The 131805-nt window shown below is 43.9% G+C and overlaps 6 protein-coding genes across 7 annotated transcripts in view; 1 reads left to right on the top strand and 5 right to left on the bottom strand.

The window, feature by feature from the left end:
* Nucleotides 1-8587: 8587 nt before the first annotated feature.
* On the top strand, nucleotides 8588-17468 carry LOC129344717 (arylacetamide deacetylase-like 3). The gene is made up of 4 exons (XM_055001566.1): nucleotides 8588-8724; nucleotides 14182-14398; nucleotides 15144-15207; nucleotides 16531-17468. The coding sequence occupies exons 1-4, from the start codon at nucleotides 8704-8706 to the stop codon at nucleotides 17303-17305; spliced, it is 1077 nt and encodes a 358-aa protein (XP_054857541.1). The 5' UTR covers nucleotides 8588-8703; the 3' UTR covers nucleotides 17306-17468.
* A 7989-nt stretch (nucleotides 17469-25457) lies between these two features.
* On the bottom strand, nucleotides 25458-36872 carry LOC129344716 (arylacetamide deacetylase-like 4). Its single transcript, XM_055001565.1, has 4 exons — nucleotides 36671-36872; nucleotides 31029-31248; nucleotides 28442-28505; nucleotides 25458-26238 (listed from the first exon to the last, which is right to left on the bottom strand). The coding sequence occupies exons 1-4, from the start codon at nucleotides 36845-36847 to the stop codon at nucleotides 25458-25460; spliced, it is 1242 nt and encodes a 413-aa protein (XP_054857540.1). The 5' UTR covers nucleotides 36848-36872.
* Nucleotides 36873-51721: 14849 nt separating this feature from the next.
* On the bottom strand, nucleotides 51722-64206 carry LOC129344838 (arylacetamide deacetylase-like 4). The gene is made up of 4 exons (XM_055001744.1): nucleotides 64033-64206; nucleotides 57845-58061; nucleotides 56026-56089; nucleotides 51722-52785 (listed from the first exon to the last, which is right to left on the bottom strand). Exons 1-4 carry the CDS (start codon nucleotides 64204-64206, stop codon nucleotides 52011-52013), a joined length of 1230 nt encoding a protein of 409 aa, XP_054857719.1. The 3' UTR covers nucleotides 51722-52010.
* A 7776-nt stretch (nucleotides 64207-71982) lies between these two features.
* On the bottom strand, nucleotides 71983-93992 carry LOC129344818 (arylacetamide deacetylase-like 4). Its single transcript, XM_055001719.1, has 4 exons — nucleotides 93787-93992; nucleotides 90406-90622; nucleotides 80603-80666; nucleotides 71983-72842 (listed from the first exon to the last, which is right to left on the bottom strand). The coding sequence occupies exons 1-4, from the start codon at nucleotides 93967-93969 to the stop codon at nucleotides 72068-72070; spliced, it is 1239 nt and encodes a 412-aa protein (XP_054857694.1). The 5' UTR covers nucleotides 93970-93992; the 3' UTR covers nucleotides 71983-72067.
* A 12667-nt stretch (nucleotides 93993-106659) lies between these two features.
* On the bottom strand, nucleotides 106660-116333 carry LOC129344693 (arylacetamide deacetylase-like 4). 2 transcript variants are annotated; one of them, XM_055001528.1, is made up of 4 exons: nucleotides 116094-116333; nucleotides 113559-113778; nucleotides 109986-110049; nucleotides 106660-107787 (listed from the first exon to the last, which is right to left on the bottom strand). In XM_055001528.1, the coding sequence occupies exons 1-4, from the start codon at nucleotides 116277-116279 to the stop codon at nucleotides 107013-107015; spliced, it is 1245 nt and encodes a 414-aa protein (XP_054857503.1). In that variant the 5' UTR covers nucleotides 116280-116333; the 3' UTR covers nucleotides 106660-107012. The 2 variants fall into 2 exon arrangements, with proteins under 2 accessions (XP_054857503.1, XP_054857504.1); XM_055001529.1 differs by having other exon boundaries at nucleotides 113655-113778.
* Nucleotides 116334-127047: 10714 nt separating this feature from the next.
* LOC129344798 (arylacetamide deacetylase-like 4) overlaps nucleotides 127048-131805 on the bottom strand; it is an 11867-nt gene continuing 7109 nt past the window's right edge. Inside the window, exons 3-4 of the mRNA XM_055001687.1 lie at nucleotides 130682-130745; nucleotides 127048-128393 (exon numbers count right to left, since the gene is read on the bottom strand). Of these exons, the coding sequence (XP_054857662.1) occupies nucleotides 127613-128393; nucleotides 130682-130745 (845 nt within the window). The 3' untranslated portion in view covers nucleotides 127048-127612. The remainder of the gene's footprint in view (nucleotides 128394-130681; nucleotides 130746-131805) is intronic.

Genomic DNA, 131805 nt, shown 5'->3' with positions numbered 1-131805 from the left:
GTTAGGAGCACCTGAGGAGAGAAGCCTATTTTTGTAATATACCTGTACACCGCCTTAAGCCATCTGGATTTAAATTCGTCATGAAGATTCAGAGGGAGCAAACCTTGAGGATAGAAAAAAGCTTTCAGCCACATATGAATGGATTGGATACCCACCCTAGCTTCAAACCTCAGGTCTCCAGACTCCAGCCGAATCCAGGCGTTTGATACACCCTTGGGAACTTGTAGCACAGCTCTCAAAAATTTGGACTGTGCTCTTTCTTGCAGATTGAAACAAGAGGAGGGAGGACCTAAAAATGTCCCATATAGCATCTGCGCTAAAGATTTGGCTTTATACAGCTTTAACTCTTCTGGAACAAAATAGCCGCCCTGGGTACGAAAGAATTTTAATATGGCATTTGCTGATCTTTCCCCTTGTTCAGCAACATATTGGCTGTGCTTAACCCTTGAGCCATTTGCTTATACAATCACTCCCAAGTATTTAAAGCTATCTACTTGTTCAATCTGAGGGACATTGATAGCCCAATATCTTTGTTTCGATCTACTCCCGAATGTTATGATTTTGGTCTTCTGATAATTGATATACAGGAGCTCAGTTTCGCAAAACATAGCCATTTTCCCAAGGGCTCTCCTTAAGCCAACTGGGGTTCTAGATAAGAGAACTGCATCATCAGCATACAGTAACACAGATATGTGCCAGTTTGTGAGTTTAGCGGGGTGAAGATCTGGAGTATTGAGCCAGCCAACCATATTATTGATGTAGAAACTAAAGACTGGGGCTAGCAGTGTCATTTAGCCGCTGATCAGTCAAATTCAACATATGCCTGACAATGTTGTAAATTTTTACCCTGAAATCTGGGGAGAAGTGACCTCCCACCAAACATCATCAGTTTTTTTCCCTTAAGAAAGAGGAGGAAAAGATCCAAACTGGGATCCTTCGTGGTGGTTGTGAACGAGGTCTCTTGCACTGATGTTGAAGTACATCTTCAGCTTAGGACCTAAGTTCCTGAGAAAATTGAAGTGCTCTTTTTCCTTCTTGAACTACAGGGAAATAGTGTGATACAGTGACTGCAGTTTTAGGTTTGGACTTAGCAATGCAGAAGTTTCCATGACAGGCTGAATTTGGGTCAGGAGCAGACTGGACTGTAGTACAAGCCAGAACTGCCACTCAGCTCAGGGGGCATTCGCTCACCCACTGCTTCACACACACACACACCGCTGCAAACTGGAAGCAGCACAGAGAGAGGCAATTTGTGGGCTGACCTCAACTGCCGTTGAAGGTGAGGAGTCTCAGCCACGTGTTGCCAGAGGGTTGGGCTAGGCTCTGCTTGCTCCTGGCCATCTGTGGCTCAATAGGTCAGTGACCAATCAGGAAATTTCTCTTAAAATTCAATGGCCAATCCATCCCTCTTTTGGACTTTGTCTTTTTCCATCTCAATAGTTGTGGCACATGTAAAAGAAATCAGGTTTTAAAAAAGGAGACCAAACCCCACTTTTCACAATCTAATGGCAACATTGACATCTATAATAAAATGAAACTTCTGGTTCTCTCTTTCAATATTTGCCAGCACTAGGAAATCTTGGAAATGGAACTCCCATAAAATCTGATACACTTACCAATGAAAAAATTGTATCCATACAGAAAACAGCCAATGTGTATTTGCAGGATTCAAAGAGTCCCACGGGGATACCCATTCTTCGGAAAGAAAGATAAAACCAGCAGAGGACGCTGAGAGCCAGAGAGATCACGAGGACAAGAGACAAATTCATTTTCTTCCCAGGGAGGTGACATGAAGTGACTTTTTAAGCATATATGTAATTAAAGGTCTTGCTGTTTAAATATGCTATAATTTCACATCACTCAAGTTGTGTAGGAGGGCGTGGTTTGATGACGCCATCCTAGAAAATCTATGTAACCAATGTGTTTTGACACATCAGATATGGGACTTGGCCATTTGATTACCAAGGGCTTTGGAAAGTAGTTTTTAAAGGATTGCACAGTTAACACTTCTATTTCTTCTATCCCTCTCTAAAACCAAGCAAATTATTTTCCCTCATCCTCTTCTGCTTGATTTTTGTGTTCACCAATTGTTCATTTCCCAGGTTCTTCCCCAGATTAGCTGCCGAATATCCCTTAGCTGGAAAAGATAGACTGACTCTAGAAACTTCTGCATGCAAAGTATGTATTTTACCACGGAATCAAGTCCTCATAACCTCAAAGGTTAGTGTCTGATACCATCTTATGGTGTTATTTAGGAAAGAAAGTATAATGTGGTGGTTAGAGGTCTGCAATAGGATCTTGAAGGACCAGGTTTAAATCTCTGCTGTACTTTGAAGACAGCTGGTTACAGGTACCTTACAAGGCTGTTGCAAGGATAAAACAGAGGAGGGGAGAACAATGTACCCCACTCTGAACTCCTTGGATGATTCCTCATCATTAAGCTGTCAATTTTCTCTCTGTATACCAGATCTATTGTAGCCATTGATCTGGTATACAGCCATTGATCTGGTATACATCAGCTCACATAGTTGAAATCCCTGGTAATTTGTCTTACAATGTTGTTTGCATCATGCGAGAAAGCAAATGACTCAAAATTCAACAATAGCAATGCTTACTTAAGCTTTGCACAAGCATTCTTTCACTAGCAACAAAGCCCATCATGGGGAAAAAATACAATGGGTTCTAGAAAACTGATTTGTCAGGACTTGAGAGGGCACCACCGCCATGCCCAGCCTCTGTGTTGCCTCCATGGCCCACATTGGATGGCTCCAGAGACTGGGAGCACTACCAGGGGCAGCAAGGGTTCTGGAGCACTGCTGCACCCCACAGCCACTCAATTCGGCCTGCATCGAGCAGCTCCGGAGCCTGGGAGTGCCTGGGGTGTGTGTGTGTAAAGGTCCCTGAAGCACACCTGAGTCATGCAGCTGCCCAATTTAGCCTCAATTTGTGCCAAATCGGAACACTGCAGAGGCTGGGAGCACTGCGGCGGTGGGGTGGCAAGGGTCCTGGAGTTTTCCTGCATCATGTAGCTGTCTGGTTTGGCTTCAAGTCAGGTTGATTCGGGTGGCTGCAGAAGAGGGGAGTGCTGCCGAGGGGCGGCAAATGCCCAGGCACGCTCCTGCACCCCACAATCCCCCAATTAAGCCCTGATTTGGGAGGCTGAGGAACTAAGAGCACTGCAGGAGGAGCAACAAACACCCTGATGCACTCATCTGCACAGCAGCCACCGGATTGGGACACACTGCTGCCGAATTGAGCAGCTGCAGAGGTGGGGAGCCAGAGCTGCCAGTCCCCTGCCTCGGGTGAGGGATCATTGGTCCCACTCTCCACCCTCTACCCCCACTTACCTGGCCAGCAGTGTGTGTGGGGGGGAAAGCATGGCTTCCAGGATTTGGGCCTCTGGCTGGATTCAGGCTGGATTCAGGCCAAATCGGGCCTGGATTTGGCTGCGGTGGAACGCGGCAGCGCTTCCACACTCCACAGCTGCTGCACTCCTTCTCCCTGTGGTGGGCCAAATTGCACCAGATTTGGACTGAATTTCACAGGAATCAGGCCAGATTGGGCCCAATTCAGCTCCCTGTGGAGCGCGAGAGCACTACCAGGGGCAGCTTCCGCCCTTCCCAGAAGTCGTGTCATTGCTCAGGGCACATGCAAGAGGGGGCACAGGAAGGTGAGTACCAGGTCCCCATGTCCTGCTGGGAGGCTAGCGGGTCTTGGCAACCCAATGGGGCCAAATTGGGTGGCTGCCGTGGCAGGGAGCACTGCCAGAGGGTGGCAAGCATCAAACCCATCAGGTAATCTTTGGCCAGTCTCAGGCAAACTCATTTCTCAAGATGCTTTTGAGGATAAAATGGAGGAGGGGAGTTGATGTAAGCTGCTTTGGGTCCCTCCTTGGGAGATAAGTGAAGTATCAACACTGAAAAGCGTAAGGAGGTTGTGGCAGGTGAGAAAGAGGAAGAGCTGAAGGGAAGTGCTTGTTGGAAGAGAACTTGGACACTGGACTAGGCAGAGACTGACAACTGAACTATATTGTTAAGAAACTGCATGTTCATGCTGCAGCCATCTTTGTAAAATGTTTGGTTCAGGCAGAGGTCTCTTTAGACGTCTTCCTGAACAACTTTGCTGAGCTTGTAGAAGCTCTGGGTATGCAGTGACCTTGTATGATAAGATAAGGTGACTACCTTGTTAGCGAGATGCAGCTTCCCTGGTACAGAGGGTTTTTTTTTTTACCAATTAACATTCTTGCCGGATCATACCATCTCAGCCTTGGGAGAGGAGGTGGCGCCAAGGCTGCCAACTGGTCTCCCTCCCTCTTCCATACATTGCACTTTGACTTGGCAACATTAATTCTTGAATTCTTGATTGGTCGTCAATTCTTGAATTCTTGATTGGTCAGGGGCCCAGACCATTCAAGAATCCAGGACCCATAAATTAGCTGCCTTCCATAAGACAAGGGGGCTTTGGCTAGGTTACAGCCAGCTTACGCCGTGTCCTGGCAATGGCTTCAGTTCTGGCTCTGAATTTGACTCTTTAGGATGGAAGCTCAGCTGCAACCATTCTTTCGTTCTGTTTTGTTTTGCTGAACCATTGAAGTTCCGTGCGCCTCTGGAAAGAGATTCTGTTTCTGCCTAACTGTTGTGGATTGCTGGGTATGTATTAGCTAGTGCTACTTGCTCTAGGTTTTGTTATTTTAAAATCCCCACAATATGTCTTTCTTGTGTTATTTTTTCTGTCTTTTGCACTCGAATAAATTAAATCTAAAATTCTACCCTGTGTGAGTCTTGACTCTGATACCTCAAAGAAGGAGCCACACCCCATGCTCTGCTTCCGAACCACCTACCAAGGTAATCATTTTAGTTTGGGAAACTGCTTGCAATCTCAAACTTGCAAGGTAGACTTTTCTGTTTTGAGTTCCTCTATAGGAACTCAAAATTTCTGGTTACGAAAGATCACTGTACTGCAACATGTTTATAATCCCCGGATTATAAACTTGGAATTTCTTCCTTGCTTCAAGACCGGGGGATAGACAAGAGGGAGTGGTGGTGGCTTACCAGGCTAGTGTGGGGAATTAGTCCCTCATTGGCATGATTGTTAATTTCTGTTAAACAGGTACCAGATGTGGGTGTTTGTACATCTTTACTCCTGAGCTGGGTAAGAGCAGTGGAACCCTGACCGGGAATCCTTGATATATACGAGACAAATTACAGGTGACGAGCTTCTCTGGGAGGGGTAGTCTTACAAAGACCTGCTGCTCGACTCTCCCTGGGGGAGAATCGTAACTGGAGAGATTCTCTCTCTCACTCTCTCTCTCTCTCTCTCTCTCTCTCTCAAAAATCCTCCGGGAGAGGGTGGAACGTGACAGGAGGCAGGAAAAAAAGCCGAGTTTTTTTACACGTGAGAGAGAATCCCAGTCCCATTCTTCTTCTCCTGGAGGGGAATTGCATTGTGGATTTTCTCTCTTAGCTTTTTTCCTGCTCCCTGTTAAGTCACACACACACACACCCCGAGCTCTTGGGGGGGTTTGAGAGAAAGAGTCCCTCCAACTGTGATTCTCCCCAGCTGAAAATCACATCAAGCAGATGGGTTTTTTAAAGAGATCCCGTGTTGGCTGATGTGTGGGTGTTTTCCAAGGGTCATGGTGGTAGAAGACAGCTTGGAATCTCCATAGACTCTTTGACATCTTTAGGCATGGGATTATAAGCATGTTGCAGTACATTGATCTTTCATAACCTATTACCTAATTTATCAGGAGTTGTTCACAATATCACTTTCAGACTTGGGAAACCAGCTGGTGGAATGTTTATGCTAGAACTCTTTAAAGGGCATTCATGTCCAAAGATTTTTTAAAACTCTTAGTGAAAAGCCTGGGTAAAGTGAAATACTTTGACTTAGCACCTAAAAGAAAGGAAAGGGGGTGCCAGACAAGAATCAAGGAGAGGGTATTCCATCACTGAAATTGTCCTATCACGAAACTGCCCTATCAAGCAGTATCACTGAAACTGCCTTATCAAGCAGTATTACTTGCTTCACATCTGCATGCCGGAGTATGAAGGTCAGGGCTGAACACCATGGGAGCAAGCAGGGCTTTGAGCATCTCAGTCCTAGGTGGGCCACCCATTCACCAACCCAGAGTGGGGAATTTCCAGCCGCTAGTCTCAATTTACTGTCCCAAGGAATGGAGGACTCTGAACAAAATTATACAATCTTCTAAATACTCGCTTTTATAATTTTATAAAGTGCCAATGGTGCAAAAGTCTGCCGATACATATCATATCAACAATTATTACGAAGTGTTTAAGAACATTACAACATATACTAATGTAGCCAAATGGTGGGAGAAATATACAACAATCCTAAATAAGTCAGTTCATTTATAGTAGTCCATTCACGTCGGTGCAAAAGCACTCTAACCAATGAATCAGAAATAATGCTGCAGCTGCAGAAAACCTTATGGGATATGTGAAGCAGCGGAGCCGTAGAGCTGTAGATTACCATACCAAAGCTGTGGGGCTGTGAGTAGCCACACCTACGAGTTTTGCCAGCATACTTGTCCAGTCCCATTTTGCATTAACACTTCTTCACAGGCATGTTTTTCTGTTGAATACCATAATATATAACCAGTCCACAATATCCCTTGCAGGCAATTCATAAAGACGCTCCCAAACAATTACTTACAGCAAATGCTTCAAAAAGTCTCACGCCACCATATCGGTATACTCAGGTTGGTCTGATGCCGTGGGCGGTTCCTCCACTCTGATGCAATTTAAACTCCCTGTTCCTTTCTTCTTTGTTTGGGACTTTGAGTCCCGGGGAGAGCCCTCTATTTGTTTTTTGGCGAAGGAATGGAGGAGCAGAAAAAAAAATGGCCTCTGCATCATGATACTCTAAGGAAATTCCCCTAGTCTCTAGAGTAAATGCCATAGAGACTAGGGGAGGCACCATGGAGGGTCACCCAGAAGTGACATCACATCCTCCCCAAACTCTGTCATCCTCAACCACTGCCCCCCAAATCTCCCGGTATTTGTGGAGGAATCATTGGGAGCCATAGTCCCAAACTATCTAGGACCTTCAGTACTCTGAATTGGCACAGCACTGGAACTCTGTTAACAGTTAAGAAATTTTTCCAGTGGTAGAACCGTCCGCAAGGTCAGTGTGGATGAAAGGAGACAGAGGAGGAGGGAAGGAGAGGATTACTCCCTAGTTTGGATTCCACATCCCAGCTAGAGACAAACTCAAGGCTGTAATGTTCACCTTTGTTCTGGCCAGCATTATGAGACACCAAAAACTTGGGAATTTCAGTGCCATCCCTAATGTGTTCTTACCTATAGTCCCAAATCACCTTAGTTGGGAAGGGAATCAGCAGTAAATCCTCTGTCACCCACAGAAGTATTTATTAGGAAGAGGTTTAGCTAGGGGCATCTATACATATAAAAGGCAAACCTGTTGCTGATGACTCACCTCTTATTCCAGCGCAGGCATGTTTGCATGCCCCCAGAGGGGGTAAGAGGAGAGTTCTCGGCAAGAGGGCTTGTCGAGGAGGCAGCTATGTCTCCCCTCTCCCCTCACGCTTACCTGGCAGCGCTCCTTGACTCTGCAGTCACCCAATTGGGTGGTTGCTGACCCCCCCCCCCCAACAGCTCTTCTCCTAGGATTGCCTGGTCCTGCTATCCTCCCAGCAGGAGGAGGAGTAACTGGTTCTCACATTCCTGTGTTCCCTCTAGCATGCACCCTGTGCGATGACATCACTTCTGGGAAAGGCAGGAGCTGCCCCAGGGAGGCGGACTGGCAACCTTGCCCCTTACCTCTGCAGCCACATGATTTGGCCTCAGCTTGGCCCAAATGGGTGGCTTCCAGGAGCAGGAGCATTCCAGGTTGCTTGCCACCCCTCCTGCAGCTCTCTTGCTGCCGCATCCACCCAAATTGGGGCTGAATGGTGTACTGCAGGGCTCAGGGGTGCGACAAGGTATTTGCCGCCCACCTGCAGCTCTCCCTGCCTCTGCAGCCATTCAATTTAAACCTGGTCCTCCAAGATCCTATTGCAGAATGCTGACCACCACATTATACCCTTTCCCCTAAATAACACTATGATATCACATGCTAACCTTTGAGGTTATGAGGACATGACTCCAAGGTAAAATACATCCTTTGCATGAGAAAGTTTCTAGAGTCAGTTCATTGTTTCTAGTTATGGGATATCAGGCAGCTGATCTGGGAAAGAACCTCTGGAAATGATCAACTGATGAGCACAAAAAACTAGCAGAGGAAGATGAGAGAAAATAATCTTCTCAGTTTAGGAGAGGGACAGAGTTAAGAGAACTGTGCAATCCTTTAAAAACTACTTTCCAAAGCCCTTGGTAAACAAATGGCACAGTCCCAGATCAAGATGCTTTCTGCTATGTCAAAGCATATCATTTATGTAGATGATAATTCTCTATGATGGCATCATTAAACCACATCCTCCTACACAACTTGAGTGCTGTGAAATCATAGTGTATTTAAACAGCAAGACCTTTAACTACATACAATCTTTAAAAACTATCCGTCACTCCATGGCACCTCTCTGGGAAGGAAATGAATTTGTCTTTTGTCCTCGTGATCTCTCTGGCTCTCAGCTTCCTCTGCTGGTTTTATCTTTCTTTCCGAAGAGCGGGTATCCCTGTGGGACTCTTGGAATACTGCAAATATGCTTTCGCTGTCTTCTATATGGATGCAGTTTTTTTATTGGTAAGTGTATCAGATTTTATGGGAGTTCCATTTCCAAGATTTCCTAGTGCTGGCAAATATTGAAAGAGAGAACAGGAAGTTTCATTTTATTATAGATGTCATAATCTATAGATATCAATGTTGGGATTAGACTGGAAAAAGTAGGGATAGACCTCCTCTTTTAAAACCTGCTTTTTTTTTTTTACAAGCACCACAGCTATTGATACGGAGAAAGCAAAGTCCAAAAGAGGGATGGATTTGCCATTTAATTTTCAGGGAAATTTCCCGAAGGGTCACTGACTTACGGCACCACTGGTGGCCAGGAGTAAGCAGAGCCTAACCCAATGCTCTGGCAACACAGGGCTAAGACTCCTTGGTAGACTCCTTGGTAGTCTACCAATGGTAGTTGGAGTCAGCCTAAAAGCTGCCTCCCTCTGTGCTGCTTCCAGTTTGCAGCAGGGTGTGTGTGTGTGTGTGTGTGGGTGTGGGTGTGGGTGTGGGTGTGGGTGTGGGTGTGGGTGTGTGGGTGTGGGTGGGTGTGGGTGGGTGTGGGTGGGTGGGTGGGTGGGTGGGTGTGAAGCAGTGGGTGAGCGAATGCCCCCTGAGCTGAGTGGCAGTTCTGGCTTGCACTACAGTCCAGTCTGCTCCTGACCCAAATTCAGCATGTCGTGGAAACTTCTGCATTGCTAAGTCCAAACCTAAAACTGCAGTCACCATATCACACTACTTCCCTGTAGTTTAAGAAGGGAAAAATGCCGTTCAATTTTCTCAGATCAAAATATTGATCTGTCAGATAAACATGTATAATCTTTTTCATCTGGATGCAGTAGTCACCAAACCCTTTTGCACCTCTCATGTTTGGTCATTCTTTTTAGTCTGCACTGTGTCAAAATACGTCATGTTTGATGAGTGCTGGCACTTTGGTCACCATCTATGTGGTGCATAGATCCAACGCTGGATTTAAACAAAAATTAAAAACTAGTGTAAAGGAAAATGGAGAGGAAAGAGGAGAGGGGGAGCAATGGGAAGGAGGCTGAGGGAGTGGCTGGATAGACAACAGTGGCCAATCACAATCAAGTGGGCTGGAATAGGGTGGGAGGGGGGCAAAAGAGGGTGGAATGCTAAAGATGGGATAGAGCGTGCACGGGGGAACAGCAGACTGAAAAAGGATTTTAAAAAAACAACAATTGTAGTATAAGTGCTTCCAGGAAAGCTGCATAGTAGCCCGAGTGATTACTCATGGCAGCAAATCAGGTGCAAATGATCACATATACACACCTCGCTATAGTATGGGAAGTGAACTGGTGAAATTATCCCATGCAGAAGGGCAACACCCTTCTGGGTTTGTATCTGTGTCCATGTCTGTATCCATATCAATACCAAGACAGACAGACCAACAGACTTGTATGTAGGTATGTAGGGAGGGAGGGAGAGAGAGAGTTCAATTTTTTCTGCAAACCTAGAGCTTTTCTCAGGTTTGTAGAAAGATCTTTCTTGTTTTCCCATGCCCTCAGTCTCTCGATTTAAGTATCCATAGATGGGGTCATGCTGAGGATCAAATATATTGTGACATCTCAGGATTTTTTTTAGTTGGCACACAATGTCTGCACTGAAAATTAAAGGAAAAAGCAGCAGAACTCTTTTTTAGGGAAGAGGATAAATTTAAAAATGCATATTCTAACCAGCAGTATAATTCATCCTAAGTGTGACCCAACCAGTCTCTTTGACATCCTTAGTTCATTGGGCAGTGCAAGTGCATAAGCAGCGACAACACCTAAGTGCTCATTTACCACATAACCCAGTTAAGATCTTGTTGCACAAGCAGTTCTTGCACAAGTGACAAACTGCGAGGGATAGCAGAGTGCTGTTAACATGACTGACCTCACGGTGGCCCAGAGAGGCTCTCATTCTAAAAGTACGATGATAGCGGAGCCGAATCTTGCTGTTCTACTACAGACCATGTCCACATGTAAAAGTGCAAAATGCAAAGTGCGATGTGTTCAAGTATACAATACAGAAATACACAGTATAATCATATACAGCACATATGTTATTCAAACAAGTCTTTACAGTCCGTATAGTTCCTTGCTTTCATTTAAAGTGCAACATGCAAAAATTTTTATATGGAAGCCCATGGAGAGAATCGTGGAAGATGTTATAACATTCCCAGTCCCAAAATTCAAGATTTGTCCAACAACGCCGACGGGGATGTGCAGGCAATTGTCATTAACCCGTTTCGTGAGAGAACTCACTTCATCTTGGGCATACAAAAATTCAGACTGGATACACTGTAAGTGTAAAATAAAATGAATTACACAGCCAAAATAAATCACAATTAGCAATATATACACAATACAATAACTTTTTACTTACAGAAAATTGCAAGAACCAAACTCATTCTCTGGGGGCTTAAGAAGAAGGTGGTGTTAACGGACTCATGATTGAATAAACAGCAACTGTGTATATAACTCAATTTGGGGCCGAATCAATCAATGTACTAACTAGAGCCAGCTGGAGGGTACTGAGTCATGAAACAACTTGCAGCCCAAGTTGCCAATTTTCATAGAAAGCAAGAGTACACGATCTCCATATTGAGTCCATACGGTGTCAAAGTATTAAGTTGAAAAATCCACTTGGATTCCAACCGCATAAGTAATTTACCTGTATCCCCTGTATGAGGGCAATCCAAATGTTCAATGACTGAAACCCTAAAATCATGGTATAGGTGATTACACTGTTGAAAATGTCCAACCGGGGTGCTTCTATCACTCCATTCCTAATCCTCGATAGATGCTCCTGAATTCTTATCCTAAGGGGGCGGGTGGTACTACCTATACAGAGCAAGGGACACTGGCTTTGGATAATGTAAACTACATTCGTTGATTTGCAATTTGTGAATTTGTTGCTGGGAACGGAACGGGTCGTTATTATCCGGTCCAGTCCCACCATATGCCCACACACATTGCAATTGCCACAAGCATGATGGCCTTTGGGCATAGTAGTGCACGGAGAGGTTGCAGAATATTCGGACCTGATCACGATGTCCCGAATGGACCTGGTCCGTCTGAAACCAACCGCCAGTCCCGAGGCACAACCACGAACGTCAGATAAAAGATGCCAATGCTGCCTTATAATGGAGGTGATTCTGGGGGCTAAAGGAGTATAGTCCAGTCCCCATTTGATCCTGTCATCCAAACTCCTCACTCTGGGGGTCAACAGACTATCCCTCTCCAATACATCTGAACGTGCACTCGCCCTCTCAATAACCTGTCTGGGGTAGCCCCTCGCTGCAAAGTTCTCCCCCAGCTCCCTGCGTCCAATCTTGTAAAAATATGGGTTAGTAGAGTTGCGCTTTATCCTCAGGAATTGGCCCAAGGGAATGTTATCCCGCAAATTTCGTGGATGAAAGGACCGGTAGTGAAGATAGGAACAGCGGTCCGTGTGTTTCTTAAAGGGACGCACCGCCAATCTGTTGTTTTTTTCTCTGTAGATGGTCACGTCTAGATAGTCTATACTATCAGTACTACCGGTCCACGTGAACTGAATTGCCGGATGCCAAGAATTGAACCAATTGCCCAATTCCTCAGCACACCCTTCTTGTCTTAGGACAATAATGACGTCATCTATGTACCGCCTGTAACAAAGGATCTGATCCTTGAAAGGGTTGTTGTGCTCATTAAATACCCTATTGGTTTCCAAGGCGGACATAAAAATGTTTGCAATGCTGGGGGCAGCCGCACACCCCATGGCTACCCCCTGCAACTGAAAGTAGAACACATCATTGAACTTAAAGAAGTTCTTTTCCAATATAATGTCCAACAAGTTAAGAAGAAAGTGAGTGGACGGCTTTTGCACATCTCGTGAGAGAAGGGCATCCTGTATCACGTTCCTCGCCTCCTCGTGAGGAATGGAAGTATATAGGGACTTTACGTCAAGGGACATAAGGTACACTGAGGGAGGGATATCTAGGGATTCGATCAAAGAAATTAAAGACATGGTGTCTTTAAGATAAGCTGGCGTGCTGGTAACCAGAGGCTGCAGAAAATAATCCAAATAACGTGACAATGGTTCCAGAACCGAATTGGATCCGGAAACAATTGGACATCCAGGGGGAGGATGCCCTGGCTTGTGAATTTTAGGCAATGTGTAGAAGACAGGTGTTCTAGGACTTGGGTTAATGAGTGCATCCCTAGTTTTCATGTCTATCTCATTGTCCACTAACCCCTCATCCAGGACGATCTTAATGAGGCGTTGAATATGCGGTGTCGGGTTGTGAGACACCCGCCTATATTCAGACCCCGTGTCCAATTGCCTAATTCATTCTTGGACGTAATCCTTTGTGTCCTGTATGACAATACCTCCCCCTTTGTCCGCAGTTTTAATTACTATATCTTTATCATTTCTAAGCGTCTGCAACGCCTCCCATTCAGACCTAGAAAGATTGTAACGCTTGTAAATTCTGCCAGATTCCAATTTGGATATATCCCTTAGCACCACCTTCTCAAAACTATCTATCATGATATCAGATGTACTGGGGCAATTACTTATGCGGTTGGAATCCAAGTGGATTTTTCAACTTAATACTTTGACACCGTATGGACTCAATATGGAGATCGTGTACTCTTGCTTTCTATGAAAATTGGCAACTTGGGCTGCAAGTTGTTTCATGACTCAGTACCCTCCAGCTGGCTCTAGTTAGTACATTGATTGATTCGGCCCCAAATTGAGTTATATACACAGTTGCTGTTTATTCAATCATGAGTCCGTTAACACCACCTTCTTCTTAAGCCCCCAGAGAATGAGTTTGGTTCTTGCAATTTTCTGTAAGTAAAAAGTTATTGTATTGTGTATATATTGCTAATTGTGATTTATTTTGGCTGTGTAATTCATTTTATTTTACACTTACAGTGTATCCAGTCTGAATTTTTGTATGCCCAAGATGAAGTGAGTTCTCTCACGAAACGGGTTAATGACAATTGCCTGCACATCCCCGTCGGCGTTGTTGGACAAATCTTGAATTTTGGGACTGGGAATGTTATAACATCTTCCACGATTCTCTCCATGGGCTTCCATATAAAAATTTTTGCATGTTGCACTTTAAATGAAAGCAAGGAACTATACGGACTGTAAAGACTTGTTTGAATAACATATGTGCTGTGTATGATTATACTGTGTATTTCTGTATTGTATACTTGAACACATCGCACTTTGCACTTTGCACTTTTACATGTGGACAGGAATATATTGACATTCGTTATAGTGGTGTCCTGGTATTGTGTGGTTTCTTCGCAACAATTGTTCCAGGGCCGCCCGTGGTTTTTCCAGTTCTACTACAGACCGACATGACTATCCCTCTGAAACTATGTTCTATTCTAAATAATTGTAAACAAAAAAAGTATATAAATGTCCTCTGTAAAATTAACTGTGATTATTGTTGTGCTAACTTCTGCTATTTCTCCCACTCTCTCTGTGAAACAGGGATCTATTTTGGAGACATTAGGGATATGCAGCCAAATCAAATTTGTAAGACTATCACTAATGTTAGGTGTGCTACAAACTGACCAGAATCTCCACATCAGGGACGAACACTTTGGTAATGTGCCTGTGAGGATATATGAGCCAAAACATCCCTACACCGAACCAAGAAGATGCGTGATCTACATCCATGGAGGTGTTGCCATGATCGGGACCATTAGTAAGACATTTAATATTTTTCATTACATATTTGTGGGGAAATGGGGTATTGTTAAAAAAATGTTCAAGGCTTTATTGGAGTCAATGACATCATTGTGCTCGATATTCTAATAGGATCACCAAACTTCTTGATCTGGGGATTTTGAGAACAGGTAATAGGCAACACAACAAAATGGATGCATGGAATCAAATCGTAAAAATGTTGGGAGGTTCCAAACTAAGCGTTTTCCTATGGTTGACGCAGCAATTTCCAAATGGGTGGTTCTTTGGAGGCATAAAGGTCATGCCTCCCGGAGGCAACCCAGGGGCAGGTGAAGAAACCTAAGATTGCCTCTTTGCTTTGGAAAAGAAGGAAGCAGGCACCATGAAACACATCAGCCATGAAACCCACAAGTACCATGTTGGAGATCACTGCTCTAACACATAAAGTAGCAGCTAGAGTGAACGGGGAAATGGCTAGAACACACCCTCGGGAGCACAGCAGGAGCAGACCTAAATCTTCATTCAAGCTCTCTCCATCTCCATTCAACCTCCCTCAGTCTCCATCCACATTTCCTCTCCCATCCGAGTTTAGGAACCGGCTCAGGCCGGTTCTGTGGAGAAATAATCCAAGTAAATAAATCAGTTTTCTTTACTTACAAGTTACGAAGATCTTTCTGTGTTTTATTCTCTCAAGAAAACAGTATAGAAATGAATGAGTGTTATAAAGAATTTCTGTACTGAAGGATTTTTTTTTAACTTTCCAGGAGCTTATGCAGCTGTATGCCGTAGATTAGCCCTAAGAAGTGGGACGATGGTTGTGAATGTCGGGTAAGTGGGATTGTTTTGTACTAGCAAGGTGGGTGTCGCTCCATACTTTTTGCAAGGCTGATATCAGAACCTGCCCAGGGAAATACCCCAGCTGAAGAATCTTTGCCTCAAGTTGCTGCTACCACCTATCTTTGGGTGGGGCAGTAAAGGCACTGCAGGACACCAGTAGAAGATCCACTTGGATTAGGGTTGCCAGCCTCCAGTTGGTGGCTGGAGATCTCCTGGAATTACAATTGATCTCCAGGTGACAGAGATCAGTTCCCTTGGAGAAAATGGCCACTTTGGAGGGTGGACTGTATGGCATTATACCTTTCTGAGGCCCCTCCCCTCCCCAAACCCCACCCTCTCCAGGCTCCACCCCCAAAATCTCCAGGAATTTCCAAACCTGGACCTGGCAACCCTAACTTGGATCGGTATTCAGCCACCAGTGCCAGCTTTGGTTGGCTGGGCTGGCCATCACTTTTATGCCTCCTTTCATGTTGCAAAGTAAGTAAAGTGCAGAGAGCAAAGGAGTTGGCATCTAAGTTGAGGTTGGCGAGTGCGTGCAGGGAAACCACATGGCATCAACCCTAATCAGTGGGACCTGTCCCCAGGAACATGGCCCACTGACCAAAAGAGGTGTCTGTATGCTGTACCAGCATCTACTGGCACAAAATAAGTCCGGCCCCAATTTCTTTTTAATTCAGATTTTTCTATAAACCTGGAACCGAAACAGCCCTGGAAGAGGCCCTGCCCCCTCTCCCTGCCTTTTACTAGCAAAATCCAAACCTGGAATACTAAACTGTTATGGTTACCTAGCAACAACCACTATGGTCATCTGATTCTTAATCCTACAGTTGTCCTTTTTAACAATGTATTTTTTTAGATTTTATGTTTTTTCTGTAAACTTGGGGTTTTTTTCAGGCATGCAGGAAAATCTGTCTTGTCTGTTTCTGGCACAAGTCTCTGAATTTTAGCATCCTCAGATCCGGGCTGCTTAGTTATTAATATAATGTAAGGAGTTGCTCCTTTCTTAGGTAGAAGGAGGAGATACCTTTGCTCTTCTAAGCATCTTCAAGAAATTCTAGGAAAATTCCATCTGAAGTAGCAGGAAAGTCTGTCACCTCTTGAATTAAAAAAAAAAAATTAAAGTAGCAATGGAAATTCAGGGAAGGCAGGGTGGTTATTTCAATGCATTAAGTGGGCATTAAGTTGTCCTGAAGGGCAGTATATAAATCAAATGTTATGTTATGTTATATGTTATGTTATGTTATGTTATGTTATGTTATGTTATGTTATCATTTATCATTTCATATGATGTCAGTTCTGTTGTTGATCTTTCAGGTTTCGTTTAGGTCCAGAGCATGCACATCCCGCACAACATGAAGATTGCTTGTCAGCTGTAGAATATCTTCTAAAAGAAGCAAGGAATTATGGAGTGGACCCCAACCGCATTATCCTTGCAGGGGATAGTGGTGGAGCAACATTTGCTTCTTCTGTTTGTCAAAATCTGTTATCTAGGAAAGATATCCCAAAAATCCAAGCACAGTTGCTGTTTTATCCATTCCTCCAAGCAGTAGATGTTACATTGCCTTCATATCAACAAAACTATTTTGCTCCCATCTTGTTTAAAGAACGAGCTATCAAACTTGCTCTAAGGTTCTTGACGGAAGAAATGGTAGATTTCAAGGGAGTGATGAAGAACGCCCACGTTCCTGATGATGTGTCAGTGAAATACAGAAAATGGATTAGTGCTGATCACATTCCAGAAGAATTTAAGAAGAGAGGCTATGTGCCAATAGTTCCTGCTCCATTTTCAGAAAAGCTTTACAAATTAACTGAAATATGTTTTCAGCCAACATTTTGTCCACTTTTAGCTGAAGACCACATTGTACAACAGCTCCCTGAGACTTTCCTTTTGACCTGTGAGTATGACGTACTTCGAGATGACGGACTATTGTACAAGAAACGGCTAGAGGATAACGGTGTGCCGGTGACTTGGCTTCACCTAAAGAAAGGATTCCATGGAATTCTGTTCAATAATGATTTGATGTTCTTTCAGTACAAAGAGGCAGAACATGCAATGAAACACATAGTGGACTTCATACAAAGGTTCTAAAATGAAACTGCCATCAGCTGGAAACATCTGTGCCCCGTTACTTTGTCTGAAATGGAATTTGAGTTGCTTTCTTTCAAAGGATTGTCTCAGATCAGGATAATCAAAATCTAGAGAGTGTCCAGTATACAGATTGAGATGGGTAGCCATGTTAGTCTGTCTGTAGCAGGAGAAAAGAGCAAGAGTCCAGTAGCACCTATATGACTAACAAAATTAATGGTAGGGTATGAGCTTTTGTGAGTCACATTTGTGTGCTCATGAAAGCTCATACCCTACCACTAATTTTGTTAGTTGTATAGGTGCTACTGGATTCTTGCTCTTTTCTACTGTCCAGTATACAGTTATGATTGAGGGCGTGGTTGGGGTGGCAGAGTAGAAATAGCATCTGGTTTCATATACTTTCAGACTCAAACTATTTGGTCATTATTCACTAAATATTACATTCACTTACTTACTTACTTCAAGTATACCTTGTGTTTCTCCCCAATGGGGACAGAAAGTGGCTTATTTCATTCTTCTCTTCTCCATTTTCTCATTTCTTCATTTGTGCCTCACCTTCTGGCCCCAAATACTCCTACTGGACAGTTTAAATTCCAGAAAAAGTATGTAACCACAGTTCAAAGCAACAAAGATAGTAAGAAGCAAAAATAAATCCAATTTCAGATCAATAACTGAATCACAGTAATCTCAGAGTTCATAAAAACAGTTTTCATTAGATGCCCACTCCCCCTTGTAAAAAAAAAAAAAACAGCAAAGAAGGTAAAAAGGAGAGCCAGTTTGGTGTAGTGGTTAAGAGCATGGGACTCTAATCTGGAGAGCCAGGTTTGATTCCCCACTCCTCCGCTTGAAGCCAGCTGGGTGACCTTGGGCTAGTCATAGTTCTCTGGAGCTCTCTCAGCCCCACCCACCTCACAGGATTTTGTTGTGGGGATAATAATAACATACTTTCTAAACCACTCTGAGTGGTCATTAAGTTGTCCTGAAGGGTGGTATATAAAGCAAATATTATGATGATTATAATTTTTTTAAATGACGTGTGAATGCAATTCAGTTTTTTTCTTTGCTCAGATGAACTACGTATCGATCTTTTCTGCCTTATGGATACCATTAATTAATTTATTTTATTTATTTATTTTAGACTTTTATTCCACCCTCCCTGTAAGCGGGCTAAGGGCGGATTACATCAAATAAAAACATTTTATACAATTTACATATCATAAAGCAATAAGATAGTTTAAAAATTTCAGACAAAAACATCCTAATAAATATAATGGCTAATATCCCAGACAGCAGCAGTCAATATTCTCTAATTAAAAGCCAGATGGTGGACGACTCTGAAATGGAGAGCTCAGATCTTCTTTTCTCCTCTTTTCAGGCCAGTAGAGGCCCAGCCCAACCTCAACCATATGCCTGGTGGAATATCTCTAACTTGCAGGCCTGGCAGAAAAATAGTAAATCCTGCTGGGCCCTGGTGTCAACAGACAGAGCATTCAACCAAGTTGGAGCCAGGACTGAAAAAGCTCTGGCTCTAGTCAAGGTCAGGTGGGCCTCCCTGGGGCCAGAGATCAACCACAGTTGTTTATCACCTGATAGAAGTGTCCTCTGGAGCACATATGCGGAGAGGCAGCCCCGCATAGATGCTCATCCCAGTCCGCACAGGGCTTTATAGGTTAGTACCAAAACCTTGAATCTGATTCGGTACTCCATTGGCAGCCAATGCAGCTAGCACACTATAGGTGTTATATGCATTCCACTCGATGCTCCCACAATAACATGCACCACTGTATTTTGAACCAGCTGCAATCTCCAGATCAGACTCAAAGGAAGCCCCTCAAAGAGTGAATTTCAGTAATCTAGCCTAGAGGTGACCGTTGCCTGGATCACCGCAGTTACATCACGGGTCGAGAGGTAGGGAACAAGCTGCCTGGTCTGTCTTAGGTGAAAGAAAAAGGACCTGGCAAATGCTGCGACCTGTGCCTCCATTTACAGGGAGGTATCCAGGATCACCTCCCGGCCCCTAACCTTTTGAACTGGTGCAAGCAGCACCCCATTGAGGTTCAGGAGCTAGAGTCCCGAACCTACACACCTGTGACTCAAGTGCAGGACCTCCATCTTTGTAGGATTCAGTTTCAGCCAACTCTGCTCAATCAACCAGTCATGGCTTCAAAAGCACACTCCAGGACATCCAGAGCCAAGTTGGGCCACCCATCCATCATCAGATACAACTGGGTGTCATCTGCATATTGGTCATAGATCCAGAGGATGCATCTGATGAAGACAGCTGTGGCTTTCAAAAGCTTATGCTACAATAAAGTTGGTTAGTCTTAAAGGTGCTGCTGGGCTCTTTACTGTCCGCATATTGGTGACATCCAAGTCCAAAACTTCACACCAACTGGGCAAGGGGGTGCATGTCGATATTAAACAGTAATGGGAAGAGTATTGCCCCATGTGGGACACTACACACCAATGGGTGGCAGGATGAAAACTTCTCCTCTAGCACCACCCTCTGTCCCTGACCATGGAGAAAAGAGACAAGCCACTGCAAGGCAGTCCCCTGTATTCCCACATCGGCAAATCATTATTTATTTAGAAATTATGATAGTACTCAGGAGATAAGTGCTGCATGCATAGTTGGACAAGGGCCCTTCAAAAGCATATCTCTTATTATTTGGGTTTTTACTATTCCAATTAATATTAGGAAATGAGATGTGTAGTGTACTGGGAGTAGAGGTGGGCACGATCCAAAAAAAATTACTTATCAAGCTGATCATGGATCCGCGCCGGCGACGACCCCAAATCACCGATCCACACTGATCATCTCCCATTTCCGATCTGTGGATCGGATCAGGGAGGCCAAAGTGGAGGGGCGCCCAGCTGTTCCCAGCTATGTGGGAAGGTGGGTGGTGGCAGCAACCGCCAGGCCTGGCAGGCACGGGGAGGGGACGTTCACACACACACACACACTTAGAGCAGATGCGGGGGAAAGTTTTTAACCCATCCCTGCCTCTCCAAATAGAGAGAGAGAGACACCCCGTCAACATGTTTCAGCCAGCTTTTTTAAAAAAGCAGGGACAGAATCCTCCATTCCTCCCCACCCAATTTTAAAAGCAAGCAGCCAGTCTTCCAAAAGCATATTTTAAACACACACACAGAGCTGTGAATGAGGTTTTCCCACAAAATACAGTGTTTTAAAAGCAGGTTAAAAATAGAGTGACAGACAGAAAAACTGCCATTCCTCCTACAAAGCCCCGTTGTTTTAAAAAGCAAAAAACGTTTGGAGTGCCCATGGCTACAGAACACCCCCTTTCCCCTCCCTCCCCTGAGTCTCTTCTCCCAACTGGTGGTGAGTGTGTTGCTGCTCCGTGGTTGGAAGGAAGCCCTGCTGATCAAGGAAAGCTGGGCTTCCATTCGCGTTTCCAGGGCTACAGAAGGAGGGCAAACACAGCTTAGGCATTCCCCTGGCTCCATTGCCCCGGGAATAGATTACTGGTGCCTGATTGTCTGCATCCCCGATCAGATCCTGATGGCCCGAATCAAGCCCCGATGAAGCCCCCCCCCCCGAACGCTGGATCGGTCGCTGTGGATGGCACCGGTCCACTGGGTCCCAATCGCGCGAACGCCATTATCGTGGGTATTTTTCTATCGTAATGCTGATCATGCCCATCTCTAACTGGGAGCTTCAAGCAAAAGGCTTTAGTAGCAAGGTTCCCTACAGCTGCATTCCGATTGGCCGTGTTGTTGAGCCAGCCAATCAGGATTCCCCTACAGACAAATGAATAGCTAATAGGGTTTCCGGATACTGGGTGTTTGCTATTGGTTGAGTTTTATTGTGGGCGTATTTTTTGGTGGGGAGTTGAGTGTTCTATAACTGCTGTTTTGATGTTTGTGCTTTGAGTGGTGATGTTCCTGTTAATAAAAAGTTATTGGAAATCACTTGGACCCACTACATAGGAAGATGGAAGCTATGTGAAGCTATGCAATACATGATCATCTTATATAGCCAAGGGGGTAAGGGTATTTTCCAGGGAGAGGTTAAGGTTGTTTGTTGTGGAAGCTGGGGGGTGGTAAGTGTGGAGGTGAAACAGGGAGGGATCTTTGGTAATGAGGGAAGAAACAAGGAGGGATTGGAAGGAAGGGATGGGGAATAGGGAAGGATCTTTTGAAAGCAAAAGCAGTTGGAATGGAATTCCCCTTCCTTGCAACTGTCCTGCCCCCCCAGGACCACGAGTCTTGCAACACCCTCCCGTAATATCACCCTGACTCACACAATCCACAGTTTTTTGTTGTGGGTCCCCTCTTATATACTAATAGCCAAATTGCCTTGACCTGAGAATACTTAAATCTGGAAATTGGAGCCATGAACAAACAAGACAGATCTTCCTATATACCTGAAAAAGGATCCAGCTATAGACTCTTTGACATCCTTGGTCATGAGATTATAAGGGTATTGCAATAACAGTGACCTTTCATAAGCTATTACCTAATTCTTCAAGGGCTGTTTACTCTGCGACTTTCAGACTAGGGAAATCAGCTGGTGGAATATTTATGCTAGAACTCTTCAAAGGGCATTCACAACAAAGAGTTATAAAGGGAGAGTTCAGGGCACTTCAAAATGGTCTTTTTAGCTGTTATCAAGAGAAGAGATCCCCATTTAGGCCTTGATGAACAGTCAAGTTTTCGAATAAATGTCTGGGGATTTTTTCCAGCAAAGTCAAACCAAGGCTTTTTTTTTTTTGAAGTGCAGCATACTTTCTTCGGTGCAAGGACTGGCCCTGGTGCTGCCTTTCACCCTCCCCTTTATTCTCCTGCATCCTGATTGGTTGAACAGCAACCCATCCATTTTTTTCCTTAGTATTTTTTAAAAAATTAATAGCAACATTGCAACTGCTGGGGACAGGGAGCGGTAATACTGCGAACCCAAAAAGTCTGCAGGATAGCCTGAATCCCACTTGGTATTTTAAAGTTTTCACCTGTACTTCTTGTACTTTTTAGCCTATGCTTTCTGGCATTTTTTAAAAAAATTAAGCAGCAACGTTGCAACGTTGCAACAGTGGTACCATTAAAAAAGACAAAAAAACCTTGTAATTTTCAAGCAAACTGAATATTCTTCAGCAGATCAGTAAACGAAACAGTCATGATCTCAGTAGATCAGTTAACAAAAGTGACGTGTCCTCAAAGCCCACAGAAGAAATCGGGCATTTTTCTAGTGCAGAAATAAAAAACAGACATGACTTGGGTTCAACTCCCTCAAAGTGGTCCTTTGGTCCATTATATCTACAAGACTGCCTCTCTCCCTATATGCCACCAGAGCAATTTTGCTCATCTGAACAGGGCCTTCTGCAGGTACCACCTTTCACATGGGCAAAATGAACAGCTGCCTGTACATGGGCATTCTCTGAGGTGGCTCACACTTTATGGAATGGTCTACCTGAAGAGGCTAGGAAAGCTCACACTCTCCTGGCTTTTTGTTAATGATGCAAAACTGAACCGTTCAAGAGGGCTTTTTACTCAGATGGAAGAGCTGTGCTGTAAGAAAATGGTTTCAAGAGATCCATCAGCAAAGGGATAAGGAAGGACCACAGACTTCACTCCTCTTGCTGTAACCAGTGATGCACCATAGACTTCACTACTGTTGCTATAAGTACGATCTTACTAGGTAGTTCCTATGTCGTTTAATATATCAGTCATGAAATTTGTCTGTGCTGTTTCAACATTGTCAAATCTTTAAAACTTTCTTTTCATTCTTTCTTTCCTTCTCTTTAAATCTTGCAAATTGCATGTATGTGCTCATTACACAAATCTCTTGATATTGGATGTACTGAATCACACTATGTAATCTGCCTTGAGTCTCAGTGATAAATACAAACTATAAATGACATAAATAAAATAAATAAATAATAATAAAATTAAGTACCTATACAGCACCACTGGATTGAGGGTTCCTGGGCCCATATATGACCTTTTCGCACAATGGTGGTGAAAAGAACCATTAAATCATAGCTGACATTTGGCTACCCCTGGTGGGGTTCTCATGGCAAGAGACAGCCAAGCTACAAGTGACGCCTGACACAGGTTGGACACTTGTCAGCTTCCCTCAAGTTTTGATGGGAAATGTAGGCATCCTGGTCTTGCAGCTGTAATGGAGAGCCAAGTTGTAAAACCAGGATGCCTACATTTCCCATCAAAACTTGAGGTAAGTGACTTTTTTCATGTGGAGAACACGATCATTTTTGTAAGTTTTCCTGAGAACTGAAGTCCGAGTGTCCTTCCCCTCTCTGTTAGAATCACTGCCTGAAGAGCCAGAGAAAGCTGGTGGCAGCAGCAGCTTTTGCAAATCGTTCCTCCAGTCACAAGCCTGCTCTCAACGATCTTTGGGGGTGGGCAGCTGCAGCTTTCTCCCTGAGTGTCCTGCTTGGCTTCACCGACATGTCAGCTTTCTCCAGAGCAGCTCCCTGGGAGCAGTGTCAAAACTTATTAAACAATGGAGATGTACAGTTTGCCCTGATGGAACCCTTTGACATTCTGGATTACTCTTTTGATATGGTTGCATGCTTCAGAATAGCAACCATTCAAAACTGAGAACCAAATTTGTGTAATACCTTTTGGACATCCAAAAGGAGTAATACCTTGAATCACTAGATGGCATCAAAACCCCACTCAATCCTTGACTACATCAGTAACCAATGGGGAAAAGCAATAATATTGTGTCCTTCTCTTTCTCTTCTTCCATTCCAGCTTCTTGCATTCTTACTTCCCCTCTCCCTTTGCAAGGGGGAAAGGGGTTACAAGTAACTTTATGATAGTAGATGGAAGAAGGGGGGAAAGTCTGGAGAGTAGATAAGAGATGTTCAGCACATGGAAAAGTGAGAGGAGGAAACACAGAGGTTGTTTGAGCATAGGCTGTTACTTTAAGCTGCTCCTTCAGCAGCCCAACATCTTGCCCATCCCCCTGAAGTGGCTCATTGCCCTCTACCTGCTGTGAGAGATGTACTGCACTGAGCCATCTGCCATCCTCCTCTTTGCTGCCATCTGTCATCTTGCAGCATCTCCTCAACTCTGTGCCCCCCATGCCCCAGTACCTTCTCAATCTCTTGGGCCAGCCCTGGATGGGTTACAATTAGACATGGGCATGAACAGAAAAAAAATGAACATGGTGTTCGTTGTTTGTTGCCATCCACAAACAATGAACAATGAACACTGAGGAACATGACCTGTTCATGAACATGTTCATTGTTCGTTGTTCGTTGTTCGTTGTTCGTTGTTCGTTGTTCGTTGTTCGTTGTTCGTTGTTCATTGTTCGTTGTTCGTTGTTCGTTGTTCGTTGTTTGTTCGTTGTTCGTTGTTCATGGGGGGCAGCAGGCTCTCCTCCAGCCACCAAGATCCCTACTGCACTACTCCCAGAAACCTTACCTGAGCAGGCAGCAGGAAAGGTACCAGTGATAAATAATAGCTTGGCCTAGAGCCTAGCAGCAGCCCTGGAACTTGAAGAGGTAGATCCCTATCCCACCACACACAAAGAAAATTCAAGCTCCAATGCACTCTCCCTGTCTCTCTCTCAAAATGCCAACAGCAACTGTCTCTCCCTCACTGTCTGCAAAACCAGAGCTGGGAGCCCCCCTCCCCCCTGCTCTTTGCTTCCTTGTAGCAAATTTGGAGCTCCACACTTGAAAGGAAGACCTGCCAATCAAGCTAAATTGGGTTTAGATTGGGGTTTCCAGGGCAACAGCAGGAGTGCAGACAGAGTTCAGACAGTCCCTGCCTCCGGTTGCCAAGGGAATTGATTACAGGTGCCAGACTGGCTTGATGAACAGCAACGAACAGCAACGAACATGGCTTGCAACGACCACCTGTTTGTTTAGAATGGGGCCTCACGAACAGCTTGTTCGCAACCAGCTGATTGGGCTGTTCGTGGCTTTTTTTAGTTCATATTGCTGTTCCTGCCCATCTCTACTGACAACCACTAGATTTCATCCTGCCTTCCCAAATATTTGGAATTTCAGTTTTGCTTTATCCAGAATGGTTCAGAGAAGATTTTCAAATAAATAACATCAGAAATAGACTATACAATTAAAAGGACATGCAGGACTTCTTTTCCCAGATTTCTGAAGTTATTCCTGTAAAAGAATACAAGAATATCTCTGCAGCGGAAAGTGGTTTATTTTGATAATCCATGTAGAAAATGTATCACATTCTCCATAGCGATTTGTGTGCCTTGGAATTGTAATGGCCCATAGTCAATTACAAAGGCTATTCCATGGAAACCATCTTTAAGGTGATGCCAAGTTACTCGCACGCCGTTGTCTTCTAACCGTTTCTTGTACAACAGTCCATCATCCCTGACAACATCATATTCACACGTTAAAATGTAAGCCTCAGGAACTTGGCGTATAATCTCATCTTCAGCTATAAGTGGGGAATATTTTGACTGAAAACCTGGTTGGCACAGTTGATAAAGCTCCTCTGAAAATGGAGCCGGCTCTGCTGGCACATAGCCTCTGACTTTAAACTCATCTGGAACGTGATCAGCACTAATCCATTTCTTGTATTTCACTCTTAGCTTCTCAGGAACGTGAGCGTTCTTCATAATTCCTGCAACACCATCAGTCTTCGGGTAGAAATATGAGAGACCTAGACTAATGGCCCGTTTCTTGAACAAAATGGGAATGGAATGGTTTTGCTGATAGGATGGCAAACTAAAGTCCAGTGCCTGGAGGAATGGATAAAGCAAGATCTGGGCTCGGGGCCTTGGGAGATCTGTTCTGGACACCAGATCTTGACAAATTCCTGCGGCTAATGTAGCTCCACTGCTGTCTCCACCAATGACAATGGAGTTAGGATCCACTCCGTAATCCTTTGCATTCTTCAAAAAGTATATTATAGCCGTGAAACAGTCCTGAATCTGAATTGGAGGTCGATACTCAGGAGATAAGCGATATCTAAAAAAAAAATAGACCGTCTAAATTCACCATCCCCTTATACAATAAGATAGCATCTAGCTAAATACTGTCCTTTTACTCTTACGACGCTGTCTGGTGAATCCATTTCTTAACAGTATATTACTCTTGGATTTTACTCATGTTTTTGCAATGGTAAAATATTGTAGGAAAAGGGTGGCAACTCTGTGTAGGATCTCCCTAGGAGGGCTGCCTTCCTTCCCCATGGTGTCCCAAAGCAAAATACCCAACTGGGATGGGAATCCTCACTTGCCAGGGTAACACGCCTCCACCACCCTCTCTTACTAGCCCACAGCTTGAGGCTGAGAGGCAAATCTCAAGCCTTTTGGCACTAACCAACCAGAAATCAACCTTACAAGGTGGGCATCCTGCAGGCTGAGTCCAGAACACATATTACTCGGGTAGCTGATGGCAAATTGGCCAAGGTACCAGATGCAGATTGAAGCAGTAACCCTCAATAACTCCACACAAATATAGTTAATACAATTTATTAAAGAAAGTGCAGTGTGCCAATTATAAGATCATATAAAAGTTTGCGTGGAAGGAAGGCAGCATGGTACAGCCCGATCTTGTCAGATCTTGTCAGCTAAGCAGGGTTGGACGGGAGACCACCAAGGAAGACTCTGTAGAGGAAGGCAATGGCAAACCACCACTGCTTCTGACTCGTCTTGAAAGCCCCAGCAGGGGTCGCCATAAGTCAGTGTAACTTGATGACATTTTACACACATAGAAGTATGCAAACAGGAGTAGCAAAATAACAGTGGCTAGACAGCTAAGCTAACATACCCTCAAAATGTATGAACCTAAACTAGAGGTTACTTTTCAGGCAGGTCAGAAAATCCAACATGGCTTTAAGATGTTATGTCCAAGAGACAAATTTGAAATAATGGCTCCTCCGGGGTTGAATCAGGACATAGGATTATTCTTGCATTACAGATGCTAATTTTACACACTTTGCACCCTTGTTCTAGCCAAATAATTACAACATGTTTTATATCCAGCTTTCTGGCAATCTAATTTGCAATACCTTTCCCACCCTCCTACCTTTTTCCACGCCATGTATCTGACAAAGGGAGCCCTGACTGTCAAAAGCTCATACCCTGGAAATCTCGTTGGTCTCTAAGCCAGTGCTACTGGCTCCGAATCTTGTTCTTCTACTACAGACCAACATGGCTACCAATCTGAAACTATCTTCTCTCTATTGATTCCTATAAGGGCAAAATTCCTACTCTTACAATGACACTAACAATAAATATTTGTTACCTTTCCAATGAAACCTCTTTGCCATCCCTCCTCCTTGTGGTCTATTGTTTGTTTCCTTTCAAAAAGAGAGGAGTAGGGGTATGCGCTTCGGGTTTTTGATTCGGGTTTTTACCCAAATTGGGCCAATTTGGAAAGATTCAAGGTTCCCAAATTGGCCCCAGCATTGCTGAGCTGATTTGGGAATCCTGAAGCAAAGCTTCCCTAAACAATTTATATAGCTTCAGGAAGTTTTGGGCAAAGAGTAATTGTTTTCCCGCTTTGGGTAAATCCAAAGTGGGAAACCCGAACATTTTTTGGGTGCACTGCACACCCCTAGTGAGGAGGGCTTTCTCTGCAGAAAATCTGCCCAACCCATCCTCTTCTGTCCTACAGTTTTCCCATTATTTCTTGTGGTGCACTTGGCGGGGGAGGGAGGGCTCATTTGGCTGTTTTTCAACCAAATTACACCCAAATGGCCTGGGAGTAGGCTGCCTGTCCAGTAAGACCCCTCAGTTTCAAGTACATTGGACCAAGCTGTCTAGTTCTATGGTTCAAAGAGGGCTTTGAGAATTTCCCAGTCATCTTGGAGCTGTGTTACTTTTCCAGAAAATTATGATAGCAACCTGGAATATTGATTTTATCGTATGTTTTCAGCTTGGGGATTTCATAATGCACACCCCTAATGCACACTATTTCTTCCTTTGGGGTGAGTGGTTAAGGACAGCTCTATCTCCTGCTCCCATTTGGGGTGGGAAACTGACATTAGCCCTGTGAACATTGACAAAATTATTCTAAATACCAGGAATATTGTCAGAGAGATAATCAGGTCAATAGCTGAGCATTTCTCTATGATCTCTCTTTTTTCAGAAACCTTTCAGGGATAATGGCTCTCAGACTCTACTTCTAAGGTTGTTTTGTGATGGCACCTGTTGAAGTTACTTACCCGATGTTCACGACCACTGAATTGCTTTCTCGAGCCAAGTAGCGGCACACCCTTTCATATGATCCTGGAAAACAAAAGGTTTTTTTCCCCTGAAGATTACTTAGGTCCTATGAGGGGCTGCGGGTCAGCAATACAGAATCTGTTTTGCATGGAGAAGGTACCAGGTCCGAGCACTGACATCTTCAGTCAAAAAGATCAGGCAGAAGGTGATGTAACCTGTCTCAACCTGAGTTCCTGGAGTGTCTGCTCTTACTAGACAATATTACTCTTAGTATACACAGTACTGCCCATAACTATGTAAAAATGGTCTGATTCAACGTAAGGCAGATCTATGGGCTCACATTAGGGACAGAAGGAAAACAGTTCCAAGTAGACTTCTCCTGTGAAGATACTGCCTGCCATCAAGTCAGCTGGCCCTCTTGGAAGAAATGTGTGTCAAGAGCTACCCTACTATCCTTAACTCTCTGCTCCCCAATTATCCAGGAGACAGGTGCTTCTGGCAATAATTTCTTGTCTGGCCCATCACCACCACCACCACCACCACCACCAAAGAGACAACAATACACCTTGATGGAAGGTACATCAAAGGATATTGGTCTTCTGGTATGACCATCTCCTGTGGACATTGAGTATGCTCCAATGAAGTCAGCTAGATTGCCCTGGAGTAGAAGATCTACACATAGAAGCCCATAAATGCTTGGATTGTGTCCCAGGGTATGGGAAGCATGTGATACAGCAACTTCGTTGAAGCTAAAAGGATATTAGTCTCCTTGCTTGCTACATGAACACATGTAGCAAACTTACACTGATTCAGACCGTTGGGCTATCGAGGTCAAAACGAAGGGAGCTTTTACTCTCAATTCGAAAGCTCATACCTTGGAAATCTAGTTGCTTTGGGACCCAAATTTTGCTCTTCTGTGACAGATTAACACAGCTACACACCCGAAACTAAGATCAGTACTGTCTACTCTGACTGATAGCAGCTCTCTAGGGTATCAGAAACACATTTTTCATATTGCTGAGTTGGAGATGTTTTCCCACCAAGCTGCAGACCCTTTCGGGCCTGTTCCTCCTGGATAAGAGACCTCTTCAAAATCCTATATAAGTTACATTGAACTCCATCATGAAACAAATGTGAGATATAAAAGCAATAAAAAGAACTTTGCTGAAAGGGATTTTATGAAAACCTGGTTTCTGACCTGGGTTCTCCTTGCTTGGGATGAAACAGCAGCTATACTCATGAAACGATAGAAGCGTTCCCCTGAAAACTGACACCTGTTTTTGTATCAGTTGCAAATTAATAACATCATTATTTGTAAAGTGGATAAACGATGTAAAAGAAGACGGTTGTTGTGGATTGTTGTGGATGTAAAAGAAGAAAATGGGTTGGGGAAGCTTAGCAATAAAAATGGGAGGCTAAATGAAAAAAAGATCACAACAATATAATTCAACAACAATAACAATATTAACAACAACATTCGATTTATATATCGCCCTTCAGGACAACTTAACATCCACTCAGAGCAGTTTACAAAGTGTGTTATTATTATCCCCAAAACAATCACCCCTGTGAGGTGAGTGGGGCTGAGAGAGCTCCTGGAAGCTGTAACTGACCCAAGGTCATCCAGCTAGTTTCAAGTGGAGGAGTGAGGAATCAAACCTGGTACTCCAGATTAGAGTCCTGATACTCTTAACCACTACACCAAACAGGAAAGGACAAAGAACATGAAGTGCCCTGAGGGATTATATCAAGCCTCTATCTACAGGAAACAAAATGCTTGATAGGCCAACGGTCTGATTCAGTGTATGAGAGGAGAAAAAAAGAAGTTGAGAGGAGAAAAAAAGTTGTTGTAATATTTGTAAGCTGACTTGATACCTAAATGGTGGGCAAGGAGGCATATAAATTTTTGAAATGCATAATAAATAAGTCATGAGCTCCATGGAAGAAAATCATGGAAGAAAATGACTGAAGAACAAAGTAGATGCAGCTGGATTCATTTTCATCCCCTCCCCCATCCCCCTTCATTGCTGAAAGTCCCTTCAAAACTTCTTGGAAGTGTGAGACATGATGAATTTTGGCACTGTATCTAGACATTTCAATAGAATTGTTATACCATTACTGTGGGCACCATTGTATCCTTTTTTAAAAAGTCAACAGGAGCTTGAACTGTGAACTGAGAGAACCAGTTTGGTGTAGTGGTTAAGAGCAGCAGGACTCTAAACTGGAGAACTGATTTTGATTCCCCACTCCTCTTATTGGAGCCAGCTGGGTAACTTTGGGTCAGTCACAGCTCTCTCAGAGCTCTCTCAGTCCTACCTACCTCGCAGGGTGTCTTTTTGTAGGGATAATAATGACATATTTTGTAAACCGCTTTGAGTATGGAATTAAGTTGTAGTATATAAGCACAAGGTTGTTGTTGTTATTAACTAAAGCTAAACTATATACAGGTAATGGAGGACAAAGATTATTACTTTTCACCTCTGATAGAGTATTAGAAAACACTCAGAACCCTTGAAGTCAAAGTTTCCTGCTAAATTTTCTAAAGAAACAGAATGAAAAATTGTAAACTCCCTGAAAGGGTCTTACGAAGGCTTCCAATCTGGCCAACTCCGCCGTGGAGATAGATTAATCCTCTCCTGTTTCCAGCAGGTGATGGTGTCTTGGGCCAATAAACTCTTACGGGCACATGTTCAAAAAACATGTTCTTGATGAGTAGCTTTGAATCTTTCATTGGTGGGATCCCATCGAATGAAATTCTCAAAAATTTAATCTTACTGCATACGCCAAGTTTCTCCAGAAATAAGCCCTTTTTGGAGAAAATAATAGGGAAGAAAAATCAGTATTTTGCTGATACCAAGACATTTCAACATTTGAAACAAAAGGACAAAAATTCATCTTCCTCTTGCAAAGAGACTGAAGATGGAAACAGTCCATCACAACTAAAGATGGGCATGAACTGGTAAAATTCTGAACCATTTGGTTCATGGTTCATCATGTTTCACGAACCATGAATCATGAACTTTCACGAACTTGCCCCTGTTCATGAACCGGTTCATTCGGTTCATGAAAACGTCACTTCTGGGTCAGCAGAAGGTCTGCAGAGAGCGAATCCCCCCCACTGTTGCCTAGGAAACTGATTGATCAGCGCCAGGCTGTTTGCAGTGACAACCAAAATACGAACCAAACAAACTGGGCTAAAATTCATCATGGTTCATGAGAAATGGGCTCCCATGAACCACCAGTTCGCAAACCATGAACCGGCCCAGTTCGTGATGATCTTTGGTTCGCATTTCAGTCCGTACCCTCCTCTAATCCCAACACTTAGAATAGATGGCATGAAGGCATGACATCACCTAGCTTCATGGTGAGCTTAGTTTGTACACTTCTGTTTAATATTTGTTCTAAATCCATCTATCCTAGGCTCTGACTCATCAGAAGAGTCTCTGCTTTGTATGCAGAAAGTCCCAGGTTCAATCCCCAGCACCTCCAGTTAAAAGGACCAGGCAATAGGTGATGGGAAAAATATCTGCCTATGATCCTAGACAGCTGCTGCCAGTCAGAATAGAAAATACTGAGCTTGATAGACCAAGGGAACAATGCAGAGTAGTGTAAGGAAGCTTTGTCTGTATGTATTCAAAATGTGTATGTTGTCAGGGTCTGTCATGCTAGGAGAAAGCAACCTAAGTAACGCCATATTAATTCCTGTAGTTGTTTAGTCTTTCTCTTCCTCCAGGTTCCTTCAAGTGCTGGGAGTCTTCGCCACTCTGCTGCAGAACTCCGCATTTTCCATGGGAAAGGATGCTGCATTTTATCTGTTTTCTTCTCTGTCGACCTTGATGAGCCAGCATTCCCACAGAGAAGCATCCTGCTATGTGAACTCTGGGGGGAGGCTGGGATCTGAGGATTTGATGTGTAGCAACTTTCATTTTGTAACTCATTCCTAACAAAGCTTGTGTTCAGCTAGGACTATCTTGGTTCTAGAGTGTGGACCTCTGGGCCTGAATGCTGTCTTTCTAATAAACCTTTTGAAATCAAGAGACTTTGGCTTCTTGCAGAAGGGAAGAGAGCAGACTCTGGCTAACTGGGATGCCACAGCCTGACATATGTTGCCTCTTCAGACCTGCTCAATGGGGTTCACAAACAATAAAGCAAAACCAAGCAAATACACAATAAAAAACAACATACAGGAGTTTGTCATTTAATTCCTTGCTTTTAAATGCATTTTTAACCCATTTTCTGTCCTGGCATCCAAAACGATGTACAGTTTTAAAGGTTTTTTAATAAATAAAATAATGTAAAACAGGGATGAGAGAATTCCCTTTGAGTCTATGCTAGGGATCACAGTCTCCACATCAACAAAAACCATGTGGAGTGAGTGCTCTGAAAAGGAGACCAAATGGTGAAATTGTGCGTAAATGCTGGCTGGATCCAACACAATGACTCATCACACAAGATTGAATGGCTTATTTTGAATAGCTTGTTTTTATTATTGTGGTAATCTTAACAGTAAGGTCCCTTGAGCAGGACCCTGAAGAAGCAGCATAGAAATATCCTTAAAAAAATAAATGTACATTGCAACGTTACACTCTTCTAGGTCCACTGGACTCAACGAGCTTAGAAGGGCTTAACTCTGCTTCAGATTGTACTGTTAGTTTACAAGCTTACGCATGCTGTTTCTGAAGCAAAACTAACTGAATGCAATGCTATCCACTCCCAAGTAAATGTGCAGATGATTACATGCACAGCTAACCTACATTGTGGCGTGGATAATTATATCATCAGCATGTGGTTAAACCACAGAGGATCTTTTACAATCTGTGATCCTGCATTGACTTCAAACGTATGCCTTTCTTCTTTACTCCTGGCAAAGGAAAAATACCAGGAGACAAATGCAGGGACAGTTCAAAAGGAGGAGAGCAAGAAGGCAAGAAAGCATAAATAAGTAACAGAGGAATTATTTAAGCAGTAGCTGATTTATCACTTAGAAGGAGGAGGAGGAGGAGGAGGAGGAGGAGGAGTTGTTTTTACTCTGCCCTTCACTACACAAAGGAGTCTTGCAGCAGCTTACAATCACCTTCCCTTCCTTTCCCCACAACAAACACTGTGTGAGGAAGATGGGGCTGAGTGAGAGAGCTGTGACTGGCCCAAGGTCACCCAGCTGGCTTCAAGCAGAGGAGTGGAGAATCAAGCCTGGCTCTCCAGATTAGAGTCCTGCCGCTCTTAACCACTACACCAGACTGGCTCATTCAAATGATGAACAAAAACATAAAGTTAAAAAAGAAAGGCAGAAGGGGGCAAAAAAAGGCCCCAATTAAAAACCCAAGGAGGAAGATGCATTCTAAAATTTCCTGTTTGATGTTCTGAATCATGAGTGTGAAACTTTTTGGCCCCAAGTGCAATATATATATTGCAGTATATATATATATATATATTGCAGTATCTACTGGGGAAGATCTTAATGTGATAGCAAACAAATATGGGTGGATAAGGATTGGCTGAATGTACTCAGAGCAAGCCAAAGCCCATTGATGCTGCCGACATAAATATAAATAAAACAAATTACGACTCAGCTGACAACTGGAGAGATCTCAGAGGTGATGGATAGACAGTAGGGTATAACATATGCTTGTTACCTGCACTGCTGGTCCTTGCAGTATTGCCAGTGCCTCAATCGCTTGGGCTCTGGTGCTGAGGAAAACGGTTTGGTGTGCCACTGTTATCACATGTGATGGGGGCTGCCTTCCCCCATTCTAAACACAGTGATAAACAAACATGCAAACATAGAGTGGAAATAAATGTTACCTAGGGAGGCTCAAGTGCGGGAGTTTATGTGTGGTCCTCAATTCACATGCAGGTTGTCTCTTACTCGGCATATGTGAATGCCACTTTCACGAGAGCTCCCTTTGAGTGATTGCATCTGCAAGTGAATACGAACTCTGTTTTCTCAGAGAGACGTCTCAGGGATGGAAACCATAGAGCAAGTTCTGAAGGCTCCTTTGACTTGCCAATTTGCATTTATTTAAGATGTGAGAAAGTGTCAAGATCTGCATTTCAATGAATGGAGGTGGGAGGTGGAGAAAACTGGGAATGTGGCAGTTGTAAACAGAGATGTTCCTTGTCAGAGATTAACTACAGGGGTAGCAAAGAAAGCAAAGCAGAGATATTGAATGTGTGAATGTACTCACATGGAGCAAATGGATATGTGACTGTGGGAGCAAGTGCATGGGAATTTGGAAGGGGGACACAAGAAATGAGGTGGACTTGAGCATCCCTAGGTATTGTGTATTTCCACCCATAGAGGGACCTATAATTGACACAGAGAACAAGCAAGTCTACTCAGAATCCTACTCAAGTCTATTCAGTGGGGTTCACTTCCAGGAAAGCATTCTTAGGATTGCACTGGGGTTTACTTAAATTGGATCTAAATTAAAGATTTCATGCAACAGCATTTTTTAAAAAATGTTTATCTCACAGGATAATTAAAAGAAAAGGAGGAGTTCCTTTCCTTCTCTCAAATTGTCAGCGTGCCTGTCGATGCAGATTTACTCCTATAAAAATCAGTTTAAAACTGGGGCTGCACAACACTCAAGGGCCTTTTGCTATACAATGAATGGAAAAGATAAGAACGCACATTTTCTTTCACTAGTTGTGAACATGGGAGTTATGAAAGCAAAACAGTGGTAGTGGAAGAAAGTTGCGGGCGGCAAATTGCATTGGAATCAGACCGAGCTGTTTCCCGACAATCTGGAATGCAGCTTCTATTTCCAAAATTTGAACCAGAATTCTGATGAGGTCAGAACAAGTCTGTCATCCTCCCTGGTGGGAACAAAATAAAAAGAGGTGCCCCCGGGTAAGGCTAGAACTAAGATTCTAAGTGGGTACCCCGCAGGTGTAAATCATATCAATTCATCGAAGATATCAATGTACTCAATATTTAGGTAAAGGTAAAGGTGTAAGCACCGAGTCATTACTGACCCTTGGGGGGATGTCGTATCACGACATTTTCTTGGTAGACTTTTTTACGGGATGGTTTGTCATTGCCTTCCTCAATCATCTACACTTTACCCCCAGGAAACTGGGTACTCATTTTACCAGCCTCGGAAGGATGGAAGGCTGAGTCAACCTTGAGCCGGCTACCTGAACCCAGCGTCCGCTGGGATCGAACTCAGGTCGTGAGCAGAGCTTGGACTGCAGTACTGCAGCTTACCACTCTGCGCCACGGGGCTCTTGCTCAATATTTACCTGTTTTAAATGAATCCAAGTGCTAAGTGCTTGCAGTAGATAACCTGTCCTGTATTCCACAACATACATACTCATATCATCTCAATAAATATTAATGAATACATCCGTCAGTTAATACTCAATAAATACTGTAACAAATATAATTTACGGCTGTTAATTGTTGCTGCCAAGCTTATCCAATATATATGACGTTAATCCATCTCTTCTTTCTTGCAGGTATGCAAGGATGGGAATCTCAGAACAGTTTATGACATAGATGGAGGTAAGGGAAGGTGAGTGTAATTATATCTTAACTTCAGGTCAATGCTAATAGTAGTTGATGGCAGGGGAGCCCCCTCCACCAGCAGAAACTTCCTACTGCCACACAACTGGCTGGGAGGGGGGCAAAAGGGCGAGAAACTCTGGAGGAGATGACACATGATACAACATGTTGATTTCACTCCCATGTTCTTGGGAGTGAAATCAGCGCATTGCTGGAGGATGTCAAGGACGTTCTAACTGTTGCGTAAAATTCTATGGTTTAACCATACTTAGAGCATCCCCAGCGTCCCCCAGCAACATGCTGACATTACTTTTGGGTGCACAGGGAGTGATGTTAGCTCGTTGCCAGTAACATTATTACATCAACAGCAAGCCTCCCCTTCAGTAAGTTCCCCCTGTGTTAGAATACCCAACTTTTAATCCCCTTCCCTGATAATTTACCTGGGAGTGGCCTTGGTGGGAGAGTCTGAATGAAGGTTTGTCTGAGAATCCTCCCTCCCCTTTCTAAGCACTACAATGGAAGTATCCCAGACACCAGGTATTCTGGAAAATGTTGTTTTCCCAAGGCATCTCGGCACTTCATATAGATGCAACATATCCTGAAGCTGGGACTTTCTGCTTGCAGTGCATACAGTCTCATGCTGAACCACAGCTCCAGCACATCACATGCTGTGTATACAAACCAATAAAAAGCCCACTCTATGTTGAAAACAGGCAATACTTACCAGTCCAAAGGAAAAATTCATAATCAAATTAAATGCTCGTAGTTTCCCACCCTCTTTCATTCCAGCAGGGATATGCGTCCTTGTGAAATCATAATAAACTGTCCATGCCAACAGCAAAGATATCAAGAAAATACAGGTATATGATACTAGCATCCATAGAATTTCAGCAAAAGCCATATCTCACTTTTTAAAAAAAAGGCAACCACAGATGTCCCTTGTCCAGTAACAACCGAAGTTCTGCCACATTTAAGATGTCTTCATTAGTGATGAGTGAGACTTAAGGAAGAAAAAACACCCTCTGCCACCCACATAGGTATTAACTGGGATCAGGATTAATTAAATACATCATTTCTATAGCGCTTATGTACCGCAACATTCTTGATTTCTGAAGTATATGTTTGACAAGGAGCATTGAATCTCAAAACCCACTCACGTTTCGTCACCTTCATGTTAGTATGCCTCTTCTCCAGAATCGTAAAGCAAGCTCTGCAATTTGATTGATCGACTGATTGATTTTGCATTTTAGGGAACATAGCAGAGCTTTTTTTCAGCCAGAACGCGGTGGAACGGAGTTCCGGCATCTCTTGCCCCGGGTGCAAAATTCTGAGGGGCTGTTTGGTGCTGCATGGAGATCCAGCATGAGTGGCTCCTTGAGGAGGGGAGGCTGGATCGTTGTGAGGAATGGGTCTCCCCAATAGATATGAGGGACTCGCCTCGGGTGCCCTGAGGAGGGTATAGAGGCAGGGCTGGAGAAATTTTGCGTCTCTCAGAATTTTGCTCCCCAGGCAAGAGTTCATGACTATTGTGATAAGTATGATCCCACAGGGTAGTTCTTTTGCCATTTAATACCACTACCACCCCACAAGGTAGGGGATTCTGTCTCACAGTTGATGTAAGTCCGTAACGCATGAAAATAATATTATTTCAAAGAATCCCATGTGTTTCTCCCTCATTTCCCTCGTTCCACCACCTCTTTCCCCAGAAAAAAAGCCCCGGAACAGAGTATGGAATTCTGTAGGTGGTGGTAACAATCAATGTTTATAAATAGAGTCTTGGGTTCAACATAATCTTCTGAGGGAGAAACTTCCAAGGAAATTAAGATAACTCATCGCTTAACATTTCCTTCTCCGCCCACTCTTTTCATTCATGGTCTTAAATTTCTCACCCCTGCTGTGACTTAATCCATGCTTTAATGCACAATTATGTGCCTGGTCATGGCTTCTGATTGGTTGGAGGGCATGTGGCTACCAGCCATGCTCCATCTCCTCTGCTGGTATCTTTAGAAAAGTGGGGCAGGCAAACCCAGTTTCTCTCTAGACGTGCAGGTTTTAAAAGAGTTGGGTCTGGGGCTCCCCACAGCCACACAGCAGCTGCGAGGAGTGGCCTTTTAAAAATAAAGGAGAGCCCAAATGGACTCAGAGTATGGGGGAGGAAGGGCTGCAGCATTTCCCCTCAAACCATTTTCCTGTGTCAAAGCACCACAGGGGGAGGATATTTCTCAGGACACAAGGAAGAAGCCCTTATGCACTTCTCTCGTATTTCTTGGGCGTTTCTCTACATAAGACACGATGGACTATGATTTCACTGGGCTTAGATTGGAGTAACTCTGCTTAGAATTTCACTGTAAGTCTTCACCTAGGGACTCCGTCTTGGACACATGTTGAGGAACAATGGGAAAGTTCCAAAACTGAGAATTAAGGTAATGGGGGATTTTTTAAATGCTGCAACTTCAAGGATTACCAGCCTATCTTAATTAGAGTTTAGGATTTACAGAGTAATGTGTTTTTACTTTTTCTTTATATCCTTACTCAACTCAATGCTTGCGGAAACCATATGTACTTTTTTATTTTTGTTTATTAAACTTATAATTTGAATGCTGAAAGCCTGATCCCTATAAAACACATCACACTTATTTGGTCTTGCTATCTGAAGAGAGGTAAAGGGGCAGTGGGTGAGCTCACCATCCTTTCAGCACAATAGCTTAAAATTGCAGAGATGCGGGTTATCATCCTCACACTAGCTAGTACGAGAGAAGTGGGACAGGTGGCAAATAGGTGGATCCTCTAAACAAAAATGCAGATAGAGAGTGCTAGATATACAAATACATCTAGTAGGTAAAAAGGTAAAGGTGCAAGCACCGAGTCATTACTGACCCATGGGGGGGGGGCGGGAACGTTGCATCATGCTGTTTTCTTGGCAGACTTTTTATGGGGTGGTTTGCCATTGCCTTCCCCAGTCATCTACACTTTACCCTCAGGAAACTGAGTACTCATTTTACTGACCTTGGAAGGATGCAAGGCTGAGTCAACCTTGAGCCGGCTACCTGAACCCAGCTTCCACCAGGATCGAACTCAGGTTGTGAGCAGAGCTTGGGCTGCAGTACTGCCACTTACCACTCTGCTCCATGGGGCTCTTGGCATCTAGTAGGATAAGCTCTCAGATTTCTTGGTGGCAGCATTTACTTCCCAGTGAAAAGTTTGGTAAACCCTGAGAGTAAGGGGGAGGGGTGTTATTGTCAGGCAGAGGACTGGGATAACTGGGGGAGGGTTGATCTCCCAGGACCCGAGGGAATGGGACTTGTGAGCTCATTCTTTCACATATCATTGAGGGAGGCATCCATTATGTTACTAGAGAGCATAAACACCAACAACATCTGCCCACAAGATGAACAGTATGGCATGGGGAATATTGCCTTTATATACCACTGCACTAGGGTTGCCAGGTCCCTATACCCTTCTAGTGGAAGGGGGGGGCTGACACTTAGCTTGCGCTGGCGGTGTGCTTTCTTTTTGTGCATGTGCAAAGCATGCATACAGTCTGGCAGCCACATATGAGGTCCCTCCCAGAAGTGATGTCATGCTGGCCACAGAAGCACCCGTGCGGGGCTGATTCTGCACATTTGTGCCAAAATTGGCCCCCCCAAAAAGCACGGGAGTGCTCCCACAGCTGGCCAATGTCATCACTTCTGGGAGTAACATCATTGCATCCCTTGCATGCATGGTGCATGTTCCTGGGGCGCCTGCCAGTGGCGGGGGACCTCCAGGGGCTTAATGGATTAGTGGATGGTGGACTAGTGGGCCCTGGGAGTTTGCCCACCAGTGGCAGGCACTTGGGAATTCTGCACTCCATTTAGACATGCCAGTGCCAGTCCAACTAGGGAACTGGAGCTCATCTGCCATTCTCCAAGCACAGGTCACATCTTAGCTGGCTCTTTGCTATTGAGGGAGTGTAGTGGTATATGCAGAAGAATACTGGGATTTCGAGTTTAGTGGTGTGCCACGGTTCTTTCATTTTATGCCCAGTTTGCTGTGCAGCCCAGGCCTGTTCTGTTCTTATTCGTGCCTTTCCTGTAATTTACGGGAGGGATTTTATGAATCAGCTTTCCTTCCACACTTGTGTGTTTATTGTCCCCAAATCCAAAAGAACCTTTTGCCCTTTGGCAAAACAGGGAGAAAGAAGTTAAGACCGAGACCTGCAAGAGTCTGCCACCATTGCTTCATCTACTGATGGCCACACTTGTTGCATGTATGTCCTGAGGGTGTCATCAGAAAGGAGTGTTGAAAGACTAGGCAGGGAACAAGGAAGAAGGAGGAGGTATCTGCAAAAGCCACCCACCCAATTAATCTGCAAATTATCTACCACCCGCTGGAGGGTTTATTGCTCACATTCAGATGCCACCAATTCATGAAAGGGATTTAGCAAAGGCTTCTAGATTACTGATGGAGACCTGAAATGTTTTAATCATTGGTTGTTGTGGGTTTTCCGGGCTGTATTGCCGTGGTCTTGGCATTGTAGTTCCTGACATTTCGCCAGCAGCTGTGGCTGGCATCTTCAGAGGTGTAGCACCAAAAGACAGAGATCTCTCAGTGTCACAGTGACACTGAGACCCACAACAACCATCGTTCTCCGGCCGTGAAAGCCTTCGACAATACATGTTTTAATCATTGTTTTTATGCCTTTGTATGTTTTTTTGCCCTGGTTTACCCATTTTGATGGTGTGTTTTTGTTGTAGCTGCTATTGTTTTGGTTGGTTGGTTTTAAAGTATGATTTTATTATGCATGCTTTAATTTGTTAGTTGCCTTGGTGGCCGTTATGATGGCAGAAAAGTGGGAAACAGATTTTCTTTTCCTTTTATTCCTTTAGAAGCACATTGATTTATAAATCTTGAGCAGCAGAAAATACGTATTCCTTATCATTTTTGGATGCAGGGGCTAAAAGTATGGAGATACAGGCTGATTCCGCACACATTGGATAATGCACTTTCAATGCACTTTATCAATCGTTTGAGGTGGATTTTTTGTTCCGCACACAAAAAAATCCATTCCAAATGATCTATGAAGAGGATTGGAAGTGCATTATCCAATGTGTGTGGAATCATCCATATTTAGCAATTGCTAGGGTAAATTTAGGATCCTTATCACTAAGCAAAAGAGCCAAGATTTCTGGAGTATAAGGAGAGAGGTTAATTAAGGGCTGAATATAATAATCCCTTATATTTTCAAAGAATGTACATTCCAGCAGGGTGTGGAGCAAATTCTGTTGGAATAGGGTCTATTCAAAAATCTCCCCTTAACACCATTGTGGGTATAATATTCAATCTTGCGTACAAGAAAGCGCCGCAGTATCATGGGATGGTAAGATAGTACACAGAGGGGGATACTGATTTGTGGAAAGAAAGACGAAAAGATAGGAGTGAACAAACTCTGCGGGCTCTCAAAATCAACCTGCTATGATTGATTTCTAGGACATGGTTTTTAATCAGAGAAAATACTTTGGATTTGCCCATCTCAAAAATATCACCGATCGACATTCCAACTCTCATCAGTTTCTCATCCAGGTCTTTCATCCAAGTTGATTGGTGGGTATCCCAATTTAGAGCACCTAAAAACCATCATCAGCATAGAGCAGCACACCCTCTTTCTCCTAGGTAATGCTTTCCAATTTAGCTTTTATTCAAGTTTTCTTCTGTTTGTTTCTTTTTATTGTAGAAAAGTTAAAAAATAGAGCAAAAGAAAGAAAGTAAAACATAACAAAAACACAATTACAAAGAGCCAACAATGGCCTACATATTGATCTACAGGAAAAAGCATAATAAACATATTATTAACTAGCAACAAAGCCCGTTGAGGGAAAAATGCAATGGGCTCTAGAAATAGGAGGGTGGGCGGGCGGGCATTCCCTCCTCCTCTGTCACTGATCCCTTCCAGATGAAGGCAGGGGGTGGGCATGGCCACCTCCTCTGCACCAGATCCCAAATGAGTGAAGGGGGAGGACTGCTTTGTTCCTCATCCCAGCTGGGGGAAGACAGGAGGGCGGGCATTGCCACCTACTTTGCTCCTCATCCCAGCTGGAGGAAGGAGGAGGGCAGGCATTGCCACCTGCTTTGCTCCTCATCCCAGCTGGAGGAAGGAGGAGGGCAGGCATTGCCACCTGTTCCACGCTTGATCCTGGCTGGGTGAAGGTGGGGGGGTGGGCATTCCCACCTGCTCCTCTCCTGATCCCAAATGGGTGAAGGGGGGCAGGCATTTCCACCTACTCCACTCCTGATCCCAGTTGGGTGAAGGCAGAGGGCGGGTATTACCCCTACTCTCTGCCTGATCCCAGCTGGATGAAGGTGAGGGGGTGGCCATTGCCACCTGCTCTACTCCTGGTCCCAACTGGGTGAAGGTGGGGGGGGGCATTGCCACCTGCTCTACTCTTGATCCCAGCTGGCTGAAGGTGGTGTGTGGGCATTGCCACCTGCTCCACTCATGATCCCAGCTTGGTCAAGGCAGGGGGCAGGCATTGCTGCCTGCTCCGCACATGATTTTGGCCTGGGCTTCCTACCATGGCATGCTTTCTGGAGGTCTTGCTGCCTCATATGGTCTTCCCTCCACAGCACCACCCTCTGGTGGTGCACCAGGGTAGGAAATGAGTTGTCTTGAATACACTTAGCCTTTTATATAGTAGGATCCATTGCAGTTTTTCACCTACAACACTTCCTCCTGTGTTATCAATTGGCTTGTGTTCTAATTAATATGTTTTCTGTGTCTCATCTTCTTGATATTCCAGATCCCTATTCTTAAAAATCAAAACCACAAATGATTAATTCATTTTTCTTGGTCTCTTGCAGATATTCCATAAAGTGTTTCCCATTTGCCATGAGTATAGAGATTGTTTTGTCTCTAATTACCGCTGTAAGTGTGTCCATCTCAGCTGAGTCCATCATCTTTCCAGTTCTATCTTCCAATGAAGGCAGATCTTTGCACTTCTGTTTTTGAGCATATAAGAGCCATGCTGCTGTTACCATATATAAAATTAAAATATCATACTCTTTTTTCCAATTTGCTATCTATAATTCCCAACAAATAGAACTCTTGTTTAAGCTGTAGTTTAACCTTTAAGATTCTCTGCATTAACACATGTTACAACCAAAATGTTTTCTTAATGCACTACCTAACAATTACTTTGTGGATTTAAGTACCCTGTGTGCTCTCTAACCACTACTGAGACACCCAGGAGCTCCATTTTCACTGGAGGAAGAAGGCTATTCCATCAAGACACATTCTGCAGCCGTCCTCTTCCAGATGCTGTCATCTAGATGTTGTAAGTCCCTTGAAGACCTAGATGGTGGAAAGACAGGAGATAAACCTAATAATCCGCAATGCGTTGTGAAACCTGGTTTGTACCCAATAATACCTAATCCAGTTAAGACTGCAACACACCCTGCACTCTGTTTTAAGACTCTTCCATCTACAGACAATCACGTCTCTTCTGAGCCCTGAAATATCTTTCGCCATCCATGCCTTTTGTTTTCATACTGAACATAAAGTTTGAAGAAGAGTCCTGGAGAATTGGAAAGCTCATTGATTGGGGTTATTTTGCTCCTTAGATAAGGCACCATTAAGAGTTGCTTCTGGAATTGTTCTTTGACCAATATGGCTTCCTACAATCAAAGGCCATGGAGATTAGCACAGGTGTTTTCTCCACCTCCACAGCAGTGCTGCCTTTTGGAGAGATGATTGTGGCAGAATCTTAGATGCATTTTGATGCAGTTGGAAGTTGACAGGACAGTCTACATTAGAGACGGGCACGAACTGGAAAAAAACAAACCACGTGGTTCGTGGTTCATCAAATTTCATGAACCATGAACCACAAACTTTCACAAGCCTACCCCCAGTTTGTGAACCAGTTTGTTTGGTTCGTAAAAAATGTCACATCCAGGTCAGAAAACCATCACTTCCGGGTCAGCAGAAGGTCATTTCCGGGACATCAGAAGGTCACTTCTGGGTCAGCAGAAGGTCTGCAGGAAGTCCATCCCCTGTTGCCTAGGAAACTGATTGATCAGCACCAGGCTGTCTGCAGTGACAAACCAAAAAATGAGCCAAACAAACCAGCCTAAAGTTCATGGTGGTTCGTCAGAAATGGGATCTGACAAACTGCTGATTCGCGAACCACAAACTGGCCTGGTTCATCATGAATTTTGATTCGTATTTTGGTTCATGCCCATCTCTAGTCTGCATATAGAGAGAAATGGTGTGCCTGGAGAGGGCTGAAAGAATGAGTGCAAGAAGAATGAGTAGATGCTGACATTCTTATAGGGTTTTTCTTCCTATGGCCATTGCAGTTTCCTTAAGGGTTGGTAAGTTTGGGTTGCTAAGTTTGTTAACAATTGTCTCTAGTTCTGATGCAACAACCAGGCCACTGTACATATGTCTCCCCTCTGTTAACTCAGAGACTCCAGTTGGTGGAAAAGGCATGCATGCACTGTTTGTTTCAAGAAAGGAAGTTGGGAAAATGAGGCTCTATTCGTCCTTTTCCCAAAAAAACCCCCACATCATCCAAAACCCCATCAATCCAACAAGTTTCTCCTCAAGCACATGAAAACTCACACGACAGTGGACCCCCCCAGAAGTGAGTATTAGAATTTATTGGCTATTATATACAATAGGTAAACATTTTCAAATAATTTTTAAATATAATAAAGTGCAAAGTACTGAATACAATAAATAACAGTATCAAAAAGTCATATATGAATAAATAAGTCAATCACTATGAACAATGACGGCCAAGACATACAATAGCAATAAGTACAATCCTATTTACAATGTATCTTCCTCAAAGATGCAATGTAACAAAATCCTTCAACTGCAGAGAATAGTATGTCAGGGAACTGAGGTAAGTGACTAATTCATGTAAGAAGTCGTATTAATCTTTATAATTTCTTGTTCTTATAATTTCTATTTAAAAAGCCTGGGTAAAGAGAAATACTTTGGTTTAGCACCTAAAATAAAAGGAGGTGCCAGGCAAAATTCAAGGAGGAGGGTATTTCATCACTGAAACTGCCCTATCATGTGTCATCACCTGCTTGACCTCTGCAAGCAGGGATATGAAGATCAGGGCTTGAGAGTTACATCAACTGGCAGGCCAAACAGAGTAGGAGAAAGTGGTCCTTCAGGTATCTCAGTCCTAGGTAGGCCACCCATTCACCAACCCAGGGTGGGGAATAACCAGCCTCTAGTCCCAATTTCCTGCTCCAAGGAATGGAGAAGCAGGAAAAAATGGCCTCTAATCATGATGCTCTAGAAATTTTCTCCAGTCTCTATAGTAAACACCATAGAGACTAGGGAAGGCAGCATGGAGTGTCACCAGAATTGACATCACATCCTCCCCAAACTCTGCCATCCTAAAGCACTGTCCCCCAAATCTCCTGGCATCTGTGAAGGAATCATTGGGAGCTGTAGTCCCAAGCTGTCTAGGACCTTCTTCACACTGATTTGTGCCTGGAAACACAGCACTGGATCTCTGTTAACAGTGAAGAAATTGTTTTTTCAGTGGTAGCACCATTCGCAAGGTCGGTGTGGTTGAGTGGGGACAGAGGAGGGAAGGAGAGGATTCTTCCCTAGTTCAGATTCCACATCCCAGCTAGAGACAAACTCAAGGCTGTAATGTTCACCTTTGTACTGGCCTGCATTATGAGATACTAAAATCCCAAGAGTTTTGGTGCGGTCTCTAATGTGCCTAACCCATAGCCCCACCTCAGTTAAATCACCTTAGTTGGGAAGGGAATCAGCAGTAAATCCTCTGCCTCCCACATAGATATTGACTAGGAAGAGGATTAATTAGGGACATGAAAGAATACTTTTGTAAAGCTTAAGAAATAAATGCCGTTGTTGATTTTGGGTCACCTGTTTTCTCGCATGAGGCCAGCAGCATTGCAACTCAAATTTCCAGGAAATTCATCTACATGAGCTGATATATCTTCCTAAGGTTTGACAAGCAGACGACAAGAGTTCTGCTTAAATATGAGCATGATCATATTCTACAACAAAATGACTAAGTGACCATTCTTATAGCTGAAGAGAGAAGTGGGTTCATATTACAGAATCTATCTGAAGGGTAAGAGGAGAGATCCACCAGTGGCTACTAGCCATGATGAGTAAAGAAATCCTGCATACTCAGAGCCAAGCTACAAATGATACAGGTTGGATGCTTGTCAGCGTCCCTCAAGTTTTGATGGGAAATGTAGGCATCCTGGTCTTGCAGCTGTAATGGAGAGCCAAGCTGTAAAACCAGAATGCCTACATTTCCCATCAGAACTTGAGATAAGCTGACAAGCGTCCAACCTGTGTCAGGCGTCACTTGTAGCTTGGCTCTCAGAGGCTATACATCTCCAAACACCAGTACTGGGAGGCAACATCAGGGGAGGTGAAATTGACAGTCTTCGGGGAGGTGAAGATGAAATTAACAAACCCTCTGAGGAGCAATCTCTGCTGGCTCTGTCCTTTAAAATTATGCTTCCCAGCTAACATTGCATTTCCCCCCTTTTGGAATAAAGAGGCAGAAACAAGGCTTGGGTACTAATGGGCCACTTTTATTAAAATACAACATAAACTGTCAATACAGCAAGAGTCTAACTAGCAGTACAGGTCAAGCCCTGGGGTCACCCAGAACGTCTGCCTTGACCTGACTGGGCGAGCCCCACTGCCCTGAGTGCGAGCCATCTGAGCGCATGGCTGGGAAAGGGTTCCCCCCTTAAAGCTCCAACCACCCGAAACCTGTGAGCCAGAGTGAAGGGCTTGTACATGGAATCCCAGCCAGCAGTCTGACCTCACGGCAGCATCCGTACAGCCTACCCGCCAATCCGGACAGACCGCAATTCCCCACCAATGAGGATATGCCAAGGGGCACACTGGCCCACTCTTTTTCTCAACCTATCTTGCCAGTGGCCGAACTATTTACAGCTCCACCAAAGCCAATTTCTCAGACCCATGCATTCAGTGCAAGGTAGGTGAAAAACACTTCTCCCTGTAGTCAGTTGGAGAAAGGAAAAAAAATTCTACCTGGCCCTGATAAACAGCGAGCAGTGAAGCCTGCATGGCTACAGGGTGAGTGGGTGGGCTGAAAATGAGGAGCAACACAGCCCCCGGCCCCATCCAGCAGCCTTGACCTGCTGGCCAGAAGAACCAAACTCCCTACACTTGAGCATCCTTGTGTAAGATGTCTTGTGTAGAGAGAGACTCTAAGTCAACCTTTGGTCTGACCCAGCAGGGCTCTTCTTGTGTTCTTATGTAAGAACACTTGTGCCTTCACCTGGATAATTCAGGCAAGCCTGATCTCATCAGATCTCAGCTGCTAAGCAGGTTGGCCTTGGCTAGTAATCGGATGGGAGACCTTGTTTTGCCAAGGAGCCAATTGTTTTCTTGGATGAGAAGACAATAAATGCACAAGTGTGGCAGGAAAGCAAATTTATTAAATCCCTCCAGCAATTTACAGGGAAGAAATGAATGAATGCAAAACCAGAAAACCGATACAGAATATATTATGCTTACGCCCCATACTACTCTTGGGAACCCCTGGAGACTACAGTGGGTGGACCCCAGGTTCTGGCTGGTTTGCAAGGCACCGCTCTGCAGTTTATCCCGTGCTGAGGTTCTGCAAGGGAGAAGGTTTCTAGACTTATGTAGATAATAAGTTACAGTTACATTGTTACACCTGGTACTTATTTACCCCAGCTGTCTTCAGACAGAGGGAGATGATTATGCAAGGCTAACTTGCCAGACGGATTCCTTATCAGTTAGCCTTGCATTCTTCGACTATGCAAGACTAATTGATAAGGAATCTGTCTGGCAAGCATCCAAGGCAAAGAGTGCTAGCATCCTACCTAAAACTCTCGTATCAGGTGCTAATCTAAATGCCTCACTCCAAAATGCAGGAACATGACTATGATTAGATAAATGGACATTAGAGTGAAAAACCTTGAAGAGAAAAACACCTTACATGGTCAAATAGGAACGTCCAGGTCTGGTTTGCAACTGGGCACAAGATGGAGGGACTGTGGCACATCACTCACTCCTCAAAATCATGATAACCAGGGCTAATTTTGAGGGGGAATGTGCAGGAATGCAGTTCTGGCAGTTCCCCAAAGAGGTTACATGACAGGTAACCCTGCTCCCCTGACTCTTAGCCATTTGGGGGGTGTTTTGGCCTGGATTGGGGCCAAAATGGCCCGGATCGGGCCTCTGACAGGTGGTGGATCACTCTCCTGCTCAGTAGTGGCCTGATCCTGACCATTTGGGGCCCTTTTCAGCCCTTTTCAGCCCCTTTTTGCCATTTTGGGCCCAATTTTGGCCCTGAATGGCCAAGATTGGATCCAAAACAGCCAGAATAGGTGATGTCAGGGGGTGTGGCATATGCAAATCAGTTATGCTAATGACACACTTCCGGTGATGGCAAGGGGCATGGCATATGCTAATGAGTTATGCTAATGACTTATGCTAATGAGTTCCTCCAGCTCTTTTTCTACGAAATGACCCCTGACGATAACCTTCTGCAAGGTGCCACTACAAACCTCCAAGGAAGACCAGGGTTGCAGAGGCCGCCACCTCTGTTAGTCTCTTTCCATGAAAACCCCACTAGGGGTCGCCATAAGTCAACTACAACTTGATGGTACTCTCCACCACTGAGAACACTTGTAGTTTAAATTGGCCATGACTGACTAGGAAAGATCAGAGTAGTATGGATCACCAAAAAGAGACATTTTCTTGTCCCCCCAATAACTGACATTCAGAGGTACAAATTGTGAAGCCATTGGTGCTCATGGCCATCATGTGGCAGGGAGTTCTATATGTCAATTGTGCATTGTGTAAAGAAGTAATTTCCTTTGGATGCCCTGCATCTGTTGCTCTTTAATATCATCAAATGTCCCTGAATTCTACTATTTTGGACGAGGAAGAAAAAAAATCCCCTCTATCCACTTTATCTAATTTTATAAGTGTTTATCTTGTACCCCTTTGGATCTCCACTCCGCCAAGTTGAAAAGCCACAACCTTTCCTTGTATGGAAGGTGTCCCAATTTTGTTCCCCCTTTCTCTACCATTTCCAGCTCTAAAATATCTTTTTAGGGATGGAGCGATCAGAACTGTAAATAATATTCCTAATATAACCACGCCACAGAGCTGCACAAGGTCATTGTATCATTCACTGGTTAATTTTTAAATTATTTCCTAATTAATCCCTAGCACAGAATTTGTGTGGGAAGACAGCATGGTATAGCCCAACTTTGGAAGCTAAGCATGGTCAGTTCTTGGATGGGAGACCACCAAGAAAGACTCTGCAAAGGAAGGCAATGGCAAACCACCTCTGTTCCCTTGAAAACCCTTTCAAGAGATTAAGTCAGTTGCAACTTGACACATCACACAGAATCCTCCTTTTGCTGCTGCATACTGGAGCAACACTTCCGTTGAGCTCTCCATCACAACCCCAAGTTCTTTCCTAGTCAGTTTCATAGCCAATTTAGACCTCATCTGTGTATATGTGAAGGAGGGATTATTTTAAATCTCAAAATAGCAGAGCCCAGTAGCACCTTTAAGACTAACCAACTTTATTGTAGCATAAGCTTTCGAGAGCCACAACTCTCTTCGTCAGATGCATCTCAGCGGCATCCCTTTACACTTACATTTGAAAAGTGTTTGTCAAGTTATTGCCCAACCACAACCCCTTGAAGCTCTTAGCTGTCTCATTTCATTTTCTCTTAAGAATTTGGTTTCGTCTGAAAACATGGTCTCTCCACTGTTCATCCCCAATTCCAGGGGAGACCATTTTGAAAAATAACTGAGAAAGCACTGGTCCCATGAGCACCTACTTCTTATTTTCCTCCATTGCAGCAACTGTCTAGTTACTCCTATGTATGTATATGTTATGAAGTTGCAACCAACTTAGGTATCCTTGACAGATTCCTGCCAGACTGGCGGGTTGTCACACAATTGTGAGTGCAACCCTTGATCCAAATTGCTTCTTTCTTTGGCTTCACTCAGGTATGATTAAGCAAAGCTTCTCACTGATCTCTTAGATATTATTTGATTGAGGATTTAATTGCAAGATATTCTTCAGCTGCTTTCACATGGGTAGGCTAATGAACTTTCAATGCACCTTAGCAGTCCTTTGCAGCTGGATTTTCCTGTTTGATACAGGAAAATTGAATTGTAAATGACTGCTAAAGCGCTTTGAACGTACATTTTCCAGCCCATGTGAATGCAGACATAATCGACGATGGAAGCAGACTAAAGTGGACATTGGAGTGGAGCTGTCCATGGCTCCTGGTGCTGATCTTTTACCCAGAGTGATGCAGTCCACCAAATACTAGAACAACGTTCCTCAAACTTCTGATTGCTGATACTCATTCCTCCTCTTCTCCTGAATTAAAATATTCTCCACTCTTAACGCCACAAAATTTAGAGTGTAGAAGAATAATAATGCTGTCCTAAGCAGAATCACAGCTTTCTTAGTTCACTGTCCTCAACAGATTTAGAAAATGTAACTCTGCTTAGCATGGTAATGTAAGATCTATCTGTCCTCTAAAGAGTTTATCCCATCTGATTTGGCATACACTTTTCCACTGAGACAAGCTGATCTGCATGATATTCTCTGTCTGGCCCTGTGTGACTGTAGGTGTCATCAGAGTTGCAGCAGGGTCTCTAGTTCCTCCTGGCATGTCTCTTGGGAACCACCTCTTCTGGCCCTGATGCTAGGGGGCTAGTCCTGAATGTCAGGGGCTGTAGGTTTGAGCCTTGTCAAGGACTTCTTGGTCCTGCCATCTTTCTGTTTTTACTTTTCCAGGAGACAAGTGTGTATATCTCAGAGCAGAGGGGGCTTTGCAAGTGTGTGGTGCCAGGTGCCTCTGTTGTGGTGCCACAAAGGGTTCTTTTCACCCTTTGTACCCACTGTTTGTGGAAGAGTGGAGTTGCATTGACAATGGCAACCATGATTGCTGCTGGTGATTGGCAGCTCTCCTGCAACTGGTGGATGCTGCTGGAGTTTCTATAGAAGCAAAGTATGCTCTGATGGCTGTACCTAACACAACCTATTGTGTTAGGCAGGAAGGGTTACATCAGTGCTTATTTCTTGTGGTTCCTTCTTACATGCCCAGGGTATGGCCAATCACCACCTTGAGGTCAGGTAGCAATTTTCCCCAGGCTAGTTTGGCTAGGGATCCTGATGGTGTTTTGCCATCTTCTGGGCATTGAGCAAGGGTTACTGGGGTTGGACTAGATAACTCTAGTGGTACCTTCCAACCCTATGATTCTATGATCCATCATATTGAAGAAATCATGTAACTTTGATATGATTATTTGAAGTAGTGACTGTTTGTTTATAGAACTGTATGAGAGTCTCTTTACTGTAAACAATATTGTCTTGTATTGCCAGAAAGGTATAAATGCAGATGCTGACAACTTGTTACGCACTCTGCAGTAATAGTGTGTGCATCAGGCTTATTTGAGAGCCTCTTATAATAAACCTTTTTTGCTTCTAAGATCATCAAGTCTGAAGCCTTGATTTATTATTCAGACAAGGAGAGAAGGGGGACCTCATAATTAGCAAACAGAAGTAATAAAAGTTTCCCCCAGCATCATCTTTTGCAGATGGAAGGAATCTACCGTAAGCTTATTCCTGTAAAAGGGTTCCCATAGGGTCCACACTTGGTTTCGCAGGCAATTCTATCTGTCACTATAATAAATATAACTTAGCATTTATTGTAATTTTTTTTTATTATGTTCTGAGTTGTTCCGAGAGACTTTGAGTTGAGGGGCAAATGAATTTTTTACAACTCAGTCTATGCCATTCAAAGATTTTGTACATATAGTCAGCCCACATTACTCATTCACTGCATGCTCTTATTTACGCTTAGGAGGTAGTCTGTACATATCAAGGCTACAGCTGTCAGAAAGACTATATACAGTGCAATCCCAAGAAGAGTGACTCCATTCTAAGCCCATTGAAGTCTAGTCCTCAATGGACTTAGGGTGGAGTCATTCTTCTTAGCATTTCACTGATAATCTATGTCTATATCCATATCTGGAATTATAAACCTTTGATAAAATTTACTATACTGTTTATTCCTCTTTGACAACCCGAGAATGAGAAAAGCCAGTGATTGACAAAGAATACAATTCCATGGAATCCATCTTCAAGTTGGAACCAGGTGACGCCAACGCCGTTGTCCTCTAATCGTTTCTTATACAAAAGTCCATCATCCATAAACACGTCAAATCGACAGGTTAAAATATAAGCTTCAGGCAGCTGCTGAATGACAGCATCTTGGGCTAAAAGTGGGGATAACCTTGTGTCCAAAATGTCTTTCATGACTTCAAATGGTAGGACGGAATCAGAAGTGGGCTGTGGACACCTGTACCCTTTCCATTTATATACTTCAGGGAGATTTTCTGGCCCCAGCCATTTACTATACTTTATTTTCACCTCTTGAGGAATATGAGAACCTTCTAAAATATTCTTAGATAGGGACCCGTCCTTCTGAAGATACTGAAGGCCAAATTGTACAACTTGGTTCTGGAAAAGAAGAGGCACATGACTATTCCTCTGATACGAAGGCAAATTGAAGTCCACTGCTTGGAGATAAGGGTAGATCAGAACCTGAGCCCGTATTTTGGGAAGGTCTGATCTGTGCACCAGGCTCTGGCAAACACTAGCAGCTATTGTGCCCCCACTGCTGTCCCCACTAACAAGGATTGAAGCAGGATCAACACTGTATTTTTTGACATTCTTCATGAAATATATTGTAGCAGTAAGACAGTCCTCACATTGGGCTGGGTAAGGATGCTCAGGAGCCAAACGATACCTGAAGTAAGGAAACAAAGAACAGAGTGGTTTCATACATATCTCAAAGGTAGGCTCCTATTGCCATGATATGAGCGGCTGTGATGAAAGTGAATGCTCACAAACATTCTAACTGATGAAAAAGTAAGGGAAAGGGCTTTGCTGCTTATTGCAAGAACTTGAACAGCGTCCTTGCGGCAAATGCAAACCACATGACCACATGGGATTTTCACCTCTTTGGCTAAGAGCTTATGTGGTCGTGGGCCATCGATTAGGCAATCACCTCTGTGTTTCTCAGTTATATGGAACAGTTGCATTCACTGCTGTTTTTTTCCTGTTTTCAGCAAGATAAGGCAGATGTATTTTCCAATGCAGATGTATTATACTGTCACAGCATTTAGATAAATGGCTCATTCAACATACTAATAAAAATACATCTTCATGGAACTGATCAACATTTGGGGGTTTTTTTGTTTGTTTGTTTTGCTGATACCTTACCCTGTCTACTTTGGATAAAATTTCTGGCCAATCAGACAGGTGCTGGATATGTGATAACCAAGGAGAGATTTTAATACATTTACAGAGGTTTTTAACCTTTGGACTTCAGTTCATAAGGAAATTATAAGTATAATAGGATATACCTTTGAACTGACTCCTTAACTTTCTTTACATAGATTTATTTTTATTCATTTATTTATTTTCTGTACAGTATTCATAATCAGCCTCTCTCTGAGAGTGGAACTACAAGCGACAAAAGGCACAGGTTGGACACTTGTCAGCTTCCCTCAAGTTTTGATGGGAAATGTAGGCGTCCTGGTCTTGCAGCTTGGCTCTCTGACTGCTGTCCAATGGACTTTTCAACTGTCATTTGTCCAACATTCCACCAAGCTGCCTACATTTCCCATCAAAACTTGAGGGAAGCTGACAAGTGTCCAACCTGTGCCCTTTGTCACTTGTAGTTCCGCTCTGAGACTCAAGGAGGAGAGCACAGTGTAAGTTAATACAATCAAGGCTGGGACAGTTAATAAACACGGCAATAGGATAGGGGTTAGAGAAAACTGAAAACAGCAGAAATTCAATACCGAGCTGAAACCTTGCTGAAACAAAACATAAGCAATTTAACATGACATATTGAACAACGCAGAGACTACCCAGTTGGAGCATAATTGCCACAACAGACAGTACACAGTAGTATAGCCTACAGTACCTGTCCCTTTACCAAAGGATCATTCGGAACCATTTCCTTACAGCAGTGCCCTATAACCTGTGTGAGAAAATCCTTCCAGAATAACTCAGTTTTGCACAGTTTATGGAAAGCCAGGAGAGTGGGAGCTTTCCTGACTTCCTCAGGTAGGCCATTCTACAAGGTGTGGGCCACAAGAGAGAATGTGCATATAATGGCAAGAATTGATTTTGCCCATTTGCAGGGTGGTATCTGCAGAAGACCCTGTCTGGGTGAGTGAAGACGCCATGGCAGAGTGTGGGGAGAGAGGCAGTCCTGCAGACATGAGGGGCCAAAGCCCTGAAGGTCCCCGTAGCCAAAAACATGAACTGAGCCCAATATTCATGTTCATACTCAGATTAGGACACTTCAGAGCTGCCGCTCCTGACATTTTCCACGGAGACAGCTTCGCTCATTGGAGCAAGGCAAATAAGTGAGATCCGTAGCTGCCCAAAGGACCCTGAGGGACATAATTCATAACAACAACAACAACAACATTTAATTTATATACCACCCTTCAGGACAACTTAATGCCCACTCAGAGCAGTTTACAAAGTATGTCATTATCCTCACAACAACAATCAACCTGTGAGGTGGTTGGGGCTGAGAGAGCTCCAGAGAGCGGTGACTAGACCAAGGTCACCCAGCTGGCTTCAAGCAGAGGAGAGGGGAGTCAAACCCAGCTCTCCAGATTAGAGTCCTGTGCTCTTAACCACTACACCAAACTGGAGAAAGGCTGATTATAAATACTGTAAATAAAATAAAATGAATAAAAATAAATCAAATTAAATAAAGAAAGTTGAGGAGTCAATTCAAAGGTGTATATATATATATATATATATATATATATATATATATATATATATATATATATATATATATATATCCTATTATACTTTTAATTTCCTTACGAACTGAAGTCCAGAGGTTAAAAACCAAAGGACAGTTCCTCTGTAAATGTATTAAAATTCTCTCTTTCTTTACCACATTTCCAGCACTTGGAAACAATTAATTATTGCAGCTAACTACAAAAAAATAATAAACATTGATTTATATACCGCCCTTCAGGACAGCTTGACGCCCACTCATAGCAGCTGTGCTGGCACAGATGTAAGAGGGGGAAAAAAACGATTACAACAACAACTGTGGTTGATTAGGGTTTGGCTTGTGGTAATGAGTAAGATTATGATGACATTTAAATATATGTGGTCTTGTAAATCTCTATCAAGTAAGCGATTTGTAGAAGTTTGGTCACCTTTTATCTTTCATCATTTACTGAAATTTCCAGCATCTCAGCTCAAAAGTGAGAGAGAAATTTCCATGTGTTTAAAAAAAGGTTAATTTATGAATCTATATCGGAACTGAAGATGCAATCTTTTCCTATATGGGATGTGAGAATAGTTTGTTAACATCTTTGGTTTTATTCCTGTTCTCTCATGGCACTTGGAAGATATTTATTATAGTTCTCTTGTCCCACTAAGAAAATTTGATAAGAATTCTGTCTCTGTGATTTTTTTTTTGTTATTTAGATGATTAGCAATTCAATAATTATGTTAAGAGGTTGCATTGATAAGAAAAAGAGACTTTATCTGTTTAATTTGTTTAGAGATGTTGAGGCTTATATCATTATGAATGCCTCGGTCTTTTCCCCTGTATTATCTTTGCTTCACTTTTTATTCCATGATGTTTAGATCTGTATCTTATAATTAAAAAGAAATGAAGCAACAGTGAGTGAGAGGTAGTCATGTCTACAGCAAGTACTGATTGTATACATGCAACAGATGAGGATATTTCTAAAATTTTCCATGGACTTGTTCCACTTTGTCTCCCCCCATCTCTGCACAGTTATCTCCTAATTGATGCCTACTCTGTGACCTTGGACCCCCAACTCTACCATCCTCACAGGCTCTTGCTGCTGTAGTGGCTATGGTGTTTGACTAAAACCTGCAAGACTCAGGTTCGAATTCCAGCTGCACCATGGAAGCTTTAGGGCAGTAATAGAGATAACACTGCTCAGATTATGACAAAATGTTCACTTACCCAACAGACACCACAAGGGAATTGCTCTCCTTGGCAATGTAACGGCACACTCTTTCATAGGCATCTAGGAGGAATCCATAGGACCATAATGGTATGAGTTATAACATCATCTTCCATTGGTGCATGTGTATGTGAGCACATGCATGCACAACTAACTAATATAGGTAGGGAAAATGGCATCTTGGAGGCAGTTTCAACATTTGCTCCTCCTGAGGATCCTGTTTTCCACAATAAATCACATAAATTAACAACCTCCAAAACATCCTATTATTAACAGCTTTGCTCGGATCTTGCATACTGGAGGACGTCGCTTCCTTTATTGAGTGGAGCCATCTCAGATTCCACTAATGAAGCATTTCAGTGAATATGTAGGGATCTACAAAACTTGAATAAAATTTTTGCATCTTGGTATTTTCTCTGCCTACTGGTGTGGCCATTTTTTCTCCAGTATTGTTGATATTTCATAAGGTCTCTATAAGTTGGAAGCAACTTGATGGCACATAACACACACACACATGTGGTTAAATGGTTGGGTCGCGAGCCAGCACTCTGCTGGTTTAAATGCCACAACTGCCATGAGCTCAGTAGCTGGCCCTGGGTAATCCACTCCTCTCAGCCTCAGCTCCTCAGCTTGATTGGGGGGATAATAACAACTCTGACTTTGTTAACTGCTTTGAGTGGGACACTAATCTGTCTAGAAGAGCAGTATATAAGTGCACTATTGTCAGGGGTCATTTTGTAGGAAAAAAACTGCAGGAACTCATTAGCATAACTCATTAGCATATGCCACACCCTGCCATCACTGGAAGTGTATCAGAAGGTAACACCCACCCCTCAGGGCTCTTTCCCCAAAAATCTCCAGGTATTTCCTGAAAATAAAGCAGAATGAACTCAATGCAGCTTACCCTCCTTTGGAGAGCGAGCCCCAGTAGCCCGGCTTACACTCACTCACTATGAATGAAAATAAAGCAGCAGAATGAATTTAAAGCAGCTCACCCTCCTTTGGAGAGCCAGCCCCAGTAGCCTGGCTTGCACTCACTCACTCTCTCTCTCACACACACTCATGAGTCACGAATGAAAATAAAGAAGCAGAATGAATTTAAAGCAGTTTACCCTCCTCTGCAGAGCCCTCACCACTTGCAGGCCTGGAGGACAGGCCGCACGGCTGTCCCCTGCTGCGTGGCTGCTCCCCCCATGCAGCCTCCCCCCCCCCCGGGTTCCTACCAGGGAATCCAGGAGGTGGTGATGGGGTAATGGTGGTGATGCTGCAGCGGGGAGGAAAAGGAATCACATGAGCGGGGCCAAAACCTATGTGACCTCTTTGTGCGTTCCTCCTCCAAATGAGCCCTGACTATTGTTATTGTTATTATTGTCTTAGTTACAACCTGCACTTAAAAGTAAGAGTGAACATTTCGTGGTGCAAATCGTCCTCTTAATAAAACCTGGTTAAACTCATGGGATGTAAGATATTATAGTATAGCCTGATCTCATCAGCTCTCGAAGTTAAGTAGAGTTAGTACTCGAATGGAGGGGCCACCAAGGAAGACTCTGCAGAGAAAGGCGATAGCAAACCCCCTCTGTTTCTCACTTGCCTTAAAAGTCCCATGCTTGGGTTGCCATAACCCAGTTGTGACTAGACAGTGCATACTCACACATTAGTGCCTTGTGTCTTTACCTGGGATGATGCTGGTACAATAAAGAACTAGAACAAGGAAATTTGCTCATTGCTTCTCAAAAAAGCACCTGCTCATGACTTCATGACCACAGGTGGCCCGTCGTTCTCACTCTAGTATCAAACTCTCTACTTTCAGTTTCTTACCGATACTGCCATACATGCCAACCCCACCATGAAAATAAAGGACTCCTCTCCATCCTCCGTCACACAAAGACTTCGGCTGGTACATCCTGACAGGTACACCATCAAAGTTGAGGTCTTTAATGGAGAGCTGGGGATCCTTCAGGGGTGGGATTCCATCCATCAAGAACCTCAAAAGGCCATCGCCAGAACAGACATGCAGTTTCCTCAAGACGTTGACCTGTTGGTAAAGCACAGAAGGATTTGAGAGAGCTCTGTAATAATCGAATCAAATTTATTTGTATTATGGATAATGGAATATCATGATGTTGAATATTGCTATGTGCCATGATCTCTATCATCAGATATCTTGAAAGATCAAAGCACTTTAGGCATCAGTCTTTCAAGACATCTCATGAGATCACCCAAAATATTGCCATATCATCTACGTTTTCCGAACACTTAAGGCATCTCACGAGAGAGCCCAAAATATTGCTATACCTTTTGGAACCGGTTCTGCCTGCTTTCTGGATGCCCTTGTGGTACAACTGGTCCCTTTTCACCGAATGCTTTCCACCCAATCTAGGCGAAGTTGGGTAGCCAAATCTAATCCAATTGCATAAGCAGACTGACTAGTTCGGGAATTTGCTATGGGTACTGGCTGGTTGTTCTTAGTCTACTATCCCATGACTGACAAAACGTGTGCTTAGAATATGGGCTTCAGCATCTTGCAATGCTTGCTTAATACAAAGGTAAGCATCACACCCTGGAATTGTCCTCCATCATGAATTATATATCTGTGACAAAGAAGAGCTCACTCCCTTCTTTGCCTCAACTCAATTTCTCTTTCTGCTTCTACAACTATTCAGCTACAAATAGCTGGAGGGAACCTGGTTGGGAGGAGGGAAGATCATCCATGTTTCCTTCACTCCTGTTTCTTTTACTCCTTTCTGTTTCATCAGACCTCAATTGGCCCTGGATAACAAAGCTCCCAAAATACTTGCTGTACATCTGTACCTAAAATAGACAAATGGGTGCCGCGGGAATGCTAACCAATCAACGAAAAGAAGCCACGGATACAATAGAACCTTTAAAGTGCACCGTGCCCAATTATTACAAACATTTTAATATCAATAATACCACACTATGGTCACAGTCTTGAAGTCTAAAGTGCACAGTGCAAACGACAGCAAGTTGACTTATGCAATCACAGAACATAATTACATCATGTTCACACCCAAGAATCCAAATGATAATACAATCACATCAGAGAATCTTTGACAGTAAGTGTCACAGTTCTTCTTTTTGTTCTCAACAGAGACTTGGAGTTAATATAAATTCTTATAACAGTGCCCTCTTATGGTGTCTTTTCCAGGTGGACTCCCATGAATAGAAGCAATCAAGGCGGATGCCGTCTCCCAGGTGGGAGAGCACTCTGAAACTCACAAGTCTCAACACGAAGGAGAATTCACAGCTGTCCAGAACCACTCAAAAGGAAGCCAGCACTTCTCCTGTTTCATACTTGCTTTTTCAAGCGTGTTCTACTAGCAGTTATCTCCAGCTCCAATTGCTCAAAATACTTGATGCTTCTCTTAACCCAATTGGGAACCCAGATACATCTGTACCTGTCAGTAAATATTACAAAGACGTCCTAACTCTCACCCAAAGGCAGTGCTCCCCCGGGAACTTCTCACTGCTCAAAGAACTGGGGGTGAGCTCACAGGATTTCCATGTTTATTGATTTGCTTGCTTTATACTCTCCCGTTCTCGCTGAGGTTTAAGACCGATTACATTTTTTAAAAAAAAAATGCAATAAAATAGTGTAAAGCATGACATAGAATCATAGAATCATAGGGTTGGAAGAGACATCTAGGGTCATCTAGTCCAGCCCCCTGCACAATGCAGGAAATTCACAAATACCTCCTCCCCCCCACACTCACACCCAGTGACCCCTGCTCCATGCCCAGAAGACGACAAAACACTGTCAGGAGCCTTAGCCAGACTTGCCAGGGGAAAATTGCTACCTGACCCCCATCATGGTGATTGGTCTTACATATCACGAAGAAGGCCAAAACTGAATTATACGTTGGGGTGTATATGTAGAAAGCTTCTGCTTCAGTTTCTGTTCCAAAGATTATGGAATAATTGCATCTCATTACTGGTTTGTTCTGGTATGGGCAGTGCCACCTCAGAAGTTATCTGTTTGGCAGTTTTTTGTTTCATGAATTTCGGGCCCCTGTGCATGTGTTGGCCATGCATGTACCAACACGTGCTCTTTTCAAAGGGACGAGGCTCTGGAGCAGCCATTTTTAAACATAATGGCACCAAAATCACACAGAAAACACAGTTCTCCTTATAAACCATTAACACACTGAATTTGAGAGCAGATAACAATGGGGTTCTATGTTTATGGACCCTGAAGAATGGGGAAGGCACTTGTCAAAATGAGTGTTGGGCAGCTACACACACACATGCGTGCACTGTTCTTTTTGCATCGTCCAAAAACCCATTGATCCAATCAGTTTCTCCTCAAGTATATAAAAATACACACAACAATGGATTCCCCAAAAGTTGAGCGTTGGCAGGTGCACACAAAGGCAGGAAACTTGCTGGAGTGTGCACCTGGAATTAGGAGACTGGGGGCCCTGATCTATATAAAGACTGAGAATTGGCACTTTCTAAAGGACACTGTCTGACATGTCCCGAGCCAAAACCAATTTCAAGCTTAGGAATGCTCCCACTCTCCCGGCTTTCCACAAACTATGCAAAACTGAATTATTCAAGAGGGTTGTAGTGTACAGAATGGTTTTGAAAGCTACATCAGGGCTTTTTTCTGGGAAAAGAGGTGGTGGAACTCTCAAGAGGGAAATGAGGGAGAAATGCACAGGCCCCCTTACAAGACGGCCATTTCCTCCATGGGAACAGATCTCTGTCTGGAGATAAGGGGGCTGGGCCACAGGAGAGGTGCCATAACTCCATTTCAGTGTGGTTTCACTGAAAAAAAGCCCTGAAGCTACTTGAAAAAGGTTTAGGGATGGTGATTTATGCCATTGGGTATAACTCGTACTGCCTGCTGCTATAAATAGTATCTTACTATGTCATTTTTGCATCATTTAATTCACCATGTTAATGATTAGGCTTTGCTCAGTTCTACTTTCAGAGTTCTGGTTGTTTTCAGATTTCTACACTCCAAATCCTATTGTATTGTTTATTCAATGTCCTATCCCATTGATTGTAGTGACTTACTCTGTGTAATCCACCTCAGGTTCTTGTGAGAAAGGCAGGCTATAACATAAATAAAATAAATAAAGGATTTCAGAAGTCAATCAAATGGTCGGGATACTTGCAGTACAGTCCTGACAATGGTTCCACCCTTTAATCACTTTGACTTTGACGGAATTAGAAGGGTGGAACTTACTGTAGGATTGCAATGTTTGGACTACCATAGACTTAAAGGCACTTATGAAACAGCCTGAAATAAGACTGGTGCATAACTGTACAAGAGATGCTACCAGGAATTAAAGTTAACAGTGCAATCCTAAACTGAATTACTTCAGTCTAAGGCCATTGTTATTATTATTTATAGTCTGCCTAGGATTGCCAGCCTCCAGGTAGTGGCTGGAGATCTCCCAGAATTACAACAGGTCTCCAGGCCACAGAGATCAGTTCACCTGGAGAAAATGGCTTCTTTGGGGGGTGGACTCTATGGAATTATGCCATGCCAAGGTCCTTTTCCTCCCCAAACCCCACTTTCTCCAGGTTTCACCCCCCAGATCTCCAGGAATTTCCCAACTTGGAGCTGGCAACCCTAAGTCCACCCTCCCCGTGGACAGGCTCAGGGTGGACATACAGATAAAAGCACATTGATAAAACAGTACATTAATTAATAAAAGCTAGATTTAACAGCATAAACAAACTCTGTAGTATATTCTGACTCTGCACTATGTCCCAAGTTCACTTCACCCTTCCCTGCCAATCACACAGGAAGAGAGGGGTGGGGATGTGAGTTGGTGCGAGATTGGCCACCGGTCCTACATGGGGCAGATGACTCAATACAGCCCCCCCCCCACTAATAGGAGACAGGCAGGGAGGTCTATCGGTGGATCTGAGTACTGGCCTCAACCAAATGCCTGGAGGAACATCTGTGTCTTACAGGCCTGCCAGAAGGACACAAGGTCTTGGCAGGCCTGAGTATCCTCAATGAGCTTACACTAGAGTAACTCTGTTTAGGATTGCACTGTAAGTTTCTTACTGGTACTCTCTCAGGGGGCCCAAAGTAGAAGATGGGAGGTACCTCTTCAGCTGCTTCCTTACCTGCTATCTATGCTGGCTAACATTCACTCCTAGTTGCTATTGAATTTCGTGGCCGTATTTGAATTCAGAACCTTCCTATTTCTGAGCTGCATTCCACCTGCTTCAGGACAAATCTGAACTCATCACCAATTTTTACCATCCTGATGAAATTCAGTCAAAATATTACCGTTAAAAATGATGATTGTTTTTGTGTCAGTTGTGCATAACTTGCATACCATGGCCTACAGCATAGTTTTGTTTCATCTTTCCTCTCTTCCACCGCTTCACAGAGAAAGAAGATACAGCGCCATTTTTGCTTTATGTGAAAGAGACTAAACTTTGGGACTTTGATGTTCATCCCGGATTTGTTCCTTTCTATTATGTTTATGAATGTACCGCCCCTATGTTTGGGCATTTGAAATATTCTTGAAACTGTGTATGAGTTGGGTATGGATAAGATAATTTGAAGCACATGAGCACTTTGAATAATATTTATTTGGTATATGTGTAAATTGTGAATTGATTTCTCCCATGAGTTTTTACTCTGTCTAATTAGCAGCCTATAGTGTGTCAATGGCATGTGCATGGGTGGCAAAATGATGCTAAAAAGGCACAAAAGAAACAAATGAATTGGGAGCAACCTCAGTGAAAATGAGTGCAACATTAAGCTTTACAATTAAAACAAAGAGAAACTTTAAAAAGGCATCTTAATACATCCCAAGTCCTCCATACTGCCCAGTAGTGTAAGGGTAAACTCATTAGCTAGATGGAAAGAATTCGGCAGACTGTTGGCATATATATTGTCCTAACTATGACACTTCAGTGATCCCAAGAGCATGCGATCTAAATTTACTGGGACACCACAGCTGAATCATGGTAAAGAAGAATCATGGTAAAGGGAAGCTGTTCAATTAATTAATTAGACTCTCAGCCAGGCGGTGCACAAAAACAAATGTAAAATGCAAGTGACTACTTTGATATTAAAAGATTGCCCGCCAAAGGAATGTAAGAACGTAAAAAGCAATGGCGGAAAGTGATTTTTTTAAAAGTGCATAAACAGAGACAATAAGTAAACAGAAACAAGTAACAATAAACAAATAATACACAAGCTGATAATGCATTCTATAATAATATGCAAGCAGCAGCGTACTAAAAATTTTAAAGCCACAGCCATTCAAGAGCTTATTAATTTGATTTATTTTTAGTCAGCCTTCCTCTAAATAGCTCAGGGCATAAGGTTGCCAAGTCCCCTTACCCTTCTGGCGGTGGGGGGGGGGTGGAAATCAGGGGGTCAGGGAGATGGGGAGGGACCCAGCGCTTACTTTTTCATTGCTCCCATCGTGGTCTTTGTGCATGCACACCCCTGTGCCCACATAATGATATCACTTCTAGGAAGTGATGTCATCATGCAGGCACAGGAGCACACACATGCTTCGCAGTGGGCCGATTTGGGCCCTGAGTTAGCCTAATGTTAAGTGTGAGAGCATTCTGAGGGTGGTGTAATGCATCACACTTAGGAAGTGAGGTCATCGCGCTGCCCTGGGAATGCACCAGGGAGGGCTGTTCCTGCACCTTTCCCTCCTGCCAGTCTGATAAATGGTGGCGAGGGGCAGAGGGTGGAAGCAGGGGATCCCTCGCCTCCACCACGGGAATGGGATTCCTATCAGGACATCATAGCTACACCATCCCCCTCCGTTGTCTAAGAGAGAAAGCAACCAGACAATGGTCTCGGTAAACCTCTTAGAAGAATGGGGATTTTAATCCAAGTCTCCTCACTGACAATTGAATGTCTTAATTACAGCACCACACTAAGAAGTCTGACTTAATCAAATCATTTAAAAGCCTGGATCAATAAATAGGTCTTGTTGTTGCTGAAAACTTGCCAACTCTGATTCTCTTAGCAATTAAGAAGAACTTACCAGACCAAAAGCGAAGATCAGCAAGAAGTGTAAGCATCTCAGCTGGAAGCGCTGAGACATTCCAGAAGGGATCTCTGTACAGGAGATGTGGTAGAGGACAGCCCATGCTATCATTAGCAAAAAAGCAATAAGTAAACTAGTCCCCAGCCATGACAGAGCCCAGGTAAAATTCATTTGTTCTCCTCCTCTGGGGCTTCAGTTCAGAAATGTAAGAATTGCTCTGCACAATTGCTTGAATAAATATGGAAGTGTCACTGTTCATTCATTTCATAGATCTTAAGAGTGGTTTCTTAAGCCTTTAAGATTAAATCTGTTGAAAGCATGAAGGCCTACATAAATTCATCAGGAACACTGGTCTGAATTCCCCATGGATTAAGGGAAAACATGGAATGTATTTCACAGGACTTCCTGTAGGTGTCTACATAAAAACAGATTAAGGACAATGTCGCTCCACTGGTGAACTTATGAAATCCAGCTGAGACATCAGGTGTTTCCATCTGATGAAGAGCAACAGGTTATCCACAGGCTTATTTAGGGCTCCAGCAGTCATCAGAAAATCTTGCACAGGCAGAAGAGTTGTTTTTGTCAGACAGTGTGCTTGATCTTGGCTCTGGGAGGTTGTCAAGGACAATGCAGGTTCCCGCTCTGTGGAAGGAAGGGGGTATACATCACCCTCGCTCCCTCTCAGTCCACTCACAGGCCTGCTCAACCTGATGGAGTCCCAGCTGCTTCCCCTTTCTTCTTGCCTTCCACAGCCTTCAGCCTCCTGGGCTCCTCCAGGCTTGATCTTCCTCTTCTCCTCCCTCTTCCACACTCTTCCTCCTTCCAGCTCCTCTCTCACTGACTGTACCAAACTCCATCATGCTCCTACACACTCCACACCATCCTCTTTCTCCCTCTTCCTGATCATAACTCACCGCCCCACCTTGGGAGAGAACTTTTCTTATATCCCTTCTCTCATTTCCAGCTCCATCTGCCAACCACGCCCCCCAGCTCTCTAGCCCTGGCCCTGGCTGTCCTAGGCAGCTGTGGTAGGTAGCTGTGGTAGCTGTGGTAGGCAGCTGTGGTAGTTTCGTTGGCTGCTCTGGGCAGCCACACCTGCATCTTCTTTGCTAGCTGCTGGGCTTCCTCTGCTGAATACCTCAGGCAGCCCCACCTGGGGCTGCTTTGCTCCCAGCCTCATCTGGCTCTTGTTAGCTCCTTCTAGCCTGCCTGCAGGTTGAGGTGTGGCCCTGCATTGCCTTTCCTCCACTACAGGTAAGGTTGCCAGCTGGCTTGCTGCTGGCTGGCCGTTCCTGCGTCTTGTGCCCTCTCCCACCAGTGGGGTCCCCTCCTGACAGTCCTCATTTCTCCTGTCTGGGCTCCTAGGCTCCCACTGGAGGGTGGAGCTAGCTAGCTTCCACCTGCTCCATCTGATCCTCCAAGGCTATGGCACTTCTCTCCCTCCCTCTGTTGCTGTTGGGTTTTGGACTGGGGTGTCAGTTAGGGCAGCTGGGTAGCTGCCTCCCGGCTGTTTCGCGTCCCCTCCTCCAGGCAAGTCCAGGGGCTCGGCCTCAGACCCTGGACAGCTTTATCATTGGAATGTTTAGGGCCCACCAGCTGGACTGTAGCACTTGCTTCATTCTGCAGCCTCAAGCGTCTGCTTGGCTAGCAGCCCTTCTCAGAGCTCTCATGAGAACCTCTGGAGAGGATAGAGGCCAATATCTGCTTTACAATAAGGACTCTCTAGCTGGGAAGGCTGTGTATATGAGACTGTTTTCCACTGACTATGCCTTAATTACCTTGGCCTGGATGGTACAGGCTGGCCTGACTTTTGCCAGATTTAGGCTAAGTGGGATTGGCCCTGGTTATGACTTGGATGGGAGACTACCAAGGAAGACAGATGGAAAATCTTTTGTTCTACTCTTCTGACGTTTCAGTTCCCGAAATGTAAAGACTGCTCTGTACAATTGCTTAGATAAATATGGAAGTGTCACTGTTCATTAGTTTGAATCCTAGATCTTAAGAGTGGTTTTCTAAGCCTTTAGGATTAAATCTGTTGAAAGCATGAAGGCCTACATAAATTCATCATGAACACTGGTCTGAATTCCCCATGGATTAATGGAAAACAAGGTGGAATGTATTTCACAGGACTTCCTGTAGGTGTCTACATAAAAACAGGTTACGGACAATGTCGCTCCTCTGTTGAACTTATGAAATCTGGCTGAGACATTGGGTGTTTCCATCTGATGAAGAGCAACAGGTTATCCACAGGTTTATTTAGGGCTCCAGGAGTCATTGGCAAATCTTGCACAGGCAGAAGAGTGAGTTGCTGTAACATTGGAATGCTTAGAGCTTGGCCTACCGACTGGACTGTAGCACTTGCTTCATTCTGCAGCCTCAAGCGTCTGCTTGGCTAGCAGAGGGCTTCTTTCCCTCTTACTTTCTCCTCTCATGAGAACCACTGGAGAGGATAGAGGCAAATATCTGCTTTACAATAAGGACTTTCTAGCTGGGAAGGCTGTGTATATGAGACTGTTTTCCATTGACTATGCCTTAATTACCTTGGCCTGGATGGTACAGGCTGGCCTGACTTTTGCCAGATTTACGCTGTTAAGTGGGGTTGGCCCTGGTTATGACTTGGATGGGAGTCCACCAAGGAATACAGATGGAAAATCTTTTTGTTCTCCTCTTCTGACGTTTCAATTCCCGAAATGTACGGACTGCTCCGTACAATTGCTTAGATAAATATGCAAGTGTCACTGTTCATTAGTTTGAATCATAGATCTTAAGAGTGGTTTTCTTATCCTTTCAAGTGGAGGAGTGGGGAATCAAACCCAGCTCTCCAGATTAGAGTCCCACACTCTTAACCACTACACCAAACTGGCAAGAGTTTTGAATTTTGTTTAGCTTTTTTGTATAGTGGGGGGCAGTCAGTATTCAATTATTATAGTGTCTAAAAGTTCAGTTTGTCATACCAACAAGGTAATGTGTTCTATCATATGATGTTTGCCAGCTGGATAACCTTGGGTCAGTCACAGCTCTCTCAGAGCTCTCTCAGCCCCACCCACCTCACAGGCTGATTGTTGTGAGGGTAATAATGACACACTTTGTAAACCTTTCTGAGTGTGGCATTAAGTTGTCCTGAAGGGCAGTATACATATTGATTGTTATTATAATGTTATTATTATTATTTCTGAGGGCTTTGGGCAGCCTAGGCTGTTTGGGCAGACTAGACTGCATTTTATTAGATTTTTTTTAATGTGTTTGTTTTTATTTTACTGGTGGATTGTTATGGTGATAATTGTCCTTGAAACCTGTTGACAAGGTAGGATATAAATATTTTAAATAAACAAATCAGTCAGATCACTGAACTACCCCCTGGCAGTAGGTTTCCAAGGCCTTTGTCAGAGCAGAACCACAAGTGACAAAAGGCACAGATTGGACACTTGTCAGCTTCCCTCAGGTTTTGATGGGAAATGTAGGCATCCTGGTCTTGCAGCTTGGCTCTCTGACTACTGTCCAATGGACTTTTCAACTGTCACTTGTCCAACATTCCGCCAAGCTGCCTACTTTTCCCATCAAAACTTGAGGGAAGCTGACAAGTGTCCAATCTGTGCCTTTTGTCACTTGTGGTTTTGCTCTAAGTCTTGCTTCTTGGTATCTCATGGTGTGTCAGGGATTGAATCTGAGACTTTCTACATACTAAGCAATGCTCGTTCAAAGCACATACAAAGCAGTGCACATGTGCTCCGTCCTCCTTTAAGCCTCTACCACAAAACTTGTTAGGCGGAAGAGAAAACCATGTTATCTGCTCCTGACTTCTGGGGAAAGATTGGCTTCCAATCAAATCCACCTAAGCAAACAGTGAAGATGTCGCGTCAACACAGTTGCATTGTCAAAATATAAACAGGCTGTAATGCTAAACAGAGTTACACCCTTCTATGCCCATTGGCTTGAATGGCTTTAGAAGGGTGTAACTCTGCTTAGGATTGCACGAGGGAGGCTGGACGGGCTGAGTAGCAACTCTGTACCACCTTGTTTGTTTTATATATCATTTCTCTTCCACTACCACTACTACAACTAAATTATTTGGAATAACTAAGGGCCAAGCTACACATGACAAATGACACTTGAACAGCAAGTGTATTTCTCCCTGTTCACTTGCCCTCCACTCAATCCACTTGCTGTTCAAGTGTCATTCGTCATGTGTAGTTTGGCCCTAAGTAATGGGATAGAAGAGCAAGATTCGGGTCCAGTGAAGACCAACTAGATTTCCAGGGTATGAGCTTTTGAGAGTCAAAGAGTCCCTTCATCAGATACGAGGAGTGGAAAAAGGAAGGGGTCCTTATCATCCAGGCAGAGAGTGGGAGGGGTATTGTAAATTAGAGTGTCAGGAAGTCTCAAAAGCTCATACCCCAGAAATCTAGTTGGTCTTTGACGTGCTACTAAACCCAAATCTTGCTTTTCTAGTATGGCCCAACACAGCTACACACCTGAAACTAAGCAATGGGATGACTGAGTTCAGGTGCGGGGGGGGGGGGATAACATCCCATGACATTTAATATAAATATCTGTGTAAGCTTTCTTCACCATGAAATGAGAACGTTATTTCACATTATACAGAAATGATGCTACTGTGCAATTTTTTTTTAAAGCATCTCATTTTTTCTGGATAGATGTGAGGGGAACTTCATTCGTGACCATGAAGGGGGAGGGTCCACGGCTCAGTTGCAGAGCATCTGCTTGGCATGTTTCAGTCTTCAGCATCTCCAGAGGAAAGGACCAGGTAGCAGGTGATGTGAACGACCTCTGCCCAAGTTCCTGGAGAGTGGCTGCCAGTCAGAGTAGACAATACTGACCTTGATAGACCAACGCGCTGATTCAGTATAGAATGCTTCATGAGTCTCAAGAAGAACAGCTGCCCGTCAGAGCAGACAGTACTGTCCTTGATGGACCAATGGACTGATTCAGTATAAGGCAGCTTTGTGTGAATGTTTTCATGCACTGTTAGGACCAACGATGCTGCTGCTGCTCTTAACCACTACACTTTGGGTTCAATGTAGTTTGGAAGGTAAATTTATCCCACTATTGTTTAATTTGTATATAAATGATATGGCACCTTTCTTGAGAAACCCTTAATTTTACCCACCAGTATTAGCTGATCCTCCAATATAGGTGTTGCTATATGCAGACAACACACTTTTGCTAGCTAGGTGGGCCTTTAGCATTTGTTGAGGGGCTTCTCAGAATATTGCACTGCGGGAGGATTGATAATAAATCAAGGGAAGTCTAAGATTATGGTATTTCATAAATCTAGTCATAGGCAGAAATATAACTAGCAAGAGCAAGTAACCTACATCTGACGAAGAGAACTGTGATTCTCGAAAGCTTATGCTACGATAAAGTTGGTTAGTCTTAAAGGTGCTACTGGACTCTTTTTAACTTGGTTTTGTTATTTAGGAATTTATTTTTAAGCTAATTCGGCTTGGAGGGCCCACTTTAAGAATGTTTATAACCAGGCCTTGGTTGAAACAGAGGCTTTAATACTGCTTTTCTATAATAAAAGTGGTCAGTTTATCTCTACTATTTCAGTATGCAAAAGTAGGTGATTGGCTTCTTAATGGGGCGCCAATATGGACTGAGGCCTACAGAGAGAGATTAGATTCACTTTTGCTATTATTTTTAGGGAACGTGCGTCTAGTTGTCTGGCTAATGTCTCTGTAAGGGCAGAACTGAGCCTGCGATCTTTTGATGTGCGGTGTTCGATAATGGCCTTTGGATTCTGATTGAAAATTTTATTTCCTGCAGAAGCTAATGGGGGGGGGGGTCTCTATTTATCAAAATCTGATTTATATGTCGCTCCATGGAGGAGACTAGACTTTAATTGTTGGGTCTCAAGAGCAGTGAGTTAGTGAGAAGGAGACTGTTAGCAGCACGCTCTTTGGTGAATGAATGCAAATGTCACGTATGCCTGCCTGCAGTACATGCCATGGGTGTGTTGTATGCTGCCTAGTAGTCCTCTGATACTATGAAGAGTTCCGAGTGCCTTTCAATGTCTGTTGTTTAGAAGCTCACTATGTTATCTTTGCTTTGAAGTAAAACACTTCCGCTTTGAAGTGAAACACTTCCGCTTGAGCCCTGCTGCACCTAACACAAACGAGGCTTCTCCTGGGAAGAGGGATGGTTTCATGCTTACTCTGTAGATGCAGTCAAGATTTTTTGTCTCTGGCACTCCCACCAGAATTTCAACGGGCTACTAACCTGGGGGTGGGACTTTACTCTATAACTAACCATGCTTTTCCTATACACGTCGCTTCTGCCAATTTCGCTGTCTGAGCACCTTGAACCTGATGGATCTCTAATAAAGTTTACTTCAACCAAATCACCCGTGTAATTGATGTGGAGAACTTGGGGATTTACTTGCCAAGGACTGACAGCAAATCTATTCAGGAAATATGTTAAGATAGGTGCATGTGTGTGAAAGTGGAAGAAGTGGATTGCAAAAGGAAACTCCACGTTATTTTCAGATAAAGTAACACAGGCAATCATTATCTCCTTTGGGTAGGTTTCCCACCCCCACTCCCCAGTTGTAGGTCAGCAGAGAATATTTCTCCTTTGGTTTTAAATGCAAAAGCAAAATTGAGACAATCCCTACGGCGCTTGTGAGACAAACCCAGCAAACTGCCTTCCTGATACGTATAGCCCCACAAACAATGCATCTAGTGAGGAATGGGGGGGGGGGTTGCTTCAGAAGGCTACAGTCAGCTAATATACATTGCACAGGGAGAAAGAGCGGCAGTGCTATGTAATGGTTTTAGTAACCCAATAAGCAAAATATTCATATGAAGATGACTTTGCAGACACCTGGGATTGACAGAATGTGATATCCCACCACTGTTGTATCAGGGAGTTGTGGCCCCCGCTAGCTACGAGTGGAACTACAAGTGACAAAAGGCACAGATTGGACACTTGTCAGCTTCCCTCAAGTTTTGATGGGAAATGTAGGCAGCTTGGTGGAATGTTGGACAAGTGACAGTTGAAAAGTCCATTGGACAGCAGTCAGAGAGCCAAGCTGCAAGATTAGGATGCCTACATTTCCCATCAAAACTTGAGGGAAGCTGACAAGTGTCCAACCTGTGCCTTTTGTCACTTGTAGTCCTGCTCTACATGAGCAGTAACTGATTAGAGCTGGACATGGGCATCCACACCCAATCTGAACAGCTGGCTCAAACAAGGAGCTTCTAACCATGTGTATGTGCTTCTAAGCCACGTCACGAGTCCCACACGAGGTAAACCTCTTAGATTTGGGGCATAAGGGAAGTTGCCTTCCACACCCATCATAAATGATATCGACTATTGCAAAATGGGCATCGTGAAATTTAAGTAACCAATTGAGCGATGCATGACTTTGTGATGCATGTCCTTGGAATGACTGGTGTTTGGGGCTGTGATGGTGCGCTCTGAAACGCAAGTGATTTCCGGCCACTGTAGAGATGTTAATATAAATAGTAATTGTTTATAGAGAAAGCTCTTGACAGTGTCGTGTGTCATAGAGCCCATGGCATAAATAATATAGTGCAATGAAACATATCAACACAGCACATCAATCTGCATTACCCTGAATCAGGCCGTTGGACAACAGCATCCTTGGCCCCAATTGTATATGAACACATACACATGAAGCTGCCTTATACTGAATCAAGCCATGGGCCCATCAAGGTCAGTATTGTCTACTCAGACTGGCAGCCACTCTCTGGGATCTCAGGAAGAGATCTTTCACATCACGTATCGCCCGATCCTTTCAGCTGGAGATGCCAGGGAATTGAACCTAGGACCTTCTGCATGCCAAGCAGATGTTCCTCTGCTGAGGCATCCCCTCCCCATGCAGAGTTACTCTCCTTTAAGCCCATGGGGAAACAAATCGAAATGAATCAATATTTATGTTAAAAACTGAACAAACTTCACAATGCAAAAGAATATACTGTCGAGTGTTTTTTTTTTCCCCTTCTACTCAGTTGACAAGATAACCAGTGGCACTAGATTAGACCACTTATTATAACCTTTTTATAAAATCCACTATATTGTCCATTCCTCTTTTGGCACATGAAAAAGAAAACAGGGGAAGATCAATGGATATTAGTGCTCCATGGAATCCATCTGCAAGATGGTACCAAGTCACAGGAACCCCTTCATCCTCTAATCTTTTTTTGTACAGTAATCCTTCATCTCTAAAGACATCGTATTCACAAGTTAAAATGTACATCTCTGGGAGCTGCCGGATGACATCAGCATCGACAATAAGGGGTGAAAATGTGGTCTCGAACGCCTCCTGAGCTTGTCGGTGAATTTCAGGTGAGAAGACAGCCTGTGGGGGTGGTTTGTAGCCTCTGTGTTTGAATTCCTGTGGGATAATATCTGGATTTATCCAATTCTTCAGCTTCATTTTCACATCCTCAGGAATGTGGGATCCATTCTTGATCTCTTTTGCTAATGATTTTTCTTTCCCGAGATACTGCAGCCCTGCTTCCACTATTATTCTTTGGAAAAACGGGGGTACAAACCGGTTTTGCTGATGTGAAGGCAAATTGAAATCTATGGCTTGTAGAAAAGGATAGAGCAAGATTTGAGCGCGTACTTTGGGAAGGTCTGTTCTCTTGACAAGATCTTGACAAGTTGCAGCAGCGAATGTGCCCCCTAAACTGTCTCCACCAATTATGACACACTTTGGATCCACTCCATAGTCCTCTGCATTCTTCATAAAATGGATGGTAGCATCAAGACAGTCCTTGAACTGTAAAGGATATGGGTACTCGGGAGACAGACGGTACCTGTAACAAACACTCTGTAAATCCATCATATCTCATTTGGTAATAGAATCAGTGAACAGGAAAAGTCTTTTCTATAGTTTCAGGTGGATAGCCATGTTGGCTTGTAGTAGAAGAGCAAGATTTCATTATATGGTGACAGCAAAAAGAGTATTATCTGCAGGAAAATGGAAAACCGATGCTTGTCCTGGTCTCCCAGAGTGGAGAGATAAGGTTCAGGAATATGCTTCAATGGCCAAACTGACTACTTACAAAATAGTTTGATAACTGACTTCTGGAAAAAATGGAAGGATTCTTTGATTATTTAGGTTAAACTAATTGATATAGAGAGCCCCGAGGCGCAGAGTGGTAAGCTGCAGTACTGCAGTCCAAGCTCTGCTCATGACCTGAGTTCGATCCTGGCGGAAGCTGGGTTCAGGTAGCCAGCTCAAGGTTGACTCAGCCTTCCATCCTTCCGAGGTCGGTAAAATGAGTACCCAGTTTCCTGGGAGTAAAGTGTAGATGAATGGGGAAGGCAATGGTGAACCATCCCGTAAAAAGTCTACCAAGAAAACGTCATGATGTGACGTCCCCACATGGGTCAGTAATGACTCGGTGCTTGCACAGCGGACTACCTTTACCTTTACCTAATTGATATAGTAGCTTAGAGGGAGAGAGGGAAGAAGAGATGAGAAATGTCATGCAGCTAGGTTCAAGGAAGCTAAGTACTTAATAATTACTTTTTTAGTTTAAAGAAACTTAAATGTTCTTCTTGTTTTATTCCTAAAATTTTTATATCTGCACTGTTTATATACTTACTGGTGGTATAAGATTGTATAATTTTCAATTTACCGTCTAAATTCTGCATAACTTATATATTATGCACTTACTTTACTATGGTTTTGTCTTACTTTCATTTATTTAAATAAAATGTTTAAAAAATAGTAAATAAAAAGAGCAAGATTTGAGACCGGTAACACCTTTAAGACTACACTTGTTGCACATATAAGAGGACAAGAAGATATTGGATAAAAATACATGATGAGATGCAAAAGATATTGAAGTTCTGCTTTGTGATGGACCCTAAGAATATGTTAGTAAATATTTTACCGAGTAATATAGTAAAAGAGCACAGCAAGCTTTTTAAATATATGGTGACAGCAGCGGGGCTACTATATGAAATTAAATGGAAGGCAGAATCCTGTTCAAATATGACAGATTGCAGGAACAAAATGTATGAATATGCCTCAATGGCAAAATTAACCTCTTATATACATAATAGACCCACTCAAGAATTTCAGAAAAAATGGAAAGCTTTTTTTGATTATGTAGCAGTAAACTAAGGAAAACAGTAATTGATGGTAAAATAGACAAATTGCTAAATAGTTAAATTAGTAATATAATATGCTGAACATAATAATGTCGACTATAATGCTGAACATAAAATGTTGAATATAAAATGTTGAATATATAACATGGAATGTAAAATATTTTAAGTACGTATTGGGATGGAGAGGAGAAATATGACATAGTTTAAGTACTCTGATATATATTTTGTTTTTATTTCTTTTTGTATTATTTCTGTTTACTGTTTATTCTTCTTTCAAATAAAATATTTTTTTAAAAAAAGGATATTTTTAAAAAAGAAAGAAAAGAAGGCCACAAGATTCCCAGAGTATAAGGTTTCAAGAGTCAGGTGCTCTTCCCTCGATACCATCGTCATCAGATATATGATGAAGAGAGCCTGACTCTCGAAAGCTTATGCCCTGGAAATCTTAAGGTGCTAGTCGACCCAAATCTTGCTCTCTATACTTTCTATGATATCGTTGGAGATATCTTTGCTAGAATGACTAGAATTGCAAAAACCTGGCTGTATACAAGATGACTGATAACTAGGGTTCTTAAGTGGAATTCTCTTAACCCCTCTCTGCTGAATTTCTCCCTGAAATCCAGCAATAGGTTTTTCTATTCCTCTCTTTAGGAATCTGAATCATTTTCGAATAAGTTCCTCTTTTGTAAAGAGGAAGATTCCTTTTCGATCTCTACAAAGTAATATATTTATTTATTTTTATACGATGAGCATAGTTGAAAACCTAAGAACAAATTGGGTTTTAAAGATAATATTAAACACTCGCCAGGACTTGTTTGAATGTACCCTCACTGCATCAGACTCCTTTTTACCCCTTGTATCATATCACAGTGACACAACAACAGGCAGAAATTCACAGGTGAGGAAATCTACACTATCACATGGTTAAAAAAAACCAACAAGATAAGTTAATGAGAAATCAAAGAGAATTTCTCTTTTGAATGAGGAAAAGAGATTAAGAGGAACCAACTGCTGTATCTAAAAACCAAAAAATGTGAAAAATAAATTACGTCCCCCCCCCCTACTGATGACCCAAGTAAGAGCCCCGTGGCGCAGAGTGGTAAGCTGCAGTATTGCAGCCCAAGTTCTGCTCATGATCTGAGTTCAATCCCAGCAGAAGCCAGGTTCAGGTAGCTGGCTCAAGGTTGACTCAGCCTTACATCCTTCCGAGGTCAGTAAAATGAGTACCCAGTTTCCTGGGGGTAAAGTGTAGATGACTGGGGAAGGCAATGGCAAACCACCCCGTAAAAAGTCTGCCAAGAAAACATCATGATGTGACGTTCCCCCATGGGTCAGTAACGACTTGGTGCTTGCACAGGGGACTACCTTTACCTTTTTTACGTACTGATGACCCAAATGTTTCCAATGAAGAATTCAGAGTGTACTTATGGGGAGGGGTATGACTTTAGCAGCATCCCTGGTGCTCAGTAAGATCCCTTGGGATCTGTAGGATGGGATCATATGTGCTCTTGGGCTGACAAGCTTTACCATGTCCCCCCACATGTACATGCCTTCTATCCTCCAGCTGGATAGACTTTGTCCATCCAGCACCTAAGGGAAGGAAGCTTTTCTCAAGTCTGCCACCACCTGTAAAGAGAAATTGACACCCAGCCTTGGTCTCAGCACCAGCAGGATCACCTGCCTGCTGAATTCACCCACGTAGTGTTCCATCGCTTCTATCAGCCAGAAAGTTTCCAAAGCCAAGTGAGTCATGAATGAGACATGTGGAGAAGGCAGCACCCTGATCTGCCAGCTACTTCTCTCCTCTTGCATAGGTAGCATTAGGGTGCAGGGCCAGGTACAGTTGACAAGAGAGAGATTTCCCCACCCCCTATCAGTTCATTTTCTGGCATGTTGGCAGATGTTCTTGTTGATCATCTGCATGGAAGGGCTGGGGTTGCAGGAAAGTTCAGGAGGGAAGATGGTGTGGGAGAGCACCTTCACAAGCCATGAAAAGCAAAACAAAACCATCATGGAGCAAGGGTGAACTCTAGGCCATCTTACCTCCAGAACTTAATCCTGGGAGGGGTGTCAGATGGAAGCTGCCTGGGATGGGTCCGGCTTCCATCATCCCATGGAGCTGCACTATGGAGGAACTCAAGGGTGGATGCTCCAACAAGAGTAGTCTCCCTCACTCTTACTAAGCCAAGTTTGTGGGTGAGCTTCTTGTAGAGGGAGTTGAGCATTCTGTTACATACCACACAAACTGTGTTAGGCAGCTTAGCAGCTGATCTGACTAGGGATAGAAGGGTTTCTCTGGAAGAGCAAGGCTTCTCTGTTGTAAGACCTGACTATTGTTATTTCAACCCAAATCATGCTTCAGGTGGGTAGCTGTGTTGGTCTGTTGTACAAGAGCAAGATTCAGGTCAAGTAGCACCTTTAAGACCAACTAGATTTCCAAGGTATCTCAAAATCTCACACCCTGGAATTTTAGTTGGTTCTTAAGGTGCTACCGGACCGGAATCTAACTCAAGTTCTGTTGAGGTTCAAAATATGAGCCAAGTTTCTTCTCCAGCTTAAATTTTGCTGCTGTGGTTGACAACAAACAAAAGGCACGAGAAGTGAAGAATCTCTTTCCCTATCCTTTTCTTCTTCCTTGCCAGCATCTAGGATGCTGCTTCTGCAGGGTTCAAGACTCCAGGGTCTGGTTCGCACTTAGGGTTTAAACCACCATTTATGAGCATTGACCTGAATCGCTGTGGCTTCGGCATGGCACTCCTACCTTCCACACTGTCTGAGGCGGTTTAGATTTGGTGTCCTGTTTTTCATTTTAGACAGGCTTTGAAGTCTTGGTGCAGTTTTGGGCTTTCGAGGTTTTGCAATTCACGTCACAGAGTTCGGGGGGGACGTGCAATTCACGTCACAGAGTTCGGGGGGGGCATGTTCCACTCTCATTTATTTTTTAAAAAAGCCAAGCCAGCTTTATCATCAAAAAGATAACAGATAAGTTGCAACAACCTAACAAATCCCCCAAAGGATCACAATTCTATGAAAAGTGGTTACTATTCTTCGATTACATTACTGAAAAAGAGATACAAATGCTCAACCAAATATACCAATCTATTCTTAACTCATAATTGAATAAATATAAAATTAACACAATGTCAAACCTACTAAGAATAAGCAAATGACAGTAAAAAAGTTAAAGTTAAAGGTGAATATTGTATATTCAAAGTTTTTATATATAGTTAATATTGCATTGTAATGATTATTTTTAAAAAATTGTTTTGTCCTCGCTTTATGTATTAAAATTACACTCATTCAATAATAAAAATATGACTGTAAAAAGCCAAGCCAGGAAAGGGTTAAAATGCTGCTATGTATTTCTCTATCTGCAGCTTTGATTTGCAAAGGGCCATGCAAAATGTTTTTTAAAAAAAACAATGGCAGAAGACACTGGGAAGGAGGGGAAAGCAGCCATTTAACCCTTTCCTGGCTTTTAAAGCCAGGAGAAATGTGGAGTAATGTTGCAACACTTTCTTAGCTTTGAAGGAAAAAAAAAAGAGTGTACTCATTCCACTGAGGGAGGAAGGGGAAAGCAGCCATTTAACCATTTCCTGACTTTTAAAGCCAGCAGGGAATAAGCTGCAAGCTTAGGAATTGTTCCTGACTTTGGAAAAAAAATAAGAGTGTGTGTGCATATCTGGGAGGAAGGAAGCCAATGGAGAAGCAGCCTTATGACCCTTACCTTGCTTTACTAAAACAATGGTGGACAAAGAGTGCAGAAAGTGGAGGAGGGTGGGAGTGGTTAATTCTGCACATATCAATCAGCACCCAGGGAAAAGGAGAGGAGGGAGAATCAATGATCTCACTGACATTGATCATGCCAGCCACAATTTGGCAGCAATTTCAAAATAAACTCGCGGTATGTCCACGAGGGAGGGGGGGATCAGGGATGCCACGGAGAAACATCAGTTCTGCATCCCATGACTAGAGATGTGCATGAACCAAAATACGAACCAAAATTAAGCACGAAACAGGCCGATTCATGGTTCACGAACCACGTTTCATCAGATCCCATTTCTGATGAACCGCCACGAACTTTTAGGCTAGTTCGTTTGGTTCGTTTTTTCAGTTCGTCACTGCAGACAGCCTGGTGCCAATCAATCAGTTTCCTAGGCAACAGGGGATGGACTTTCTGCAGAGCTTCTACTGACCGGGAAGTGACCTTCTGCTGGCCCGGAAGTGACCTTCTGCTGACCCAGAAGTGATGATTTTCTGACCTGGATGTGACGTTTTCACAAACGAAATGAACTGGTTCACGAACCAGTGGCAGGTTCATGAAAGTTCATGGATTGTGGTTCGTGAACTTTGACGAACCACAAACCACATGGTTCGGGTTTTTTCCGGTTCATGCCCATCTCTACCCATGACTACCTTGCAAATGTGAAAGTCACGCAAATATGGGAAACAGAAAAGGTGCTGAAATGCTTTAAAGTTCCAGTGTGAAAAGGGCCCAGTTTGCCCTGAGAAAAGTAGCTCTAAGAACACTTTCAGTGCAATTCTAAGAAGAGTTACTTCAGTCTAAGCCCATTGATTTCTTTGCTTAGGATTTCACTGTTTGTGTCCCTAGTGTTATATGCCCTCACTGAGATCTTGTCAGTCGATCCTTAAATATCCCAGAGAAAGCCTGGTTCTTACCATGGTGCTGAAATGCATTGAGAAGTTTACAATACTGTTTACTTATTTAGACCCAACCTACACATTACAAATTGCATGAGACTGCAACAGGGACCCACGGTCCTATTGCTGCTGCAGTATGCTTTCTCCTTGTTCCGTTTTCCCAAGCTGAAACAGTGTCTACAAGGTATTATTTGCCCTTTGGGAGGGGGTTCCATGTGTGTAGGGCCAAATAATGCCACCAGCACTATTTTAGCTTGTCCCAATCTAAATTTTGAGGTTTCTGAACGAGAGGGTAAAAATGAGGGTGAATTCCTTGAGTCTGTTTATTTACATCATTCGATATACTAATACCTCTTCAAAAACTGTTTCATTATAATGCTCTTCATCTTGGGTGTAATTCTTTTTTTATAAAATGTGGAGGAGGAGGGCTGGGCAACAGCTCCAAAGTGTAATTAACCAAGCCAGAAGTCAATATAGTCAGAGTGGTGTGGCACTGCTGCAGACCAGATGGTCATCTCTCAATTACAGTAGAGATCACTAGTGGTTTAGAGCAGCAGGACTTTAATCTGGAGAACCAGTTTTGATTCCCCAGTCCTCCACTTGAAGCCAATTGAGTGACCTTGGGTCTGTCACAGCTCTCTTAGACCTCTCTCAGCCCCACACACTGCATGGGTTGGTTGTCGTGAGGATAATAACAACACACTTTGTAAACCACTCTGAGTGAACATTAAGCTGTCCTGAAGGACAGTACATAAATGAAATGTTGTTGTTGTTCCATCGCTGAAGAATAGGGCCTGAGCAGTGGGACTGACAGAGAAGGTGGCCATAGCTCTCCTAGGAGAATGCCACTCCTGTTGCATCTCATCTGTCACTCAGAAATGGTGACCTTGTTAACACTATATATATATATATGTACCATCAAGTCGCAACCAATTTATGGTGACCCCAATAAGGGGCTATCAAGCCGAGTGAGAAACAGAAGTCGTTTGTCATCTCATTCCTCTGTAGAATCTTCCTTAGTGGCCTCTCATCCAAGTGCCAACGGTGCTTAGATTCTGGGATCTTAGAGGATCGAGCTACACCATTACTTTAAGTATGCACTCCTATCTACTACCTGTTGCTTTAAGTATGACCCTGCTGGATAGTTGTGTTGTCTGATGTCAATCCTATAATTGCTTACACTCTGTTCCAGCATTTCTTCAACTCTATATTGGTTTTTTGCTAATGTTATATCTTTGCATTTTTTTTACCCTATAGCTTTGTTGATTGAAATGTCCTTGATATTGTCTGTACTAATTTCACACTCCTCCTTGAATCTCAGTGAGAAAGGCGGACTATAAATAACACAGATAAAGATAAAGATAAAGATAAAACTATCACACCATACCACAGCTCTATTAGAACCTATGATATTAAGAACTCTTCTAGAAATGTTTCACTTTATTTATTTGTTTGCTTGTTAATTAAAATATTTAAATCTTGCCTTTCCACGTGGTTCAAGGCTGCTCTAATGCTGTTTTCAGGAACACAACTATAGTATTAAAGGAGGCGTTAACAGTATTGCTCATATATTTTAAGTACAGATGTTTTTATGCTGAGGGAGGAAACTGGGTTGGAGATGGAATGAATAAATAAACTGAAGGTGTGCCATGGGTCCCCCCCCCCTCAATGTGAGGATGTTTAAGAACTAGTTTGGGGATGCTTTTTTTAAAAAAAAAATCTTGACCATTCTATGAACTCTCATACTAATCCAATCTGTAACAAGTATTATGAAAGACAGCATGTGACTTACCCAACGGAGACAACCACTGAGTCACTTTCCCTGGCAAAAAAGCGACACATTCTTTCGTGGGAATCTAGGTAAGAGCAAATGACAAGAGTTCTATACTTTGAATATTTCCCAGAGGTCCAAATCCAGATCAGTCAACAGAAAGATCATTTCCATACCGGGGCCAACCACTGCAAACCAGTCAATGCTGGACTGGCATTGTTAGTTAGTTAGTTAGTTAGCTAGCTAGCTGGAAACTTGTATATTCCACCAATCTAGAGAGCAGTTTATTGTCTGCACATGCAAATGCAATGGAGGATCCATGCATCAGTGAAAATTACACCTCTGAAATATTTAACCACCCAGTTCTTCCTGTCCGCACAAAGGATGGTTCTGGTATGATTATTATGCTGCCCTTCCCACCATTCATTAATGGATACTACTATTAATAATAATAATAACATTTGATTTAGATACCTCCCTCCAAGTCAACTTAATGTCCACTCAGAGCAATTTACAAAACGTGTTATTATTATCCTCGTGACAATCACCCTGTGAGGTGGGTGCGGCTGAGAGAGCTCCGAGAAGCTATGACTGACCCAAGGTCACTCATCTGGCTTCAAGCAGAGGAGTGGGGAGTCAAACCTGCCTCTCCAGATTAGAGTCCTGCCACTCTTAACCACTACTGGCTCTCAGCATGAGTATGCTTCCATGACCTAATCTAAGTGAAACCATTTGGCCTATTATTTCATGGGATTCATATTACTCCCTTTCCCCATACTGCTATTCAGCCTCAAATCTGCTAACCCCACATGAAGTTCACAGAGAGAAATTTGTACAACTACCCCCATAACAGAGATGATGGAAGATTGAGTGAAGGTATTATCATAGAACAGAGAAGGTTGGGATTCTAGAGTCCAAACACCAGAGGTGGAATCCTTTTTTAAAAAAAAAATCAGATTGTATTGCTCCAGGAAACATGGTCAACGAATGAAATTTGTTTCACAGGTGATGTAGCATTTTCAATTATGTATTGATGGGTGCTCTAAAGCAGGGCCTGGCCTGTTTAATTTCTAGCAGAATACAATATATTTCAATAGAGCACAAGGCATCTTCCTCATTGGCCCTAGCTGAGTATATAAGATTTAATCAGGAGTCCTTTATATTAATAGTTTATTTATCTCCTGTTAGAGATAAAAACACTCTTTTAAGTAATTGGAGGAAGCTAAGGGAGTTACCATGAAATCCTAAACAGAGTTGCACCAGTCTAAGCCTGTTGATTTCAATGGACTTAGACTGGAGTAACTCTGTTTAGGGTTTCACAGTTAGTTGAAAAATTAGCATCATCTTATCCTAGTGCTTGCTTAGTTGCTAATTGCTGGTGGTTTTCATGCTAGGATTGGACCTATTGATGAGCAAGTATTGGTGGCTGAAGGGAGGAATGGCTCTGAAATGGAAGAGATGGGATATTTTTAAGGTTATGATAGGGAGTCCCTAAATATGAAAAAAATAAAATAAAACTCTTCCTCCATAAGGTTCCACCTAACTCTTCCTAGAAGCTTCAAACTCTCTCACACAAATCCAAATTTTCTCTGGATAAATTGAGAAACAGTGCTAATTCTTATCGGTGTCACAATGAAAACAATCCCTCCCCACCAATAGGCGAATGCATCCCTGTAGCTTCACTGCTTGGAGGAAATAGAAAATAGGATGGAAAGTTTAATGAATTAGGAAGATCCGCTGGTACATGGAAAGCATTGTTTAATAGCACACCTGCAAGAGACATATCTCTGAGCAGGGCTTTTTTTTGTCAGGTTCAGAACGCTGTCTTGTATGCTTTTGCTTAACCGACTCCATATTTAATCCTTTCAGTGTTTAAGTGCTCTCTCCCCAGGTGCCAAGATTCCCAGGCAGCTATCTCACAGAAGAGGATTGTTTTGGCTACCGACGTTCCACCAAGAACGGCCTTGGGAACTTTCGCTATCCTGACTTCAAAGGGGTTGTTTTGAGAACTATGGGGGGAGGTTGGGCCGTCTGTGATCTGTTACTTTGTACCTCATGCTTTGCTAGTCATTGGTAACAATGCATATGTACCAACCTGAATATTGCATTCAGGCCAGTGGACTATAATGATCTTTTTCTTCATTAAATGCTTTTTGGAAACAATGGACTATTGTCTAATTGCAGAAGGCAGACTGGAGTAAGGATACTATCTAGCCACGGTTCTGACATTTTGTTACCAATCAACTTTTCCAATGCCTAAGCCGGATCAAACGGACTCCAAAGCTGTCCCAGTCAGGGATCCTTTGTTTGACCCGTATGCCTCTCCCGGCTCTCAAGGCTTGGAAGCCCAAGAACCTGTACCGCGAGGAGACGGCTCCTCGGTTACAACGATTTATACCCTCGCTCCCAGCAACGCTGATACTCGGCCTAGAGCCACAGCCACGCCACTCTTCAACTTGCCCACCCCGACGCAGTGGGGTGCAAGGCCAAGGGATACGAGGGAGCGGAGGGCCAGCGCGATGTTTACGCAGCTGCAGCTGGATAGTCGGCGCAGTTTGGAATCCATACCCAAACAAACCGGTGGCCGACCGTGGTTGTTCTGGAACAGGACGACCGAACAAACGGAATGGGAAACATCCCGCCGTGGTGCCCTGAGTTGGGATTATGCGGAAGTCACCCCGTGGCTGGGGCAGCCAGATGTAAGTGAGCACCAGTGGGTGCAGCTCCAGAGCCGGACGATTGCCATTGATTCAGGGATATCAGCAATCACTGGCCTGACAAAAGGAGTTTTAGCCGCGAGATCTCAAGAGGAACAAGGGATAGAAACACCTTTGCCGTGGCAGCAGACGTTAACCACAGGACTGCCGCCCGAAACAGTACCAACCTCACAGACGATGGGAGATGTGGGGTCCACGGAACAACGGGAGGAGGAAACTACGGATAGAGTACAGCTGTTGGAGAACAGACTCCTAAATATGGAAGAAAGTTTGGCAAATGCCGTCCATCTGCTCTCAGTGCTAGTGGAGGGGGACAGAGGTCGAGTTCCGCCAGCTGGTCTACCTGACATCAGCCAAAGTTTGGCTAACCTGCAAAATCAACTGTGGCCGCAACAGCCACCGGAGACGGGAGACGAGGACTCTGTCACCGGGGAAGGACCCTGCCCAGAAGATCCTTGTCCAGATGACCCCCGTCCCGAGCAACCGATTACACCGGGAGACGTCGGTGCCGGCGGAGGAGGTGGAGAGCCGATTCCGGAAGACCCTCGTCCCGATCACCCTATAACTCCGGTGGTTAGTGGGACTGGAGGAGGAGGGGGAGAACCAGGACGACCACTAGAGCCAGCTTCCCCGGTCGTCCCACCACCCACAACTCAAGCGAGCCAGCCCCCAAGCCTTCCGAGAGGGACCACACCACCAGTCATCCCAGGAGCGGACAGGCCTCTTCCGACACCGGGGCCGCGAGGGGATACGGTTCCTCTTCAACCCATCTCTCCTCACCCACCTCCGTTGCGGCCAACCCCCACTCCCCTTCAACCAGCACCTGGGGCCCCACCGAGGGAGCGTCCGACACCTTCTCGGCCAACACCAGTACATCTGGCTCCAAGAGGACCCCAGCCAATCCCCCAGCCGATTCTGGGGGCGCCGGGGATACCCCAGCCGATGCCGGGGATTCCCCAGCCGATTCCGGGAGGGCCTTTGCCGCACCAACCTCAACCCTACCCTCAGTATCCTCCGCCACAGCTACCGCCAACGCCGCGACAGCCTCCTTTACAACTCGCTCCGCTTGATGCCTACCCAATGCCGGCACCAGCTCCTAGACAAGATCTTCCCATGGGATGGGTCAAACTGGACGCTACGTTTGATGGAGACCCTTCCAAATTGGGATTTTTCCTGGTACAAGTGGTGCAATTTTTCAACTGATGGGGACATCTTTTCGGGAGTGAGGCCAGTCAGAGCACCTGGGATCACGTCTCCAAGGTAAAGCTGCCGACTGGTATGTGGGACTTTATAACGTGGGGGCCCCTGAATTAGATACGCTCCAAGGGCTAGTGGATGCGATCCGAGCCCAATATGAAGACCCCCTAGAAGAAACTAGGGCTAGAACGGAATTGCAGGCAATCAGGCAAGGCAGCATGTCGGCTAGAGACTATGCTACAAAATTCCGACAGCTCGCTGCCAAATGCCCAAGGTGCGAAGAGTCTACCAAGATTATTTTGTACAAACAAGGGTTGAACCCTAAATTATTGGACTGAGCTCTCATGCAAGATAACCCTCCTACGCTGTTAGGGTGGATACAATTGACCTGCGAAGTTGAAAACCGTCTACTCGAAGTTCGTTTAGTGGAACAACACCAACAACCTCTGGGCCAAAGACGTTCCTCCACTCCCCTTCGGGGAAGCCGGGGGGCTGGATATGCCACGCGTGGAGCAAGAGATGCTAGATGGCAACAAGGGCTATGTTTGCAATGTGGCCAAAGTGGTCACTTTGCGGCGCAATGCCCATATCGGCCTGTGCAAAGACCTCTGCTCCAACTAAGATGCCCAGCCCCCGCAGCCTATCCGGCGCCACCGCGCCCAACTCCAGCTCCAAGAACCGCTTCAAGAGGTAGGGGAGCGTCGAGGAGAAACCTCCCCGAAAGAGGACTGGAATTGGAGGAAGTTATGGAGGACGATACGGCCGCCCTAACGGGGGGAGAGAATCCAGAGAGCCCCGCATCGGGAAACGAGATGGATCTGTCGTGAAAGGGCCCAAACGGCAGATCAAACCTTCGGGGGTCCCGGTTCCGAACCGACCCCGTGGGTCCATACTCTTCATACCAGTAACGTTAGTGAATCCGGACAGGAAAATGCATATCCACGTACAAGCTCTAATTGATTCAGGCTGTTCCAGAGACATTATCGCGCCAGCTTTAGTTAATGGACTAGTGCTTCCGGTAAAAGATTTGGAAATACCGGTAATTTTCGAGCAAATGGATGGCACCAACATGAACCCAGTCACTACCGAAACCACTCCAATCATAACCGGCATGGGACAACATTGGGAAGTAAGATCATTCGTCATTAGTGCCACAGCGAAATACCCCTTGATCCTGGGAAGCCGGTGGTTATGCGATCACAACCCTTATATCAATTGGGCAGAGGGAAGTATCACATTTAACCATGAATCATGTAAAGATCACCGTTGGGATCAAAACTGGGGCAAGGACCCAACTATAAATGAATCTGTTCTCCTCACCCAGGAAGAAATCAACCAAATACCCAAGCAATACAGAGCATACACCCAAGCCTTCACCGAGGAAGAAGCTAATGCTTTACCTCCTCACAGGAGGACGGACTGTGCTGTAGAAATCATACCGGGAGCCTCGCTGCCCAAAGGCCGTCTTTATCCCATGAGTCCCAACGAAAGAGAAGAGCTCCACAAATTCATCGATCTCAATCTTCAAAGGGGATTTATTCGCCCTGCTAACAGTCCCCATGCCGCGCCAGTGCTTTTCGTCAAAAAGAAGGACGGGGGCTTAAGACTGTGCACCGACTTTCGGGGACTTAACGCCGTCTCCTCCAGCAACGCCTACCCCATCCCGCTCATCAGAGATCTACTCAACGTCGTGGCTCAAGGTAAGGTCTTTACGAAATTAGATTTAAAAGACGCTTACTTCCATGTCCGTATCCGAAAAGGGGATGAATGGAAAACCGCGTTTAACACCCCCCTCGGCCAATATGAATATTTAGTTATGCCTTTTGGCCTGGCCGGGGCACCATCGGTTTTCATGTCCATGATCAATGAAGTACTGCATGAATTTCTATATAAAGGCGTTGTGGTGTACCTAGATGATGTGTTAATCTATTCGGAGACCGAAGAGGAACATGTAGACCTTGTAAAAAAGGTCTTAACCACTCTCATGAATAACAAACTGCCCATTAAACTCTCTAAATGTGAGTTTCACAAAACAGAACTCACTTATTTAGGCTATTTTATTTCTCAAGAGGGCTTGAAAATGGATCCAGGCAAAATACAGGCCGTATTAAATTGGCAAACCCCCGCGATCCGCAAAGAACTGCAATCATTCTTGGGCTTTGCCAACTTCTATAGAGAATTCATTGCAAATTTCGCCCAGATCACACTCCCCCTAACTGAACTGTTAAAAACCAAAGACAAGGGGTCCAAGCCAAAAAGCCAAGTGCAAAACTGTCGTGGACACCAGAATGCCAAACAGCGTTCAGTCACCTTAAAACGCAGTTTGTCTCAGAGCCCGTTCTGCAACACCCCGATGAAAACCGCCCCTTCATAGTACAGGTCGACGCCAGCGACATGGCAATTGGGGGCGTGCTGCTACAGCGGGGGGCAGACGGAAAGCTCAAACCCTGCGCCTTCCTTTCCAGAAAGTTTTCAGAGGCGGAAAGGAATTGGAATGTATGGGAAAAGGAGGCTTTTGCTGTAAAAGCAGCTCTCACTAACTGGAGACATTGGTTAGAAGGAGCCCGTCATCCGTTCGAAGTCTGGACGGACCATAAAAATCTAGAGGCCCTTCGCAGCCCTCGCAGGCTAAACGCCAAACAACTGAGATGGGCGGAATTTTTCTCCAAATTCGACTTCACATTAAACTTTCTCCCGGGCAAAACTAACTTTTTGGCCGACGCTCTATCACGCATGCCCCAACACAAAAGCAAAAGGGAGGAGACAATTGACACAGTCTTTTCACCTACGCAATTAGGGGGCGTGGTGACCACTCGCAGCCGCACAAACCCCTCCCATCAACCCGACCAGGGATGGAGAGAAAAGCTGAAGGCTGAAGTGGAAAAGGAGGGGGGGAATGTGCCCAAAGACAAGCTGCAACTGTCCGCCCAAGGGGAATGGCTTTGGGGAGATCGCTTCTATGTACCCAAAAGTTTGCGGAAAGAAGTTTTACACCGTTGTCATGATGCCCCCACTGCGGGGCACTACGGGTACTTAAAAACGCTTCACTTAGTGCAACGCCAATTTTGGTGGCCGGGCATGCGCAGAGACATTTCCCAATATGTTGCGTCTTGCCCCATCTGTCTCAGCGCCAAATCCCAAAAGGGCAAACCCCCAGGACTCTTACAACCTTTAGAAACGCCCAATCGACCGTGGGAAATAATCTCTATGGACTTTATCACTGACTTACCCCCCTCAACGGGGCATAACTGTATTTTAGTCGTGGTTGATTTATTTTCCAAGCAAGCTCATTTCATACCGTGCACCACAATTCCTTCCGCTAGAAAACTGGCCGACATTTTTATAAAGAATATTGTAAAAATACATTCTTTTCCATCAAAGGTGATCTCGGATCGCGGCGGACAATTCATTGCCAACTTCTGGCGGGAGCTTTTACAACTGCTGGGCATTGAACAAGGTCTCAGTTCAAGCCATCACCCAGAAACAGACGGGCAATCGGAAAAAACTAATCAGATTTTAGAGCAATTTCTACGTTGTTACATTAACTTCCAACAAGATAATTGGTTTGACTTGCTCCCCTTGGCAGAATTCTCATATAATAACAGCATCCATGCTTCCACGGGAGAAACTCCCTTCAAAGTCGTCTATGGCTTCCACTTCAAACCGTTTCCGTTTGAAGCACTCCCCCCTCCTACTACAGCTTCCAAAGACGTCACCGAATGGTGGGGGGAAGCAGCTCAACAATGGACTCAAATCAAAAAACACCTCGACAAAGCCAAACAGGATTATAAAAAGTACGCCGACCGCCACCGTGCGGCAGAATGGGATTTACAACTAGGCGATCTTGTTTATCTTTCTACGAAGAATCTGAAAGTAACTCAAACCAGCCGCAAGCTAGCGTTAAAGTTCTTAGGACCTTTTCCTGTTCGCAAAGTAATCAACAAAGTGACTGTTGCCTTAGATTTACCAAAAAAACTACGCCACGTGCATGATACATTCCATGTTAGTCTATTGAAAAAAGCCCCCATTGATGAACAATGGCACACCCGGGCCCCTCCAATCCCCACTCTGATCGATGACCAGACCCACTATGAGGTGCAACAAATACTGGACTCTAAAATAAAAAGGAATCAGTTATTTTACCTCATTAGGTGGAAGGACTTTGACTCTGGGTTTGATGAATGGGTGAATTCTGTACATGTTCATGCTCCTAGACTTGTGAGAGCGTTTCACTCTCGTTACCCACATAAACCTGGGGGAGGAGCATCTTAGAGGGGGCAGAATGTCAGGTTCAGAACGCTGTCTTGTATGCTTTTGCTTAACCGACTCCATATTTAATCCTTTCAGTGTTTAAGTGCTCTCTCCCCAGGTGCCAAGATTCCCAGGCAGCTATCTCACAGAAGAGGATTGTTTTGGCTACCGACGTTCCACCAAGAACGGCCTTGGGAACTTTCGCTATCCTGACTTCAAAGGGGTTGTTTTGAGAACTATGGGGGGAGGTTGGGCCGTCTGTGATCTGTTACTTTGTACCTCATGCTTTGCTAGTCATTGGTAACAATGCATATGTACCAACCTGAATATTGCATTCAGGCCAGTGGACTATAATGATCTTTTTCTTCATTAAATGCTTTTTGGAAACAATGGACTATTGTCTAATTGCAGAAGGCAGACTGGAGTAAGGATACTATCTAGCCACGGTTCTGACATTTTTCAGTGGGAACAGTGGAATGGAGTTCCGGCACCTCTTAAAAATGGTCACATGGCCGGTGGCCCCGCCCCCTGATCTCCAGACAGAGGCGAGTTTAGATTGCCCTCTGTGCCACCGAGTGGTGTGGAGGGCAATCTAAACTCTCCTCTGTCTGGAGATCAGGGGGTGGGGCCACCAGCCATGTGACCATTTTCGCTGAGGACAATTTCAACTGTAAAAAACTCCCCCCTTGTTCCAGCTGACCCAATGTGATGTCATTGTGCAGTCTTGAGTTCCACCACTGAGTTCCACCACCTCTTTTCCCAGAAACAAAAGCCCTGTCTCTGAGCCACATCAAAGCATATGACATTCCCAAGGATGTGGTAGAATTATAGTACAAAGACCACCTATGCCTCGAAAACTGTGCTTCTATTATGTAATAATAAAGGGTAGGGCATTTTAATGTAACATTTTTAATTGAATGTAATCCACCCTGAGCCTGCCTGTGCAGGGAGGGCGGAATAAAAATCGAAAATAAATAAATAAATAAATAAATAAATAAATAAATAAATAAATAAATAAATAAATAAATAAATAAATAAGGGTATTGTAACAAATTGAACCTTGGAAAAAATCTGGTGTGTAATAAGGAAAGAACAGGATGGCTGCTTCCACACACGTTGGATAATCCACTTTCAGTACTCTTTAGTGAACATTTGAAACTGATTTTCCATGTGTGGAACAAAAAATCCACTTCAAAAGGATTGCAAAAGTGCATTGAAAGTGCATTATTCAACGTGTGTGGGAATGGCCGATATCTGAAGATGATTACCAATATCTTCTTGAACTGCTGTTGTTACTGTACATATGATTGACGGAAATTGCACCACAATTGACTGGTGGGGGAACAAAACAATATGCAGATGATAAAAGCAATGGATGTTGTGGCTAAACGACTGTTAAATGGAATTTTGAGGTCACCTGAATGCAGGAAAGAACTCTGAACTACTGGCAATTTTTCAGTAGTACTTGTGAGTCCACAAAGCAGATCATCCAACTTTTATATTCAGCTTCCTTAAAAAAAAAAACACCTCTTCTCTAATTTAGTTGTAAGTATCCCATCCTGACATATATCAGCTTCAGAATGACCAATCCATATCCGCCATTATAATAAACAATATTCTAATAATAAACAAATTATAAAGCATATTTTTAGTTTTTACCGATGCTGCCCCACATGCCAATTCCTCCATGAAAGAAGAGCATTCCTTTTCTCTGCTTTGAGTGAAGAGCTTTTGTTTGGTACAACCTCACAGGCACGCCTTGAAACTGGAGATTCTCAATATGAAGCTTCTTATCTTTACCAGGTGGGATCCCGTCTGTTAACTTCCTCATAACTGTATGTTCGCCACAGAGGCCAATCTTCCATGCTATGTAGCCCTGGGTGTATGGATAAACATTAAACATTGGTGATTAGAGCTCTCCAGAACTTCATGGAGATCCACTTGTCTATCTCACTTTGACAAAGAGCAGCTTCGGAAAGCATTTCCCTTTTCAGGAGTGGGCTGTTAATGGTGCTAGGATCATAATTCTCCACCCCTAGTCACTATCTGGAGGGAAGGCCGTATGGTATAGCCTGATCTCGTCAGATCTCAGAAGTTAAGCAGGGTCAGTAGTTGGGTGGGTGATCACCAAGGAGGACTCTGCAGAGGATGGCAATGGAAAACCACTTCTGCTTCTCACTTGCCTTGAAAACCCCTTGCTGGGGTCACCATAAGTCAATTGAGACTCTATGGCACATACACATACAATCACTAGTGGATGGGTTTCTAGGTGTTTAACCGTAGCAGGTTGTGCCACACCATCCATGAACCCATTTGCCCCAGTAGAGGCACCCATCTACTAAACAATAACAATTATAATGGCATTTATTTATCTCTATGGACAACCCAAAGTTCCCTATATCATTTCTTTCTTCATTTGTTAATGTTTTGCCAATGGTTTGTGTTTGTTGTCAGTTTTGCAGATGGCTTTGTCTTAGATATGCATGTTGTACTTAAAAAAATACACCATGTAGTTTTATCCATACAATACTGATTTAATAGATACATCAATAGCACTGTTGGAGGAAATTCAGTGTAAGGAAATAGGAAATGGCACAAAAATTAAGCCTCAATTATTTAGTTGGCCCAAGGGCTGGGAAGCAAAATAGAAATGGGGATTCAGGGGTTAAAAGAGCAGAAGTGGAAATTCAAAATCATTCCTATATACCTCTTTGGAATATTCAAGACATTTATATACCTTGCTATTAATCCTTGAAATCACGTAATATGATTATTACCAGAGGTTAGAAAAACTCAAATCGATCCTTCTGGCCCCAGTTAGCAGCTAATGCAATTCAGTAGAACCAGGAGAGGACATCTTAGAAGAAATGTGGTTAAAGCCCTGTCTGGGGATCCACCTGTCTTTTTAGGAGGCATTACTGTGACCATGGCAGTGAAGCCTGGTTAGTATCGCCAAACTTTGGACCACCAGTTTTCTGGCCAATGCAGACTATCAGATCCATGAGAGCTACTTCCAAATTCATTGGACGTTTCTAATTGACAGGTGAAATCCAGTCCAATAGACAGCTTTGGAGTGTGTGTTGACATCACAAAGTAAATTGTGGTATCCATAATATCAACATAGATATCACCCTAGAAAGTTTGCACTGGAGTACCTATCAGTATCTTCAATCTATTCAACCCTAGAAAGCCTAGTTATCAATATCTTCAAATTATTCCAGTCTACTGGTATTGGTGAAAACTACCAGGTTAGTCGGGTTCCTTCTTAGTGCTTGGTAGTTCTTAGCTGTGTCAAGCTAGGACCATTTTCACATGCCTATGCGCCCAGAAGATCGCACGAAACTCACAGCATAGAAGTGTCTTCCTAGCACGATTTCCTGGCACGATCTCATTTAATGGACCTTTTTCTGACATCATTGGGCCATTAAAGGGGATTGTGCTGGGAGATCATGCTAGGAAGACACTTCATGCTGTGAGTTTGCTCGATCTCCTGTGGTGCATGTGAAAATGGCCTACGATTAGGCATACAAGCACTGGCAAAATTGCATTATCTAATTCAGGTGAGGGGCCATGGCTTGGAAGCAGAACATCTGCATGGTGTGAAGAAGGTCCCAGGTCTAATTCCCCACATCTCCAGCCAAAGGGTCAGGTAGTAGGTGACGAGAAAGACCTCTACCTAAGACCCTGGTCAGAGAAATCAATATTGGCCTTGATGGTCCAATGGTCTGATTTGGTATAAGGCAGCTTCATGTGTGTTCATGCCTTGTCTTTATATGGAGGGGGAGGGCAGACACCAGATCAAACCCAGGAGGCCACGTTCTATTTGAAAGTGCTTGAAATCATATGGTACAATGTTTTACGGGCCACTGAATTTTCATCCCCTAGCAGCTGTCATGGATCAGAGGCACTTCCCATATCTCTGGCCTGCAAAAAGAAAACAGACTCACAAGTTTACCAACGATAAGTGGCTGCTAGAGAAAACACCTCCAGCTAAGTCATTAAAATAACCTTCCTTCTGTGAGAAAAGCCTCAAACACCATGAGAAGTCAACCAATTAATTCAACTGAAGGGGAAATCATTTACATTCTACAAAAATGTTCAACGCTTAGCATTAGGGAGGCACAAACACCCGCTGGTTCCATTCCCATCCTGTTTGGTTGTGGCATCGAGCAGGGAGTGGATTTTTTTTATGAACAGTTAGTCTGTTCATTGACCAGTTCATGGCTATTTGGCTGGTAGTTTCATCATATTCCTTCCTAATAGGCAACCGCTGGGCTATTTCACTGGTAGTTTCACCATATTCCGTCCTAATAGGCAACCGCTTGGCAAGCATTTGCTTAAATGCCTATATGTATGTGTTGTCAAGTCGCAACTGACTTATGGCAACCCCAGCAAGGGACTTTCAAGGCACACAAGAAGCAGAGGTGGTTTGCCGTTACCTTCTTCTGCTGGGTCTTCTTCAGTGGTGGTCACCCATCCAAGTACCAAACCTGCTTAGCTTCTAAGATCTGGTGAGACCAGGCTATATCATGTGGCCTTCCCTCCCAATTTTTTAAACAAATGGCTCCAAATCTTTTAAATCAGTCATAAGTGTGTACATTCATAGCGATTATCATTTGGTGTTTGCCTAAGAAGGCCTTAGCAACTTTAATTACTGCCAATCTGGATGGATAAATAGTGGTTTTTGTGCATGCACAGTTTTGAAAAAACCTGATGCAAACTGGTTTGACAGGCTTTGAGCTGTCTGGTACTGAACTGAACAGATCTGGGGATCGGCTCGTGTCTGCTCATCACCCTCAAACCACTAAGTCTGACCATTAAACATCTTCGACGCAAAAACTACGGCATCCCGACTCAATACGCAAATCTACAAAGAATTAATCTTCCAGCTGCATCTCTGCAGAAACAGACTTTGCAGGTGAACCATCGTGATAGCAAGCATGCAAGTGCAGCCTCTCTTCACCACGCAAGATATGTCACGTGTCCTGCATGCAGGACAAGCCAATTATTGAAAACCAAGATCAAAAGCAACACACTTACTAGTCCATAGGCCGTCAAGAATCCAATTTGAAAGAGCCTAATCTTCAAAGGATGGCCCAATCGAGGAGGAAAGTCAGACCTGAAAAAATAAAGGTAAGCCACCCAAGCGGCCAAGGACAAAGACCAAAGAGGAAAAGTCAAAACGGCTCCAGCCGTCAGCAATAGAACCCGTAGAAACCCCATCTGGAAATGCAGAAATCAGCTGAATGGAGAAACCATCTGTGTGTTGATTTCGAGGCTTGGACCTCTATATAGTACTTGCAAATACAGCTAGGTCAAGTACACACCTTTTTAATCATAGAGAGCACTGATAAATTAATCATAGCGTGTGCTAATTAGGGTTGATAAATGAATGGGTACAATTGTAAATAGTTTTTAGTTTTCCCCGGCAGAGCTGTATTGCCTCTCAGCATGGTCCAGGCAAAGTTTGGATCTTTTAAGGAAAATAAACACATATTTGCAGCTCTGCTATGGAAATCAAAGAAGCTGAATTTTATCTGATTTCTGCACTGTAAGAGCAGATATTTTACTTCTGGTCTCAGAATGGAAGTGGGACGATAATTTGATGCAAAAGAAGAGAGATGAGGCTAAAGGAAAGGACAGATCTTTGGCTACCATAAAAGGATATTCTTCAAATATCTCATGCGCATTTGTCAACATTCGCTATGGGCCAAAAAGTCACAGAATCATTTGTATTTGGCTCCATCGAAGCAACTCTAAATGAGAATTTGTTAAAATTCATGTACATCTTCAGAGGGGTTTATATGTATTTATATAGAGCATTCTTATCTTTCAAATTAGGTAATAAATAAAAATACTACTAACAACATCACAGAGAGTTAGGTTCACTGTTATCCTTGTTGTGGTGGTTAGTTCCAGATTAGACTACGGTAACGTGTTCTACATGGGGCATGCCCTGAAATGAAGACATCTGACAAAATTCAAAGGGTTAAACTAGGGTTTATCAATATGATTTTGTGCATTAAACTCATTCACCCCCATTGTGCAGGATCCTTAAGAGGTTGCCTGTTGGGTTTGCCAGCATTTGGGCAATCCACCCTGGATCCCAGACCTACATGGCCACAGGGCCTGCCTGCTTTTCCTCATGTGCCCATCAACCCCATTCCCTTAAACTCTACAGCAGTGATGCTCAGCACTGATTAACTCCTCTGGGACTGCATAACCATCAGAGGTTGACTTGGATGCCTCCCCCCGTCTTTGGGTTCATGCCAATCTAAGTAAGCAACAGCCACTTCACCCCCACAATCCTGCCAACCCCAAACAAAGGTGAAGCAGGTGAAGAATGCCCCCTCATCCTGGCTTTTCATATGATTGGATGAATTTGAGCTGTGTCTATAATTGGACTGGCTCCTAAAAGCAAAGGGCTATGCCAGCTTCCAGGGCAAGAAATTTCACAAGCTACTGGCCATCACAAAAAATGGCCTGCTCCAATGTTGCCTCCATAGTTAAGAGCACACAGAGAGGAGAGCAGGTTTTTACCTTGTGAGTAGGTTTGTATGTGTGTAGGGGGTCTTTCAAGTAGGGGTGTGCATGACGGGGAAAAAACAAGCCAAAAATACACACAGAACTCTCTAGTTCAGCTCATTAAAGCAGCTTCCAGAACGCTGAACTAAATCCAGGAAACTAAAGGGCAATGATTCCCTCCTGCCAAAATGTTTGAGTGTTTCATTCCATCTGTAGTTGACAGTAGCAAGCAAGGCTTGCTTTGCCGGGCAGCAGCTTGTTTTCCTGAACAGCGTTAATCGTATCTGAAGAAAGATACATGATTAGTTAACTCTATTGGTGGGAAAGGGAAATGAGACCCATGTGCAGATTAAGTGCATCTCCCCACCTCCCACTCCATAGCTACCCAAGAAATGTCATTCTCCGCCTCCCTGCTAATCCCGTGCAAAGGTAGACCCGTTACCTCCCCGCCTATCAGCTTTGGAAATATGGGAAAACATTACAATATAGAAAAGTTGCAATGAAAATGTGGAATGGAGTTTGAGAATCATGTTCTGGGGCTTAAATGGCAGCCCCAAGAGTAGAATGATAGTTCCTGGGACCAGAAAAACTGCTCTGGGGCTGGAATGGCAGCTGTCACAGTGGAATGACATTCTCAAGAGTCATCATTCCAGTGCCAGAGCAGTTTAGACTAGGAGAGGGACTAACAGTTGATACTGTTTTGGGTTAAGCACAAAAACAGCTGCCTCTGAACCTCATTTCCCAACTCCCCCCCCCCAAAAGAACAGCATGCTTTTGCGCATGTGCAACAGACCGAAATGGGGGGGGGGAATGGATCAGTTCTGAGCCAGCACTAGAACAAACTAGTAGTCAATCATTCTGGAACCCCCCGAAACCAAAACTAAAATGGAAAACTTTCTTGATGCACACCCCCACTTTCAAGTAGCCTGTCCCCTGCCCATTTAGACCAAAGGTCAGCACTAGCTCTTTGTATTGGACATAGAAACACATAGGTGACCAGTTCCATAGATATCTCAGTGGGATCATGAGATCATAGCAGTCAGAATTCTGGCTGCAGCATTATGAGCCAAATGAAATTTCTGAACCATCTTCAATGGTACCCCCATGTACAATATGCTACAGTAATCTAGTCCAGATTTTACCAAAGAATGTTGAACTGTGGCCAGATTAGCCTGTTTTAGAAATTGAAGCTATTGACAAACATGTCTAAACTTATCTAAACTCTTGGAGACATCTCATGAAACAGGGCAAGGCACCCCAAGTATAATTTGGTAAGAATTTGAGAGGAACAAAGGAGCTCACTGGTCCGGGTAGGTGGGGTGCTACAGAAACAGGAGGTAAACCAACCAAACAGAGAACCACTAAACACAGCACAGGTTGTTTGGCTGCCAACATTTCCCCCAACTAAGTCCTAACACAGAGGCTGTGGAAGACAAACCTCAGACCTTACTGGACTATAGCAGAGAGTCAGATGCCGAATCTCCCCCCCAAAAGTTACAAAGGTAGCTATAGCTAGACCAGCCAGGCCTGGGCACTGGGTTCAGATGAAGCCAGAAACCAATGAACACCACACAGTTATGAAAAATGTTTTGCTTTATTAAAATTGTGCATAAAAAGGGAAATGTGCAATAAGAATAACAATAAAGCTAGCTAATGCCTACTCTATGCTTAACCAGCAAAGACTTTGCCAATCTAATCTATGCTGCTAACTTGCAGATATCACACCATGTTATTAGTCAGCGTTCAGATTCAAAGTCCAAGACATCCAATCAAGTTATAATCCCAGGGTATAAAGACCCCACCTGGGGTATAGCCCCACCTTCAGTTCCTGGCTGGCCAGCCAAGCCATACCCACTCTTTAAATGGCCATTTCCCCACCACGCCAACTGGCAGGGAAATGGCCATTTAAACTGTGGGTGGGGCTTGGCTGGCCAGCCAGGAACTTCTGGCCGGCAAGCCAAGCCCCGCTGTTTAAATGTCGGGGATCTTCCCGACAAGCAGCTGATCCGCAGGTTTAAACACCCCTTTCCCTGCCGTTTTGCAGCAGCAGGGAAAGGGGCATTGCTCTTTAAAACAAAACAAACGAACCAGTAGACCAGTTCGTAGAATTTCGTGGAAATGAGCTTCCATGAACCACTGGTTCGCGAACCACAAACCGGGCTGGTTCATGGGTTTTTTTGGTTCATATTCCGGTTCGTGCCCATCTCTAGTCAGAATCACTTTACACCACCGCCCCAGCACATATCCTCTTCCCATAAGAACCACCGCTAGATAAATAAGCTCAATCAGCTAGGTTCCTTCAGTCTTGCCTCCGCCTAACCTCAGAGACTTCTTCTTCATGACAAGCACCCGTGCCTGAAAATTGCAGAGTCATTCTCTTGCTGGCAGGCCTACCCATCTAGACGCTTGCCTTAAATCTTGTGGCAGATGATACCAGTTTCTCTACACAATCCTGTCAAGAATAGGCTGGAAACCTAACTTGGATTGTCTTTCCTTTGAATCAGGTAGGTTCATTAACTTCCTCCCAAAGAACCTGTTCCAGTTTTACTGTTTTTTTGTCTTCACGTGGACCTCTTGACATATGACTCCTGCAATCTCTCCTGGCCTTCTTTCATTAATAGAAATATTTCCTGGAAGGGCACTTCTTCTACTAGAAGACCTCTTATTTTCTTTTTCCTGCACATGAATTACCATTTGATTATTGATGATGATTTCACGAATTTAATTGCTCACATTGCTTGCCCAACTCTGTTCTGTGTTCCTATCATTCCAACAGCCTAAAATGTATCCTGTCGGAAAGATGCTTTACGAGCCACTCTGGGAGAGTCATCGCCACTACCAATGGTTGCGCAATATTTGTTTCTTTTGTTGCTATCGTTGTCCCACACACTCCAGAATGAAAACGTAAGACTGCAAGATATGGCTTAATAGCAACCTTGTTCTTTTGCTGGCTGCCAACATTTGATCGACCATATCCTGATTTCAAACTCAGCCAGCACTACAGCCTGCCTTGTTTATCACCTGCACAGACAGCTATGCTGAGATATGCCGAGACTCATATGCCTCACACTACATGCTGCAATCGCATATATTCTACTCCAGCCTTCTTAAGAATTGGAATTGCAATCTGGAAAAGAATCACTACAGTTTGATGTCTCACCAAGTAGAGGAGGAGGAGGAGAAGGGTTGATCCCAATCCTATCAGGAGTCAGCCTGTTCTAGACAAGAACACGATCTCCAACAGGTGTGTAATTTAGCCATGGTGATCCATGATCTTGTCACATCCGGGTTTAGATTATAGTCATGCACTTTCCTGACCCGGATAGCCCAGGTGAGCCTGATCTTGTCACATCTCAGAAGCTAAGCAGGGTCAGCTTTGGTTTGTAATTGGATGGGAGACCTCCAACGAAGACCAGGGTTGCCAAGGCAGGCAATGGCAACCACCTCTGTTAGTCTCTTGCCCTGGAAACCCCACCAGGGGTCGCCATAAGTCAGCTGTGACTTGAAGGCACTCTCCACCAATGCATTTTACACAAGGGTTGGATTTCAAATGATTCTAAAATGCTAATGAGTACACAAGGCAGTAGTCGGGGCATCTCGTGATCTGGTCCACTTCCCATCCCCGGATCAACAGGAAAGGCATTAAGGTGGGGTCACCAGCTCACCTTCTGACAAGAAGCCATTTGTTGTTATGGCCTCCATGCAGGCTCAAAGCTATCCAGATTCTGGAATTCTAAAATGGCCACCACTGCAGCTGAAAAGAGCGGGAAAAGAAAAGGAGATGAATGCAGAAAGCTTTTACGCTATGGTTAGCCTCATTGTATGGGGGAGCATAAAAGGAGGGGGGAAAGGAGCCACTCATGGCTGAGGCAGAGAAAAGAAGAATAAGAGGTTTCCCTGAGGAAGGTCAGATAGGAAGGAGAGGGAGGTAATGGCCATGACTAAAAAGAGCGGGAAAATGCTTAGGAGAACTCCCTGCAGCTAGATGCACCACCAGAAGGCAGGTATTTAAGAGAAGAATTGAAAGGTAGAATGTAGGGGAAAGTATACAGTAGTATGGGGCAGAAGCCTAAGAAGCAGCTCTCTCTGTCGAGGCAGGAACAAAACTGAAGGAAAGGGTGACTCCCGCTAGAAAAACAGGAAGTTCAAATTAGTTTCTGCCTCCCTGAATACAGGGTTGGAATCACCCATCTTCAAGATGTCCTCTGTCTCAGAGGGAGAAATCATATTTTGCCAGTTATACAACTACAGTGGCAGTAGGGTTGCTAACTGCAACTTGAGAAATTTCTGGAGATTTAGGGGTGGAGCCTGGGGAGGGTAAGGTTTCAGGAAGGGAGGGATCACAGCAGGGATACCATAGATTCCAGACTCTGTGCTACCACAGATAAACACAAGTATAGCCTCTGCAATCAGCTTAATTATAACAAGGCATCCGGTCTAATTCCAACTCTCAAGTTGACCAAAAAATGAGGAGCTGGCCAAAAACAGTGGCTTCCCTCTAAACTAATCTGAAAGGCATTCCCTCCTGACACCAAGTTGCTTCTCAGTCCCGCAGGTGACTGGCTACTTCCACATTATTCCGATCACAGAGTGGGCAGTGTCCTATCTGGAGTTCTTCTGGAGTTACAACTGATCTCCAGAATCCAGGGTAGGGATCCTAGGTCCCCCGGTGGGAGTGGGGGATCCCCCACTTCCACACTTCACTTCCACACTATTCACCAGTCTGGTGGGGGGGGAGATGGGAAACACGCTTCCCAGGCATGTTCCCAGTGACATCATGCCTGGGAGTGACATCACTGTGCCAGCAGCAAGCCAATTAGGGCCCCAAATGGGCTTAAATTTGGGCCAATTTGGGGGCCAAATTGGCCCACTCCAGAACACAAGAGTGCTCCCAGCCCCTTCGCACTTCTGGGAAATGATGTCATCGCATGGCCCCAGGAGATCTCCTGCACTTTGTATGTGCACAAAAACAGTAAGAAAGGTAAGTGCCTGGTCCCCCCTCCCACTGGGAGGGTAAGGGGACCTGACAACCCTCCCCTTGGAGAAGATGGCTGCTTTGGAGGGCAGATTCTATGATATCACATCCAATTAAACTCCTTCTCCTTCACAAATTCTTCCCACCTCAGGTTCCCAAATCTCCAGGAATTTTCGAACTCAGATTTGGCAAGCCAAGCAAATAGGAAACCTTGCACTCTAGGAAGCAGAGCTGGCTTAAATATCTGTTCCATGCTTCTCCTCTATTGGCTGGGCTGTATACAGTCTTGGGCAAGACTTGCCCTGCCATGTACTCCATCCCTAAAAAGGGGCTGAGCCAAAATTGTTCCCGCTTCTATTAGGGCTGAAATGTGCTTACCATTAAGGCTCAAAACAGTTTGGGCTAAGGATTTAAAAACACATTTCAATGATTGAATGATAAGCATTTGATTACTGTTATCTGGATCATTTTCATTCTCATTTCTGATCATGTAATGGGTCAGCAATTGCCTTGGTCCACTCTACTTGGGGATGTTAGCTGACTACAGACAGGGCTGAATGCATTCCTTTTAGTTTTTTTCTGGATCTCCTAGCAGCATTCTGTAATCAGTACCATCAACCCATGTATTTTGCAACATCTGTTTGGGATGAGATTTAGCTAGATGTTGTTCTATCATAGCACCAATCATTCCTGAAGGACACGTCCCAGAAAGTGGTTCTGGTAGCCTCTTGGCCTTTGGTTTTTGAGGTTCTACAAGATTTCAGATTGTCTCCCTTCCTATTTAACATCTGGATGAAAGCACTAGACAAAGTGTTCTATAATTTTGGTGTTCAGTGTCAAGAATATGTTGATGACACATAACTCTGTCTCTCCTTTCCATCAGAGGTTGTGGAAACCCTCGATTAACATCTGGAGGAGCTGAAGCACTTGATGTTGGCAAACAAAATGAAACCTTATTTATTTATTTATTTAAAATATTTATTTGCCGCTTGATTAATGTATACTCAAAGGGGTTTCCAGGAGTACAGGTAATACCATAAATATTCAAACTAACACCTGCAATAATCACAACTGCAGACCAATTTCCAAAGTTCTTTTCCTGTCCTGGAGATCACCAGAGATGAAACTTCCCACACTTCTTTGGGAGTGGTGCTGCCAAGGAAAACATACAAGCTGAGACTTCCCTATCAGGTCTTCCTTCGTTTTAAGAGTGTGAGCCACCACTGTTGTGACAAACAGATCAGCAGCCAATTGGATATGCTTTCGGCTGTTGGTAAACCCAATAGGAGATTAAATTTGCAGTCCATTTAGGACAGTGTTGTGCCTCCTCCTGATGGGTTAGGTTCACAGTCAGGAAGTGTTCTTGGACTCTGCCCTGCTTCTTGAGAAGCAGGTTGCTGTGGTTTCCAGGAATGCATTTTATCAGTTTAAACCAGTTTCTTGATTGCTGCCATTCTATGAAAAAGCTGTTCTAGAGGTCACAGTCACACATGGCTTGACAACATTGGTGTTGGATGTTTTAGCGTGCTCTATCTGAGGCTATCTTTGAAGACCATTTGGAAACTTCAGTGGGCTCAAAAAATGGTAGCAAGAGTTCTAAATTAAACCCACCACAGCAATAGAATTTCTTCATGCTGCCAATTAAACCTGTTACTGATTTCTATCTGAGCCCAGTTTCAAAGCACTGAAGGTCACTTTTAAAGCATTAAATTACCAGGAAACTTCCTTTAACATTTTGGAAGCTGGATAACCCTGCCTGCCTGCCTGTCTGTCTGTCTGCCTGCCTGCCTGTTTTTCTGTCTGTTTGTACACTACCTTTATTCCCAGAGGGAACCCAAAGCAGCTTACAGCATTCTCGTTCGTTTTATCCTCACAAATTACCTGGAAACTTCCTTTAACATTTCGGAAGCTGTTTGTTTGTTTGTTTGTTTGTTTGTTTGTTTGTTTGTTTGTTTGTTTGTTTGTTTGTTTGTTTGTTTGTTTGTTTGTTTGTTTGTTTGTTTGTTTGTTTGTTTGTTTGTTTGTTTGTGAACCTAACCCATCAGGAGGAGGCACAACGCTATCCTAAATGGACTGAAAATTTAATCACCTATTGGGTTTACCAACTGCCAAAAGAATATCCAATTGGCTGCTCATCTGTTTGTCACAACACGCACGTACACTACCTTTATTCCCAGAGGGAACCTAAAGCAGCTTACAGCATTCTCCTCTATTTTGTCTTCACAACAACCCTATGAGGTAGGTTCAGCAGAGTGCGTGTGACTGGCCCAAGGTCACCCAGCTAACTTCCATAGCAGAGCGGAGAATTGAAACTGGGTTTCCCAGATCCTACTCTGACATTCTAACTACTACACCATGCTTTCTCTCTGTGACATCACCTTTTGACAATAGGAAAAATACTGTACTGTAATGGGATTGATAGTTTTTAAAGGGTTTTTAATGTTTTGATTTTGTTTTGGTCATTTAAATCTGTTCTGTGGTAGGACTAATGTTGACAACTTGCTGATTTTGAGGGTTTTTTTTTTACTGCTGCCATTTTAGATTTTGCACCGGCTACTGCTTTATGACTAGTTCTTATGATTATTTCTTGATGCTGCTGTTTGTTGATTTTTAGCATTTCAGTTTTTTTCATCAACCCCCCCCCCCATGCCCCAGTACCTTCTCAATCTCTTGGGCCAGCCCTGGATGGGTCACAATTAGACATGGGCATGAACAGAAAAAAAATGAACATGGTGTTCATTCTTTGTTGCCATCCACAAAGAACAAACAATGGACATTGACAAACATGAACTGTTCATGAACATGTTCGTTGTTCATGGGGTGCAGCAGGCTCTCCTCCAGCCATCAAGATCCCTACCACACCACTCCCTACCACACCACTCCCAGAAACCTTAGCTGAGCAGGCAGCAGGAAAGGTACCAGTAATAAATAGTAGCTTGGCCTAGAGCCTGGCAGCAGCCCTGGAACTTGAAGAGGTAGATCCCTATGCCACCACACACAAAGAAAATTCAAGCTCCAATGCACTCTCCATGTCTCTCTCTCAAAATGCCAACAGCAGCTGTCTCTCCCTCTCCACTGTCTGCAAAACCAGAGCTGAGAGCCCCCCTCCCCCCTGCTCTTTGCTTCCTTGTAACAAATTTGGAGCTCCACACTTGAAAGGAAGACCTGCCTATCAAGCTAAATTGGGCTTAGATTGGGGTTTCCAGGGCAACAGCAGGAGTTCAGACAGAGTTCAGGCAGGTCCTGCCTCCGGTTGCCAAGGGAATTGATTGCAGGTGCCAGATTGTCTGGCTTGACGAACAGCAACTACAAGTCTTGCAATGACCACCTATTCGCTTAGAATGGGGCCTCACAAACAGCTTGTTTGTGAACAGCTGATTGGGCTGTTCATGGCTTTTTAAAGTTCCTATTGCTGTTCGTGCCCATCTCTAGTCACAATACAAAGTAAATTTGGACTTGTAGATCACCATATCAAAAAGGCTGGGAACCACTGTTCTAAAAATAAAATTATATAGAATTGCTAAGGGCTCAAAAGTAGCTCCCGAAACAATAAGTGGTGTTATAGACAATAGAAGGAAAAGAAGTACTCATGTTGTTCTCCAAAATCTTGCATAAGAATCTGTGAAAGTGTTGGATGCAATGCTGTTCTTGTTCTTCAGCAAGAAGCTGCGCATGGGCTTGCAAAACTTTTCGCACCAATGGAAAACTGCCGTTGACTCTCATTTCCCCTTTTTTTCATGCAAAGCTGAAGGACAAAAACCCAGGCATTCCTAGAACCCTTGTGAAAGGGCATTTGGGTAGTTGATTATTCAAAAGAATGTTGGACCACATAGACCTTGGATCTAATCTGGCAGAGCTGTTTGCAATATTATTTTCTTAGCGCCAATCTTTCTAGGTTTCCGTAATAGTTAAGAAAGTGGACACAGATGATAACGGTTAAGATAAAATAAAGAGAATTTTTGGACTCTCCCATTGCAGTGTTATTGTTTATCCTATCATCAAACGGTCAAATTGTCATAGAACTCAGTTATGTAACGCTACAGTATTATGTGGAAAAAACATTTTTCAACCAGATATTATTCCATCCTTTGAACAGTTTGGAACCTCTATTGTGTAATTTTTAAAAGCTTTCAATTTATCAGTCTCTCCACTTTTCCAATTAGAAAAAAAGCTTGACATTCAAATATGATGGTGCCTGGAGATGAGGACTTGAGAAAGTTCTCAGAAGAAGATTGAAATGGATATGCAGCATCAAGTGAGGGAAAGGTGGACTTTCAGTTCCCTGACCTTAAACTGCTTGAGATTTTAGAGATCAAAAGTAGGGTATTGATTTGTCAAAACAGAATGGAATCCAGACAAGATCATTAATTGCTGGAAAAAATGCATTCATCATGGCAAGTTCATATTATCAGTCCCTCCATCAGCTGTTGTAGGGTCAACATTGCAGTAATCAGCAGGGATGTTACCAAACATGGATAAATAGGTCATAGGGCTGTAACACCAGGCAGGAATTGTAGCAGGCTATCATTATAGTCTTTTCGGTAGTGATTATATATGGTATTAAATCTTATTAAGATGCACTCATTACCTGCAACTGTACATTGGTCACTTCACTGGAAAGGTTTAGCATAATGCCAAAATCGTTTTCTGAAAGGGGACTATTTTACTGAGGCCGTTTCCACACACATTGGATAATGCACTTTCAATGCACTTTAGCAATCCTTTGGAAGTGGATTTTTTGTTTTACACATGAAAACCCAGTTCCAAATGATGGCTGCTTCCACCCACATTAGATAATGCACTTTCAATGCTCTTTAGTGATCATTTGGAACTGGATTTTCATGTGTGAAACCAAAGATCCACTTCCAAAGGATCGTTAAAGTGCATTGAAAATGCATTATCCAACGTGTGTGGAAATGGCCGATCACTAAAGAGCATTGAAAGTTCATTGTCCAATGTGTGTGGAAGCAGCCTGAGTGTATTATAGTCCCATTTTCCACGGGATATTAATGAGAAGTGATTGATTTCTTCCACGAGGATTATAACTCACAGAAAAAAAAATACTGATGGCAAAGATCAGAGATACAGATGGGACGGGAGAAGATGCCACTTGTGCTTTATGTGCCGGTATCATTTGAATGCACTCAGCAAGAGGTAAACACATGAATCTGACTTTTATTAATCAGACCATTGGTCTGTCAAGGCCATCCATTCTGATGGGTAGTGAACCCAAGACTAAGAATGAGATCTTTCACATAATATAATCCCTTTAACTGGAGATGCTGAAGATTGGCCTGGAAACCTTCTTCATTCAAAGCAAGATGTTCTACTGCTCAGAGGACCACTGACACATGAAGAATATGTGTTGGGAGACGCAATGTTAGCTGGGAAGTGTAGTTTTAAAAGACAGAGCTGGCTCAGGGAAAAGATTTTGCTATACACTAGAGCTGTGTGAAGGGACTGTGAAATACCAGAAGGGAGACTTCAGCCCATTATAACCTCCCAGGCCCAAGCCCAGCTCTGGAAGGCAGCTCCAGCCCATTTCCATTCCTTGCAGTCCTCTGGTTGCAATCCCACACAGCTTTAGACTGGAGGGGTGAAATTGACCTCGGGAAGGTGAAGGTGATATTAACAAACCCTCTGAGGAGCACTCTCAGCCAGCTCTGTCTTTTAAAACTACGCTTCCCACTGAGGTGCCAGAATACTTCTAAACAATTCCTGAACATTACAAATAATACTTTCCAGATTAGAAACATGTACTCTGTTTAAGAATAGGTATAAACAAGATCGGGTTTTGATCGGTAGATTTTGTAGGTCTGAAAAACTCGTCTGCATAGAACAGAATATATGTGCTGGAAGAAGGGATGCCAATTCCAAGTTGAGAAATTCCTGGAGATTTGAGGGTGGAGCCTGGGGATCCCGGCTTGGAGGCTATGCCATGGAGTCTACACTGTAAAGTTGCCATTTATTCCCAGGGAACCGATCTATGTAGTCTGGAGATGCATTGTAATTCTAGGAGAATTCCAGGCCTCACCTAGAGGTTGGCAACTTTAGTTGGAAGAGATATGTCCAGTGATATTGCAGAGTTTATGGGATTATCAGAATTTACACAAAATATAATTTTAGTCAAAGTTTAGACTGACTCAAGGGCTGTGATCTTATGCATATTTGTTTAGCAGTTAATTCCCTTGACCTCGCTGGTATTTGTTTTGAGTAAACTTGTGATTGAGGTCTGTTTTATACTTCATAAACCTAGTGGGTCATAGAAAGGCAGACAATAAATGTAGTAAACAAACAAACAAGAAAATAAGTAAGCAAGTCAGCCTTCCATCCTTCTGAGGTCAGTAAAATAAGTACCCAGTTTCCTGGGGGGAAAGTGTAGATGACTGGGGAAGATAATGGCAAAGCATCCCATAACAAAAAGTCTGCCAAGAAAACGTCATGATGCGACGTCCCTCCATGGGTTAGTAACAACTCAGTGCTTGCACAGGGGACTACCTTTACCTTAAATAAGTAAATAAATAAAGAGCAACACAGTCTTATTTTCTGTAAATAGTGCTTTCTTATAGATGCACAATTCTTCTGAAAGTTACAGCATTTCCTGGGTTGAATCCTACCAACTTTCTCTGTCTGGTGCCAAGCTGTCCCAAGAAAGTTTCCTTTAGAGGATTAGCTTCCTTCTCCACAGGAAAGCTCTCTCCACATTTATCTGAATGGAATGACAGGATATAATCCTATCCCTTGGCCTGCCTCCCATATTACAGGTTTATAAACCTCTAATGAAATTAACGACATGGTCCATTCCTATTTTGGTACAGGGGAAACTGAAAAACCAATTATCAATGAAAAAAAGTGCAGCATGAAATCCGTCCACCAGGTGGTGCCAGGTCACACGGACGCCGTTCTCCTCCAACCTTCTTTTGTACAAAATCCCATCGTCTCTCAGAATGTCATACTCGCAGGTTAAAATGAAAGTCTCTGGCAGCTGCCGAATGACGTCATCATCAGCAAAAAGAGGGGAAAATTTTGTGTCCAATAATATACGTATAATGTTGTGAATATCCGCAAAACGGGGTGCAGGAACAGGTACTTTACTTTCTCTTTTTCGGAATTCTTTGGGTATATTATCAGCACTTAGCCATTTTTTATACTTTGTTTTCATGTCTTCAGTCACATAGGAACCTTCTAGCAACACGTCAGCTATTAAGACATCTCTGTTGAAATACTGTGCTCCAAAAGTTACAAACTGCCTCCTGAGCAAGAGAGGGATAAAGCAGTTTTGCCTATAAGAAGGCAAGCTAAACTTCACAAATTGAACGGGAGTGTAGAGCAAAATCTGAGCGCGTGGTTTTGGTATGTCTTTTCTTTGTACCAGTGCCTGACAAGTGACTGTAGTGATTAAGCCTCCAAAGCTGTCCCCACAAAGGATTATGCGAGCAGGATCTGCCCCATAGTCTCCTGCATGCTCCAATAAATGTATGGTCACATCGAGACACTGTTGAAAATGCAATGGATAAGGATTCTCGGGGACCAGACCGTACCTGTTGGAACCAAAGAACATACGTATAATCTGCATCAGTTGTACAGCAAGATCTCTGTGCCCCAAATAACAGTGCACAGGGCTATTAATTCAGATCTCCTTGAAATACTGCATAATTTGGGATTGCTTTCCAAAAGGCACCCAATGATAGTTCCTTTCCCAGAGAAACCACACTCCTATAAAAGTGTGCGCTGCAAAGAATTTCTTATTTTAAAAAATGAACAAACCGGGGCAATCCATGCAAGAGGACTCCCCGACCACACACATGAATTTTACATGTGCACACCCAAAAATCACACTGCCAGATGGCTGTAGTTCCAGGGCGCAATCCTAACCAGCTCTGCTGAGAAATAATTCCCACGTTATTCAATAGCACTTACTCCCAGGAAAGTGTCTTTAGAATTGTAACTGGAGAGTCTCAATATGAAAAAAAGGTCTTAAGCTAAGTTTTCAAGCTGTCATGCTGTGTCAGCTTCCTGATCACACAAAACTCTTCTTCAGACAAGAAACATTCCATGTGTTTGTTCTTCAGTCATATAGTCTTATAATTTGTGATGTTATTATATTATGTTGTTAAAATGTTGTGTTATTACACTTTGATAGTTTGCATTTGTTTTAGCTTTTAATTTGATTTGTGACTTCAGTATTTGTCAGGTAATTGCTGAGGTGTGCTTATGTCTGTTTTAAACCTTAAGAAGTACAATGAAAAATGTAACATGAATAAGTTACGGATTCCACCCCCCCTACCCTTCTTTGCTTTTTACAGAAAGAAAATTGTCAATGCAGTCTTAAGCAGAATAAAATCTTTGTAAGCTTCTTTACTTCAATGGACTTAGAAGGGCATAACTCTACTTTGGGCTACACTGTGAGTGGAAATACACATTGTGGAGTACTTGGGGATGCTCAAGCACAGGATTTAATGTGTGGTCCTTAATTCACGTGTGTGCTGTTTCTTGCTCAGCACATGTGAATGCTGCTTTCACCGAAGCTCCCTTTGTGTGATTGCGTTTGCAAGTGAGTTGGGAGAGCAGAGCGTCAATTCAGATCTGTTTTTGCAGCAAAAACTCTCAAGGATGGACACCGTAGAGCAAGTACTTTAGGCTCCTCTGACTTGCCAAGTTATATTCTTTAAGGTGTGAGGAAGTGTCAAGATCGGCATTTCAATGAATGGAGGTGGGAGGTGGAGGAAACTGGGAATGTGGCAGTTGTAAACAGAGAATGTCCTTATCGAAGATTAACTACAGGGGTAGCAAAGAAAGGCATAGCCAGAAGTATTTCTTTATAGAAATGTAATGTAACAATTTGCATCAATTTCAAGCCACATTGTTATCAGAAAGGAAAAATGGAAAACACCGGTGCTTCACAATAAAAGCCTGGGATACTTTTAGCAGTTGAGGAGGAACTGATATTGAACGTGTGAATGTACTCATGGGGAGCAACATGAAGTATGACTGTGAGCGAATGCATGGGAAGTTGGAGGGGGGGGGACACATGAAATGAGGCTCATTTGAGCATCCCTAGGTACTTTGAAATGTGTATTTCCACTATGTGTTAAAGTAAGTGGCTGAAATTTGGGGACATTGTTTCCTAAGGTGCTGGTAGGCACCCTGTGCAAGCACCGAGTCATTACTGACCCATGGGGGAATGTTGCATCACAACTTTTTCTTGGCAGACTTTTTATGGGGTGGTTTGCCATTGCCTTCCCCAGTCATCTACACTTTACCCCCAGGAAACTGGGTACTCATTTTACCGACCTCGAAAGGATGGAAGGCTGTGGGCCAAGCTACAAGTGACAAATGACACTTGAACGGCAAGTGGATTGAGTGGAGCGCAAGTGAACAGGGAGAAATACACTTGCTGTTCAAGTGTTATTCGTCACTTGTAGCTTGGCCCTGAGTCAACCTTGAGCTGGCTACCTGAACCCAGCTTCCTCTGGGATCGAACTCAGGTCGTGAGCAGAGCTTGGGCTGCAGTACTACAGCTTACCACTCTGTGCCACGGGGCTCTATTTAAGGTGCTGGTAATAACTCTCTAAAAAGAAGAAATTGTAGAACCAGTGAAAATACAACTGGGAGGATAATCCCTCCCAGCAACATGTTAGGTAACTAATAGAATATATATTCAACCAAACCATCCACCCACTCCTTGTTTCAGAAGCAAAATATCTCCAATGGATAGAACAGGTCTGGATTCACTTACTCAATAGCAAAAACCACTGAATCCGTTTCCTTCGCAAGATGCCTGCACACCTTTTCATAGGCCGCTAGAAAAGATATTTCCCCCCCAAATAACCATGTTATTGAATAATCTTTAACAGTTATAGAGCACTTCCAAGTGTTTACAACATGTCACAATAGGTTGGATTCTGCTTAAAATTTCCACATGTGTAAAGGGAAGTGATATTTGCCCGTTCCCCCCTCTTATGGAAGACTTCTGGTTCCCCCAAGCTTTTCCTGGGTGTCCCCCACCCCACAGCTGCAATTTTGGGGCAATGTTTTTGGCCATTTCAGGAGGAAGGAAGCAGATGACAGAAATTCAGTCCAGTATCTCCACCATTGCAATAAGCCCATAAAATAGATCAGTATCATATAGCTATAGTGCAATCCTAACCAGAGCTATACCATTCAAAGTTCATTGACTTTGATGGATTTAGACAAGGTTAACTCTACTGTAGCATGGTACAGTAACTCTACTGTAGCATGGTAAGTCGGAATTAGGGTTGTCAGGTCCCCTTACCCTCCAGTGGGAGGGGGGACCTGGTGCTTACCTTTACGTCATTCCTATCATGTTCCTTGCATGCATGCAAAATGCATGCACACCCCCACACATGCTCAATGACATCACTTTCAGGAAATGACATTAACGAGCAGCACGGGGGCATGAGTGCACTTCACCACGGGCTGCTTTGGGCTACCAATGGGCCCAATTTGACCCACGTGGGGCTCAAATTAACCTGCTGCAAAGAGTAGGATTGCTCTCAGGGTGGCACAACAACACTTCCAGGAAGTGATGTCCCAGGAGGCCTGTTCCTGCATCTTTCCCCCTTCCACCAGCCAGGTAAGTGGTGGGGTGGGGGCAAAGGGTAGAAGCAGGGGAATTCCCCCACCCCCACCAGGGGAATGGGATCAGATCCCTAATCGGAGTGCTAACTAAGGTGGGAAGACCTTAACTCAAATCTTAGCTCCAACAGATGGTCTTCAAACTAAGCCCAATGAATAAGTTCATAACTTGCAACTACAGGTGTGCAGCCTGCATGTGTGAACAAGCCATGTTACATACTGAACTCCCGAGAGGACTCTCATACCATTTTGCATATGTAGTGCTTTTAATGGGGACAGTTCCATGTTGGAAATACAATGTGTACAGAGAAGGCAGAAGATATAGGATACCTGCAGGGGGCAGCAAATCTGACTGTTAAATAGATAGCAAAATAAGATCCTTCTTTCTGCCTCTCTTCTGTCCTTCTTGCATGTCTCCAGATTGGTATTCTTAATCTACTTCCTGCTTCATCCCAGAAGTCCCTCTCTCCCAGTTTAGTAAGGTAGTTAGTGTCTGTTCTGTTTCTCTGCTTTCAATCAAAGTCGTAGTTCATGAATAAACTCTCTTCATTCACTCCTTAATCAGACTCAAGATCATTCCTAAAATATACCAGAGCCTACAGTTCACACTAAGATTGTCCTTAATTTTCACAGTGTCTGTGTTTTTTGTGGTGGAATGTGATGCTTTGTAAAGTTATGACTAGAGATGGGCACGATCGGCATTACGATCGAAAAATACCCACAATAATGGCGATCGCGCAATCGGGACCCGGCGGATTGGTGCCGTCCATGGCGACCGATCCAGCGTTCGGGGGGGGGGTGCTTGATCGGGGCTTGATCGGGGTGATCGGGCTCTGATCGGTAAGCCAGACACATAGGCACCAGCAATCTATTCCCCTGGCAACGGAGCCATGGGAATGCCTGACATGTGTTTGCCCTCCTTCTGGCGCCCTGGAAACCTGAATGGAAGCCCAGCTTGCCTTGATCAGCAGAGCTTCCTTCCAACCACGGAGCAGCAAAGCACTCACCAGTTGGGAGAAGACACCCAGGGGAGGGAGGGGGAAGGGGGTGTTCTGTAGCCATGGGCACTGCAAACCCTGAGAGGCAGCTCTGACGGCCAAACACAGATGAGCGGCCAGACCCCCCGCCCCCTGAGGTGAGGCAGCTCGTCGCCATCTCCCCGGGCCCACCAGGCCCGGCGGCCGCTGTCTTCACCCTCCGTTCATTTCTCGCCAGCATGCTCCTTTTTGGCCTGGTGGGTGGGCACATGGGGGGTGCCGCCATCGAGCAGCCAGACCCCCTGCCCCCTGAGGGGAGGTGGCTCATCGCCACCTCCCCGTGCCTGCCAGGCCTGGTGGTCGCCGCCACCACCCACCTTCCCACATAGCTGGGAGCAGTGGGGCGCCCCTCCGCTTTGGCCTCCCCAATCATGGATCGGAAATGGGAGATAATCGGTATGGATCACTAGTTCGGGATCATCGCCGGCACCGATCCACGATCAGCTTGATTGGTAATTTTTGGATCGTGCCCACCTCTAGTTATGACTGTTGGCACACTAGGAAAGATGGTCATCACACTGTGCTATGGACTTGGAGTGGGTATTTATCGCAGGAAAAAATTGTGCTCCAAAATGAATCATTTTGTTTCAGAGCCATATTAGATGGGCCCCTAAACAATGAGAGGTCATTTGGAACTGATCCAAAGGCATCAAAACACTTTGGACGACTTCCAGTGGCTTGATGCTGCTCCTGCCAGTTTCCCATACAAGGAAAGTAGCTCCCATGTGGTTACAGAGAAGTCAATCAAGGGACCGTATGATTGACACCTCTGAGCTGTCAATGAGGTATGCAAATTAAGCCAAAATAAGGCTGCTGATTGGTACTTCATTTGCTTCCTCATCCAATCAAGTTCTTGGGCAGGAGCTATGAAACTGTGAAAACAAGTATAAGATTTGGGATCTTTCTCTGCCCTATATGAGCGCTGTCTTAGAATCTGTCTACACAAGACATCTTACACAGGAACACTCAAGTGAAAGATCTTACATTTGTTCTCCCATTGAGAACACACATGCACTGCTAAGGAGACAAGAGTACACTTGAATACAAGACCACACAGAAAGAAAGTCACTTCAGTGTCCCTGCGTAAGATGTCTTGTGTAGAGAAACTGTTAGACTGAATGTTTGCAGGAACATTTGGTATGTTTGTTAAATTAATACATTCTTTCCCATGCCATTGTTCCTAACACATATTTATCTGCCTGGGTCACTTTCATTTTGACTCAGCATTAAAACTCCGGGATACAGAAATATTACACAGTCATAATTTCACATTCAGACCTGATTTCCTTGGAAAGCCATTTCCCCGTCATTCTAAAATTTTGCAAAAAAAAAAAAAACCCTCCCTTCCTTTGGCCAACTCTGTATTTTGGAGGACTTTGATGTCATATTGCTAGAAGACAAAATAATAACATTTAATGATCAAACACACCCCTGTGTTTGCATAAGTTCAAACCTGAATCCAGTTTGGGTTGAACTCTTTATTGTTCCCCAAATTAAAATGGATAGCTAGAAGACAGATGAAATATCCAGGCTTCAGAAAAAGGAAAAAAAACAAGAAAAGGAAGGGGGCTGAAATATGTATCTCCCCTGTATTTCACCGAATTAAACCATGTTCAAAAGATTAATTCCAATAAATGAAAAGTTACACCTTTAAGAAATCATCTATGTTGCATTACCAATGCTTCCCACCACACCAGCACCTCCATGTATGTGGACGACTCCCCTTCGTACAATCTGTGGTGCTTTCTGCTGGTATATCCTTACTAGTATACCTTTGATGTACACATTCTCGATGGTGAGCTTTGGATCTCTAAACACAGGTTTTGCACTTGCATCCATCATCAATCTCAAAATTGTAAACTGTTTGCAGAGACCTACTTTCCGTAAGATGTGGTTCTGTATTAGGGAAAGGAAGGGGGAGATACTAAGATTAGACACAGTTTTTATTTTTAAATATATACATTTTAAAACATTCGCATTAGCTGTGACATATGTTATTTATTTATGAAAAATAACCTATATTTTATTTACTCATAATAGAAGGCTCCCTGCTCTGGATGGGCTGGGCAAGACGAGCCTCATCAGACCTCAGAGCGGAACTACAAGTGACAAAAGGCACAGGTTGGACACTTGTCAGCTTCCCTCAAGTTTTGATGGGAAATGTAGGCAGCTTGGCGGAATGTTGGACAAGTGACAGTCGAAAAGTCCATTGGACAGCAGTCGGAGAGCCAAGCTGCAAGACCAGGATGCCTACATTTCTCATCAAAACTTGACGGAAGCTGACAAGTGTCCAACCTGTGTCAGGCGTCACTTGTGGTTCTGCTAAGAAGGTTAGTACTTGGATGGGAGATAACCAAAAAAGGTAAATTTTGGAGGTATTAAAACTACAAGCATAATGTTTGTAAAGATATGATAGACGTAGAGAAAACTGAAAATGATTTCTTATACATGTATTATTTTTTCCTTTAATTTCTGTCCTCTCTCTTTCTCTTTTTCTTTTTCTCATTTATTTCTTTTTAATTTCTTTCTCTTTTCTCTTCCCTTTTTAATGGGATTTTAAACTTACCAATAAAATAAAAAGTATTGCAAAAAATGTTCTCCAGATTCAATAAAACAGAGGTATTCAGAAGGACATCTTTGTTTGTTTGTTTGTTTGTTTGTTTGTCATTCTCAATTGGATTTGAGGTGGATTACACGGAGTAAATCAAATACAATCAAAAGGATGGGCCATTCAATAAACAAAAAAATAGGATTTGGATTGCAGAAATGTGGAACCAACCAGAAATTTGAAACAGAGCTGAAACAAAGCATAACAATTATATTATATAAAAGAGGTAGAAAAAATGCAGTTGGTCAGAATAGCATTTTAAATACAGGGAATAGGGCTGTAAGAAAACCAAATTGTTCAGGAGGGCATTTTATCATTTGAGCATGAATCTAACTTTAGTATTTGAAAAAAATAGGCAAGTTTTGTTTGTTTTTTAATTCTTGCATAGGTTATTATATGTATGAATTATGCTGTTCATATTGCACTGTTTTCTAATGCTGCAATCTCTTGCATTGTTTGCTCTTTGTATTATACAGCTTTAATTTAATTAATTGGTTGTATGCATTATTCAGTTTTCGTTGTGTTTTCTTCTCATTCTGTAAAGCCCAGAGATCCCTAAACCACAAATGAACAACCTCACTCTAAGCCTATTTGGATTAGACTGGAGTTAACTCTACATTGAATCGCATTGTAAAATTTCCTTCAAAAACTTTTTTTAAAAGATCTGCTTTCCAAAGATTCCTAAAAACCAGAAGGGTGGAGTTGTTTGACAAAATGAGGCACCAGTGCTCCATGGTGATGGAGTAGCCATTGGGGGGGGGGGGGACTAAGATCGAAGATAGAGTAGAACCCATAATGATCAATCATTTCTTCTTTTTGATAGTTAATTCCTAAAACAATCTTTGTTCCTTTCACTGCAAGGCAGCCAGAAACACACTTCCATCAGGATTCATGGCAGAGAATCAGCTGGGAAAGCAATACATTTATTTTATTTCAAACCTTTATCAGCATCCTTTCTACCTTGCCCTTCAAGTACTTGAAGAGCTGTTATGTGGCAGATGGCGCAGAGTCATTTTCCATTGCCCCAGAAGGTTGTACCAAAACCAGTGGGTGGAAATTAAACCAAAAGAGTTTTCGGCTAAACATTACGAAGAACTTCTTGAGAGTTATAACGGTCCCTCAGTGGAACAGGCTTCCTCGGGAGGTGGTGGGCTCTCCTTCTTCGGAGGTTTTTAAGCAGAGGCTAAATGGCCATCTGACAGCAATGCTTATTCTGTGAACCTCGGCAGATTATAAGAGGGACAGCAAGAAGGGTTGCATCTGTGCTTAGTTCTCGTGGCCCCTTCTTACATGGCCAGGAGAATGCTGATTGCTACTTTGGGGTCAGGAAACAATTTTCTCCAGGCCAGTTTGGCTAGGGATCATGAAGGTCTTTTGCCATCTTCTGGGCATGGAGCAGGGGCCACTGTGTGTGGTGGGGGGAGGGACGGAGTTGTGAATTTTCTGCATTGTGCAGGGGGTTGGACTAGATAACATTGGAGATCCTTTCCAACTCTATGATTCTAAAACTGACTTATACATAAAATAATCAGAAAAACACACACACCTCCACACCCCATCTGGCTCCCTTTCTGCTCTGAATTTCAAACAAAGAGTGACTTACCATTCCAAAGCTCACCACCAAAAGGAAATGCAAGAAGCTCAACTTTCGAGGGTGACAAATCCCATGAGGGAGTTCTATATGGGACCAGTGGTAATGGGCTGCCCATAGCAGGAAGAGGACTACAGATATGCCCCACAAGTTAGCACCAGTCACCAAGAGAAGCCATAGAAAATCCATTCCCTCCATCGAAGGAGACTGCAAGAGCAAGCCTGCTCACTTTTCGCTGACAAGCTCAGAATTGCCAACTGGATTGTGTACTTTCTCAATCCCAAAGTGATTCTATTTCACAATGTTGCATCAACAAAGAGGGGGGAAAACGATGAGAAGCTAAGATTAGAAGAAGCAGCCACTCCTCTTATCTCTGAACATTAATTACAAAGATTTGTGAACGTGATTACTATTTCATGGCAGTCTTTACATGCTTGCTGTCCCACCTACATCAAAAGACTAGGTCTGGGCTGTCCTATAGGTAGCTGTGCAAACCCAGGAAAAGACTGTAAACTGATCTTCAGTATGCTTTTTAAAAAAAAAACTTTGGTTTCATAGGCTTTTTCTCTGTGAGGATTAGCTGTCAGCTCCTGGAGCTCTTCCTAGCCTGCATTCTTTGTTTCTTGGGCAGAAAAAAAACTTGGCAATGTGTTGGGAAGGGGGGGGGAGCTCCAGATATTTCCGTTACCCGAAAGTAGCTCCCATTCAAGAAAAAGGTTGGCAACCCCTGAAATGGGTGGACAGGTGAGAAACCCAACAGCAATGAGTAGCATTGGATTTCTTTGTGCCCCCTCCTTCTGAGCACTAGTGTGGACTGGGCCAAGATTGGATCTAGTAACTGCTGTCCTGACGATGAGAAGTGATCTGGCCACCTTCAGCATCCTCATCTCTGGGATCTGATCACAGGTTTCTTTCGTGCTGCTTCTGCTGGAGAAGTTGTCTGGGGGGTGGTGAATATAGATATGTGTCTGTGACCTTTAGGGCTTGGCATCTAGAAAGTTTCTATTTCCATGTTGGTTCAGTGGGTTACGGAACAAGTCTTTACCCGTTCGTTCTGGCTGCTGCAGTGCCAGCTTGGAACGGGTCCATTTTTTCCCTTTCATTTCATGAGTTTTGTGTTGGCAGTGTATGCACAAATACACACTCATCTTTTCAAGGGGCTAAGACTCTGGGGCAGCTGTTTTTGCACACAATGGCACCAAAATTGCACAGAAAACACAGTCCTCCCTCTAAACCATTGAACCACCAGTGCTGAGAGCGTGCAACAATGGGGTTCTGTGTTTATGGACCACGAACAACACTCGAGGAAGGTGTGCTCCAAGGCAAATGTTGGACACACACACACACACACTATTATTTTTGCATTGTCCCCAAACCTATTGATCCAATGAGTTTCTCCTCAAGCACAAAACTAATGGACCTCAAAGAAGACTAGAGTTGTCAGTGGCTGGGCGCACATTGCAGACAATAGGCCAAGCTACAAGTGACGAATGACACTTGAACAGCAAGTGTATTTCTCCCTGTTCACTTGCCCTCCACTCAATCCACTTGCCGTTCAAGTGTCATTTGTCACTTGTAGCTTGGCCCAGAGATGGGAAACAGGGTGACATGCAAGCAGAAGAGTGTTCCATTGCCAACTGGTCCAGCACAGAAGCCGAGAAAAGAAGCCAGACAGATAGTTATGCTGTTGTAACGCCATAACTTGCAATTTGCAGTAATTGCACCTTGGATTAACCTCATTGGCTACGATAACTGCCACAGTTCCAAGCTGTAATGCCATAACAATATGTCAATTGCTGATGTTTAAAGAAGCCATCAGGTGACTGAGGAAGGGAAAACAATGCTGCTGTTGGTAGGGTCAGGATTAAGATCCAGACTTTCCCAAGCACACAGGGTGCTGGACTCGGCCTCTTCCTCAAAGCATCAGAGCAGAGCAGGTTTGGAAAAGATTGCAGGAAAGATGGGGAAAACTCAAGAGTTGGACCCAACTGGCTTTTCTGTTGGTGAAAAAGGGGAGAAGCCCCACAGAAAGACTGCTGGGGATCATGGCCATGTGGGATAGGATCTGAAAGGAGGAGAACTGGGGGAGAATTAATGAAAAAACTGTCTGGATTCCCCTGCAGGGGTCCATAGAAACACTGTGGGCCAAGCTACACATGATGAAAGACACTTGCCTGGCAAGTGGATTGAGAGGAGGGCAAGTGAACAGGGAGAAATACACTTGCTGTTCAAGTGTCATTTGTCACTTGTAGCTTGGCCCTGTGATTAGGAGTGTGCATAACAGGGAAAACAGCCAAAATGACATACAGAATTCACTGATTCAGCTTGTTAAAGCAACTTCCAGAATGTTAAAGCAAATCCCAGAAATGGGGCTGTAATGAGCACTCTCCCACTGAAAGTTTTTGTGCGTGTGTTCCATTTCTGTACTTGCTGTGTACACATGTTCTTTTGCATTGTCATTTGTACGCTGGTATATGTCAAACATATTTAAAATCTGTTCTAGCTAGTACAATGGATTGCTCTGACTCGCTCAAAGTCTATAGACTGTTGAACGATTCCTTTCCTGATGTCACCGAGAAGGTGGCTAAGGGCCAAGCTACAAGTGACGAATGACACTTGAATGGCAAGTGGATTGAGTGGAGGGCAAGTGAACAGGGAGAAATACACTTGCCGTTCAAGTGTCATTCATCATTTTTTCATCACTTGTAGCTTGGCGCTTGGCCCTCAGTTTCTCCTTTCCGCTTTGAAGTTGCGTCAAAGGATATCACAGAAATAAACTATAATTGTATTTATGTGTTTGTAATGTAGTGTCCTTTTAACTTTTTTTGAGGGGGTAAGTGGATAACTTGAATTGTTGATATATGCCAATAAAGGCGAACTTGAACTTACTTGCTGTGCAGAGGCCGCACAGGCAAGCCAGGCAGTGAAGTTGGCTGTCTGGCAGCAATTTGTTTTCCTTAACAGCAAGAAGTCTGTCTGCATCGTCATGCATCCAGAGAGAGACTGGGCCCTTAACTCCATTGGTGGGAAGAGGATTATGTGCAGTGCACATGAGTGCATTTTTTCTTCAGCTCTTCCTGGGTATGACATTGGCATTGAGGCTCATAGGGATCAATCAGCAGAAGGTTTGCTTTGTGCTGGGAGGGGAGCAGCAGATGGTATGATAACGTCATGTGGTGTTGCCATTGGCAATCACCATCCTTCCTTTCTGTACATTGTTGTGCACAGTCCAGGGAAAGGCCAGTGGCAACGTCCATGTGGGTGTGCACATGTTATGTGGCTCATGTTATGCAGATTAGGGTGAAAACGGGAAAGAAAAAGCAATTATTAAAGGAGAGTCACACTGAAGAGGTCTCCGTGGAACCGGTTCAGTAGCCTGCCGCTGCTGCTGTCCTTCGTGTGGGAATTTAGCAAGTGTTTTCATTTCAGTCACGAAAGAGTTAAACTGTGTCACCTACTTAATTAGTAAACATACTTTGAATGTAACCATTAGAGCTTCGAATAAGATTCCCGCCATAGAAAGGGGAGTCACTAAGCATAATGAAATAGGATTAGGATTTTCTATTGGACAGTTTGTTTATTAGGGGCAATTAATTAATGCTATGTACTGAAGTTTTATTGCTCTTTGTTCACTTCTTCTTCTTCACTTCTCTAAGTGACTTCTCTAAGTCACTTTACTAGCAAGATGTAGTCAGCTTAGCAATTTATTATTTTCTCCAAATGTAACCCTAATTTTATCCTTTAGTAAAGTAATTTTACAGAGCTACACTGGAGTGTGTGTGAATCTATTCTCATTACTTCCAATGCGCAATCTTTGCACAATCTCTGCTATATTTTCCAACACTTCAGTTGGTTTCCATGGGGCCAGGATCACTCCACTGTGACTAAAGAAGTCCTCTAAAGGATAGTAGTTTGAAAAGCACCAGGAGAAATTTCATTATGCCCAGCTTCTAGCTTCTGGGTTTTTTCTAATTAAAACGGTTAACCCAGAGTCTCTCTACGGGCCAAGCTACACATGATGAATGACACTTGAACGGCAAGTGGATTGAGTGGAGGGCAAGTGAACAGGGAGAAATTGAGGGCCAAGCTACACATGACGAATGACACTTGAACGGCAAGTGGATTGAGTGGAGGGCAAGTGAACAGGGAGAAATACACTTGCTGTTCAAGTGTCATTCGTCATGTGTAGCTTGGCCCACACTTGCTGTTCAAGTGTCATTCGTCATGTGTAGCTTGGCCCTGAATGAAACTTCTGACACGTGTTTTTCAAGTGCCGGGAGACGCAGTGTTATCTGGGAAGTTTAAAAAGACATAGCCAGCAGAGAACGCTCCGGAGGGGATGGATTCTCTCACAGCCCTCCACCGCCTCTGACATGCCAAACTGTCTCCCCTTCTGGAGACTTTGCCCTGCCGAGGATTGGTTAATTCAAAGTTTTAAGCAGCAAGGGTGGCAGGGCAAAGGCTCTAGAAAGAGAGAGAGTCCTACACGCCAGAGGTGGCAGAGGGCTGTGAGAGAATCTGTCGCCTCTGGAGAAATCTCCGCCAGCTCTGTCTTTTAAAACTATGCTTCCAGGCTTATGTTGCGTCTCCTGACATTTAATGAACACACGCCAGGCGTCTCATGTAGAGAGATTCCCAGGGTTAAATGACACATTTGCACAAGCACACACCATGTCTTTCCAGATCAGTATTCCGCATGGAAACACTGAACTAGTCAGATTTTTTTTCTTTTTGCTTGTCTTCTGGTGATCTCTCTTCCTTTTCATTCAACTCTGAGGGCCAAGCTACACATGACAAATGACACTTGAACGGCAAGTGGATTGAGTGGAGGGCAAGTGAACAGGGAGAAATACACTTGCCATTCAAGTGTCATTCGTCATGTGTAGCTTGGCCTTCAGTTAACATTTCTAGTTGGAAAGGGACTGGCAGCCAGCAATCTGTCCTGTCTCCCACTTTTGCAAGCAAAAAGTAGGGGAAACAAAGGCCACCTTCCCTCTACTTCCCTTCCCATGAAGGAAACACCCTTGCCCTCCCATTTATGTGTGCTTTTATGCACAGTGCAAGGGCAGGCTGGCAATCAGGAGTCCTGGCCTGGTCTCCTGCTGCAAGGAGGAGAATTCACTCTAATGGACCTCATCATGGAAACTATGCGGCCCTTCCCCGGTCAGCAGCTAAAGCTGGTCAGCTGACCTTTCCCGGTCAGCAGCTAAAGCTGGTCAGCTGACCTTTCCCGGTCAGCAGCTAAAGCTGGTCAGCAGCTAAAGCTGCTGAGACGGGGCCGGGTTTGCTGCTCCGGAATGGAGAAAAGGCTGCCCGCTTTTTCCCGGCCATCTGGGCATCGGCCAGAGGCTTATAAGCTGGCTCTGCCCATCAGGCCCCTTCAGTCACTAGAGTTGGCTCGACCCACCCACCTCTCCCTTTATGCAGTGCAGGATGAGCAGGTCGCTGTTTAACAGGGCCAGGTAGGGTTTTTTTCTTCTTCCTTAATTGGCATGACTGGGGAGTTGTTTTTCGCCTACCTTGCACTGTGGGAGTTTGGTAATTGGTGTGGTGTGGAAGTTTTGTAAATAGTTTGGCCCGTGGCAGGTAGAATAAATTGAGCGGGCCGGTGACCCCCTTGGCACAGTCCCATTAGGCGGGAATTGGGGGTCTGTCAGGAGTGGCTGGTGAGGCTGTATGGCTGCCAGTTGCGAGGGCAGACTGCCTGGTGGGACCCCTGGACAAGGCCGCCCCCAGGCTTCACGGCTAGTGGTGCTTTAAAGGGGAACCACTTGCCTTGCCATCCTTTGGCTGGATCACCCCTGGGGCAGCGGGGGTTTGCCCAGACAGGTCAAGGCGGCAAGTCCAGTGGGGGGACCCCAGGGCTTGACCTGTACCGCAGTTAGATCCCTTGCCGCAATGACAGGTTATGTTATGTTTTAGTTAATAAAGTGGCCCTTGTTTATATCCCAGTATGGTTTCTGCCTTTTATTTTGACTGGGTGGGTGGGTGCAAAAATAGAAAACCCAGGGAACAACATGGTATAACAACAGGTCTCAAAGGTTTAAAAGGCTTTCTCATTAAAAGAGGATTTTTTAAAAAAAAAAATTATCCGTGTTCTGTGCTGTTTGGCAACGGAGCATTCTCCGGCTTGACTGCCTTGCTGGTGCTGCTTTGCCTGTTAGTTTCCCACCATTCTGACCACCCAACCTCCAGCGCCCATCTTCTTTGGGGCCCATTGTTGTGTGAGTTTTCATGTGCTTGAGGAAAAACTCAATGAGTGACAGGTTTTTGGACGATGTGGTTTTGGTTAAGAGTGAATAGAGCTTTGTTTCCCCTTCCCCCTTGAAAATAACAGCAGCTGATTTATACACCACTCTTCAGGATGACTTAACACCCACTCAGAGTGGTTTACAAAGTATGTCATTATTATCCCCACAAAAAACACCCTGTGAGGTGGGTGGGGCTGAGAGAGCTCCTAGAAGCTGTGACTGACCCAAGGTCACCTAGCTGGCTACAAACGGAGGAGTGGGGAATCAAACCCAGTTGTCCAGATTAGAGTCCCACATTCTTAACCACTACACCAAACTGGCAGATTGGAAAGTTTCTGAACAATTGGAAATTATTCTGTCTTTATTGTATTTTCCAATGGGGCATAGAGTCTGAGGACCAAGCTACAAGTGACGAATGACACTTGAACGGCAAGTGAACAGACTCGAGTGTATTCCTCCGTGTTCACTTGCCATTCACTTGATCAAGTGGAGCACAAGTGAATGGCAAGTGAACTGGGAGGAATACATGTGAGGGCCAAGCTACAAGTGACGAATGACACTTGAACGGCAAGTGGATTGAGTGGAGCGCAAGTGAACAGGGAGAAATACACTTGCCGTTCAAGTGTCATTCGTCATTTGTAGCTTCGCCCTCAGGGCCAAGCTACACATGATGAATGACACTTGAACAGCAAGTGTATTTCTCCCTGTTCACTTGCCCTCCACTCAATCCACTTGCCGTTCAAGTGTCATTCGTCATGTGTAGCTTGGCCCTAAGTCTGTTCACTTGCCAGGCAAGTGTCATTTGTCACTTGTAGCTTGGCCCTGTGTGTGTGTATGCGTGCTGCTGCTCAATATTCTCCTTGGTGCACACTTTGACCAAGCATTCCTTGGGGCCCATAAACATGAAACCATGTTGTTGCATGCTCTCAAACTGAGGGCCAAGCTACAAGTGACGAATGACACTTGAACGGCAAATGAACAGACTCACGTGCATTCCTCCCTGTTCACTTGTGCGCCACTTGTGCTCCACTTGATCAGGTGGAGCACAAGTGGAGCACAAGTGAACAGGGAGGAATGCATGTGAGTCTGTTCACTTGCCGTTCAAGTGTCATTCGTCACTTATAGCTTGGCCCTCAGTGGATCGACGGATTCGGGGGAGGTGTGTGTTCTGTTGTGAGTTTGGTGCTGTTACGTGCAAAAACAGCTGCCCTCAAGCTTCGTTTCCCCATTCCCCTTGAAAAGAGGAGCATGCATTTGCACAGGCATGCCCAATGCGCGTACATGGAAACCGAAACTCATGAATTTTTCTTTCTTTCAATGAATCCGTTCCAAGCTGGCACTGCCCCACCTGGAACAAACCAGTAATGGAACAGAACTGTTCCAGAACCCCCAGAACTGAAACAGAAATGGAAACTTTCTCGGTGGACACCCCTAACCATGATGGTGTGGGAAAGCAGGGGATGGGAACTCTCCCAATAGCATCCAAACCAGGGCAAGGAACCCAGGAGCAACTTTGTGCTATCTTGCAAAGGCACTTCAGGCATATGTTTCACAAGGTTGTTTACATGCAGAGCTTCTAGCTCTCTCAGCCCCACCCCCCTCACAGGGTGTTTCGTTGTGGGGATAATAACAACATATTTGGTGAACTGCTCTGAGTGGGTGTGTTAAGTCATCCTGAAGGGTGGTATATAAATCGAATGTTATTATCTTTAGTATGGTGCAATGTTGATGCTGCTTTGAACTCGTATGTGGAAAGACTTATACATGCAATCTCAGTTGTGTCTTAATAGTTGGCACTTTTACACCCAACAACTAATTGCCTTGTAGTGAAATAACTTAAAGTGAGAAAAAAACACTGCTAGGATGTTTTTTTGGCCCATGTCAAGGGTGGAAAAAGTATCCACATCTCCTAAAACCAGGTTTTAATTGGCTGTTTCCTCATCAGACTCAGATTGAAAAGGGATTCTCCTTCTTGCCTCACTTGTGTCTGAGCGCTTGAGGTGAAGAAAGAGTCATTTTGCATTGCTCTGTCCTATGTTCTAGATCCTTATAAGGTGCCAGAAGTCTCTGAGGGCCAAGCTACACATGACGAATGACACTTGAACGGCAAGTGTATTTCTCCCTGTTCACTTGCCCTCCACTCAATCCACTTGCCGTTCAAGTGTCATTCGTCATGTGTAGCTTGGCCCTGAGTGTCCTCTTAGGTAACAGTAGCAGGCGTACAGCAAGAGTCCAGTAGTACCTATAAGACTAACAAAATTTGTGATGGGGTATGAGCTTTCCTGAGTCACAGCTCACTTCTTCAACCCATCTTGATCTGGTAGCATGCTTGTAAGTAGTCCATGTTCACAGGGGTGGCGCCAGGGTTTCTGGTGCCCACAGCTGCCCCTACGTGTGCATGCACATAATGCGTGCGCACCCCCCACCCCGGACTGCATGATGACGTTACTGAGTGAGGACGTCATCACACAGCAAGCTGGCCCCATTGGCTGGCGGGTGGATGGGATGGCACATGGAGGCTGCCCGCACTCCCAGTCGGGCGCAGTGGGGGGCTGGGGAGGTTCCGCACACCGCCTTGGACGCCAGCCGTGGCTGGCCCACAGCTGCTGTGCCTGGCCGTGGGCATGTGCTGCTGGCGGCGGTGGCGTGGGGCTGGTCGGCTGCAACAGCTGCGGGCCAGACATGCCAGCTCCGTGGCACATGCCTCCACCCCCAGCATCCCCTCCGATGCCCCCTTTGGTGCCTCAGTGCCCGTAGCTCTCGCCTCACCGCCTCAATGGTGGCACCGGCCCTGCATGTTCACCTCTCTAGCAGTCAGGCAAAGCCTTTCCTCAGCAGCAGAACTAAAATAAATGTGGTTGACATTGCCAACAGTGACAGAAAGTGTCCGTGGAGAGTACTAGTGTGTGGTAGTGGCTGGACTGTCCGACAAGGACCTAAGAAACTCAGGTTCACTTTACAACTCTGTCACAAAGTTCACTGGGTAACTACTTCTCACAGCATAACTTACCTCACAGAGGCACAGTTGAGGGGACAAAACAGGAGGAGAGAATCGGGTATACTACACTGAGGTCATGGGAGGAAGAGTGGAATAAAAATGTTTAGATACAAGAGGAGGCATCAACAGTAGTGGGCTATGCCAGGGAGTCAAGGAACTGCCCAATAAGGCTGGTCATAGGGGTTGTGGGGCCATGCATACTTCCTCCCCTTACCTTTTGCTGTTTCTATCTGCCCAATTGAATGTAGAATATAGAGTTAGAAGAACATTCTGGAATGTGTACCTTCTCTCCCTATTGCCTCCACATATAAGAATGGGGAGTTATTTGGATTTCTACTCATTTACTCATCCCCCCCATGGTGTCTGCACTTCCCCCATACACACACTTCTTAAAGACATTCTTCTTTTCCTACTGATGGAATAGAGAGACAGCCATTTCCCTGCATTTTGAGTATTCTGAGGCATTAGCTAATAACAACTGGAGCGGAGAGTGTCCTCAAATCAGAGTTGACTTATGGCAACCCTTGGTGAGGTTTTCATGGCAAGAGACTATCAGAGGTGGTTTGCCATTGCCTGCCTCTGCAACCCTGGTCTTCCTTGGAGATCTCCCATCCAATTAATAACCAAGGCTGACCCTGCTTAACTTCTGAAATCTGACGAGATCAATCTCACTTGGGCCATCCAGGTCAGGCTAATAACAATTGGGATACATTCTTTTTAAAAGGAGCCAAAATAAATCAAGCAGTAAAGAGGACTTTCCCAGGAAGTTCAGATCAGGATAAATTAGTATTCTTATTGGCCAATAGGAACAAATTCATTACTTTCCAGATGGCAAGTTTTTGTTGCCACTGTAATAAAGATAAAGATAAGGACGAGGCATGTTGATGTAACCGCAGTGTATCCGCCCACTAATCGCTCCAATCTGGGTCATTAACCCAGGCCTGCTGCTCAGTGGGAGAAAACTATAATAAAAATCTGCTATATCCTTCACTAAATCACTTCTGGGTTGTACAAAGGGTAGCTTTAGGAATGGCCGGTCTCAAATGCACCATTCTTGAGCAAGGTAATTGAATGAATGGTGTCTGGACAACTTAAATTCCTGAATGAGTAGATTGTTTGGAGCTGCTCCAATCTGGTTTCAGGCCTGGTTATGGGACTGAAACAGCTTTGGTTACCCTGCAGGATGACCTGTGCCAGGAGATGGACCTGGAGGGGCAACTTTGTTGAGTCTCCTGGACCTCCTGGCCGCTTTTGATACCATCAATCGTGGTATCCTTTCGGACCACTTTCTGGGATTGGAAGGTACTATTTGGTGGTGGTTTTAGTGCTACCAGGACTGCCTTCTCCCATATGAACCTACCTGTCCACTCCAGTCATTTTTAGAGGCTTTGTTTTGGGTGCCCCTGCCAACTGAGGCTGGTGGCAACCTGAGAAAGGGCCTTATCGGTCGCAGTGCCAAAACTTTAGCATTTCCTATCTGAGGACATCACCTGTCTCCCTTGTTGTTATTGTTTTGTTTGGCACGTCCCCAAACAAAACTGCTATTGGTCCTCCCCTGTGGTTTTTGTGTTATGTGTGTGTGTGTGTGTGTTTGTTTAATTATTATTTTTCAACTTTTATTCCGCCCTCCCCGCAAAGCAGGCCCAGGGCGGATTACAACAGATTAAAAACATATTTATAATAACTTACATCATAAAAACAGTTTAACGTCAAACAAACAGCATGATGGTACACTATGAAAATTGATATACAAAACAGCAGCAATCAGTTTGCTAATCGGAGGCAACCAATCTACCCGTTGGAAGCTATATGGTGGATGACTCTAATAGGAAGGGGTCAGATCATCACTTGTGCTGTGTTCAGCTGTTTTTATCAAATTATTTAATCTATACTTTATGATGTTGAAAGGTGTGTTGATATTTGCAGCCTTGGAGGCGCTCTTTGGGAGGACTGGTGGCACAGAAACGCTTTAAATAAATGCAGAGAAGTTAGAAACTGACCCCGGCAGAGGAATCTGTCCTCTCACGTGGTCTATCTTTTTGCCCAGCCAGACCCACACAAACCATACAACTTTGTGGAGACCTGGAGGCCTATTTCAGACGCCTAAGATTGAAAGAATTCTTCAACTACTCTGCTTTAAATAAATGATATTAGTACTCTGTGTTTTAGGTGGTGTTTTTTTTTTTTTACTCTTCTTGCAACAAGAAAAAAATTAATGCTTCTAAATTACTTGAAAAGATAACAGTACCCATTATCATACAGAACTTCTGGATATTTCACATTTATAAACTTTTGATGTAATCCAATATGTTGTCTACTCCTATTCTACAGCATGGAAAAGTTACAAACCAATGATTGAAAAGGTAGAACACCCCGTGAAATCCATCTTTGAGATGGCACCAGGACACACGGACACCGCTGTCTTCTAACCGCTTCTTATACAAGAGTCCATCGTCTCTCAGAACATCAAATTCACACGTTAAAATGAAAGTATCAGGGAGGTGGGGAAAGACATCGTCTTCAGCTAGAAGTGGACTAATTGGTGGTTTGAATATAGCCTTCATGGTGAACTCAAAATTATCAAAAGGGGAAGTAAATGATGAAACTTCATGAAAGGGTCTTTTCGCTTGCAATTCCTGAGGGATACGATCTGAATCTAGCCATTTCTGGTACTTCACCATCACATCTTTGGAGACAAATGATTCCATCTGTGTGTAGTCCACCACTGACTTGTTCTTGGTCAGGTACGATGAAACAAATGATAAAAAAACACTACGGGACACAATGGGGACAAAATGGTTTTGTTGATAAGAAGGCAAATTTAAATCCAAAGCCTGTACAATAGGGCTGATCAAGATCTGAGCGCGTGGTTTGGCGATGTCTGGTCTCTCTACCAGCTCCTGAACCACATAAGAAGCAAGCAAGGCTCCAACGGTTTCTCCACTAATTATAATCTGAGCAGGGTCAACTCCATAGTTCTCTGCAGTCTTCATAAAGAACACTGTAGCATTCAGACATTCTCTGAACTGTGTGGGATATTGATATTCTGGAGCCAAGTGATACCTGTAATAAAAACAAGGTTATCGTTCAACTCTCATTTCTCTTTTCTTTTACTTAATATACTCACAAAAGTGCGGAATTCATTGTGATGAGAGGTTGTGATGGCCACAAACGTAGATGAGTTTTAAAAGGGGTTAGACAGATTCATGGAGGAGATATCCATAAATAGCCTTTAACTACAAGAGGCTCCCTTTAGCCACTAGGAGGCAACATCAGGAGAAGGTCTTGGGCATTATACCCTGTTGGCTGGTGCTCCAAATCAGCTAGTTAGTTGCCATATGAAACAAGGTATTGAACTAGATGGACGACTGGTCTAATCTAGCAAGGCTTTTCTTATGTCCAGTCTGTCATGGGCTGGGCCAGCCCAAGCAGGGTGGTTCAAGTCCAAACCTTAATGGCAGAGTCTGAGGGGAGTTCCAAGAGCAAAAGCCAGGTCAAACCGGTGGTCAGAGCACGAGATAACGCCAGGAGTGAGTCCAGAGTCCAAGAGCAAGGTCAGGTACAATCCAAGGTCATTTACCGGTAGTGTCAGGTCCAAAAGCAGGCCCGGGCAAGGTTCACAGACCACAGAGTGGTTGCAGGCAATAGACACATTGCTTCCACGCCTGGCAGTTCCTCCAGACTGGCTCTTATAGCCAGGTGTGGTTTTCAGCCAGCTGCCTGGGCTCCATCCTGACACTACTCATCATCACTCTCCAGCAGCTGGCGTTGGCTCAAGAGGCGAGCACTGCGCCGTCTCTCCTGCAGTTCCAGTCTCTGGCGCTGCCTGCGGCGTTCCTTGGGCGTGGGTGAACCTGGGGGGGGGGGGTGGAGGCTCTTGGCTGTGCTGCACCTGTAGAAGTCCCTGGCTGAGCTTCCCCTGTGGTGTAGGAGCTAGAGGGTGCTGGTGTCTCAGCTGCTGGCTGCAAGCTCTGATCAGCCAGCAGCTGTTGCTCCTGATTGCTGGCTTCTGCTGAATCAGGGCTAGGGCTGGCTACACAAGGCTCCTCTTCTCCTGAGGAGTCCTGGCTGGCTACACGAGGCTCCTCTCCTCCAGAGGAGACCTCACTCTCAGACTGGGCCATGACAGAGTCAATGCATCCATGATATCAAGTCTCAATGCAAAACTACAGAGTAGAAAATACTACAATATTTAAATTATATTTCTGCATAACAAGCTAGAGAAGGATGAAAAATGTAAACGTTGTTCTTGAAAATTCAACCGTCAGAACAAGAAAGAATCTTTCTCTCTTTGCTCCATGGTTGCAAAAAATTGACCAAACTTTACACTTTTTTTTAAAGCATCCTTTATGAAACATCATCATGATCCTTGTCGTGTTTAAAGAGGTTAAACATGATCAGCTAATCTTTCATTTCACATTCTCTGACGGAAGGAAGCACCTTCTTTTTCTAATCCTGAGCTATCAAACTTGCCCTCTTGCAAACAAGAACTCAAAAGCATCAAGCTATGTTTTATTAATGGCTGAGCTGCATTATTCTTAAAACACTTCCCACCGTTTAGTGTGGCTTACCACTTTCTGACTTCCTCTGCAGGATGCCAGTAGCTGATTCCGCACACGTTGGATAATGCACTTTCAATGCACTTTATCAATCATTTGAGGTGGATTTTTTGTTCCGCACACGAAAAAATCCCTTCCAAATGTTCTATAAAGAGGATTGGAAGTGCATTATCCAATGTGTGCGGAATCACTCATTGTCTGAACTGCCCCATCCTGGCTCCGAATTTGGATGGTATCCCAGGCAGTCTTGATTATCCTTACGTGTACTCAGGCCTGTGCCAAGACATGCCACCCCGACCCCGTGACAAACAGCAATAACGATTCAGCTGTTGCTGCCCAGCACCATCGAAAATTTCAGTAGAGCATTTCTAAACAAACAAATTATTGTTGATTTAATTTTTGTAACCAAGTCTTTGTGAGAAAGGTAGACAATAAATGAAGTCATAAATGAGTAGCTATTGGCTCAGTTTATTTACTTACTTTATTTATACCCCACCTTTCTCCCAATGGGAACTCCAAAATAGCTAACCATGTTCTCCCCTCCTCCATTTTATCCTCTCAACAACCATGTGAGAAAGGTTAGTTTGAGAGAGTGTAACTATCCCAAGGTCACCCAGCGAGTGTCCATAGCAAAGTGGGGGTTCGAACCTGGGCCTTCTAGATCCTATTCTGACATTCTAACTACTACACCACACTGTCACATGGCACTATAGGCATGATTCGGTTCTTTCTCCCAAGTGTATAAAAAGAATACGAGCAGCGCTTGCACATAATATAATTGGGGTCACTTACCCAACAGATACAACCACCGCATCACTCTTCTGGGCTATGTACCGGCACACTCTTTCATAAGCATCTGGAAGAGAAAATTTTTATAATAATAATAATAACAACAACAACATTTGATTTATATACCACCCTTCAGGACAACTTAATGCCCACTCAGAGCGGTTTACAAAGTATGTCATTATTATCCCCACAACAATATCACCCTGTGAGGTGGGTGGGGCTGAGAGAGCTCTGAGAGACCTGTGACTAGCCCAAGGTCACCCAGCTGGCTTCAAGTGGAGGAGTGGGGAATCAAACCCGGTTCTCCAGATTAGAGTCCCTCGCTCTTAACCACTACACCAAACTGGCTTTGTGGGTTGATTATCCTTACGTATACCCAGGCCTTTGTGGTTGTGGGTTTGCTTTCTGATTGTGACTAGAGTTCCCATTTGCCCACTTATGGAATGCAAACTCCTGGGGACTGGGGCCTCTGTCCACTGATGCTCAGCTAATCAGTGGGTGGAAGCAAGCTGGCCAAATGGGTCGAGAGCATTATCATTGTCCCTCCCCCTCCCACTATGACACAACTTCCAGTGTGACCTAAAAGAGATGGCATAGCACCAGGGGCACCACTTTCACACTTGGCCCAAAATATAGAGCTTTTGGCCATAGATGGGTGTAGAAGTGATTCCTCATTGGGGAACTACTTGTCAAGAGATGTCTCTATATACTTTTCTGTTCAGAGACTCGGAGCCTCACTACAAGTGACATCTTCCATGCGAACGGCACTTGATCATTTTCGCAAGTCTTTCTGGGTACTGAAGTCCCTCTCCCACACCCCTTTTCCTTCTGTTCCTTCCCCTCTCCGTTAGCACGGCTGCCTGAAGAGACGGAGAAAGCCTACGACAGCAGCTTTTGCAAATCGTCTTGCTGGGGGGTGGGGAATGCTCTAGAGAAAGCTGACATGTGAAGTCCTCCCCTCTCTGTTAGAACTGTTAGGATCGCTGCCTTAAAAGTCAGAGAAAGCCTGCGTTTGCAAATCGTTTCTCTAGTCGCAAGCCTGCTCTCAATGATCTTTGGGGGTGGGCAGCTGCAACTTTCTTAGCTTTCTCTAGAGTATTTCCCCCCCTCCCCGAGCAAGATGATTA

Source organism: Eublepharis macularius, chromosome 17, assembly GCF_028583425.1.
Source record: "Eublepharis macularius isolate TG4126 chromosome 17, MPM_Emac_v1.0, whole genome shotgun sequence".
Lineage (NCBI taxonomy): Eukaryota > Metazoa > Chordata > Lepidosauria > Squamata > Eublepharidae > Eublepharis > Eublepharis macularius.
This window is presented reverse-complemented; position numbering and strand designations above follow the sequence as displayed.

Coding starts and splice junctions, on each gene's coding strand:
- LOC129344717 (XM_055001566.1), top strand. CDS start 8,704: ATGGATGCAGTTTTTTTATTG. Junction 14,399..15,143: donor TGCCATGATCGGGACCATTA/GTAAGACATTTA, acceptor TTAACTTTCCAG/GAGCTTATGCAGCTGTATGC. Junction 15,208..16,530: donor ACGATGGTTGTGAATGTCGG/GTAAGTGGGATT, acceptor TTGATCTTTCAG/GTTTCGTTTAGGTCCAGAGC.
- LOC129344716 (XM_055001565.1), bottom strand. CDS start 36,847: ATGGCTTTTGCTGAAATTCTATGGATGCTAGTATCATATACCTGTATT. Junction 28,506..31,028: donor TGGCCAGATTGGAAGCCTTC/GTAAGACCCTTT, acceptor TTTGTTTTCCAG/GATCATATGAAAGGGTGTGC. Junction 26,239..28,441: donor TCAGTGGTCGTGAACATCGG/GTAAGTAACTTC, acceptor TTTTTTTTTTAG/ATATCGCTTATCTCCTGAGT.
- LOC129344838 (XM_055001744.1), bottom strand. CDS start 64,206: ATGAATTTTACCTGGGCTCTGTCATGGCTGGGGACTAGTTTACTTATT. Junction 58,062..64,032: donor TGATCTTCGCTTTTGGTCTG/GTAAGTTCTTCT, acceptor CTTTACCAACAG/GTCAACGTCTTGAGGAAACT. Junction 56,090..57,844: donor TGGCATGTATGGCAGTATCG/GTAAGAAACTGA, acceptor GATTCCTCCTAG/ATGCCTATGAAAGAGTGTGC.
- LOC129344818 (XM_055001719.1), bottom strand. CDS start 93,969: ATGGGGTTTCTACGGGTTCTATTGCTGACGGCTGGAGCCGTTTTGACT. Junction 90,623..93,786: donor TCTTGACGGCCTATGGACTA/GTAAGTGTGTTG, acceptor CCATACACCCAG/GGCTACATAGCATGGAAGAT. Junction 80,667..90,405: donor TGGCATGTGGGGCAGCATCG/GTAAAAACTAAA, acceptor GCTCTTACCTAG/ATTCCCACGAAAGAATGTGT.
- LOC129344693 (XM_055001528.1), bottom strand. CDS start 116,279: ATGGAGGGAATGGATTTTCTATGGCTTCTCTTGGTGACTGGTGCTAAC. Junction 113,779..116,093: donor TGGTGGTGAGCTTTGGAATG/GTAAGTCACTCT, acceptor TCCCTAATACAG/AACCACATCTTACGGAAAGT. Junction 107,788..109,985: donor TCAGTGGTTTTTGCTATTGA/GTAAGTGAATCC, acceptor TGGTTCCAACAG/GTACGGTCTGGTCCCCGAGA.